The 144,179-nt window shown below is 41.6% G+C and overlaps 2 protein-coding genes across 3 annotated transcripts; both read right to left on the bottom strand.

The window, feature by feature from the left end:
* Window positions 1-33,828: 33,828 nt before the first annotated feature.
* Window positions 33,829-121,985, bottom strand: ARNT2 (aryl hydrocarbon receptor nuclear translocator 2). 2 transcript variants are annotated; one of them, XM_075273305.1, is made up of 20 exons: window positions 121,806-121,985; window positions 119,571-119,630; window positions 107,808-107,919; window positions 96,312-96,359; window positions 89,634-89,847; window positions 87,972-88,185; window positions 70,730-70,832; window positions 67,619-67,684; window positions 66,261-66,346; window positions 50,946-51,022; window positions 50,290-50,424; window positions 49,908-49,982; window positions 45,929-46,080; window positions 43,507-43,579; window positions 43,294-43,420; window positions 41,789-41,885; window positions 38,059-38,194; window positions 37,480-37,645; window positions 35,519-35,655; window positions 33,829-34,778 (listed from the first exon to the last, which is right to left on the bottom strand). In XM_075273305.1, exons 2-20 carry the CDS (start codon window positions 119,599-119,601, stop codon window positions 34,680-34,682), a joined length of 2,148 nt encoding a protein of 715 aa, XP_075129406.1. In that variant the 5' UTR covers window positions 119,602-119,630; window positions 121,806-121,985; the 3' UTR covers window positions 33,829-34,679. The 2 variants fall into 2 exon arrangements, with proteins under 2 accessions (XP_075129406.1, XP_075129407.1); XM_075273306.1 differs by lacking the exons at window positions 119,571-119,630; window positions 121,806-121,985 and adding an exon at window positions 109,207-109,238.
* A 14,694-nt stretch (window positions 121,986-136,679) lies between these two features.
* On the bottom strand, window positions 136,680-143,821 carry LOC142204498 (uncharacterized). Its single transcript, XM_075275811.1, has 2 exons — window positions 142,901-143,821; window positions 136,680-136,763 (listed from the first exon to the last, which is right to left on the bottom strand). The coding sequence occupies exons 1-2, from the start codon at window positions 143,819-143,821 to the stop codon at window positions 136,680-136,682; spliced, it is 1,005 nt and encodes a 334-aa protein (XP_075131912.1).
* Window positions 143,822-144,179: the final 358 nt, after the last annotated feature.

Genomic DNA, 144,179 nt, shown 5'->3' with positions numbered 1-144,179 from the left:
AAATGCGCAATATGCATTAAACCAAAATTTGACCGGTGCAAAAGTATGGGCACCTCAACAGAAAAGTGACATTAATATTTAGTACATCCTCCTTTTGCAAAGATAACAGCCTCTAGTCACCTCCTGTAGCTTTTAATCAGTTCCTGGATCCTGGATAAAGGTATTTTGGACAAACAATTCAAGTTCAGTTAAGTTAGATGGTCGCCGAGCATGGACAGCCCGCTTCAAATCATCCCACAGATGTTCAATGATATTCAGGTCTGGGGACTGGGATGGCCATTCCAGAACATTGTAATTGTTCCTCTGCATGAATGCCTGAGGATTTGGAGCGGTGTTTTGGATCATTGTCTTGCTGAAATATCCATCCCCGGCGTAACTTCAACTTCGTCACTGATTCTTGAACATTATTCTCAAGAATCTGCTGATACTGAGTGGAATCCATGCGACCCTCAACTTTAACAAGATTCCCGATGCCGGCATTGGCCACACAGCCCCAAAGCATGATGGAACCTCCACCAAATTTTACAGTGGGTAGCATGTGTTTTTCTTGGAATGCTGTTTCTTTTTGGACGCCATGCATAACAAGTGATTATGAAGATAATCTTGTTTCCCTTAGTCCTAACAGCGGCACAATGTGGGGTATTTCTGCCCCTGTGTGCTGGTAGGACAGGCGGATTTTTAATTAGCCAATCAAAAGCGTGGCTGGCCCTATAAGAGGGCACAAGAACCTCCCCTCTGCGTGTCAATACAAAAGTACCTCCATATTTATACACAGTTTTATACATAAGATATGATTCCCAGGGTGGGAAATCTTGTGCCGCTGTTAGGACTAAGGGAAACAAGATTATCTTCATAATCACTTGTTCCCTGTCGTCCGTACCAGCGGCACAATGTGGGGATATAGCAAGTAGGCCCAAAGATGGGCGGGATTACTCCATGACAGAGCTCAAAATAGTTTGGGCAAAGGCAGAGGAATCGGACACCCGGTCCCTCAGGCGGTAATGCCGAATGAACGTGGACTCAGATGCCCAGGAGGCAGCTGCACAAATCTGATCCAAGGACAACGCACTCCTCTCGGCCTGAGAGGTGGACACTGCCCTGGTCGAGTGGGCATGAAGAAAAGATGGGACCGGACGCCCTTGGGCGGTATAGGCAACTTTTATGGTATCGGAGACCCAGCGGGATATCGTGGCCTTGGCGGCCTTGGCGCCTTTATTCTTCCCCGTATAACTAATTAACAGGTTTTCGGCCTGCCTAAAAGGGCGAGTATGCTGCAGATAAATTTGCAGACATCTGATAACATCCAGCCTGTGCCATCTTTCCTCTTCAGATGAAGAGGGGAAGGGAAAAAATGCTGGAAGAGAAATAGTTTGGTTCCTATTTGCAGCAGATGGAATCTTGGGACGAAATCCTGGGAGGAACCTAAGCTGCACATGGTCCGGAAAAAATATAGTATATGGCTCCTCGGCAGACAAGGCTTGTAGCTCACTAACTCTTTTGGCAGTTGTAACTGCCAATAGTAGAGCCATTTTGCCAGTTAGTAACTTAAGTGAGACTTCTTCCAGGGGTTCGAATGGTTGGTCGCAAAGAGCGTTCAGGACCGGAATCAGGTCCCATTGGTGGACAGGGGTGTTCACCACCGGTCTCAGCCTAGTTGCCCCTTTAATAAAGGTGCTCACTAAAGGATCCTGAGACAAACGCCTCCCCAGATAGGCGGACAGGGCCGCTACGTGTACTTTGAGTGTGGCCGCAGCCAGACCTCTGTCTAGTCCGTCTTGAAGGAAGTCCAGGATCGCCTCAGTCGGGGGACCAGTGGAGTCCACTTGATGCTGCAGACACCAGGCATTAAAGATGTTACTAATTCGACGGTAATTCCTGTTAGTCGAATCCGCTCTGGCGCTGGATAGGGTCTTCAAGACGGCTTGTGACAGTCCTCTATTCCTCAATAGGGACTGGTCAACCTCCAGGCTGTCAGGTTGAGTCTCCTCAGATCCTGGCATCTCAGCTCTCCTTGGGTTACCAGATCTGGGAGAGGGGGAAGCCTCCAATATATGCCCTGACTCATTAGTATGAGCTGAGCAAACCAAGCCCTTTTTGGCCAGAACGGGATTATGGCTATTCCCGAGGCTTGGTCCTGTCTTATTTTGATCAATACCTTCGGTATGATTGGAATTGGAGGGAATATGTAAAACAGCCTGAACCTCCATGGGATGGACAGGGCATCCACTGCCAAGGGATCGTCCTCCTGGTATAGGGAGCAGAAGGTCCCTACCTTGGCATTGAGTCGGGTAGCCATTAGATCGACCTCCGGGAGACACCATCTCTGGACGATCTGTTGAAAAACGTCTGGATTGAGAGACCATTCTCCTGATACGGTAATACCCCGACTCAGATGATCCGCTACTATGTTCAGGGAGCCCTTTATGTGAACAGCGGATAACTGGGCTAGGTTCTTCTCTGCCCAGGCAAATATAAGATTCGTCTCTCTCAGTAAGGTTGGTGACCTGGTGCCCCCTTGTTTGTTTATATAAACAACCACCGTCATGTTGTCTGACCTGATCTTGACAGACTTGCCTCTCAACTCCGGGGCAAAGTGCACTAGGGCCAAGTACACAGCTCTGAGCTCCTTGAGATTGGAAGATCCCAGCTCCGGACATCTCCATCGTCCTTGTACAGTCCTGTCCTGGCAATGGGCTCCCCATCCCCACTGGGATGCATCTGTTGTCAACAGGGTCCACAATGTTGGGACCGTGGACCTTCCGTCTTTCAGGTGTATCCACCATCTGAGGGAAAGACGGGTAGCGGGAGAAAGGCAGATCTTCTTGTGCAGTCCCCGTGGAGACCTGTTCCAGGTTGTCAACACTTCCATCTGCAGGGGACGCAAATGCCATAAAGCCCAAGGGACTGCTCTGGCCGAGGATGACATTAGGCCGAGGACCCTCATGGCGGTGCGGATAGTTACCCGCCGGGTGTGTAATAGAAACCGTGCACCGGCCTGGATCCTTTCCTTCCTTGGGCTAGAGAGGAAGATCTGCATCGTTTCTGAATCCACTATGAACCCGAGGAACTTCCTCCGTGTGGAAGGAACGATTTCGGACTTCTCCCAATTGATGATCCATCCTAACTCTTGTAGGAAACTGATGGCAAGGTTGAGCTGCTGGAGGAGAGCAGCCGGAGACTGAGCTTTCAGAAGCCAGTCGTCTAGGTAAGGAACGATGAAGAGGCCCTGTAGTCTGAGGGCCGCAGCAACCGGAGCGATCACCTTGGTAAATACCAGGGGGGCGTATGTGATGCCGAACGGCAGAGCTGTGAATTGAAAGTGCTCCCTGTGGCCGGCCATAGAAACGGCAATCCTGAGGAATTTCCTGTGGGAGTGAGCAATAGGGACATGAAGGTAGGCGTCCTTCAGGTCGAGGGTAACCATCACGTCTCCTGGCTGGAGAAAAGCAGACACGGAATCCACGGTTTCCATACGGAATGACCTCTTCTTGATAAAGCGATTGAGATACCTCAGGTCTATTATCATTCTCCAGCCCCCGGTGACTTTGGGGACCAGAAAGACGGGGGAGTAAACTCCCAGACCGAGATCTGAGGCTGGGACCTTCTCCAGGGCGCCTTTGATGACATACTCGGCGACCAAGGCCTCTAAACTGGCCTGTTGGGAAGGTGGAAGGGTTCTGGTGACAACAAACCGATCTGGAGGTGGAAGGTGGAATTTGATAAGATAACCGTGCTGTATAATTCTTAGCACCCATGGATCTTGAATATGGGTGACCCAAGCTCTGAAAAAAACCGAAAGACGTCCTCCCACAGGAAGGGGGGCCACAGGGAGCTGCCCCGCGTCAAAATTCCGGCTTCCTCTTGGTGTCCTCCCTGGAAGCACCACGTCCGGAACCTCTAGGACGATATCTGGGACGCCTTTGCTGGGTTGGGCGTCTATAATTAGAGGCGGAACCTCTGCCTCTAGAGGGGGCACGTCTGCCCCTGGCAGCTTGAGGTAAGGACTTCCCCTTACCTTCAGCTAATCCCTCTATGATAGTATCCAAGCCTTGCCCAAATACTCTTCCTGGCTCAAGGGAGCGCGCAAAGAGCAGCCTTGGATGCAAAGTCTGCACGCCAAGGCTTTAGCCACAGGGGTCTGCGGGCCGCAGTGGACAACGCCATCGACTTGGCTGAAATTCTCAACTGATGGCGAGAAGATTCTGCCAAAAAATCTGCGGCCCTATGAATATTCTTCATGGAAGCCAAGATGTCATCCCTGTCCACACCGGAATCAATATCCCGCTCCAAGGTGGCTAGGCGGTTACGAAGAAAATCGCCCACAGTGGTAGAGGCTATGGCTACTGAGGCTTGGGCAGAGGAAGCAGAATAAACCTTCTTTAGGGTGGCGTCAGCCCTGCGATCCAAAGGGTCCTGAAGATTTGATCCATCTTCAAGGGGCACCAGGGTTCTACGAGACAACTTCGCCACGGCTAGATCCACCTTCGGGGGAGGCCCCCAGGAATCCCACTGAGTTGAATCCATAGGGAACAGGTGCTTAAAGATCCTGGATAATGAATGTCCTTTTTCTGGCTGCTTCCACTGCTGCACCATGAGGTCGGTCAGCGTGGCGTCCGCATGGAAGGCAATATGTCCCCCAGAGGCAGACGTGGAGGCTTCCCCGTCAACATCTCGGCCCACTGTAGACCGGATGGACTTCAGCAGCCTGCCTGTTTGTTCATAGTGGAACACAGGTCTGCTGGAAACTACAGAGTCGTCCTCGGAGGAAACATCCTCTGCCACCCGTAGATGTTCCAGGGGAGGGAGGGACGAGGAACGATGCTCTGTGCATGGTCTCTTGGCGAGCTGAGACAAGGTAGACTGTATGCCTTTGAGGGAATCATCCTGCAAAAAATAAGAGAGAGTACAAGCAAGGGAATTATCCTTACCCAAGCGATGCCCAACTCACCATCTCCTTGACCCAGGCCATCATATCTCTAGGAGAAGGCTCCTCAGGTGGGGGGCCTCTGCAACCACGACAACGGGCCCACTCATAGCCTAAAAATAATAGGCGGGTTATAGGGCCGGTAGTACCCAGAGGGATAACCTCTTAAGCCGCTACCTACCATCAGGGAGCGGTGTGTCACAGTCAAAACAGGAAAGGTGCTTCCTTTTAGCAGTAGATTTCCTCCTATAATCCCCAGGGGGGGTAGTAGAGGAAGACATATCCTACAGAGAGACCATAGACCATGCAAAATTGTCACCAACATATTCTACCAAATATCAAAAGAAGGGGTAGATCTTACCGTGTCCTAGACCCGGACAGCAAGGTGACAAGAAACTGAAGATTTGGTTTGGAGGCAAAAAGAGACCTGAAGCTAAGCAACAACCTCTGATGCACAGCCTTCCGCCTTAGAAAGGAGAAGGTAACTAATAACCGGCCGGCCTGACCTTTAACCCGGCCGGCCGGAAATGGGAGGGGCCATAGTCACATGAACCCTCCAGGAAAAGAAAAAGGTTACCCCCCCCCTCTTCATACAGCCCCAGCAGGGGCGCCTACCCCCTCAATTCCTGGCCCGGACGTGCGTGCAGGCTAGATTCTGCAATAAGCAGAAAGCCGGAGAAAACATCCTTCGCCGGCGCCAGGACCTTCAATGGCGCCGCTATACTTCCGGGCACAACAGGAAGTGTGCGCCCGGCAAATGCGGACGCAGGAAACTCTCCGCCGGGAACTTTAGTTCCGGCAGAGCACGTCCGCGAGCGACAGCGAGAGAGCCCCGCGGCAGAGTGCCGGGCCAACTCACCAGCACGAGATGTGCTGACAGGTGAGCCAAAGGGAGAAGGAGGGGAGGGGGGGGAGGGAGGGAGGAGGGAAGGAAAGGAGCCACGCAGGCTAAAGAGAAACTTTTTTTTTTTTTTTCCCAGACAGGGGAAGGGACCTTCAATCAAGAAGGTCAGAAACTGAAGAAAGAAGAATTATGCTCCAAAGGTAGGTAACCCATAGAGCCTAAAATAAGAGGACACAAGTCCTCCCCACCTGTCCTTGACCACACAGGACAGAAAAAAACACGCAGAGGGGAGGTTCTTGTGCCCTCTTATAGGGCCAGCCACGCTTTTGATTGGCTAATTAAAAATCCGCCTGTCCTACCAGCACACAGGGGCAGAAATACCCCACATTGTGCCGCTGGTACGGACGACAGGGAACGCCTTTTTTTATAACCAAACAACTCAATTTTTGTTTCCAAAATGAAGCTGCCTTGTCCAAATGTGCTTTTTCATACCTCAGGCAACTCTATTTGTGGCGTACGTGCAGAAACGGCTTCTTTCTCATCACTCTCCCATACAGCTTCTATTTGTGCAAAGTGCGCTGTATAGTTGACCGATGCACAGTGACACCATCTGCAGCAAGATGATGCTGCAGCTCTTTGGAGGTGGTCTGTGGATTGTCCTTGACTGTTCTCACCATTCTTCTTCTCTGCCTTTCTGATATTTTTCTTGGCCTGCCACTTCTGGACTTAACAAGAACTGTCCCTGTGGTCTTCCATTTCCTTACTATGTTCCTCACAGTGGAAACTGACAGGTTAAATCTCTGAGACAACGTTTTGTATCCTTCCCCTGAACAACTATGTTGAACAATCTTTGTTTTCAGATCATTTGAGAGTTGTTTTGAGTAGCCCATGATGCCACTCTTCAGAGGAGATTCAAATAGTAGAACAACTTGCAATTGGCCACCTTAAATACCTTTTCTCATGATTGGATACACCTGGCTATGAAGTTCAAAGCTCACTGAGGTTACAAAACCAATTTTGTGCTTCAGTAAGTCAGTAAAAAGTAGTTAGGAGTATTCAAATCAATAAAATGATAAGGGTGCCCATACTTTTGCACCGGTCAAATTTTGGTTTAATGCATATTGCGCATTTTCTGTTAGTACAATAAACCTCATTTCAATCCTGAAATATTACTGTGTCCATCAGTTATTAGATATATCAAACTGAAATGGCTGTTGCAAACACCAAAATATTTAGAACTAAAAATGATTAAGATTAATAGGGGTGCCCAAACTTTTTCATAGGACTGTATATTATAGTTAAATTCATATTTATGATGAGATGACTCTGACTTTGTATCAGCCTACACAGCAAAGTTGAGAAAGGAGATCAGTGTAAAACAATGAATACTGAGGAAAAACCTGATTACTGAGCAGTCAAACTCCTTCCCTATACAAAGATCACAAGTTTAGTTGTTTGTGCTGTTGCAATAGAGATATAAGGACATTTTGTTCAGTGAGAATGATGGAAATAAACTAAATCAGAATAGTGGTACTTGAATTACAATTATGTTTATTGAGGAAAACATGTTATGGTTTCATTTATATTTCTGATTTTATATTTATTATGATAACCATTTTATGGTTAAATTTATATTTATGAGATGACTCTGTAACTGTCTACACAGCAAAGCTGAAAAGTGAGCTGTAATAAGCTATTTTGTCCTGCTCTTGTGACTAGTGTAAAACACGAATATATAGATAGTTATACAAAACGGTTACACGTGATTATGATAAAAACCTGATATAATTAATATGTCAGTTTCTGACAATACTTTCCCTTTAAAAAGATCACAAGTTAAGTGTTTTGTTGAGAGAAATCCATGTAATAGAGATATTAGCACATTTTGTTCAGAGAGGTTGATGGATATAAACAAAAGCAGAATAGTTGTACTTCTAGAACGTTCCGTGTTTATCGTGCATAATATGTTATGGTTAGCCTTATATTTGTTATTTTTCTCACTTTTTGGCTTCGTTGAGATTCCTGTTTGTTGTGATTTATCATATAATAATCTCCTTTGAGCATGGTCCTAACCGTTTCAGAATGGCAGAGTTTTTGTGTGTGGTGAATCTGAAAGTTGAATATGTTACGTATGTGCACAGATTTCTAAATCTTTTCGTTCTGAGTTAAAAGAACATTAAATATTGAGTGAACATGATGTCTGTATACAACGTGCTCCATTTTTCATAAAAGGTTTGTGAACGAAGAAAATGTATTTTTTATCTAGTGCTGGGAAAACCAAGTTGTAAAGCCCACAGCAGGGGCGCACATTGACAGCTAAGGGCTAGTATGCAGGAAATACACTCTTCAAAACTGAAATTGCAATACTGAGAAGGACAAGACATAAGGTTATGCAAATCGAGGAAGTAGCAGACGTCGCCAAGATCTGCAAACAATCAAATATTGGCGCATCTAGCTCCAATCTGCCACATCAAACCTCTAGTATTGGAGGGGATCTGGTTCTGATGTACCAATATATTAATGGGCAGTACAAAGATTTTTACATCGAGGTCTGTACCTATGTCTAGAGGGAACACCACAGTCATAGGTGGGGATTCTTTATAGTAAGAGCAGTGAGACTATGGAACTCAATGCAACAAAGTGTGATTAGTCCAATTGCTATATTTGGTGTTGGGAAGGAATTCTTTCCTCTGATGGGAAAATTGGTGTTCACTTCATGGTTTCTTGTTTTTTTTTTGCCTTCTCCTGGTTCAGCTTGGTTGATTTGGTGGTTCTACTTGATGGACTCGTGTCTTCATCCAATCTAATCTACTATATTACTAGATCTGGGATGATTGTACAAGATCTCCTGGTTGTGGGCAAACTAGTAATCTTGATTTATGACAAATCTCTACATATCTAGGCCAAGATGTCAGCACTGTTCAATGTGGTGTGTCCTAGTGGTTGAGAGAACATATAGAGGTACATAAAGGTGAACCTCTGCATGAATGGAGCATCTGAATGGAAGAACGGCATGTAGTGATCCATTTTGTAGTGCAAGTGGAATTGGTTGTCACATCCCAAGCTCAAGAACCAGAGGATCAGCTACCGGTGTTTCATTGACCTAATTCCACCATTCTCAAAGGCTATCATGGTGCACAGTAAGGCTGAAATGGAGGTTGGAATGGAGGTCCGTATTAAATATTTGTTAAAGCATGGCTTATTAAATATTTGTTGAAAGCATGGCTGAATCACACTAGATGGAGCATTCAGGTAACCTCCACCACTAGAATTCAGTGTGAGTATATTACAGGATGAACTATCTCATTCTTATCTACTGGTGAAACTCTATGTATTTAGGAGCAAAGGAGAGGTGTATTGTAAAATATTCAGTATTAGCAGCACTGGTACGATCAGTTTAATCTGGCACCACCCAAATACCCCAATGCTGTGCTGGCTCACTGGGATATATACAATGATCAGTGGAATAGTGTGCATTCAGTTCACAATAGGGGCAGAGAAGATGTATATTACAATATACTGTAATCGGTACTATCAGTACTGGTACAGTCAGATTAACCCTGCGCCACTCCTGCACCACACCAGGCCACATATTGCTTGTGCTACTATGAGCAGTGTGTCAGATCTAAATGTGCTAATATGGACCTGGACTGTCTCCCGGAATTAGTCACTGACATTGACATTTTCATAAATTAGGCGCATCCTCCGGGATTTGAACACCTAAATCCAATATATTAGATTTTTTCTCAGGGGTGAGATTCAGCTGGTTCTCCAAAACCGATTATTAAAATTACAAGCCGTTCAGAGAATCTGAAAGAAACTGGATGCCAATTTGGATCCCTTATTAAATGTTGCGGTCTAGATCCCTGTCCCATCATTCGCCTTCCAATAGGTCACATTAGACCTGTAACCTGTGAGATGGAGTGGTTGGGGTGCAGACTACACATACAGTACAATGACATCACCACATCTGCCTGTGCCAGGTTTGAGCCAGTTCAGGCCTCAAAATACTTCTGGCCTATAGCCTGGGCAACCTGTGACCCAGCACAGTTAGACATGCTGTTCCGTATGCACTATCCATTGTTCTACAAAGATGGTGCCAAGAGAAATGAGGTGAGTATTGTCTTTCTTATATACACTTTTCTGTGGGGGCTTTGAAGGGGACAAGAGGGTAGAAGGGGACACTTTGGAAGACAAGGAGGCACTTTGTGGTGAAAGGGGCATTGTGAGGGACCATGTTTAGTACTATTGGCCACTGTTACTGATGAGGACTTGTATTATTGAAGGGGTGGTCCAGTTCTTTTTTATTGATAACACATCCTCAGGATATCAATATAAGATCAGTGGAGGTCTGAGACCCTGACTCATGCGACTGCCGTGACCCCTTCACTGTTTCCATTGATACTTCGTTCCATCTTTAAGTATGTTTAGAGGTGTTTCTTTACATTTTGCACCATCTACCTAGTAGGGTGAGATTGTGTAAATGGCTCTAATTTCTGTAAAAAAAACCCACATCACTAAATGTGACCCATGGCAGATAAGGAGTACAATTCACCAGAAAACTGTAGCAAATACTGTGAGAAATGTGGGCCATTAGCATTACTGTGAAATGAGGGCTTCTCAATTCTAATCTAATAATAAACCGCATAGTATAGGCAGGAAAACACTGAATTATCTTTTGTGCTATGAATTATACATGATGACATCAGTAATAGTGTTATGTTATTTTTATATATATATCCATTTTTTACATAATTAATAGAATTATATTTCACACATCAATGCTTCCTCGTCTTAATAGCAATTCACAATACAGATGTGTCAGTAACGATAAATATATGATATAGCCAAGATTTACATGTAATGAGAGGAGACGCCAGGCCCCTCTATCACATAGACATGTAATACATACCCGCTGGGGATATTTTCATGTCATTTGTCACACGGTGCAGTGTGAATACTCGTCTGGCGGACAGAGATGTAATAGCTGCTCAGCGTCTTGCCATAGCTAATTAGTGCAGTCGTACTTAAATGCCTCTGTCTGAATGGCTCCCAATGGATACCTTAAGAAATATACAGCATTAGTGTAATGTCAGATATGATAGGACACAGAAACATAGCAGCTGCCAGCAAAGATTAGCACTGTATCAATAATACAAGACTAATTACCGTAACAGCGCAGAAATCACGTATTTCTGCTAATCTCGCTCTGACATAGATTGCAATAACTTGTCCTGGTGAAACCTGAATGGCCTCTGCTATTTTTTGTGGGAATATACTGTTATATATAAGGCACCTAATGCAGAGCACATGTGTAAACCAGTTGATATGAATAAACCAACCTGGTATCTGTAATATCTCTCTAGGCAGATCATCAGGATTAGGCAGGTTCACAGTTGGGGCATTCATCCATAGGAACAGAATAACTGAATGGTCAATAAAGATAGATCCGTGAAATGACACCAAGGGAGCCCAGCAGATACCATAAATGACACTGGAGTCTGTCTGGTTTCCGTTTTGGTGTCCATCATTTTTATGGGACAAAAAAAAAGCAGAACTTGCAGGATTTATTTCACGTAGCATTTTGGATGGAATACGCACCAGAGACTCCAAATGGAACCTGTGAATCTAGTCCTAATGCCAAAATAAAGGAGTTGTATACTGTGGCGCAGCTAGAGGCTTAAGGGCCCTGGTACAAAAGTTCAGTTTTGCCCCCCCCAGTAATTTTGTACTACAACCTCCATCTTTGACTATACTCAGACCAGTTGCTCCATTTGGCATAAAGAGGTTAATTTTCTCTTTTTTGGCATTGGAAGGCTAAGTGTCATAAATCTTCTCCCTCCAGGTCACCAGAGGGCAGGGGGAATAAATTTACAATGCATAAACTGCCAGTGATCAGAGGACTCAGGCTTACAGACTAGTGGTAGATGGGACCACTGTGAACTATACATGGTATGTTAGTGCTTATGGGCCCCCTAAGGCTCCTGAGCCCGGGTACGATTGCACCCTCTGCACCCCCTCAAGTTATTCCCCTGGTTGTATAGACTTAGGACAACATAGTTGTTTTCTTCCAAAAACTGTTTCACTCATGTTCAGACAGACACTGGAGTGTAGCATGCAGCTAAAACATGCAATATTAAAACTGTCAGCTAAAAGTGATCAACAGCTATTCATCTTCACTTGTGTTTTGTGGAGAAAGGAGAATAAGCTACTGTGATACAGACAGGTCAAAATTCAACACGTCCATCCTTCTTCCCTCTGAAATCTGCAACTAAGGTTTGGGTTAGGACACCCCCTTACATATAATGTGTATGGGCATTTTTATCCCTATTCATTTCTGTAATGCTAAGCTTTAATACCACATAAAAGTCCATGCTCACCCATAGTGCTGCAATGCTCTACATCTCCCTCACCTCTGACTACTCATGTTCATCAGTCTTTCAATGAACTAAGAAATCTGATCCTATGACCATCTCCAATACTTTTCTTGAGCTGCCCCAGTTCTCTGGAATGCGCTACACATGACAATTAGGTTAGTATCCAATATCCACACTTTCAAGGGTTCCATAAAATCAAGTCTTTTTAGGTGGGTTTTTGCCATTTACCCCCTGTCATCTAAAACTAACCCCTACACTCCATACACTGAAAGACCCTTTGTATCTGTGTATACAAGAATACTGGCTGTAGACTATCTTAAGTATCTTTACATGTACTTCCTTTATAATAGCTGGACCAATGTACAAAATCATCACCTTAACCTTTAATATCGCCCTTATTTTCTCACAGATTATAAGATTTTCTGAGCAGTGCTATCAATTCTATTGCTTGCATGTTCTGTTTGATAGTCTGTAAAGTCAATTTCTGTCTGTACATGTACTCTATGGACTAAAGAATATGCTGAAGTAATGTACAGATTATTAATATATTATTATGGTGGAATAAAGTATTATTTTCAGAAAAAACATTTATTTTGTTCCATAAGCATATAGCAATGTTCAGCTACTAAATTAAGCTGTCCAGCTGCTGAACTTGTTCCTCACACTGTGCCTGTGATTGTTCCAGCATCTCAGCAGCTCGCCATATAATGAGTGTGTTGTTGGCGTTGATGATCTGCCTGCTCCGGCGCTTTAGCAGTTCTTAAGCTGGCCTCCCGCTGAACTCATTCCTCGTGCTGTGCTTGTGATTGTTCTGGCATCTCAGCAGCTCGCTGGGAAGCCATATAATGAGAGTTTTGTTGGCGCTGATAATGCATAAACTCGTTCCTTGTGTGAACTGTGCCTATGATTGTTCCGGCATCTCAGCAGCTTGATGATCCACCTGCTCTGGCATTTCAGTAGCTGTCAAGTTGGCCTGCCATTGAACTCATTCCTCGCACTGCACCCGTGATTGTTCCGGCATCTCAGCAACTCGCTGGGACGCCATGTAATGAGTGGGTTGTTGGCACCGATGATCTCCCTCAGCTCCGCTTGAGGAGCGCTCTGTGACTTCTGGCTATGTTCATAGCTCGCGTTGTTTTAGAATTTTGCAACAAATTAGATTTTTTTTTTCCCGGCATGTTTAAAAGTAGCAAACTGCCAATTTGGATTAAAGGTGTTTTCCCATCCAGTGTGTCAGCATGTTGCCTGGAGCTGATCAGATAATATGCAAATGCGTGTACACAATCCACTGAGGGTTAGCTGAGTGCTTACATAGAGAGATAACAGCCCTGGCTGAGATAAACTGCTGCAAGAGCAGTGTAATATAGTATGTGAACATAAATTCATAACAGTTTTGAAGACATGTCATTTACCAGGATAAAAAGTAGCCTATGTGTTAATCAAGGTTACAAACTATCTATGTGCCAAATTTCATTAAAATCTGTTAAGCCGTTTTTGCATGATTGAGGAACAAACATCCAAATACACAAACTTTCACATTTACAATATTAGTAGGATAAATAAATTAAAATATATATATACTATATATATATATATATATATATATATATATATACTATATATATAATATATAGTAAAGCAGCATTTACAGATAACCATAGTATAAGGTTCATCAACCATTCATTGAGAAACAGACATAATAGCAGGGCAAATGCATTTAGACATCAAGCCACACGCACTCCACATTTTGTGACAATTAGGACTATACAATAAACATACGTTTATGGATTGTAACCGGAAGGGGTTAAATCAGACTAAAATATATGACCTATTTTCATTTCAGCTCTTACTGCTTATGTATATTGTAATTGACCATAAACCATCTGTGCTTGGAAATGATTCTCGCACAACAATTTACATGATTGCGAAACGCACAACTAAAGGGATAACAAGGGGGGCAGAGTCACTTATTTCAGTTCTTACACTTCTTTCCCGCTCCATTGCTGACTTAGCTGCCCTGTACGATACATAAGTGCGTAAAATATATCTATAAACAAAAGGAGTCATTAGGGGAAATTTTTTGAAGCCTGTACGCCAGAAATTGGCAGAAAAAGTTGTTAGGGCTTTATTATGCCCTGCGCAACACATTTCCAAAAAAGAAACAAAGCTTAAAGCAGCCTGGCACGATTATATTTTATGCCATATTTTATAGGTCAAACCTATGCCAGGTACCAGGTAGTGTTGATCAGGCTTTTTTGCAAATAGATAGCCAGGGATGCACCACAATTATTCAGATGTATCACCTTCCATCTCTGTGACTGACTGCAGCATTGGGTTCGGGTTCCTTGGGCTCGCAAGGGAATATATCTTAATGTTTTTTTATTATTGTACACACAGAGAATACACTGTATTTAAGATTGAATAGGTTATTTGTGAATCACCAAATAACAAATAGATCCTAGTGGCAAGAGTCTCCAAAGTCAGCCCTGAATAGGGGTATCTTCTTGCAGGAGCCTTTGGTCCCTATTGGTTACTCAGACACAATTAAAGGATGCAAATTCTGTCCTTCTGTAGCCACTATTCAGGAATGTACAGTAATGTCCTAATGGGGAAAGCCCTTTAATTAATCAGAAATCCATTATAGGAGATATCTATCACTATTATACAATGTAAAACATTTAGTAAGATGGGGTCTATTTATTAAGTAAAGTCGAACAATGCTGACATCTCAGCCTAGGCACGCAGCAATCTGCCGAAATGAAAAGCCAAAGTCTTTAAGTTCAAAGATTCTGACACTTTTCTGACTTGACTTATTTTTTTTCACCTTTTGTGACAAATTTATCAAAATGTATCATGCTGGTTCATAAATTCATTGCAATTCCCATGATGCACTTTTAAAGCCAAATTAGAAATGGAGTCTGTGCACAGGGGAGTAACTTGATGGAGTGCAGAGGGTGCAGTCATACCATGGCCCAGGAGCCTTAGGGGGGCCCATAAGCACTGGCATCAGTATTGAGATAGCGCTTCCATTTGGCCCATAAGCCAAGGAGACCACAGATTACCCTAACCACACTAAGGTTGTATAGACACCTTAGCTCCTATAACCATCACTATCAAGAATTTTCTGTATGGATGAGGTAGAGAGCCCTGAACAAAAGATTGCACCAGGGCCCACAAGACTTTAGTTACAGCATTGTCTGTGCACCTTTTAAAAAGCCACAAAATAGGTAACTACACCGCCGATTTCTGGCGCAAAACCTATGATCAATCAGCCCTAATATGCCTATGCAAATGTCTCCATTAATATACAGCCCTAGTCCTCCAGCTCCAGACACCGAACCTCTCTCTCAGTCTCCCTCATTCACATTTCAATCCTGTTTTACTGTTAGTTGATGGGAATGATGTCCTTAAATGCTCTAGATGCCTTATGTCGGATGTAATGGGGATTATATTGTATGAAGCATTCCGCAGTGCATTATCCTTAACAACATGGCAATTATTCAGGTGTTTTTTATTTACTTTTATTTTTTTCATATAAATGTGAATTTATGTTACTCTTGGATGCAAGCGGTTTCCGACTTGTTATTCTTCGGTGAATCACTTTTGCCCCCCACCCCTCCATTATTTTGAAGTCATGAACCGGCCTTAGCTGAGGCAAACATATCCTGCAGTTCTTTAGATGTTGTCTTGAGATGTTCTGCAACTTCCTTAGGTAATTTGGTGCTGCACCTTTGGAGCAATTTTGGCAGATTAGGAAGACTCGACTGTTCTAAATTTCTTTTATTTAGGGATTATGGTTTTCATTGTGGATTAATGGAATCCAGGAACCTTAGGGTTGCTTTCATGTATACTGAAGAAATTTATTAGGACTTGTGTTTCAGTCTTAAAGCTGAAGTGTGCTGAAGTAAGTTATAATGTGCAGAATTTACTAAGGGTGCATTGCTTTTAATAAATTTGGTTTGCCTTGGAAAATAAGCTTTATTCTTACTTATTGCTTCTATATGATGGGTGCCATAAGGGTAACTTTTTATATACGAGACTAGTCACTTCATAAATCCCGTCCACTGTATATAAAATATGTCATAGTGTTAGTCTTTAAATCTGCGCCATGTGTTACACTTCTTGTTGCAGATTTGGCTTTGGACTTCATTCATTGCAAAGGGTGAAACATTTTTCAAAAATTCACAACAGGTAGAACATTTGCTTCATCTCTACGATCTGCTATATATTTTATTGTATGTGAATTCAGCATGTTACATTATATTGTACCTTGTAGCAGGAGTTCTAATTTCTAAGATGACTTCTTTACTCTAAAGGCTCGCTCACATCAGTGTTGGTATTCTGTCTAGAGGAGTCCTCTTGAGAATCCCACCGAATGGAATACCAAACGCAACTGCAAGCGGTGTGCCAGTAAAAGCACACGGATCCTATACACTGTAATGGGGTCCGTGTGCTTGCTGCAAGATCTCTGCAGGGATCATGCGGACAGGAAAGTAGTTCACAAGCTACTTTCCTGTCCGCATGATTCGTGCGGGTAGCGTGCAGCAAGCACACGGACCCCATTATAGTCTAAGGGGTCTATGTGCTTTTACTGCACAGCGCTTGCAGTTGCATTCAGTATTCCGTTCGGGGGGTCCCCATGTGGACTCCCCGAATGGAATTCCAAATGCAGATGTGAATGAAGGGTCATGCCCAAATTTTCTCTATTAGGTTATATAGACATTTTAGAAGAGGGGTCCCCTGCTTCGGTCCCTCTCTATAAGCTGACAAGCAGCAGCTGGTGCTCTGGAGGCCTATAGAGATCTATGTATGTTATGTGAATGGCTGCAATGCAATATTACAGGAATAGTCATAGTCAAATGATCTAATTTTTTAGGGGCTGTGTGTGAGACGACAATCCATTTAAAACGTAAACTGGCTATTATATGGTCATGTAATGCTGGCCAATACATTTACAAATAGTTACATAATACCCCTACTTATTATAAGGGCCGGAGGGGCAAATAACCCCAGAACCAGTAAATAGCAAAGGTTCATCTTGTATGTGAACTTATTTACTAACAATTCACGGCCTTCCATTACTGGAACCAGAGGACCTGCCAGGAGCTGTTAATATGTTTTCGGATTTCTAGGTCACTGAGATGACACAGAGTTTTTGGACTGTCGTCTGGTTGGGTTTATTGTGTCCTGCGGATATTTTCGGATACTGTTAAGTGGTGGTCCAGTAAATGTTTGTGACCTTAATCCCCCTCCTCCAGTCCAGATGAAGATGGTGGGGTCTGCGTCAGCATTAATAAGCATTAATGAAGCATCCTGTTTGTTTTACAAGTTGAACTTTCAGAAACGATCCAAACCTTTCTCTCTCATGAAATGTCAGCTGACTTCTCCACGGAAACATTCTCAGCATTTTGTTTTACGCTTGGTCCGAAATGACATTTCTTCTTAACAGTTACCAGAGCGACTAAGTTGTGGCCAAATCCCCGGACAGACAAAAGAGAAGCACATAATAGGACCCTTCCTGTAGGAATCATCACCTCATGACGCTATCGCTCGCTATGTGATTAAATAAGGAAATGACTTATGTCTCCCATGAGCTCGACGTTACTTTATAACTGGCACGGCTGGCAATAAAAGCTTATTTACTCCATATCCAGCCAGAAGTAAATGTGAATTGTTCGTCATTAAACCCGACATTCTATTTTCAGAAAAGAAATATTACCTTTCCAGTAAAAGTGTTGACACATTTAGCGACACCGTTAAATATGTCATTTTACCACTTACTGACCCAAATTGTGTTTTCTCCAACCATTCTAACCGTCTGGTAAAGATGCCCACCACCCTGTGGAGACCCAGAACACAACCATTGGCATTAAAGATTTATTCCCAGTCTTATTAGTACTAAGCCGTCTGTAATTCAAGACACTCCAGCTGAGGTGAAACTACAACTCACAGCATGACCTGGCAGGCTGGAGACGGCTGATATAAGCACAGCATGAGGTATACAGCCTGGAATACAGCACCGTACCCAAGGCTGTAGAGAGGCTTTTTCACCCAAGATTCAATTTGCTACCATACCATTGCAAGGTCAAAGTAGCTTGTTACCCGCTGGCCCCCACTCCTATAGCACTCCGTATCAGGGGTGTAACTACTACGGTAACAGTGGTAGCGGCTGCCATAGGGCCAGGGACATTAGGGGGCTTACCAAACTCCACAAACACTGCTGTCATTATACAGTCCTATGAAAAAGTTTGGGCACCCCTATTGATCTTAATCATTTTTAGTTCTAAATATTTTGGTGTTTGCAGCAGCCATTTCAGTTTGATATATCTAATAACTGATGGACACAGTAATATTTCAGGATTGAAATGAGGTTTATTGTACTAACAGAAAATGTGCAATATGCAGTAAACCAAAATTTGACCGGTGCAAAAGTATGGGCACCTCAACAGAAAAGTGGCATTAATATTTAGTAGATTCTCCTTTTGCAAAGATAACAGCCTCTAGTCGCTTCCTGTAGCTTTTAATCAGTTCCTGGATCCTGGATAAAGGTATTTTGGACAAACAATTCAAGTTCAGTTAAGTTTGATGGTCGCCGAGCATGGACAGCCCGCTCTCAAATGATCTGAAAACAAAGATTGTTCAACATAGTTGTTCATGGGAAGGATACAAAAAGTTGTCTCAGAGATTTAACCTGTCAGTTTCCACTGTGAGGAACATAGTAAGGAAATGGAAGAGCACAGGGACAGTTCTTGTTAAGCCCAAAAGTGGCAGGCCAAGAAAAATATCAGAAAGGCAGAGAAGAAGAATGGTGAGAACAGTCAAGGACAATCCACAGACCACCTCCAAGGAGCTGCAGCATCATCTTGCTGCAGATGGTGTCACTGTGCATCGGTCAACAATACAGCGCACTTTGCACAAGGAGAAGCAGTATGGGAGATTGATGAGAAAGAAGCTGTTTCTGCAACCACGCCACAAACAGAGCCCCCTTAGGTATGTAAAAGCGCATTTGGACAAGCCCGTGGACTGATGAAACAAAGAGTGAGTTGTTTGGTCATACAAAAAGGCATTATGCATGGCGTCCAAAAAAACCAGCATTCCAAGAAAAACACTTGCTACCCACTGTAAAATTTGGTGGAAGTTCCATCATGCTTTGGGGCTGTGTGGCCAATGCCGGCATTGGGAATCTTGTTAAAGTTGAGGGTCGCATGGATTCCACTCAGTATCAGCAGATTCTTGAGAATAATGTTCAAGAATCAGTGACGAAGTTGAAGTTACGCCGGGGATGGATATTTCAGGAAGACAATGATCCAAAACACCGCTCCAAATCAACTCAGGCATTCATGCAGAGGAACAATTACAATGTTCTGGAATGGCCATCCCAGTCCCCAGACCTGAATATCATTGAACATCTGGGGGATGATTTGAAGCGGGCTGTCCATGCTCGGCGACCATCTAACTTAACTGAACTTGAATTGTTTTGTAAAGAGGAATGGTCCAAAATCCCTTCATCCAGGATCCAGGAACTGATTAAAAGCTACAGGAAGCGACTAGAGGCTGTTATCTTTGCCAAAGGAGGATCTACTAAATATTAATGTCACTTTTCTGTTGAGGTGCCCATACTTTTGCACCGGTCAAATTTTGGTTTAATGCATATTGCACATTTTCTGTTAGTACAATAAACCTCATTTCAATCCTGAAATATTACTGTGTCCATCAGTTATTAGATATATCAAACTGAAATGGCTGCTGCAAACACCAAAATATTTAGAACTAAAAATGATTAAGATCAATAGGGGTGCCCAAACTTTTTCATAGGACTGTACTGTTTAAAGTTCGCTTTGGGGCCCTGCCTTTCCTAGTTACACCAAAGCTCCGTATTTGCCCCCTTTTCCTGCACCTACAATCCAGACTCTATTGTTCCTACAACATACTGTATAATACACATTTAATACATATACTCAGTATACAATAGCGCCGGTAATAATGCACGTACACTCCTCAACACTGAAATTGCAACACCGGGAAAGACAAGCCATAATGTGAATCAAGGAAGTTTCAGGTTTTACTAAGATCTGTAAATGATCAACTTTTCAAGTATCTATCTCCAGTCTGTGGCATGTGGTAGGGGCCTAGAAGTCAGATAGAAAAGACAGTTTTTTGGCCTTGTTAAACCTCAAAAACACGAGCAAGTAGTGTGGAGTGATTGTATGATCCCTCCTGTCTGTTGAAGTGCCAGTTATTGTCACTTGTCGAAAACTGAGGGACAGAATCCTTAAACTGCGAGACCTTGGTTTATTACTCCGGTAGATTGCTACTGGCCTAGGCTGAGATGTCAGCACTTTTCAACATTGCTTGTCCCAGTAGTTGAACAATGACAAACTGGAATTGCAGCTAGAGGTGCACAGAGTTGAACTTTTATTTTAAAAACTGTTTGCTTGTTTGTCATCTTTTATTCGTTTTTTCTTTTTATATATAGCACTGAATCCTTTAGGTATTGAATAGTTAAAATTACTGGTACTGAGTGTTTACTCTATGAATCCATTACTTTTTTAGGTGTGTTTGCATCTGCTGGGCAGTAGTGTATGTATGGGATTCCTATTGATCCTGATTCTGAATGCAATAGATGGCGGAAGCTTTTGGAGTACGTGGACTGTGTCGGGGTACGATTTATGCTCAGTTTTCACCCTGAGTGAAGGGTGGGTGCAAAATGGAGTGAGTGGAATGAATTGACTCCTGACAACCGCACCCATGTCATGTGCTAAGACCGTCTGTAGGTGACAATGGCATATAGTGATTCATTGTGTACTGCAAGTGAAATTGTATGTCATGTCCCAAGCCAGTGTCAACCCAAACATTCAGAAGGTGTTTGCACAGCATAGGACTATGAGCCAGATGTCCAGCTACAAGTGTTCCATTGACCTCACACCACCATTCTCAAAGGCTATCATGGTGCACAGCAAGATGACAATGGAGGATGAAATGGAGGTCTATCCTCTTCAGTGATGAGTCCTGTTTTTGACTTGATTGTAATGATAGCTGGAGTGGGATGTCACACCACTCCTACTCCTGGAATTACAGTGTTGGGTGACATAATATACAATTTTCATTTCAGGTGCACTAACAGCTCAGTGTTGCATTGATTGGGTCATGGAATTAGTGGTTTAGCCATTTCTCCAAAGTGTCCCATGAGCCATTTTCAGCAGGACAATACCAATCCACATGCTGCTTGTGCTATTCTGAGCAAACAGTGTGGCCTAATTGTGCTGCCATGGCTGCTATCTCTGGATTTGGCTCCCATTGTGCACATCTGGGACATCAGTGGTCAGCAATTGCAAAGGGAACTGCCAGTCGCCAATCTTGATTATTTGTGTGCCCAAGTGCATTCAGCGTGGCATAACAATCCTCAGACAACCATTAATAGCATCAGTGATAGCATGCCAAGGAATGTAAGTGCGTGTATTTCTGAGTGTGGTGCTTATTTCGTTTCCATTTTTATCATCTGCATATCATTAACATAACTTCCAATCCTGGGATTTCCAAGACCTTTCTTTTTTGGTGTTGCAATTTCAATATAATAATATTGGAAATACTGGAACTAGAAAGGCCAGCCATGCTAATGACCAGATAATCCCAATGAATGACTGATCCTACAGGAGATGTAATAGCTGATTTGAATTGAACCATGTTGGGTGAAGTTTATATTAGTTTTAAAATCCCTATAAATGTCATGTAGTCAGATCTTGTAGTCAGGTGCTGCGGTCTTTCATCTGATGACAGTTGAATAGTTAAATGTTCATTGGAAGGTTCATGTTGTTCCTGTGTTTAGGACAGTTAACTGTACAACCAACCAATCACAGTTCATTCTAGACAAGCGATGGCAGTGATATGTAAAATGCCATTGAATCAGTAGGCAGTGTGTTATAGGGCAGGAGCAGGGTAAAATTTAATGTGTATTGGCAGCTTTAACAAGGCATAAGGGGGTGCTCTATGCTGAGATACAGGATACAAGTGGCCCACAACTGTTGTTACACAGGTCACTCAGCTGTTTGTGTCTATCCCTGTTGAAAAAGGTTTGTGGTATCAGATTCTTGTCAATTAAAATTTCAACAAATGCAGACATGCCCCAGATTACCAAATTAGGCTAAATTCACTCTATCTTCTTTTAAGTCTATTGTTCTTATCAGTTATAGAATCAGAACAAAAGACTGAAAAACTAATGTAATAACTGATGCATATAGAGCATGTTATGGTTAGACGCAAGGGCACAATAAAAGCAATAGCAAGTAATCGACTGATAACTGTGAGCAGTAAAGACAACCATCTACAACCAGCACATCACTGTGAGCCAAGACAGACCCCCCCACAATCCTTAACCAGAGATCTCCACAAGGGGAGATTGGCATTGCTGGATCTGTTGCTCTGAATTGTCACCAAACAGATAAATGTACTGCTGCAGAAATCAACTCAAAGACCACTAAAACTTACAAAGTAGCATGGACAGAAGAAAAGTCATACAGCGAGGCCAAAAAAAAGAGAGATGAATAAGCAGAGGCAGGAGACAAAAGTGATATCCAAGAAACTAGCTAAAAGGTCAAAAATCCAGCTGGGAATGTCACAGCAGAATCAGTAAGAGACAGAGGAATCCAGGGACTAGCCAGGAGTCAGTAATCAAACAGGTATTCATAGACAAGATGAGAGCCAAACTAGGAATCAAACAGCTTAGTCAGCACCTGTATGATTAAAGGAGAAGTTTATAAAGGCAATCTTAAAGAGGCAGCTGCTGGAGAGACACTCCTGACAGAGCACATTCTGTTATCATGCACTGTAATGGAAAACACAAAACAGTGTTTACTTTTCAAATGTAAGAAAAAGTCCTGTATCCTATGATACATCAGAATTAATAAAATATAATGAATACTCACCTGTCTCCAGTGATACTCACTTGTCTTTGGTGTCTTCCCAGTGCATCCCGGTTCTTCTGCTCCCAGGTCTCTCCTGGATTTCCACTGATTGGCTTCAGTGATCACGTGATCGCGTAGGCCAACCAGCAGCTTCAACATAACGCCGAAAGACACCCGTTCAGCAGAAGGACCAGAGCGCGCCGGGCGGACACTGGAGCATCGGAGACAGGTGAGTATGCATTTTTATTAATTTTTTTCACTACTCCTGGCTGATTTAAAAGTTAAAAGGGTTGTTCATTTTTTCCTGGAAAACCCCTTTATATGTTTCACATTCCACAAATGAAAGTGCTGGCGTACTCCTGACCTCACCTGGTTGAAGTTGTACCAAAATGTGGAGGCAATTGGGGCACCATTCATTTTGTTTATCAGGATGTCAGGATGGCCTCATGTTAACTATCTCACATCGTTTGCCGTCTCCTCATTAATCACGTTACATAAAACATTTACCAATAGGAATGAAAACAAGAATTGCTAAATGTTCCTTAAATAACCAGCGTTATGCAAGCAGGAATACATCTTCCCAGAGATAAACAGCTTGCTGAGCACATTGTGTACTAATATGACAAAGCCACGTATCCTCAAAACCAGCCCTGCTCCCTTATTTGACAGAGCAGAGCCCATCTGAAGACAATTCACGTGCCATAAAAGACTGCAGGCGGATACTAGGATGGAATTGTAAGAATGAGTCTCTCTGTATCTGCTCCAATATTGTCATATGCAAAACAAAAACTTAGCAAATAGTACAAAAATATCCTATGTGCAATGCTGGACTATAGCAGGCTATTTATGTAGTTCTACAAAGTACAAGGGGTACCAATAACCATAGCAATGGGGAACATTTTTTATGACCTGTAAACATGAAAGTAGGCGATGTACAGCAAGCAGTTCATGTACTGAGTCTTACAAACGTGAAATGTTCCTCTGTTTGTTTGGGTGACACATCTATACTTGGAAAAGTCCCCCTAGTGTGGGCTATTTATTCCTACAGGCAGAGGATTCAATAGTAATGTGAAGATCCAATTTTAGATCCTAAAATATAACCACAGTAGAACACTTGTGAATGCTATTAGAGAATCCTACATTTTTCATAACTCTGTTCACTTCTAAGATCTGTTTTACAAAATGTTGTGTTGGCATGGCTGCTTGAAGATGGAACGAGGACTAAATGACACTGAGCGTTTACTCATACAGGAGTATAACTAAAACAGTTCGGAGGGCTATGTAGCTTGATGGGCCCAAAAGGTCATTCTTCTTTATGTGAAAAGACCAAAAGGGCAATGATATAGATTTTATACTGAGATCCAAGACCCTTAAAGGGAACCAGTCACGTGGAAAATGCCATTGAATCAGAAGTCTTTCATCTGATGATAGTCGAATAGTCAAACCTTCATTGGAAGGTTCATGGTTGTTCATGTGTTTAGGACAGTTGGTCGTATGACCAACCAACCACAGTTCATTCTAGACAAGCGATGGCAATGATGTGTAAAATGCCATTGAATCAGCAGGCAGTGTGTTATAGAGCAGGAACAGAGCAGATCGATATATAAGATAAGATAAAATAAGATCCTTTAATAGTCCCACAGTGGGGAAATTTCAGTATGTTACAGCAGCATAGTAATACAGGTACAGGATAATAGACAGTAATATAATACAGACGTAGACACACATATGCTGAGAAGAGAAGATATACTAGGAGTCCATAGCAGCTAAGGAACGGAAGAGAAAGAAGGAAGACTTCATAATCAGCTTGGTTTGATGTAGATTATACAGCCTGATCGCGGTTGGAAGGAAGGACCTGCGATAACGCTCCTTCTCACACTTGGGGTGAAGCAGACAGTCACTTACAGTGCTGCCAAGTCCCATCAAGGTCTCATACATGGGGTGGGATTTGTTCTCCCGCATGGAGGTCACCACGGACAGTATCCTTCTGTCATCCACCACCTGTACTGGGTCCAAGGGGCTCCCCAGGACAGAGCTGTCCCTCCTGATCAGCCTGTCAAATCTATTTCTGTCCCTGGTTGATATACTGCTCCCCCAGTAGGCCACACCAAAAAAGATGGCTGAGGCAACCACAGAGTTGAAGAAGGCCCTAAGAAGTGTCCCCTGGACTCCGAAGGCCCTCAGCCTCCTGAGCAAGTAGAACCTGCTGTGACCCTTTCTGTGAAGCGCCTCTAGGTGATCAGCCCAGTCCAGTTTATTATTGAGGAGCACGCCCAGATACTTATAGGTCCTGACTATCTCAATACATGTTCCTTGGATCTCCACCGGGGTCGGAGCACCTCTCCGTTTACTAAAGTCCACCACCATCTCCTTGGTCTTCCCAGCATTAATCCTGAGCTGGTTCTGCTGGCACCATTCAACAAAATCCCGGTTTAAGTCCCTGTATTCCCTATCGTCGCCATCAGTGATAAGGCCTACTATAGCAGAGTCATCGGAGTACTTCTGTAGGCAACAGCTGGATGAGTTGTGCCTAAAGTCAGCAGTGCAAAGTGTGAAGAGAAATGGGGCAAGAACTGTACCTTGTGGTGCCCCCGTACTACAGATCACAGTGTCAGACACACAGTCCTGGGCTCTCACATACTGAGGGCGGTTTGTCAGGTAGTCTAGGATCCAGTTGGACAGGTGATGGTCCACACCACCAAGGTTCAGCTTGTCCATCAGTAGCTCTGGCTGAATGGTGTTGAACGCACTGGAGAAGTCAAAGAACATTATTCTCACAGTGTTCCCAGGTTTCTATAGGTGATATATGATTTTGTCCCAATATTACGTGTCACTTAAATCTTCTCATTCTGAGCTTTGGAGTCCAGTGGTTGGTCCAGGGGTTCAGATTGGTAAGAGTTCAACATCTGACACCCCCATTGATCAGCATTTTGAAGAAACCCCAGCATTTGGTGGGAATGCCAGATATGGGGCTCTGAACAATCTGATTGATGACCTATCATAAGGGTAGGTTATTAATATCTGGGTCCCAGAAACCCCCTTTAATGTTATGCAGTTTATACATGGCCATGGCCTTTAAGTCTTAGTGCCATATTCCTTCCTTAAGTGACTCATATGTAGGTCTACTAACAACTTCACCTGTCGGGACATTTCTATTTTAGACATGTTCTTTTACATTAGTCACTGGATTTACTTATCCTAAATTGGTCACTCTGTTAACTGGATTTAATATCCATCATACAAAAGGATGATTCAGTTTTTGCTGGCACAGAATCCTTTGCTATGTTTATTGCATTGCTTTTATTTGTAAAGTCTTAACAACCCTTTAGGACTGTTGGGCCATTCTTGCATGCTTGTTATATTAGGCACTTTCACCAGGGCTTTGTAGAACAACATTCAGTCATAATTCTAGTGATCGAGAAACCATGTGATGCCTTAAATGGGAATATTTAGTAAATGACATGACCACATATCAGTATTCTAATGTGCATGTTAAACATCTTACTAATGCTGGGCAATAACATTGGGTTTGTCCCAATAGGGTCATTCTGTACTGGTGAGTTTGGATGCAGATGTTAGGAAATAAGGCCTGGATGACATATGACATTCCAAAATGTGTCTAATGGTGTTAAGGTCAGGGGTCTCTTTGCACCAGTCAAGTTTCTTCACACCAAACGTGATAAACTATTTTCATATGTTCACTGGGAAGTTCTTGCTGAAGCAGAAATGGGCACAGCTCTCTAAAATGTCAATGCCAAGGTGGTTGCAGCTCAATGTGGGCATGCGATGCCCTTACTGTATTCCCCAACTTCAGACAAGCCTAGAAAATATTTACCTAGGTGGTCTTCAACTCACAAAGGTCAGGGCCCTGGTGAATGCCCAGGTTTTGATTGGTGTTTTCTAAGCCAGTCTTAATAAGTTCCTGACAGGTGGAAGGTGCACTCACTTATCAGCAACTGACATAGTTATAATGTACCTTATGACAGTTGTCTGTTGTGAGGTGTATTAAAGGGCTTGTCCAGGCAAAATTGGACAACTCCCCTTTAGCTTTTAAATCAGCAGGATCCAGTGCAATGCAGTGAAAAAACACAATGCAGTGAAAGAACACAAAAAAATGCATACTCACGTCATCACAACACATTCCAATTCTTCTGCTCCAACGACTTCTCCCAGGTCTCTACCTGGATTCCGCTCAAAGTGCTGAGGCCAGTCAGCGGCCTCAGGAAGAGATCCATGATTTCACAGGTAGTGACATTGCAGGCCCTTCGCTTATTGGCCTCAGCGGTCACGTGACAATGTTATCAAAGTACATGATCTACTGACCATTGTAATATGTTGTGTCCATTGTAGATAAAGGATTAGTGCCAATCATTGAATACAATCCTTTTAATGGCATGAACCACCACGATTAGAGATGAGCGAACACTGTTCGGATCAGCCATTCCGAACAGCACGCTCCCATAGAAATGAATGGAAGCACCTGGCACACTTTGCTGGTGGCCGGTCGCCGTGCCAGGTGCTTCCATTCATTTCTATGGGAGTGTGCTGTTTGGAACGGCTGATCCGAACAGTGTTCGCTCATCTCTAACCACGACTCATTCGTATGTTACAGAATGTACAAATGAACCCCCATAAAAATTTGCCAAAATTTATTTGGTGAGCTCAATTCTCTAATAGTCCAGGATAGAAAACACTGGCTGTTGTGAAAAATTGTCAACTAAAGTCAATTAATAAAATCACATGACGCTGGGTTCACACCAGCGTCTGGACTCTGTTATCAGGTTTCCGTCTTCTGCATGCAGAAGACGGAAACCTGTCATGCTGAGTCTGGCCATGAGCACCGGTGAGCGTTTTTAGCTCTCCGCGGCGAAACCGGTAAACCAGACACAGAGTACTGCATGTCCGACTGTGTCCGGTTTAAAAAACTGGTTTCGCCGTGGAGAGCATAAAATGGTGCTCACGGCCAGACACTTTTCAAACCCATTCAAGTGAATGGGTTTGAAAGATGCCGGCAGGTTTCTGTCTCCTGCCCCTGTTTTGTGCAGGAAACGGAAACCTGCAGAACGGAGTCCCGGGTGCAGATGTGAACGAGCCCTTAGTTGTACTGTGTTATAGCTAAGAGACAACTATACAAAAAGAATGAAAGAACAAAAATTGAATGTACTTTTCCTCTAAGGAATCTTTCCACGCCCAAATCCTGCATGTTGCTGAAATTCCCAGAAACCAGTCAAATTCTGAGTCTTACATATTTCTTTTACTGCTCATTTTGCTTGGACCTGAGATACAGCTTGTTAGTTCAATGAACTATGGATGGTAAAACAAAATTTGTTTACGCTATGGAAAGGCATTCGTTTCGGGAATATCCAATCTAATCTAAGAAATTGTACATGTAACGTGATTGTAAATGAAGAGGGCAGTGTGCCCATCCCAGTTCAGTTTACCACTGGCATATAAAGGAATCGGTTACAGCCATTCAAGGAGAAATAGTTACAGGCGTAATGAGATAATCCTATATACTCAGTTTGTGACCATCTCCAAGGAAACACGGCACAATAATAAAACCAGCAAAGTTTTCATGGTGTTATAAAACCAATCAAAAGACTAGAAACTTGCCAAACCCAAAGATGTCAAAGTACAAAAGAAATTCTTCACAAATGTCTCTCTTGCTTTGTTAATGAGGGAATACAAGGCTTGCCATACTCATAGAAACTATCAAGTACAAGATCCAATGTTTTCTTCCAAGGAAATGGTTCATGTACAAGATATGGATGTTTTGGAGTGAGTGTGTTGTTTCTTGCGTACAGATTTTTTTCTTAAGAGGGAATTTAATCTTCAGATGTCCATGATAGTGCTACACAACCTGTCCAACTATCATCATCTTCTTATACTACCATAAGAAAAATTATCAAAGATTCTTCCATTGCAACAATTAGATTTGCAGACATTTTCACAGAACATTGCAGCTATGTAGCCCTACCATAGGACGGACTGACTGGTGGAGGATTGTCCTTTACAGTAAAGCTTGAGATCTGATGACTGTAGTGTCTGATCTTCATTGTCGGTGACATAGCTAAGTATGTCCTGTTGCCTGATGAAATATACGTCAAGCATACACCGCAGGAGATGACATGATATAGCTATAGAATGGGCACCTTCCCAATTCAGTGTCCCGTCAGCCAAGGTAAGGAGAGTTAATAATATGCCCCAAACATACTTTGTGCCCATATAGTTTTATAGTAGTAGGGTCTGATTGATGTTCTTACCTCTCCACATTCCATAGTTATGAATAGAACAATTGTGTATGTACATTCTGTTTCACTGTCTGGTACAATGTATTGGAACAATATGACATTGCTGAGAAAAGGTTTAACAAAAAACAAATGGTCAACTTGCTGACAACAATGAGGTGATTCATCACCAGGTATATAAAATACACACCCAGGAGTGTCCAGCATCATGTCATTGATACGCATCTTATGAACAAGCTATTTATGATTAAGAGGTATACACAGCACTGATCAAGACAATTGTCAACGGATGACGGTTGATTCAGAATCTCTAGTGTTACGCCTTTGCAAATAAATGGGATCTGAGCTGTAATAGCAGTGCTTGGCCACTACACAGAGTATGGAGCTACTTCCTGCGCCATATCCAGTGCTAAAAACCACTGACTGGGGCAGGGCTTGGGTGATGGACCCCTACTTATCTCACATTAATGGCCTATCCTATGGTCTTCCTATAAAAGAGAGAAAAGTCACAATTTATATGTGCAAAACCCTGATTTGCACATAAAATTTCAACTTAATTGTATATTTCCCACATTGACATATAGCAGCGTCATGTACACCAAAAGGACAGATTTTTGGGCATGTCAGTGTATCTGTAGGGAAGTATTTCAGGTATAAACCCCAACATAAATTAGGGCGGATTCACACCTGCGCTGGGTCTCCGCTTTGCAGGTTTTCATCTTCTGCCTGAGAAACTGGACAGGAGAAGGAAACCAGCAGTCAGTTTTGAAACCCATTCACTTGAATAGGTTTGCAAAGTGACCGCCCGTGAGCGTCTTCTGCCTCTCCACAGCGAACCTGTTTTTTTTTTTAACTGGACACAAAGTCTGACAAGCAGGACTTTGTCTCTGGTTAAAAAAAAACGGTTTTGCCGCGGAGACCAGAAGACGCTCACGGGTGGACACTGTCTGCCGGGTTTCCGTCTCCTGTCCAGTTTCTCGGGAAGAAGATGGAAACCCACAAAGCGGAAACTGGGCACAGGTGTGAACCAGCCCTTACAAATATGATAACATAGGCATGGACTTGGCAGTCCTATGTAATACAACTTTACAGAGCTCATGTTATTAACAAATAATATACTCCTATATACCATATATAATATACCGCATAATAATATACCGTATAAATAATATACCGTATATACTCAAGTATAAGCCGAATTTTTCAGCACAGTTTTTGTGCACATTAGGTATTCCTGTGTCTGAAAATGCTCAGTCTACTGAATATAGGGGATCTGCAGTGCTCCTGTTCCATCCGGAAGGGGTTAATAGGAGCACTGCAGATACCCTATATTCAGCCAGGATGAATTCCAAGTGGGGGGAAAAAAAACAGCCCTCAAGCTCAGGGAAGGGCAGAGAGACAACCAAAACACCCCCTCCCCTTCCCCAGCATCTACTGCACCCAAAAACTCCGACCATTTTAATTTTTGAAATTTTCCAGTAGCTGCTGCATTTCTCCCCTCGGCTTATACTCGAGTCAATAAGTTTTCCCAGTTTTTTTGTGGTAAAATTAGGGGCTTCGGCTTATATTTGGATCGGCTTATATTCGAGTATATACGGTAACTAGAGACCAGCTGAACTAGGATCTGGGCCTCTGGACTGAAACGCTGTAACTTAGGATACTTTCCCATGGTTGTATGTTGCAACAGTATTTGGACGCCAAACTCAGCAGTGGGTCAGAAACACAGAAAGAAGTGCAAAACTTTCCATTCTACTTTTTTTTCTGCTACTATCTTTGGATTGGAAATACTGATGACAAATACAGTGCAGTGTAAATGGGGGCTTAATGAGATATTAATCCAAATACAGTAAAACCTGAGGGGACCACCCACAACTGCATAAATAAAACGGTCTGCTATATTGGAAGTCTTTTCAAAGTAGATAGCCTGTGTGCGTACTATATGACGGCACTGAAAGTCTGTTCTGTTCTGGATAGAGGATTCATCTTCAGAAACAGGTGGCTTAGTTTTTACAGTGACTGGTTGGATGGTAAAAGCTATCGGACTTCAAGCTTTAGGTGACTTTCTTCAATGGCAAAACTAGTGCTGGGTCGCTGGTGGAAGGAAGTCCCGTGTCCCATTTGGCCGCTGAATTGTATTGCACTGCCCAGTTTGCCAACTACAATAATTCCCTAGCCGTACAAGTGTGAACTTGATCTCAAATATCAGCTTAATATATACACAATCCACTTCCACGCCATTGTTTATATTGCCATTGACTCATTGTTGTGTGGTTTATACGGTGTTTTTTTTACGCTTCCTCAATTTAATGCTCCCGGAAAAATATCAATGTTATTTATGGGTAGGATGATTTTTCACATGAGGGTGTAGAAAGGAAAACACTCGATAAAGGCACCTTGGGGACCGGATCACACAGGCCTGCATAGATCTGTAGAGTAGAACAGTAACCTGAGTCAGCACCAAGAATCAGATAGAAAATGGAACAATGGATTCCATGAAGAAATGTTTCAGACAGAAGACATGACTCAGTTTTAGTTAATTGTCCCCTTGTAAGATCACATCGTATTAATGGGCTGACATAACAATGGAGCGCCGGCTTACCTCACTGCGGTCTTACATTCGTAATTCATGGCTTGAAAGAAAACAAGCTTTGTTGTTCCATTGGAGAACGTTCCAGATTCTATCTGGGAGGGTTCAGGAACCCAAAAACAATCCTTGCTGAGAGGAAGAAGAAGGACATAGCTCATGGGCTGCTTGCTCTCTTGCGTTCATGTAATGACTAATTGTGAGCATATATTTACACAGCTGGTATGGAGCGCTGCAGCTACTGGTTGGGGCTCTCCATTAAAGTGAACCAGGGACCCGCTCTACATTTTTCTTAAATGTTTTGCATTGACCATGCTAGAATGCCTATTCATTATTTTGTACATTTTCTTTTAGCAATTATTTGTTTTCCTACATGTCTATATTATTTATATTATGTTTTATACAAGATTGTGTATATTATTAGCTGATGACATGTTGTATATGTAGATATCTGCAAACAGCTTAGTCAGGCTGAAAATAAACAGTGGAATTGAGCAATATGCGCATTCCTTGTATACTTCAGATGAGTGAATGCAAATTTGTGAGATTAACTCTTTGCAATATGGGCATATCAGCTTCTAGATACTGATATTTTAACCCAGTATTGCATATAAGGTGTAAGGAGACAGCATATTGCCCCTTATGTAGAATAGTTGAAAAATGACATTTGTTCACTTCTTGCTTTGGCTCAAAATCTGCATGTGTGTGTGAAACCATCCTAAGACATGGGGCACTCTCTCAGTAAAGGATTCCAAAAAAACAAAACAAAAAATGACACAGTCATGGACTGCCTGTGAGTGGTAACCAAACAATAGCAAATTGATGGCCATAGAAGTGACATCAGTATGGACACATCCTCACAATTTCCAATTGGTTGCTACACTCACTTTGCAATAGGAATGTAAACTAGATGACGGATACCACAGCATTATCGGAAAGGCTAGGAGTTCAAATGTTATAGAGGACCTTTCACCACATTCAAGTCCAGCTCTTTGCAACATTTATTAGCTGCTGCTCCACTGATTTCAATGCATTTTGTATTTTTTTGTCTAGCCCCCACCTTTCCTAAGCAATCAATGCTGTTAGTTTTGGTGCCTGATATGCTATTTAGACTCTGTATTATCATGAGGGTGATGTCAGGCAGGAGCAGACAAGCGGTGTGATTCTGAGCTCTGACACTGGCTGCTTCTGATTGGAGCTCTGAATCATGTCCCCTTTCCTGCTCCTGCCTGACAGTACAGCCTAAGTAGCATATCAAACACCAAAATTAACTGTAATGGTTGCTCAGCAGTAGTGGAGGCTAAAGAAAAAAAATTATATCTGCAGCAACCTACAGATGCGAAGAATTTGACTTGGTGGAAGTCATAAAAGGCTCGATTTAGTTATAAAACTAATTTTTACATGTTTGGAGTCTGTTGAGTATAATTTTATAGTCTGGAAGAACAACCTGAAGACAACCTCCAGTGGAAACACAACCTTCCATCATTGCACCCCCTTTTCTATTATATGCTGGACTTCATTATTAGAAACCTTTCTTGCTTTTTAGCTTTCAGTAGCGCTCTGCTATGTTACCAACCCTATAATACCTCAGCACAATGTAACATAGGCAGCTATAGTCAGTACCATCTCTGTCTGCTGGATCTGTGTGTAAAAGATAGTATGACAATTCTTTAATAGCACCCAATGTATTATATGATTTTTTTTCTTTCTTTAAGAGTCTATCTGGTATCAGTCCCTTTTTCAACATTGTGGCAATAAGTTACACAGTATTTCCATATGTAAAAATCCAACACCATATGGTTTCTGGAAACTCACTTGCTCCTTCATTATACTGTATTTGCTTTTGAAAAGCTAAAGCTGGGTTTATACTTACAGATTTCTGACCAATCAGATGGATTGTAGGGATAACTAAAACTGAACATTTACAGACAATTTTTTTATATGGCCAGTTCTTTCTTCCTCATCTTTTATGACCTTCCTAAAAAACACAAAATTCACATTTTTGTGTTCACTAGTTTGAGGGCCAGTACATTTGTGAAATCTGATGAGGCCGCTAGGGAAATTGAAGAACAGATCACAAGTCATTGTAATAACCAACAAAATGGCCAATGTCACCGTTTAATGAAAGGGCATCAGCAAAATTCTGCATAGTCAGACTATGCAATGTGAGAATTAGTACAGGACATTCAGTAGTACAAAATACACAATGTATACGCTTCACGTAACAGAACAGCTTGACAGTTAAGTAACATGGTGACTGGTCATTGCTCACCGCCCAGTTCACTGGAATATGGAAAAGCCTGGGAAATTACAGGACAGGGAAACAGAGTGCTGCGTAATAGACAAACCCGAGCAATGGATGTTTTTATACAATATAGTGGAGACAGACAGATGATCCCTAGGTCATAAACAGTAGAAATGACTTCCATTACATTCTAGACTTTTGAAGACGATTTTCCAGTTACAAAGTGCAACCATTGCAGCAGCCGGTGTCATTCTGTATAACAATATGCCAGTTGATTGTAATGTATTTGCCGTCTTGCGCTTACATTTCGCTGTCAGAGAGGCAGTCTGTAACATGAAAGCATCACTGAGTTGAGGCAGTAACAGGCTCATTGAAAGCTGTCCAGCTTGAGAACTGAGGATGTACAGTATATTGGTTTTACAGACAGACACGGCAGAGGTTTGCCACTTGGAGGGCGCAAATATAAGTGCAGAGCTAATACTGTCTCTGGTCTTTACTGGTTTACAATACAAAGCCGATATGGGTAACACAGAAAAAGGAGATCTCTCCCAGGAAACTATTCAGAAAACGGTGGAAACATCCCTAGGTCTGCAAAGTCTTCAATGTTGTAGTTGCCAGTTCCTTGAGTGGGGTCTCCAGACATGGGTAGCATATCCTGAGGATAAAAAAAATAGAAGTGAATCCAGAAATAAGACCTTTTAGATTTTATCTCACATTACTGTGTACCTTCCTTACGAACCAACTAAACAAATTAATCACCAAATTAAAAGAGACTGAGAATAGTGTAAAAATAAGTAATACATGATACTTACCTGACCAATCCGTCGCTGCCGTTCTGATGCTGCAAAGGTCCCTGCTGGTTCCTACATGCAGGAAATGACTGCTCTACCAATCACTGACCACAGCAGTGACACGCCTTCGCAGATGTGGCCAGTGATTGGCTGAGCACTCAAAAGGACCAGGAAGCAGAGATCTGCAGGGAACCTGGAAACCCCGCACTACGAGAGCCAGGCAGATCGGTCAGATGAGCATAACTTATTTTATTATTACACTATTATGATCAGAAGGACGGTCCCTTTAACATGGCCTTTAGAGGAACGCTAGTTCAGAACAACATTGCAGAAAATATAAGGATCTTGTTATATACGTACATGCACCCTAATACAGTGCTATTATTAGGAATGTTCCATATCTACCACTGGGAGAGATTAACCTCACTCCTCCTCCTGCTTACCTTGAGTAGCGGTCATCAGAAAACACACCACAGAGTATGGAAGGGAATGATGTAAGTTAGTCTACACAGTGATGATGGACCCATAGGGGGGGGAACAGGAATGAGATCACTACTATAGTGGACAAGTCTCATATTGTATACTAATACTAATTGTACAATACCTGAAACACCTCTGCTTGGCCTGGCTGCTGATGGGAGTGCTGGTCATTGCTCTGTTGGTTATGATGCTGGCTCTGCCACTGAGACCAGACTTCTGACGCCCGTCCCTGGAACTGGCTACCGCTCTGTCCTGTTTCAGCTGCACATAATGGCAATATGTACATATATGAAGTATAAAATACATACATACAGCTTGCTAAACAATAGAAATGGCAGAGTTTACAATGCATTTGTCTGTATACAAGTCAGTAAGGTGATGTGTACACTATGATTTAGGCTAGTGTGGTTTTCTTTTAGAACTGAAAAAATAATGCATCTATTGTAACAGTTTTTTTGTCATATTCAGATTTTAACCTGTTTTAATAATTCCCGGTTATTATGCTATTATGAAAACTAGACGCACTGTCATCTTTCCATCCATTACTGACTATATTAGACAAATACATACACGGGCATGGAGACACAAAATATCAAAGTAAAATCTTGTTGGTAGAGATGGAATCTGTGTGTGGAGGAATGAATAGAGAATAACAGATATGCTATGCTATGCTGATGACACCCAAATCTACATCTCTGGACCAGACATTACCTCCCTGCTGGCCAGAGTTCCAGATTATTTAGCGGCCGTAGCCTCCTTCCTCTCCTACCGCTTTCTCAAACTCAACATGGAGAAAACAGAGTTTATCATCTTCAGCCCATCCTGAATGCCCCCTCCACCTGACCCATCTATCAAAGTTAATGGAACCACACTTACCCCTGTCCCACAGGCCCGATGCCTTGGGATAACCCTGGACTCTGATCTATCCTTCAAGCCACATATTCAAACCCTCAACACCTCCTGTTGCCTCCAGCTCAAGAACATCCACCGAATCCGCTCCTTCCTCAGCCAGGAAACTACCAAGATGCTCGTCCAGGCCCTCATAATCTCCCGCCTAGACTACTGCAACACCCTTCTCCATGGACTCCCAGCTAACACCCTCGCCCCCCTCTAGTCCACCTTAAACTGTGCTGCTCGCTTAATCCACCTCACCCCCCGATCTTCATCGGCTGCTCCCCTCTGCCAGTCCCTCCACTGGCTACCTATAGCCCAGCGAATTGAATTCAAGCTACTAACGCTAACATTCAAAGCAATTCACAACCTGTCCCCTCCATATATCTCTGAACTAATCTCCCGCTACCTGCCCACACATAACCTCAGATCCTCCAATGACCTCCTACTCCGCTCTGCTCTCATCCGCTCTTCACACAACCAGCTCCAAGATTTCTCCCGTGCATCCCCCATACTCTGGAACTTCTTACCATGACACATAAGACTGACCCCCACAATCACAGGCTACAAGAAGGCGCTGAAGACTCACCTATTCAGGAAGGCCTACAACCTCCAATAACACTATCACTCCTTCTGTCCCTACCCCCTTCCCTCATAGATTGTAAGCCCTCGTGGGCAGGGCCCTCTACCCCACCATGCCAGTCGGTCATTGCTAGTATTATATCTACCTGTATATTCTGTGTATTCTATGTAACCCCCAAATGTAAAGCACCATGGAATTAATGGTGCTATATAAATAAATAATAATAGTCTATTCTGATAGAATATGGAGGATTTTCAATATGGAAAGTCTTCAATTCTATCAAGAATGAATGGCAGTAATAGTGAAATAACCATATTATAGTTAATCATATTATGACTTACTATCAGAATTTTTTTCTTATTAATGATTATATACGTATATTACAGAAAACTGAATAAGCACTGATATAAGTGTAGGATGATATTCCTCGGTAAAGGACATTGATGGCCTGACCATAAAGAGAAAGACAGGGGTGCGTTCACATGCGTAGGGCAGATGTAGTTCATATTGGAGATGGAAACATTGATGATGTGCCGGGATGTGTGTAATTTTTGTCACCACATACTTTAAGGAATATGTCACACATTTAGGGCCAACAAATGTACACTTACTGAATGCAGCGTTTCTTCCTCCTAGGCCAGAGTAGGCATTTCCACTGGGAGATGATGTGGCCGGGCTTGACAGTGGACTATACGTGGATGGGTCTGATGTATAAGTGTGGCTGGTTCCAATACCAAATGGAGACGATTGAGCTTTTCCAGATTGTGTTGTAATTTGCTGTAAAATGTACAAAAAACATAACTGTCCTCAAATAATCCTGGACTTGGCTTCCTACTTTCTCCCCTTCAATCCTCCCACCTGTCCCAGTGATCTGCACGTCCAGCTGATGAAACATGCAATGACCGGCTGATATTAACAAATGAAACCTAAAATAAATGGTCAACCATATTAAATAGATGTCCAACATTTATGTGGACACTCCCCCTATCGATAGATAAGGCTATACTTGCCATAAAGACACCCGTCTGCAGATCTTCACAAAATGTGAAAATGTATGAAATGGTCCAGAACATTTAGGAAAAATGTTGCAAAAAACCCCTACAAATTCTGACAGAGAAATGCCGAACCAACATGGCTGATACGTGAGCCCTATTGTAGCTATTTATACAGATATTTGATGGTGAACATACCTGTCCTTGGAATGGTGGTCGGCTTCCAGTCCAGACCTGTCCAGCATTAATCTGGCGTGATATCTGGGATAAGTTCTGTCCAGTGCCTGTAGGAGACTGAATTTCATTCACACCAGTTACATGGACTACCGAAGAGCTGGAATGAAAAAAATGCAATAAATGTTCAGACCATGTATTATAGAATCTTGTTCTACTTTGTGAGTTGATGGAAAAATGACAGCACAGTAAGGAATTTAGTATTGTGAACAGTTATCATTGTAAGATACTAAGGTGTGGCTACTGGGTACATTGATGGTAGGTTACCTGTCCCTGCCCGGTAACCTTGGCTTCTGTGCCAGACTATAGAAAGTTCATGCATTCATGGTAACATCTATTGGTAACCAATTAAGACAATAGACTGCTAAGATGGATGGAGAAAATCTATACAGCTCTGCAAAAATTGTATTTATTTGTATTCCTAAAATTGTTCAAATTTTATTGGTCTACAATTTTAAATATGGTTATGTTCATGGGAAAACGCCTTTACGTCAATCTCCATTCAACAACTGAGAATACAGATATAGAGCTAATCACTCACTATACATAAATGTATACGCACTCCAAGAATATTGAACATGGAAATGGTAAAACTAGTATGCATCTCCTGCCATAACTGATATATCTCACATTGTACTTATTATGTTCTCTTTCAGTTGGAGTCAGGTTCTGTCACTTAACATATACCAAAAACTCTGTAAGGCTAAGGCCCCATGGGCCGGAATCGCCGCGCTAAAGCGCTTTGGAAACAACCACGGTGGGAACGCATCACGGTTCTTCTCGCAGCACTTTGAACAGAAAGTTCACGGAGTTTTCCTCTGTGGACTTTTTGTTACCATTATATCTATGGGAAAGCCACCGACGTTTACGTAGATATAATTGACATGCTGCGATTTCCAAAACCGTGCCTTTTTGGAAATTGCAGCATGTCTGTGCTGTGGTTTATCCTGCAAAGTGGGCATGAGATTCTCATGAATCCCATCCACTTTTGCATGCAGCTCAAAGAAAAAAAAAACCTCCAAAAACATGGTGACATGCAGTACTGGCATCCCCTGGACATTCAACTGTGTGTGGTGACACTAAAATAGCCATGGTACTGTGTATGAGGGCCATTATACTTTGTAGGTGGGGTTGTATTGTAGGGGGTACATGGAGGTGAAAGTATCTTTTGTGAGGGGTACAATGGGCATTACACAATGTGAAAAGAGCTAAGGGTGCATTATACTGTGAGGAAGCAGAAGTAAGAACCATTAGCACTGGTGTGAAGGCATGCAGTACATAGCAGCCTCAGAGGCAGAATAAAGACGCAATGTTTTTAATTTTACCAGGACTTTTATTTTTTGAATGCTGCTAAGTACCAAACAAGATATTTGCCAAAAAAACTCATCCTGCCTTCATGTAGTTTGGGAATCACTGCAGTAGGGCACTGGCTCTAGAATGGTGGGGAAATTAAACACAGGAGTTTTTTCTGGTTTTAGATCTTATAACATTTCCTGCAGCTAGTTTAATTTCTTCAACTCACAACACTATTTAATATGGCCTGGTTCAAGCCACTCTGTTCCCTTCTCCATATAAAAATGCGGAGAGAAAAGTACTGCTCTGCATTTTTAGGGCTAGTTCACACGGGGGGCAGTGGGGTGGATTTTGGTACCGAGAGTGACGCAGGGAGCTGCGTCACTCTCGGGTCAAAACCTGCCTGCCACAACTGTTGTAGTTTCCCCCTCCGGAGTTGGCTCAAATGAATGGGCCAACTCCGGAGGTTTCTGCCGCCAGGCGGACACCGCAGCTCGACGGGCCGCGGAATCCGCCTGAAGAAAGTGCAGCTCGCTTCTTTTTTCTGCTAGCAGGAAAGAACGCTAGCGGTCTCCATAGACCACCATTGTGAGGGGGTGGATTATGATGTGGATTATGCGCCATAATCCAACCCCTCTGTGCTCGTGTGAACGGGCCCTTAGTGTGGAAACCACACAGACCCCGTTATAGTCTATGGGGTCCGTGGGTTTCCTTAGGTAACCGCGTTTTTATGCGGATTAGGTTTCCGTTCGGGGGGGGGGGTCCCCATGCAGACTTCCTGAGACTCTCCCATGCACAGATATTAACTGGGCCTATGACTAACAAAGTAAAATAAATGCAACTCCTACTGCTAATACATATATGTACTAAATTCTGTATAAATTATTTGTGCAAATACCAAATAAAAATATCATATATTAGGGCTCATTCACATCTTTGCCCCGGGTCTCCATTTTGCAGGTTTCAAAACTGGACAGGAGACAGAAACTTGAAGTAATTTTTCAAACCCATTCAAATGAATGGGTTTGGAAAATGTCCGGCCGTGAGCGCCGGTGAGCGTTTTGTGCTTTCCGCGTCGAAACCGTTTTTTTCAACCGGACACAAAGTTGGACATGCTCCTTTGTGTCCGGTTAAAAAAAATGGTTTCACCGCGGAGAGCTCAAAACACTCACAGGCGCTCACGGCCGGACACTGCCAGGTTTCCGTCTTCAGTCTGCAAAAGACGGAAACCTCAAAACGGAAATTGAGTGCTGGTGTGAACCCAGCGTTGGATGTACTCTAAAGGATAATACTCACCAGTATTGTATATAGCATGATATAAAAGAAAGTTCTGAGATTTAAATCCTATTTATTACAAGACTTTTCTCTGACTTGAATATATATTTTAATATTGCAGAATTGCTACACAAAATCCATATTGGGTATAATTGCAAAAGGTGATTCCAATCGAAAAGAGTGGTGACCAAACTGTGCTGTATAAAAAGAATAAAAACTTTCACTTCCTCTCTAAAATGTAACTTTTATTGTGTACTCAACAATTATTATTTTTTCAGCATATTTAACTTACTTTACAATAAGTTTTAGGGAAGTAAGGAATTTTTTGTTCTTTTTATGGCATAATTTATATACTTTGTGAATTCTTATTTGTTGTCTCATTTTTATTTGACAGCAGTGCAGTTTTTATAGCATATTGTGTAATTCACTACATAATGACATGACACCTTAGTCATACATCTGCATTTTGTGGCTGTAAGGTTCCTGATAATAATGGACAGCTCTCCAACCCTCACGTCCATGAATAACAGATCAAGTTCTTTTTTAATATTTTTATATTTCCTATAGTCTACAAGGTCTTTGGTTCATGTAAAACAGACAGCACATGGATGGCATCTGTGTGCTGTCTGTAATTTTCACAGACACTTTAATGGAGCTCCATGGTCTACAAGTTGGACGAACATAGAGCATGTCTCCACTCTTCGGGTCCCTTCACATGGCATAAGCGCTCGGCTCATTCCGAGCCGTACACGTGAGCGCTTCTAAACACTTCCCATTCACTTCAATGGGAGCGCTTGTAAAGCCGGCTTTACGCGCACTCCCATTGAAGTGAATGGGAAGTGTCTAGAAGCGCTCGCGTGTACGGCTCGGAATGAGCTGAGCGCTTATGCCATGTGAAGGGGCCCTTTCTCCAAGAACCAACAGTTTGTGGAAAACTAATGGAGGTCTGCATACAGCCATTACACAAAATGGGTCTGCATTCAATTCGAAATTATCATGGACTTCACACTTCTGCATAATGCAGATGTATGAATACGGGCCTTATTCCGCATAGCCTGGACCAAAACAGTTATTCATCAGGATGCAACTTACTGGACAGCAGGACAGTAAGGATGGTTAGAAGTACCTGAAGGTCTTGCCACTGTGACCTGGTTGGAAGGGGCTTCCTGTTGAGTACAACTGCTGAGCGCCACTGCTTGACCCTGACAACATTTTCTTCTCAGCTGATAGAGGATTGGAAAGAAGTTACACACGTCTTTACAAATGTACTACTTTTCGTAACTGCCACATGGTGCAGATTTTCGTGTCCCATAACAACATTGCCATTATGAGTCCTAAACAAAACCATCACTACAGAAATCATTGTACCATATCATGATCTTAAATGTGTTATATACCAGAGCTTCTTCAAAGAATGTTTTCATTTAGGTTACTGATTTAGGGTCCATTCCGATCACTTTTTTTACATCAGTTTAACGGATGTAAACATATGGCCGTCCGTTTCTATAGACATCAATGTTAAGAAACAAACTATCTGTATTTCTGAATATATAATTGTGTGCTGTACATATGGGGCCAAGGCTATACATTAGATTGTGGTCAGCTTGTTTACCCAACAACTATTCCCCCCATACCCCTGTAAAAAGTTACTCTCGGCTGAGAGTGCATGCTTTCTCAATAGGGAGGGGGCTAAACCACTTTCATACACCTATGATTGTGGCCTTAGCTTTCATAAACAAAAAAAATCAGCCATGTTGAAACCCACCTACCTAACCTTTTTTCCCCAAACATCTATTGCCAGGCCAGGAAAAGAAGAGATTCGGGGGGCCTGAAGGTGATGGTCTGCCAACATTAATCTCATGCATATGGCAAGGTTTATGTATAAATGAGAAATTTTCGGCTTTGTGCGATTTCACATAAAGGTATGCTTATCATGGAGCAAAGCTGAACTTCCACAAAAGATACCCCAGATATCATAAACACATTTGACATTCATGTAAGGTTGCATAGTCAGTATGTCAGTAAAATAAATCAGCCTCAGCCAGTTACAGTATTAAATCTACACTTAATATATCTAACTTCACAAACACTATATAAATAATTTACAAGCCGTCAGATCTCTTGCAGACGTCCCCCCTCCCAATTCTATCAGAGACACAGGCCCTTGTTACTTCTGGAACTATGCATTGATGGCGACAAGGAGGCTAGGAGAAGGCACCTTGGATATGTTACATTACATTCCTTCTCAATGAAGACTCGGCATTTGACCCTCTCACTGCATTTACAAACATACATAAATGCTTATTGGAAACACACATAACCAAGATCCCCGGGGTCCCTGAATTCTATTGCATGCCTTAAACTGTCCTGATCTGAACTTGATAGGTATCTAAAATCACGTAATCCCTTTAAAGATGTAATAAATTGTTGAAAGTAGGCAGACTGACTCTATTAGGGTCAAGATAAAAAAGATGAACATTGATAGTCCTCTAGGTACTGAGGCGTCAAGGGCAAGTGCAAGAAAATATCCTGCCGGCACAGAGGAAGGCTGTATGCCCAATAATGACGCTGTAAAAGCTATCGCCTTTAATATCTTATGATTGGACTCATGGGGTAAAATAGACAACTTACAGGCTGTGATTCCAGCAAACATCTCAGCAAATCTTGGGTCCCGGTCTTGTGAAAATATGGATTCTGGTTTCTCTACCACAGACTTTCCCCCCTCGTGTACATTCCCTGCTAGATTTGGGACAGACACCTGAAATGACACAAAGCAAGTCAGGGAACATAGGCCGAGCACACAGCAAGGAGATGGGTTAGGAGGTATATGTGGTAGATACCCACCTGTGACAGGTCATAGGAGGACAGACTGTCCCTTGGATGAACCTCCAGCTCGGCCTGCTGCTGCTGGACCTGCCTAGGAACAGAGAAACAGCTGCGGAAATACTGTAGGCTATAAGAGTACTGATAGTTTATCCGACTGAAACAAATAAACACCAATGCTGCCTTAGCTGTGCCCTCTGTCCAAACTGTGTCGACTCCAAGGCACAGGTCTTAAAGAAATACTTATTTTCAGTTTAAGCGACTGGATAAGAAAATTTTCTTTGCTTTTCAATATATTTCAAGATTCAGTTTGTTACCATTGTCAAGCTCTCTGCTTTCAGTGAGAAGGAAACACTCTTGGCTGAATACCTGACCGCATCAAACTCCAAGTGAGAGCAGTGCCAGACTAGTACCTTGTGAGATGGGCAAGGTCAGGTCACGTTTCCAGAAGGTCACGTTTCCAGAAGACTAGAGAATACAATAACCTTTTAAAAAATGCTGTTAAATAAAATATCATATCTTCATGTTCGGTGACGTAGATTTATGAATGCTGTCCTAAGTTTAGACAGCTGATGCTGGGTTCACACCAGTGTCTGGACTCGGTTCTGAGGTTTCCGTCTTCTGCATGCACAAGACGGAGACCTATCAGACAAATCAAACCAAATCAAACAGGCTTTATTGGCACGTCCGAATAGATATTTGGCATTGCCAAAGCTAGTAAAGTGTGGGAGGGAGTTGGAGTCGGAGGGTAGTGGTGGTAGATTTGGGGTATAACAGTCCGTAGAGTCTCATCTTCCTCTTAGTTGGTCTCAGACTGTTGGTCTCAGACTGTCTCAGGCTGTGAGCGGCGGTGAGCGTTTTATACTCTCTGTGGCGAAACCGTTTTTTTTAAACCAGGCACAGAGTCCTGCATGTCCGATTCTGTGTCCGGTTAAAAAAAACAGTTTCGCCACGGAGAGCATAAAACGCTCACAGGCGCTCAAGGCCGGACACTTTTCAAACCCATTCAAATGAATAGGTTTGAAAAACGCCTGCAGGTTTCCGTCTCCTGCCCTGTTTCCGGCAGGAAACGGAAACCTGAAAGCGGAGACCCCGGGCGCAGATGTGAACGAGCCCTTAGAGCTACACAAGATGCACAATTTTTATCACAGATGTTTATTCCGGATGACCAAAATACGGCATTTTTAGAACGCCGTTATCAAATTTTCTTTTTGCGCTACAATATTGATGAATTCTGCACCATGACCCTTTACCACTGAGCTGCTACCCTTTCAGAGAAGCCATGCTCACTCATTAAACATAGCACAAAAAGTGTGTAACACAACTTATATATGTTTCACACGCCATGTGTTCCAGAATTCTGGCACGTTTCGTGTCTATTGTATGCTTCTTAAGAAAACAGAGTGTATTATGTAATAAGGCTGCAGTGAAATATTCTGCCTATATGTATACTGTATGTAGGAAGTGTCAACCATATGGCCATCATATAAAACTATGAAAATGTAAAGTACAGTAAAATACTAAACAATCTCTTTATAAAAGACATATTTACAAGGCTTCCCTTGTGTGATAGACTGAACAGTCAGCACAATGGATGCCTCCACCCACATACTTTAATACTTACAATTCTGGTTAGAGACAAAAGTGTATTAAACCATATCTCCATAACTTATTGCTTACAAGTCAAACCTCATGTTTTTATGGTTATTTCAAAGTCATCTTATATTTTAGTGATGTGTATGAAGACATGTGGACATGATGACATTTAATGGTCTCTTTGGATACCTTTTATATACTTATATACTTATGGATACTCTTTAATTGCTTACAGACTGTACACAGCATGTGTGGGGATCTTGTTTCATACGTAGCCTTGACCATAGGTTCTAATATATGGTAATATATGCCTTACTGGGACCAGTAAAAGACTGACTATATCTGCATGTTAGAACTAAAGTCTCAAGATGTATTCAAATGATAAAACTCCATAACAAAATGTTATATATAAAAAAAAAACTGCAAGCATTTTTCCTACAATTTCAATTGCAGTTTCTACAGGTATATACATTTATTTAACATGTTCCACCTGCAAAAACAAGAACAACATTGTGAAAACAGCAGCAAATCCCCATGTCTTTTTTCAATACAATTTTGATCCGGTTTTAACCGCATAGAACTGCACCATCTCAGAACACCATTACATTCCCCAAACATATGATGACTCCGGAGCTCCAAAGGTCACAGCTATGTTTCCTGGGGCCTCAAATAATAGCGATGAAGACCTTCAACAACTTTTCATTGTGTCTGAAGAAAATCAACGTGTACAAACTAGAACACAGTGTACAAAGAGTACATATATACATGTAGACTAGTAACATTATACTTTAGCTCCATCTTATAGGAATGTGCTGCCGTAAGTCAGGGACATCTCCAGGATACTTACTTCACATTGGTATTTGTGCAGATAATGTATTCAATCTCATCAGAGTACGGATTCTGGAAAGTAAAGCTGCTGGTACGAAGGAGCATCCAGTCTCGAGTCTTTGTGTGGAAACGATACATCACTGATAACACTTGTCCTTTCAGCTTCACTACCTAGTGGTAGACAAATTACATTATATGTAACTAGACAATGCTAAGGTTTGGTATGTCATTCTGATTATTTGGAAGCTAACACTTATCGTATTAGTTAATGAAGCTACATGGACTAAGGATGCGTTCACACTACCGTTGGATGTTCATTCTGATGATGTACGTTAAAAAAAACAAAAAACAAAAAAAAACAACACAAAAAGGATGTCTATTATAACGGACACTAACTGATGCTATTGTTTCTGTTGGCAACATTACCATTAGTTAGTGTCCATTTTTATACTGTCTGTATTTTTGCCATTTTCTTTGTTTCTGTTTTCTGAGCATCCACAGAAAAAAAACGGACAGTAATAGCGGACAGTATAACGGATACCCATCCGTGACTGTCTGTTAGCCATAGACTTCAATGTTATAAATAACAGATGCTTGCCGTCCATTATAAGTCTGTTATTTTGAACGGACACAAAAACTCTGCAACCTGAGTTTTATGTCCACCTACCCCCCCGCCCCCCCCCCCCAAAAAAAAAAAAAAACGGACAAGTGACTGATTTGGTGTAAACAGACACAATGAAATTTTTAACAGATTTATGACGGTTCTGTTAGTGTCCGTGGTTAACATTTTGCAATAGATGCTAACAACGCACACTAACAACAGTAGTGTGACACTTCTGTCCCAACTGTATGTTAGCTATTAAAATGCTGGCATAAGTCATTTTCCCAAGGTTATGTTCACATCTGTGCTGGAGTGTCCATTAAATTGGTGGTTCGCTGCTTCCAATTTAAAAACAATGAACATCAGATGGACCCCATTACAGTGAGTGCGGTCCATCTTCTGTCCCTCTGATGGACCTGAGCAATGGACAGCATGACACAATATTAGCATCACCTATGCACGTTGTAAGTGTGCGTTCCTATGGATGTGGCACTAGTACCTAGAGTTTTAAAATCAAGATGCTTATTTTGGGTAGCAGCCTTAGATTGGGGACACCCTGGGTATACTTGCAGTATGTCAGCTGATTAGTTGTAGGACTACTCTGTAAATATGCACCAGATATTCCAGCAATTTCCTTTGCAATGAGTGATATCTGTATGCCAAATCAGTAAAAATTTCCGAAACAGGTAGGACATCTAAGGGGGAGTTCACACGGAGTAACGTATGTGTGAGATTTTGCGGGCTGTATACGCTCCCATTGATTTCAATGGGAGTGTGGATTGTAAACGCTGCATTATTTTGCGGCCGCAAAATCACGGCTACAAAATAGCGCCGCGTATACGATACCGGCTCCCATTGAAATCAATGGGAGCGTATATGGCCCGCAAAATCTCACACGGCGTATATGTGCCACATCACGCGGCACGTTACTCCGTGTGAACTCCCCCTAACAATCTGCAACAACACGGTGTGTGACATGGAGCTAGTTATAAAGGAAAATGACAGGTGTTCATCAGGGGAGGGTTATACGAAGCAGCAGCGACGAGGTGGCAATGGATGAAAACTGCGGCCATTGCGATTTTTGAACTGACTATTAAAAATTAAACATTTTTGCAACTATAGACACATTTTGCAGAGTTTGAAAGTTTTTCTCCATTCTTTTTTGTAGTGATAGTCTGTTGTCTTATCAGCTGCCAATGGGTACGGCCATGAATGCATGAACTTTCTATATCCTGAAATCCAGCCATGGTTTCCTTACTGTAGATGACTTATCACTGAAGCGCAATTGCTGCCGGATTAGACGTGTATCACTGAGTGAGCAATTAAAAAATAACTTTTATTAGATTTCTTTTTAAAAATATAGACCTAAAACGTGTATAGACGAGTCCAAATTCTAGCCTAACAAGTAAATATAAATGCAAAAAATATGTGCACTAATTAGAAAACTAACAAACCAAAAATGAAATGCACTAAAACTTGTCCTTTATTAGTAATTTTAAAAGCCCAAAAAAAGTGGTGCCGTTTGACTACCACCAATAATAGGAGATATTTAAAGGTGGAATGAGTGGTAATAACGTCCTAAATATGTAAGTCTCTCAGGAAAATGCCTTGATGTTCGACCTATAAAATCCACCTGACACAGACTCACTAGCCTTAGGCTGGGTTACTTGTCTAACTGGGTTTTGTTATTTGATTCCATTAATCACCCACAACCCCCACATGCTAGAGGACAGGCATGCATACAATCCGGCTGAGCCGATATTAGGACCTAATACACACTAGCAGGGCATGTAGTTATCACTCCCTCCTATTTAAAACCCTCCACCCCACACACGCTCAATTGTCAGGTTTCCGTTTCCTGAACAAAACAGCGCAGGAGATGGAAACCTGCAGGCATCTTTCCAAACCCATTCATTTGAATAGGTTTGAAAAGTGTCCGGTCGTGAGCGGCGGTGAGCGTTTTATGCTCTCCGTGGCAAAACCGTTTTTTTAAACTGGACACAGAGTCGGACATGCAGTACTCTGTGTCCGATTTAAAAAAAAAAAGGTTTCGCTGCAGAGAGCATAAAACGCTCACCGGCGCTAAAGGCCGGACTCGGCATAACAGGTTTCGGTCTTCTGCATGAAGAAGACAGAAACCTGATAACGGAGTCCAGACGCTGGTGTGAACCCAGCGTAAGATGATTAGAGAAAATCTTTAAAACTCCTTAATTATATATTTAACTGTTTAACTTTTAAATCACCTACAAATTGAAATATTGGTTATGTTTGTGAGAATACCCATTTAAGTGGCTGCATGATTTTGCTGTTTTGGGGCAAATTTCTGCAGCCATGTTCCAATCAATTTAAAGGGGCTGTCCAGGAAATACATTCACATTGCGTTTTTTATGTCTGTTTAGAAAATTAATTTAATGGATGCAAATGGTTTGCCTTCCATTTACATAGAGATAAAGAGAAAAAAAGGATTCCTAGTTTGATATGCTATGGCGTTGTGTCCTTCAAAAAAAAAAAAAAAAATAATATCAGATTTTACATTGATCTTTATGTAAATGAATAGCCATTCCTTAAATAGAGCTGTCAAACAGATTTAAAAAACACAATATAAATGAACTGCAACAGCTGCATGTCGACACAGTTTCTCGTCACCCTATAGTGCCATTGTTATCATATGTGTCCCTAACTTTAAGGCTGTTTTGGACACGTGCACCAAGGTTTTGGTCTGGAGATGGCTATATGGGCTCTCGTACAAAGCTGGATATGTAAATATGCCAATCGATGTGAAAAGACATTATACAAAGCAGATGTCTTATTAAAATTCAACATCTGGACATTATCTATCCATCTATCTAAAGCAATTATATGTCAAGTTCAACTGTGTAACAAGTCTGGCAAGAAGTAAAATTTGTCGGAACAACACAACTATACATGGCATGGGACGCTATGGGAAATGTAGTCTTCAAACTTAACTTGTATAACCTTGTTCCATGTACTACAGTCTGGGCTACAGACGTATTGACGTAAACAGGTGTGTCTACAAATAACCTGTACTTTACATAAAGTGCACTATGTTGTGCAAAAATGGGGGATATAATTTATGAATGTGCAGTACTATTTAGGAAACAGTATATCAATGTATCACTAATCTTTGATCTGTATTATGGTCCTTCACAAAACAGTGGCATTGCCCTCATAGCTAGAGATGAGCGAACACTGTTCGGATCAGCCAATCCAAACAGCACGCTCCCATAGAGATGAATGGAAACACCTGTGACACTGACTTTGCCGCCGGCCGGCGTCACAGCTGCTTCCATTCATTTCTATGGGTGCGTGCTGTTTGGATTGGCTGATCCGAACAGTGTTCGCTCATCTCTACTCATAGCCCTTCAGCATTGCATACCTGCTGAAAACTTTCTCGAAGATGACTCTGGTCTTCAGGATGGCAAAACTCAATAATATCCTTTCCCAGAAGGTCCTAGATAGACAAGAAGCAGATGTATCTTAGAAGTACATAGCATCTCAGTAAATCTATAGGCTTACAAAGTAAAATGGGAAGCATACGTCTCGGCCACTGCAATGTTAGATCAATTACGCCGCGGCAACAAAATGTACAAGGTCTGATCAAAGGCACAGACCGTGAAACAGTGAATAAACACAAAGCGGTAAACTTAGGCCAAGCATGAAACAAGCTATTACAGTAGAATAAACCCAGGCCCACAAAATACAGTACATCTGTTTGAACATTTCAGACATCACAGATAGTAACTGGTCCTACCACTAACCTGTGGTTGGTACCCAATTACGCTGATGCACCGGGGGTCTACAAATGTGATGACCCCGTCTGTGCTGTGTCGTGATAAGAATTCGGTAGGGAGAGACATGCCATTCATATCCAGGCTCCCAGGAGAACTTGTGACCTGAAAAAGAAAAGTATTACACTTTATCCCATGATTTATATTGAGCAGCCGAAAAATAATATGGAAAACTTACAATTGGATCAGAGCATGTGTGAGAGACATGACATGTGAAAGACTGACTGACTGCAGAGGAAAAAAAGTTTCATTTTTTGGAAAACAGAACAATGGAAATCTGAAGATTGTGACAGATGAAGCCATTATGAATAGATTACTTAAGTCTGGCAGAGAGGGATGTAAGTATATGTGATCAATGACAGACAATATTGGGGAGACTTTATTAAGACTGGCATTCTGTAAGGCAGACATAACTCATTCCCCTGCTGGTAATAATGGCACCTGAATTATTAGGGGGTTCAGGACTCTTAACAATTCAGGTGCACTCCCATGTGCCAGAATAGAAATCTACAGTCAGGAACTGGCATAGATTTCCAGTTTTCTGGCACGCTACAGTAAGTCTGTTAGGCCGAGGCGTAATAAGTAAGGTGAAATAAGAATAGCACTAGTAATAGAAACATTCGGACCTGCAGTCTTCCTATAGCAACAAGGCAATATTTGCTTCCTTGTCCAACTTCGGCATCTTCTTCAGGGATTGTCATACCTATAACAAATGATGAAACAATTAGCATGCCACTGTGTATGGTAGTCCTGTATATGACGTGATATATCAGCTCATATGTAAAGCGACTCTCCATTAAAATGTTTTCTTACTAAATTTAGGTTGCAATGGAATGTACTTGCATGCAACGTGTAGGTGTATTACACACACACTATATTTATAGCATCCCCTTTGGTTATTGTTAGTAATGGGTCCATCAGCAGTAACTGAAAACAATCCAGCATTTACTCATTTAGCTACTAGTCTAACACGCACATTAGTCTTCTACAGTGTCACAATATAGCGGTAGTAATGCGTCATGGTTACACATAGTAGGAGTTAATGCACATAGTTGTGGATACATGAGAAGCTGCTGTCCCCAGTTCCACTGTTCGGCAGACACACAGCTCAAGAATGTTGTTTACTGGTAGCAAATCAGAGGCGATGGAGCACATTTGTGTCTCATTAGAGGTATTTTTATCACATGCAATTCTGTACGGCTTGGAGCCATCCAAACTTCCTGTTATGTATTTGGAAAAAAATGCGGCTTTTCTTCTGCAGAGCTAGTTTCAGCATTTTTCCAATCTCAATTCACAAGGCTCCGATGTGGTGACGGCACAAGGGCGAGTCAGCCAGAGCCCATCATGGGAGATAGAAACGTATCAAGACTGACCATACTGAAAAATAATGCTACTCCATGAAGCGGAGTCATCGCCTTAATACGCATACAGAATTTACTGTAATCTACCAGATTGCACAAAACTGGCATGGAGTCATCTGGTTAAAGATAGCTTCAAAGAGGCTGCTCTTTGTATACATAGTATAACTGAACCATACGGTATATGTGGTTGGGAATTGTGTTAAGAGTCATATGCATACAAACTATGTGAGGAGGACTATTTTAATGAGTCCATTATGTTAAATATAGCACTTATAGGAGAAGTTTTACCCATAGCATCCTATTACAATTTCCATTTTGCTCGCAATGGTTTTAAAAGAAAACATCCTCAAAGTTGGTTGGTATACGCAACATTCTTATTCTTTACACATTCCTATACCGAACAACCAATCCATAAGTTTCCATAAAAAAAAAAAAGTCACCAATGGATAAAAATCCTTGCATCACTATGTCAAGCTGTTAACTAGAGATGAGCGAGTAGTACTCGATCGAGTAGGTATTCGATCGAATACTACGGTATTCGAAATACTCCTACTCGATTGAGTACCACTCGCTATTTGAATGTAAAAGTTCGATGCAGAACCAGCATTGATTGGCCGAATGCTATACAGTCGGCCAATCAACGCTGGTTCTTCTCCTACCTTTAGAAGTCTTCTCCGTGCAGCTTCCCCGTGGCGTCTTCCGGCTCTTCATTCACTCTGCCAGGCATCGGGCCTGGGAAGAGCCGACTGCGCATGTCCGCTTGTAGTGCGGGCATATGCAGTCGGCTCTGCCCAGGCCCAATGCCTGGCAGAGTGAATTCAGAGCCGGAAGATGCAGCGGGAACGCTGCAAGGAGAAGACTGCTCAGAGGATCCAGCCCGACCCTCACTCGTGGACTTGGTAAGTGTAATTTGATCGAACGTTAGGGGGCGTTCACACTACCGTTGGTGTCCGTTATGAAGGTGTCCGTTTAAAAGAAAAAAAACGGACACCTATCATAACGGACATTAACGGACACTAACTGATGCTAATGTGTCCGTTTTTTTAACTGATCCATTTAATGGATCAGTTAAAAAAAACGGACACATTAGTATCAGTTAGTGTCCGTTTTTTATACTGTCCGTTTTTTTCTTTTTGCTGTTTATGCTTTCTGAGCATGTGCAGAAAATAAACGGACAGAAAATAACGGACTGTAACTGATGGCCATCAGTTACTGTCCGTTATATGTCCGTGGCCCATAGACCTCAATGTTAAATAAAAAACGGACACTTTCTGTCCGTTTTTTCAAACGGACAAAAAAATCCTGCATGTGTGATTTCTCTGTCGCTTGAAAAAACGGACATGGTTGTTAACGGACCCTTAAGGACACAAACGGACACAAACTGACAACAGATGAAATCCCATTGAAATGAATGGAAATTGTAACGGACACAGCTAATGTCCGTTGCTAAAATCTTGAACGGACAGTAACAACGGACACTGCAATCGGACACCAACGGTAGTGTGAACGCCCCCTTACCTACCCCTGAAACGAGCATTTTCCCCCCCATAGACTATAATAGGGTTCCATATTCGATTCGAGTAGTCGAATATTGAGGGGCTACTCGAAACGAATATCAAACCTTGAACATTTTACTGTTCGCTCATCTCTACTGTTAACATTTAGTCATGGATCTAGAGTGACAACCAAAAGCTGCCATTACAGCTCCTGCATGGCTGGCAAACATTTCCATAGTGTTGTGAACAATCAGTCTTCGCACGTACATGGCTGTACTACAACTCTGAACAACCTCTTAGTTGTGCAATGTCTAAGTACAGCACTCATATCATGGGCTTACTACTGTATAACACCATACGCTTTTACACAAAGACATACACTTTTTACTATTTGTAATATCAGAAAAAATGTATGGTTGATCAGAGGGAGGAAACATTGCTTTTATAGTACAACTCCATATTCCCCTATCAAACCCTTATTTATGGAGCATGTAAGAGGGTTCCTCTTCTTTAACAAATCTTACAATGCATTTATGGATGAAGAAAAAAACATGCAAAATTATTGCAAACTATATAAATCCAACTAACTAGGCAAGTTGCCATTTAATGGGATAATGTTGAGAGGGAAAAGTGTCCACAGTACATCCACTGCACTGGATAAACATACTGATATAGATGTGGGACCCATCACCCTGATTATTAGATTTGCAGAATGTGGAGGGGCCCAAAGTCTCGTTCCTCTGCTTACCCTGTTGGCACTTTAACTCTCAGTCACATGACGTATCCTGTCCTACTTACCACCAGCCCTACTCTACTACTACGCAAAAGCAACAGGGGTGCAGCGGAGTCAGTGAAGTAACAAATTGATGGAGCACCACCAAAAGAGGTTAAGCACAGATACCTCTGGATCCGCGCAGCACTGTGCAAATCTAATAATCAGAGCCACAGGGTACCTTCAACTGGGGCATAGCTATAGGAGTACAGAAGTAATAGTCCCTGCCAGGCCCTAGTCCCTAAGGGGACCCCAAAAGCCCCTCTGCCAAGGTGAGTAGGGGTCCCATTGCATTAGAGTCCAGGAGTTCAGTCTAAAACTCTGGATCAACTTGTCTTTACCAAAAATCTCAAACCCATAACCTGTAATGAGGTTATTAACACTTGTGACTAAGATGGAGGGAAGATATAGATATCGCCATAATTTTTTGATTTTGGGTGGAAATATGATTTTAATGTCCATAAAGACACAGGTAGTTTTCAGTCTTTAATTTCTATACTATGTCATAAAGAACAGAATATTTTTATATTTTTAGATAAATGTGTCCTCTACTGTTACACCAACAAGGCAGTAAGTATTTGTAGCTATAATAAAGAACAGTCGCACTCTCCCTCAATAAGAGGAGAGCAGAAGTCGCAGTGTACGCCAGGAGCATGTCGGCCCGATCTATAACAAATTATTGTTTTTTTTTTCCCCTTGTCTTATTGTAACCAAATGTCTGAAGCAGTAGAAGCTACGGGGGTTTAGAAATGGAAAATGCTTCACCTAGTGAACTATAAATGAAGTTTTATAATTCACCTCAGGCTTTCTGGTGCTGATGCATTAAACAGGCGGCCAAAGACATAAGGTTATACAGTATATGATATGTGACGTGGGAATTGACTGAAACTCCTGATAATCACAATATATAACCTGTGAGATAAAGTATCCCTCGCAATAGTAAAGATTCTTGTATGGTCAACGTGCCACAGAAAATTGTGAAGCTCTAGAAATAACTTATGGCAGGCAAAAAAACTACATCTATGCTGCAGAAGAGTGGGATTTCTTCTGATCAAAGCCTCATTCACCCAGCTGTAACAAGCCTCCTATAGAGATGCATGGGGCTGCTACTGTACCTCTATATGATTCTCATTTCATTCGGAGGTTTTTTGACCGGAAAAAGATTGTGGTATGATCCATTGGATGCCCTGTATATGTAGGTAGGGGGGAACATTTCCTGACTTATGGCACCCCATGGAGACTACAGTATACAGCATCATACTACGGAGTGTATAGACTTATGCACAAGTCTTTGCTGTGCACATAAACCCTAAGACTTCTTCAATCGTAATATGTACTGGCAGGAGGACACATTTTTTTGGCTTAAAAAAAAAAAAAGAAAAGAAAAGATTTAGACGCTAGATTTAATTTCATTTGCGAGAAGAGCACAGCCAGATATCTATTGTTTCCTCAGCACAGCAATTTTTGTCTAGTGTCCAAGTGTTGTCAAGAACAATACCTCCCCCCTATTATTTTTGTATATTTGTATCACGTTATAGCGCCCATATATCCCATATATCCCAATGTTGAGGAAAGTCAGTGCCTGTCCCCAAAAGGGCTCACGCTCTAATTTCTCTATCTCAATGCAAGCAGATTAGGATCTATTAAAGGGAATTTTTTCCCATAAAACTATATATTGTTTTTCATGCATCACTCATAGATTCAAGTTTATGAGTAATCTGTGAAAACGGGTGCCATATGGCCAGGAAAAAGAGACCGATTTTTTCATTTTTCATGTCCAATTTGTATTATGGTTGTGTGAACAATCTCTTCAGAGCCATACATATCTTTATATAACACATCCTGCTCTGTCTATAAGAGGTTTTATTAGCTGTAGATTTTAGGTTTAGTGGCCCTTCAAGCGATACAGTTTCCAAACTCTATGATGAATAGTAATGTCTTACAGATGTAAGTAGTAAGCATTTAATGTAGTACATGAGAATGATCCTTTTGTTAGAGGAATACAAAGGGACAGGGACATGTCCTAAGATCCATAAACAGTTAATACAAATATGGTCCTCCAGCCACGGCTTTGTTGTGTACGCCAGATGTGATTTCAGTTACACTCTCCTTTTATGGGACTTTCTTCATGCTACTGCCGAATAAATCCAAGACGCTTAAAGATCAGCTAGAAGAGAAAGTCTTGGCAGGACGGCCACTGCTCGGAATCTGGGATTTAACACAACGGAAAATCTGCAGCTCTTGGCCTGGCACACGTTGCTCGGCAATGGTGCCAGGTACGTATGGTTATTGTAGTACAAAGAAGAACACAATATGAAGGGACATATTTAGAGGTTGAATAACAGTTGCATGTGAGAAAGATCTGGTTTCCCATAAAGGGTTCTCCAGTTAAGTGTTGGTTGGAAACACTTAAGGTTTTCACTCAGAGTCAACATTAGTTTTGCCTTGCTGAATTTATCTGGCCCAAATACATGGTCACAGCTGGGGGATCTACCTAAGTCCACCACTTTGTAATAAAGCCAAGCACAGCAAGGTAAACTAATCACAGCACCTCTTCCAAGCACTATCATTTATTTTCAATAATGGAATTTTGCAGATATATATCTCAAGTTATATGGCAATATTGCGGCTCCACTGTGTACAGAGATTTAAACGGCCTGTCCACTTTACTGTAAGACCAATATTCAGAGACGAAAGTTATAGTTTGTATATTAAAAAGTTATACAATTTTCCAATATACTTTCTGTATCAATTCCTCGTGATTTTTAAGCTCTTCACTTGCTGTCATTCATTCTGCTTACTCCCAGTGAATAAAAATCAGCCCATGGTCATGTGATGTACAGTCCTGTTAAATATTATATATTTACAATATTCTCTAGCAGACATGGGGTTAACACTCTACTGACATCATAGTCTTATATTCTGGGGACATGGGTGCGGTTAGTGTACACCATTTTAGAAATCTCCTTACATAGCTACAAGATGGAAGGTAACACCCCCTCTCATGAATATAAATGAGTAAGAAATACACGTCTGGGTCTGTCTTTGGGGAAGACCAGGAGGTCGGTCTTTGGGAACACCAGGGTGGGTGGTCCAGGCAGATGGACATCCATGGACGTCGTAACCAGCCCAAGTCCACCAACCAGATGACAAGCATGAACCAAGCTGTAACTTCAAGATATCCAGATGATTTAACGTCTCTGAAGATGTAAGCTATTGACAATTGACTGATATTTGTGTTATTTGGACATTTTCCCTGTTCCTGTGTTTTCCTTCAAGATATTAATAAACCTCTACACTGATTTATAACAAGCTGACTTCTTCCTATCGTGGATAAGGCCTACAACACGTGACACAAGTCTATCCCACAATTTCAAGGCCAGGTACGGATATTTAACAGTGGATACAAGTCTCACCGGCAAATACAAGATATTTAACAAGTCCATGATCATGTGATGTGCAGTCCATGGTTATGTGATGAACACACAGGTGCACAGCTCGTTACCAGGCAGATGTCTGATTACTGTGCTGTGAATATAATGAGCTGTGCACCTGTGTGTTCATCACATGACCACGGACTGAACATTTACAAAGTATCGATACTGTAATTGTTTCTCCCCTACTTAACTGACTAAATACTGGCAGCACATTACAGAGCGTGATATTAGATGGCTCAGTTCATGTGAGTAATTTACACTAATTTTTTTTGGTTGCACAATATCACAACTTAAGTAAATAGTAAATTCCCCTCACTGAGTTCAATATAGCTCAAATAACATGCGGATAAGCTGTATGTATGCTCTGCACTAAGGAATTACATGAACTTCAAACACTGAACACAGACTTATGGCACTACCATGTACAAGGACACTTAAGTACTTGATCATCTTAGTCACATTTCAAGTACAAATACCATGACAGACATCACTGGGATCTCACAGCTTCCACACTGTAGGTAGTCACTGATTGATATAGGAGGACTTTCAAATAACACTAGACTACACTACAAGCAATGTTAGGTTCCCAAGAAGTTTGGAGATACAGGTACTGTATGAATTCTATTATAAATCACACAAGAAAAGAATGTAATAAAGAATTCCTAGCAAAGCAAAACAAACAAACAAAACATTAGGGCATTTCCAAGTCATAATGTGGTGGCATATTGCAAGAATAAGTCATTATTTTAGGATTGGTAAGGGTCTGAACCAATGAGGGGTTGCAGACCAAGCCTGTCTCTGCAGGACAGGTCTGTTCTAAAAGGAAAATGTCTGTTTTGGTACCGTGTTAGCCAGTGGTTATAAAATATAAAAAACAAAAAAAACTTTGCAAGTCTTCAATAGGTGATACCTTTTTTAATGGCTAACTCATAATGATGACAGAATATGACGTTTCGAAGCTTTCCTCTGAGCTTCTTCTTCAGATATAACTAAAAAACACTTTCTAGAGGTTGCATATTTATGTACAACAGGACACATAGGGATAGGATTACAGGAGGGAGGGGGGAAGAGGCTTATTACTATATACTTATAACAACAAACAATCAATTGCCAGATCCCCCAGTTCTTATCTTAATGGCTGTCTTAATGATGTGTATAAAAAGACATAAACCCACGTTAGATGTTCATCCCATTGTCCAACGTCTGGAATAGGGTCATGGCCTTGTACTCATAAATCAGTCGCTGTTTCCTTGATTTAAAGTTCCCTTTTAAGATCAAGATTTTCATGTCATTGGTGATATTATGATCTTCCTGGCAAAAATGATTTGGCACGGGAAGATCAGTTCTCTGTTGTTTGATTGTATGGCGATGTGAATTAATTCTCATTCTGAGTTTCTGACCAGTCTCTCCAACATACAGATTTTCAGTGGAACATTTGGTGCAAATGATCAAATACACCACATTAGGTGTGTTACAGGTGAACGTACCTGGGATTTTATATTCCCTGTTAGAGTTTGGTATCTCTATCCTGTATATAGTAATAAGCCTCTTCCCCCCTCCCTCCTGTAATCCTATCCCTATGTGTCCTGTTGTACATAAATATGCAGCCTCTAGAAAGTGTTTTTTAGTTATATCTGAAGAAGAAGCTCAGAGGAAGCTTCGAAACGTCATATTCTGTCATCATTATGAGTTAGCCATTAAAAAAGGTATCACCTACTGAAGACTTGCAAGGTCTGTTCTAGTGAATGTGACCAGCTTGACAGGAGTGCAACTGTGCAGGAAAAACTAGTGAAAGACTCATAACACTATATCATCACTAGGTGCTATTCATTCTCAATATCAGTGGTGATCGCAACCCTACCGATCCCATAGTGATGCCATATCCGAACGAGAGATAAGAATACTCCTTTAATAGGGTGTAATATATAAGCTGACTTCAAGGTAGATTTTATTAACATAAGGCTACATGCACATGAAAGTCTGCATGTGCCAAATCTGTAGTAAAATGATGTGGCTGACACATGAATGATATCTGTGTGCCACTGTGCCTTCACGGACCCATATTCTTCAGAGAGTCAGGGCCGCAGAACGGACAGGTATAGGACCTAGGTTATTCTCTGGGCTCACATCTCAATCTTCGGGCGTTTATATGCTTCTATTAGAATACAGCGGGTCAGTGTGCTAGTGTAGAAAAACACAGCTAACACACCGACAAAGCACACGGTTGTATGGAGCCTAAACTATCCCCAAAAAAAGACAAATCTTCAATTTTCCCATGGAGACTACAAACTTCTCGGCAGATGATTTTGTAGCAGTTTATATCATAAGGTGGATGTAGAATGGCCACTGAAGCCTGGCAATCTATCCTATATTTGTATATTGTATGCATATTCACAACTATAAAAGCCTATACTTTAAAAATATTGTGGGGCAGACTTCTTATTGAGGTTACAACTAGACTTTGCTGTAAATGTGACACATCAGTGGAGCATCTAGGTTGAACTAAAATTTTTCAGACTTGCTAGACATGTGGATGTGGTTTCTCATAAAAAAGACGCTTGGTTTATATGCAACAAAATGTGCCAAACTTTTGGCATTAAACTTTGGCTCAAAGTAAGCCAACTAATACATGGTATAAAAACTTATACTAAACAGTCTAAAGATGCTCCAGATTTATTATCCAGAGTCAGCCACTGTGATAAATCTGGTGCATTTTGATACTGTCTAAGTTTATACTGTCTATTGTTAAATCTAGGCCTATGTATGGATACAAAAAACCCTACTCCCTTTATAAAGTAGTGGTCGTTTCTGTAATATATATAATATAGGTAATGATCCTGAATGGAAAAAATGCGACTCTAATTTACAGAGTAAGGGTACATTCACACTGAGTAAACGCTAGCTTATTTTGTAGAGTAAAATTACACTTGTAAATTTTGCTATCCCATTGACTTCAATGATATTTTTTTACAAGTGTAAAAATACGCCTGTAAAAAATACGCCTGTAAAAAATACGCCTGTAAAAATACGCCTGTAAAATGTCATTGAAGTCAATGGGATAGCAAAATTTACAAGTGTAATTTTACTCTACAAAATAAGCTAGCGTTTACTCAGTGTGAATGCACCCTAAGAGCTTACTTAGTGACCTCTATCCTTGACAGTAAGGAATTTAATTTGCTTACATTTGCCTGAATTGTTTCCATCCTACAGTTTTCACATTTCTTCATGATAAAGCTGAGCTTGCTCCATTAGGGGTCTTACTCTATATGACCTCACATCAGTGGGATTGTTCCGATCTGAACACACAAACAATGTAAAATAAGTGATCCTTTGCGTGTGCTGGAACGCTGAATTCCCACCTGCCACGCATTAGAGAAGGGGCTGCTGGCTGCAGGCTAAACAATTCTATATATAGGATTTCGAAGCAAAATCTCTTTTCCCACAGGACAAAACAGCATACGCCATAACTCAGGAATTTCCACAGGTTATTGAGGGGCAATGATGACTTGATCATTAGAAGGAAGAAAGAACCTGAAAACCTGTTAGCGCGTGTCTAAAAATCAGCGTTATCAGAGGATATATACTGTATATACACATATGTACTTTTGCATATACAGATGCATGCAGCGCCCTTATTTATTATGTGTTCTTTGTGGTTTTCCACTGGACTGCAGGTACTGTAAACCAATTGTCAGGGAGTTTAACGCTCCATATATTTCATTTCCCAGAATGCTCAGCATGTTATGATGTTACTGTGCACAAATCCTAAAGTGATATGCAGAGAATTAGCCACAGATTTTCCATGTGGAATGAAAACATAAGATCTAAAGTACAGTATAATGCATGTAAATGGGTTTTAAAAACACACAAAAAAGTAGAATTTTTTTCCCATATATTTGTTGAAGATTTCACCTATTGCTATGTAAAGAGTGAAGTCTGCAGCAAAACTTGTACGCAAGCCATAAGAATTTGCTGCAGATTTTAGGCCTCTTCCTTATTAGAATATATGAACATGATCTTAAAGTGAACCTCTCATATCTAAAATTTTATAAATTTAAAAGCATTTAACCAGCTTAGGCTATGGCCTCACTTTGAGAAACATTTTTGCTGCGTTTTTTCTCCCATTAAATCAATAGATAAAACGCCATCATTTCTGCAGGTAAATTTTGAATATGCAGCTTAAGGCTAAGGCCCCATTGGGCGGAAACGCAGCTCTAAAGCGCTGCGGGAAGAACCGCGGCGTGAACGCATTGTTTTTTCGCAAAGTGGACATGGGATTCCTATGAATCCCATCCTCTTTGTAAGGACTGTATAACGCCACAATTTTTACCGTGACGTTTCCGCCGCGGCCAAATCACAGCGTTTCCGGCCAGTGGGGCCCCGGCCTTACTGCGGCGTAATTTTTTCCGCAGTGTGTAGCTGGGATTAGCCAGAAACTCATTCACTTTGCTGTTACTGTAAAATGCAACAGTTGTTGCTGCTGTGTCTCTGCAGCAGGTAAAATGTTGCATTTCCACAACACGTGGCCTTAGCCTTAGGGTTTTACCTCCTCTCCTGTTTCCTCTCCCCTTCACTTCCTGATTTCAGCGACAAGTTGTGAGGCAGGCTTAGTCAGTGTGACAAACTGATTTACATATAAAGATAACAGAGGAACTGAGCAAGAAACTATCCTAGCCCTTAGGGGAAATTCACACCACTGTTTTACATCATAGGATGAGACCTACGGACATTAAAGGTAGTAGAAGGATGGATGAAGATGAAGCCCCCTGCATCTGAGTCTTTTCCCATTAACTATAATGTAAGTAAACATGGCAGACACTTACTCACATCATGTTTGTTTACTTTATTAATTAACTTTTTTTTTCCACAAAAAAATTTAAAAACATGGTGGAACAAAGCTTCCTTCATCTTTTTTACACGGTGGTGAATGTAGAAGAAAACCAGATGGAGGAGGCTCTGTCTGCATCAGCCAATTATAAACTTTTCCTTTAATCCCAAATAGATGACAGCAACGGACATGAAATAACAGTAGTGTGAAAGCATTTTACAGAGCTGTGAGACCGCGCCATTAGCCACCAACCACAGGGAAAAGAACAGGAGGTGCCGGGTACAGTCCGACCACTGCAGCCAGATAACCAAGGTAAAATGGAAATGAGATAGATAAAGCAATGTGTTGAGCCTTAAATATAATCCTGATGGGAAAACCAATTTAACTAAGAAACAAGTAAAAAAAAAAATTCATTCTGAATGGGTTATATGGATGGTCCTACTCACTGTACACAAAAACAGAGATAGCTGTCAATCACTAGGACAGCCCACTTGACTACAAAGTTCCTAATGAGCAGAAATTTATTACTGGGAAGAGAAATCACTGTCAGAGGAGTCTGGAATTGACCTATCCTCTATCCCTGAAGAAAACACCTGCATACAGGGACCAAGCCTAGCATACATGTGCAAGGGGGATATCAAGAGAGAATGCTGATGGATGTGAGGTATCTAATATGTTTATCCTGAGCAATGGCAGAAATAAAATTTTAAACAGCCTGACATCATAGGAGAAATCAAGGACTTAATAGAGTTTTTATGTGATTTTATGGATAAATGATCTCTAATGACCTAACTGGTTGACCGGTCAGTTCTCAGATTTCCTTGTCTGAAAATATAAGAACATGTGGTTCTACTAGAAATCAACAATTGTCTTGGAAGAATCTGCAGAAAATGAACAGTGTGTTGTACAATGTATACAGACATAACTCACATATCACAGTAGACTAATGGATGATAAACAGTCCAGGAATAAAACACATTCTTTACAATGTGTTGCAGGTCCCTGCGGCCCCACAAAGCTTCAAATAGATGGTCATTCACAAGTCAGGTCCTGCTTCATTTACAGACTTCCTCGGCTCCTAATACGTGACCCTAGTTACGATGGAAAGTTGAGATGCCCATCTGACAGAGTTGGCAAACACATTCAGCATCTTTCATTTTCCTATGAAATTCTCAATGGCTGGATCATTTTTCCTAAATAAAAAGTCACATTTCTATTTGGAACAGATCATTCTAATCTGCAAAATACACCAACACCTCTAATGTTGAATGCTAACCTTTCACGTAAAAAAAAAAAAAAAAGAAGGATTCTAAAACTCAGCACATCCCAAATGTATCACAGCTTCCAGAAATATCATGAACTTACATTGTTTTCTCTGCTCTAGTTAATACTAACAAACCTAGAATAATGTTTTCTCTGCTCTGGGTCAAACAGCGTAGCTCAGAATTCATGTATCTGAACTCCTGACACTGGAGAAAGTGATAATATGTCACCATACATTTCACTGATACAGTTAAGATAAAGGGGGGCAAGACCTCCTGTATGAGATAGAATGAAGTGCCGCTCTTTAAGGCCATCTAGTAATACTATAGTGGTGGTCACTGCAGGGGAAATTCCTGGCTGGCTGTGGCTTCCCTTGATAGAATCAGCTGCTTGCCAGGGGAACAGGGAGCAAGACCTGGGGCGATCAGCTGGTCATCCTGGTAGACACATGTCCAAAGTGGCTTGTCTGATGACACAACCCACTTATACAATGTTTTCAACCAAGCATTCAGACTGACAATTCTAGCCAGTGTGAGACAGCTTAGACCTCAGTTCATGGAGTTTGTATATTCTTTCCATGCTAGTGTTTCTTTCCTCTGGGTACTGAGGTTTTCCTCAACATGTCAAAAATATACTGACAAGTAAATTGTGCTCTTGTAAAACACCAAATTCTTATGCATATAGTTCTGCAAAGTGATGTAAATGTCATTCAGACTCTATTGACAGATGGGTGACAATTCATGCTTGTCGCCTAGTATCTATAATCCAAGAAAGAGACCAAAAAATCGCTGAAACAGCCAAATAGGACAGTGAGATATTTCGGGACAAATACAGAAATTTACATGTGATCTTATGTAAAAGTTTATCTATTTAGTTTTTCTAATGACTTTAGTAAGTCACAGTCCCAATGTATTCTACATGGTGTGCACAGTTTGTATTGCATTGACCTCTACCCCCTCTGTTACCCAGTCTTATACACACTGAGGCCAATTTCATAGGAAGCCAAATGTCCTATTACTATGTTCTCAGTGTGGGAGGAAACTGGAACACTAAAGAGAAATTTGTTCAGACTGGGTAAAAACACAAGAAACTTCTTCCAGATATTACCATGGTCACGTGTGAACTTGTGAACTTAATTTTACACGGTAAATTTAGTTCCAAAGCCTCTATGCCTTGCTTAACCAACTAACAGGCCCAAATAGGTAAGTAAAGAAGTAAAAACGAACAAAAACCCTTTGAAGTCCCAAATGTTACCAGTAAACTATGAAGCTACTTTTACACTATGTTCACATCTGCATAGACCTGTCCATTCTTCTGGTCCTGCGACAGAAAACAAGACAGCAATGGATTGCAGAAATGACAGAGAGCAACAGATCCCAAAGGAATCATTGACTATAATGGAGTATGCCAGACGTCTGTTTTTTTGCTAGACGAAAAAGGCAGGTTTGCAGGACTTTCTCATCTGGTGATTTCTAATGGGCACTGCATCAGAGACTCCAACACAGATTAAAGGGGCTCTATCATTGGGAAAAGTAATTTTTAACAAAGCCCATACTTGCATAGCCTTTAGAAAGGCTATTCCACACCTACCTTTTGTATGCTAATCCCTTCAGTAGTTTTTGAATGAGCCCATTTTTAGTGCTGTGTGTGTGTGTGCGTGTGCGCGCGCGTGAGAGCAAGGAGATAAGTCAGCAGCAGCAGTCTGTGCTGTACACACAGCACATAGTGCTTGCTGAGACTTCCGGGTGCAGGCTGGAGGCAAATTAGCATATGGACAAAAAACGGGCTCATTCAAAAACTACTGAGGCAACTTACATTCAAAAGGTATGTGTGGAATAGCCTTTCTAAAGACTACGCAAGTATGTGCTTAGTTAAAAATGAATTTTCCCAATGATAGAGCCCCTTTAATGTAGACTTAAGCCGTTTACTTTTGTTGTGTTGTTTGGGAGACATTGTTATTGTTTTCATTTGATATATTACATTTATATTGTTTGTTATGTTGAATAATGAGTTCTGTAATGATATCAATAAAATGAAACCCTACCGCTTATAGTTGGATGTTTTAGGCTATACTTACACCGCATATTATTTAGAATTAAAATTATGATGTGTTTTTCAACAGAAATACAGATCTGTTTTTGACATGTTTTCTGTTTTGACTCAGCATGTGAAATACTCCAAAGATGTGGCATGTGATTTCTTTTTAACATGTGTAAAAATACATGTGTAAAATGTTTCCAGTCAAAATCATTCAGACATTGTTAGGGGCCATATTTCAGGGCAAAATACAACCATTTTATGCATCAAAATACAGGTGCAAAACTGTAGTGTGAACATATTCTGCTGTAAACTGGTCTTGCATTAATCTTGCTACAAAAAGGATGTGGAGACAATGTGCAGACCAGGATACATCCATCGCGATTGTGACAATATTCTAGCCTATGATCCCTGATACATCAATGAAAGGAGACTACGTGGGGTTAGACACAAGATCACCAGACACTTTGAAGAAAGAAGTGCCTCTTGAACAGCAATGGCATATGGAATGGGGGAGAAAACATTTTTGTTCTCTGTGGTAAATTGCACTATTGGTGCAGGCTTAAAAATATGTCTGCAATTTCTGTTATGTGTTTACAGCAGTTTATAGGGCATAAAATTGCTGAAAGGTTCCCTTTAACTTTAGGTCAAGATTGTCTATTCGTCTTCATCATAAAGTAAATTATATCAAACATATTCCTATCTTGCTTGATGGAAGTCTTCCCTTTTAGATCCCAAATTCCTTACCTGCTGGAGGCCAGGCCTTAATGTACCCAGTACAGTGAACTACCGAATACTGAGCCTCTCCTTCTTTTACTGGTCCAAGCCCATTCCTGCAAGAAACAACAAACTACTATGTTATAGAGTATGGGAACTGATCATAGAATACTTACTTTACAGATGGCAAAAGTAGGAAATGCTATAAAATAACAGAATATTCTGACTACACATTCTCATAGTCATTAGAGATGAGCGAGTAGTAAAATATTCGAGATTCGTTTTGAGTAGAGCCTCAATATTCAACTACTCGATCGAATATCGAATCCCATTATAGTCTATGGGAAAAAATGCTCATTTCAGGGGAAACCACTATTCGACTAAAGGACAGTCACCAAGTTCACGAATAGCAGGAGGAGAGTGTTTAGGAGGAGCGAAGTGCAGTTGAGGAGTGTTGAGGAGCAGCGCTGTGCAGGGTCCGTGTGCTTGCAGCACACTGCCGCACGAATGATTTGTGCGGGCAGTGCGTGGCAAGCACACAGAACCCATTATAGTCTATGGGGTCTGTGCGCTTTAACTGCACAGCACTTGCAGTTGTGCTGATATTCTGTTCGGAGGGGTCCTCCTGTGGACTCCTTCCGGACGGGAGGCAGGCGCTAATGTGAACCGGCCCTAAAAGCAAAGTAGAAGGAGTAGGACATTGTGCGGGGAGAATAATAGACCTGCAGGATAGTATTTCAGCATCCTTCCTGCAGAACCAGCGTTGATTTGCCAATTGCTATACAGTGTACAGCATTCGGCCAATCAACGCTGGTTCTGCCGGAGGCTCGTCTGTAATGAGGAGAAGTCTAAGATCAGACCACAATGAAGACTGCTGTGGTCCGATCTTGGACTCCGCCTCATCACAGACGAGCCTCCGGCAGAACCAGCGTTGATTGGCCGAATGCTGTACACTGTATAGCATTTGGCAAATCAACGCTGGTCAATGCATTCCTATGAGAAAAAGTCAGCTCCCACATAACCACAAGCTGCCAGCTCTCCCGACTAGCAAAGACGAGCCTGCTGCAGAACCAGCGTTGATTGGCTGAATGCTATAGCATTCGGTCAATCAACGCTGGTTCTGAATTGAATCTTTACTGCGAATAGGAGTGGTATTCGATAGAGTACGAGTATTTCAAATACCGTAGTATTCGTTCGAATACCTACTCGATCGAATACTACTCGCTCATCTCTAATAGTCATCATTATTGCAGGGCAGCTAACAAAAACTATCAGAATCATCTAAATGGTGGTGGAATAAACAGAAGAGTATATGGTATTTCATAGCATACCCTTTTTATTTTCAATCATATGCAGTCCCTTTTGGGTTTAAAAAAAGAAATTCTTACCTGTATCGTTTTCGCATTGTGCTGATTCTGTTGAGAGGCAGATGATCCAGTGGGGCATTACCGCACCTACAGTACAGACAATGGCTCCATTATGGAGATGATCTTTAAAGCCTGTTTAGCACTGGTTAAACTAAGGCTTGTGATATTTCTAAATACATCATGAATGTTTTTGCACTAAACATAGGTCTAATATTAATGCCCGAGAGCCAGGTAGCTATACTGGACCATACTGGACACAAGCCAAAACTATGCAGCTCCTTGAGCAATGGCTGAAATTCCAGTAGGCCAATACACAATTCACAGATCAGGAACAGGAGGAAGAAAAATGCAGGGAAATCTCCCAGAGCACAGTCATTAAAGGTCCTTGTACTCAACACTAAGGCATCTTTCTTTCTTTGTATAGGAATGGATAGCTAGGGATCTCCTTGAAGGAATAGTGATAGAGGTTCAATTACAATTTCACCCTGCTAAGTAAACATACACTCACCGGCCACTTTATTAGGTACACCATGCTAGTAACGGGTTGGACCCCCTTTTGCCTTCAGAACTGCCTCAATTCTTCGTGGCATAGATTCAACAAGGTGCTGGAAGCATTCCTCAGAGATTTTGGTCCATATTGACATGATGGCATCACACAGTTGCCGCAGATTTGTCGGCTGCACATCCATGATGCGAATCTCCCGTTCCACCACATCCCAAAGATGCTCTATTGGATTGAGATCTGGTGACTGTGGAGGCCATTGGAGTACAGTGAACTCATTGTCATGTTCAAGAAACCAGTCTGAGATGATTCCAGCTTTATGACATGGCGCATTATCCTGCTGAAAGTAGCCATCAGATGTTGGGTACATTGTGGTCATAAAGGGATGGACATGGTCAGCAACAATACTCAGGTAGGCTTTGGCGTTGCAACGATGCTCAATTGGTACCAAGGGGCCCAAAGAGTGCCAAGAAAATATTCCCCACACCATGACACCACCACCACCAGCCTGAACCGTTGATACAAGGCAGGATGGATCCATGCTTTCATGTTGTTGACGCCAAATTCTGACCCTACCATCCGAATGTCGCAGCAGAAATCGAGACTCATCAGACCAGGCAACGTTTTTCCAATCTTCAATTGTCCAATTTCGATGAGCTTGTGCAAATTGTAGCCTCAGTTTCCTGTTCTTAACTGAAAGGAGTGGCACCCGGTGTGGTCTTCTGCTGCTGTAGCCCATCTGCCTCAAAGTTCGACGTACTGTGCGTTCAGAGATGCTCTTCTGGCTACCTTGGTTGTAACGGGTGGCTATTTGAGTCACTGTTCCCTTTCTATCAGCTCGAACCAGTCTGGCCATTCTCCTCTGACCTCTGGCATCAACAACGCATTTCCGCCCACAGAACTGCCGCTCACTGGATGTTTTTTCTTTTTCGGACCATTCTCTGTAAACCCTAGAGATGGTTGTGCGTGAAAATCCCAGTAGATCAGCAGTTTCTGAAATACTCAGACCAGCCCTTCTGGCACCAACAACCATGCCACGTTCAAAGGCACTCAAATCACCTTTCTTCCCCATACTGATGCTCGGTTTGAACTGCAGGAGATTGTCTTGACCATGTCTACATGCCTAAATGCACTGAGTTGCCGCCATGTGATTGGCTGATTAGAAATTAAGTGTTAACGAGCAGTTGGACAGGTGTACCTAATAAAGTGGCCGGTGAGTGTATGTTTTTTACATTTCTGTTACCCAGATGTAGAACTTTGCATTTGCCCCTGTTAAATACCATTTTGTCCGCCTCAGCCCATTGTTCCAGTGTGTCTAAGTCCTTTTGAATACACTCTCTCTCCTCTCTAGTGTTGGCTATTCCTCCTATCTTCGTATCATCTGCAAATTTTATGAGTTCCCCAATAATTCCATCGTCCAGATCATTTATAAAGATATTAAAAAGTACTGGGTCCAGAACAGAGCCCTGCGGCACCCCGCTTTTGACTTTCTTCCAGTTCGATGTGTAGCCATTTAGTATTACTCGTTGTGCCCGATCATTAAGCCAGTTGTGAATCCACCTAACTGATTTTTTGTCAAAGCCATACTTAATCATTTTTCAATAAGAAGGTTATGTGATACTTTATCAAATGCCTTACTGAAGTCAAGATATACTATGTCCACGGCATTCCCTTGGTCCAACCATTCAGTGATTTTGTTGTAGAAGGAAATCAGGTTAGTCTGACAAGATTTATTGGTCATAAAGCCGTGCTGGCTCTGGTTAATTAATGCCTTCCCATCCAGGTACCGAAGTAAATGTTCCTTGACAATTTGCTCAAAGATTTTTCCTGCTATCGAGGTCAGACTTACCGGCCTGTAATTTCCTGGATCGTCCCTTTTCCCCTTTTTGTAGATGGGGACAACATTTGCCCTTTTCCAATCTAAAGGGACCACTCCTGTTTCCCATGACTTACCAAAGATTATAGCAAGGGGTTCTGTTATTTCCTCTGCTATCCTCTACTGATAGGAAAAAATGTACGTTGTGTTCCCTGTATGGGACTCACAATCTACATTAAAAAAAAAAAGAAAATGCGTTCATCTCATGTATGCAAAAACACGACGACAAAGAAGAAAGCAATAAGAAGCATACATAAAGAAGAGACACTTGACCCAGATAATTATTTATAAAAAGTGAAAAATATAAATGTATAGCAACAAGTGAGCTAAAAACAATGAAACACATAAAGTACAACTGATTACCCGGTGAAGCATGGTACATACACTAATGTAAGTATAATCTCTTATACTTTTTGCTTTTAATTGTGTTTAACTCACTTTTGCCAATAAAATTATATTTGTCACTTTTTATAAATAATTTTCTGGGAACAGCTTCTCTTCTATTCGTAGGGATCTTTTTGACTTCTTCTTTGTTGTCATGCAAAATAAAATAAAACACCACTACCACCATTTACCATTTAAAAAAAAAAAAAAGTGTAAAAACCCGATTAAATGTAATTTTCTGATGTTTTTGGTAAAATCTCTATCTAATTTAAAAAAATGGATAAAATGTAGTACCTTGTAATCTGAAAAATAGCATCTCATCATCTGAAAAAACAGGTTTATTGAAGGCACATATACTTATTGGTATTACCTCATCCGGCAGATGAATGAACGCCGTGATCCCATACACATTCTCATGGATGACTGCTGACCCTCTTTCTTCACTGTGCCCGTTTTTAAATCCAAAATCCGTCCTAGGTACAGAAAAACAAAAAAATTGAATTATTGTTTTTCTTCCTTCTCAGTTTCTTATTAAATTTAGATTTTCAACATGTTGACTCTACACGAATACTCATATTTCTAAAGTGGACTTCACAAGGATAGAAAGGGCAAATCGCGGCGTTTACGTCCTGTGGGGCCCCGGCCTAAAGGGGGCATGGTGCTCATGCTGCAGCTTCTCCAATGTTTACTTCAGATTCAGTCTGTACTCAAAAAGCCACAATTTTAGGAGTCGCTGAACTGGGTACTGCTGCAATACTCAAAACAGTTAACTTGCAATACCCAGCTTAGCCGCAAATAAGAATTTGTAGATCTGAATGTGGACAGTGTCCAGACTAGACCCGGAGTAAATACTGAATAGGTTGTAGTGCTTGCATTTACACTGACGCTCTTTCAAACATCTTAATGGCGGGCTACTGAGATTTGGACCCCACAGATCTAATATTGATGGTCTATCTTTAAGCATACCTAAACATTTAAATAGCATTGGATTTTCTGGTAGCATGTGCTTCAGTATATTGTAGTATCCTTTTGTAATGAATTTCGGGCCCTGTCCGGCCTGCGCTGAAATCTACTTTGACTGTTTCTCTATTGCCAGCAGAAATCTACTGAAACGTTGGTGGATGGGCTCTTGTATAAAGCAGGGATGTTGAGGAAGAGTCTCACTTTAAACAGTTATATCTTTGGGATATAAAACTTAGATCAGTGGTTCTTCTGTTATATGATAGAAGAGATTCTCAGACATCACCAATTGAAGACACAGTGGGGATTGTTATATTTATATGCAGTGGCAGCTCTTCCTGACTGTATTTTTATTTTATATCTCTGGAAATAATACAGGTAGAATCCCTTCTTTCATACGACGGCAACAACTTAGTTTTATCTTCCATTCTTATTCCAAAAGAGTCAATTACTTTTTACGGTTCCCATAGGCAGTGTGACATGGGTGGAGAAGGATCACTATATAAGTTTCCGACTCTGAGTCTGAGTGCACTTATTGATCAGGAACGGCGGAGGCTAGATAGAAAGTTCCTTCTGTGATGGAATCAGTAGAATGGTGTCTATTAACAGACGCTAAGCACTAGAATTGATAGAGGAGGTGAAATTAATTATTACAATTTTTCTTAAATCAGAATCAAAACCAAGAAATCTTAATGAGTCAAATGAAATGATAAAATTGCAAACTCCAAAAAAGCTATTTTTCCCCCTTTTCTCTCTTCTTAGGAAATTTGGGATTCTAGGTTATGGTGTGGGGTGAATAGGGAGCATTAATATGATGGGAGAATTGGATAATGAGGTTATATTGAGATATTAATGTTCTTTCCTTTGGTTTTGTTTTAATACAAGATGTAATATGACAAAAAGCTCATTAAATTAAAAAAAAAAAAAAAAAAAAAACAAACAGATTTAATACTACTACATAATTTAATATATCACATTAACTTAATCTCATCAATTGTGAAATGCTCTGAACTCGCTCTTGTATAATGGAATACCAAATTTCCACGTTTACACTAAGCCAAAATTCAGCCATGGCTCTTTAATATATAAAAAACATTACACTTCAACATTGGTATGGTTATGTCATTGTACATTCGCTGATGTCCAATAAATCTTTCCATGTCTCTATGTTCTGTGACTTTATTTAGTATTCGTGTTCTCTCTGCCAGATACTCCGTGAGCAGGTTGTCCTGACCCAGTCACATATCTATCATTAAAACTGTCATAACTGCATAAATGACACCACCTTCCCTTGCCTACATTAGGTGGTAAGGAAAATACCATTGTCCTAACCCACCCTTTCCCCTTGTCCTGTACTATAAAGAGCCAGGAACAGAGTTCAATTCAGCTACATAAAATACAAAAATCTTCTAATAAAAACCTTTGTATAATGTTTGCAGAGAGAAGAACACATGCAAATACAGAATTTAAAGTCACAGGTTGAATCCTACCTGTTATTTAACTATAGCCATCGGTTATATTAGTAACATTTTCTAAATGCCCATAAGGTCAAGTACTGGCTTCACACAGATACTAACAAAACCTGGTTGGTACAGTAGAAAAGTCTGAAATACTGGGCCATAAGTGTTCGCTACATCCATCACAATCTTTTTTTAAACTACTGTGAGAAGTAGCTACAGCAATACGATACATAAATGGGAACAACTACATTCATATCCACATTGACAGGTCCCAGAATTTACCCATTTTTGACTATCTTCATCCACACACCAGATTGCCAGGGGAGTTGAAGTGACATCAGGGTAACTGCATATGTGGCACATTTTTCCTCCTTATGTCCCTGGTCAAAACAGGAGCTGTCATCTCTCCTGACAGGTCTGTTTCTTCTCTGCACCATGCTGTTTCTCTATTAAGATGGCTGCAGCAATAATGTACTTTCCACCACACATTACTGTGGCAGTAAATCAATGGCCTGTGCCAATAAGGCCACTAGCTGCAGTGGTCACATGTGGTAGACGGTACATCATCACTGCAGCAATGTAAATTGGAGACCAGCAGACATTGGAACTGTGGGGAAATTTAACAAGGCAGTGCCTTGGACCTATCTTGCATCATAGACTTCTTTGGTGGATTAAGGTAGAATCCATCCCAAAGTTAGTACGACTTGACCTCTCCTGGTGCATGCGATTTGGATATATAGCACCAACATATTCTGCAGCAATGTACAGAGGTAGGTCTGAAACTGCCCATTCACATGAGATAAAAGTTACATAAACAATCCAAGGTTTATAGTTTTCTAACCACCCCCAGTCCCCCCCCCCCCCTCCCACAGCAACTGCATTGAGATAAAAGGATATAAAGATTGGGCATGTTGGAATTAAAGACGACCAATCCTTTGTTCCCACGGGAAATAAGTTGCTATCAGGAATCTGGCAGCTATCCATTCCCCCCTGTACTCTGAAATAGACATGTACAGGCTGAGCCAAGAGTACACGTGTATTATGCAGTGTGGTGAAATACCTGTTGGCTGAAGAAGTCTTGAGCTGACAGCTATTGCATATGTATGTTCAGTTTATTATCTCTTTTGAGACCTTTTAGCATAGTTTTAGCATTATACTGTACTGATAAGCTGCAACTTTGTTCTCAGTTGGGAACTCTTTTCTGTATCTATGAGCATATTTGAGGTTTTAGCACAAAAGTTCCAAAGTGAAGCAATGAAGTTCCAAAAGTGAATGATCACTGCCAATATCTGAGGCATTATTCACAGATACAAAAGAGTCATTTTATTGTCCACATATGCGAGCAAATCAGTAGTCTGAAAGCAGTCCTACAGCAAAACTGCAAAAAAGTGGCAAACCTGGCATGCAGATAGTGTGCCCTCTAGTGGCGGACACATTTATTTGTCTATGAAAAGTGCACACTTGGCAAGCTTCTAAAAATAGGAATTACACCAACAAAGTAATATGTAAGTCAAAGTTCAAGTCAAGACAAAAATAGCTATCCTTAAACATGTGACTACCTTAGTTTAATGGATACAATTCTGTGGTTTAGTAAGTTTTAGAACATACAGTTATGTAGCTGTTTTTAACATATTTTCTGAATGAATCAGTGGCCAAAAGAAATGTATGAAGTGATCCTGTCCGAACAAAACATCTGTACTCAATGACTACTACATACTTGGAAGCAGCCATAAACAAGAGCTTTTTCCTATCGAGATGTAACCGTATTGTCATTGAAAGAGTAAGGCCTTATGCACACAACAGTTGGCCCATTTCTGATCTTATTCACATGACGGTGAAAGATGCCTGCATAACATCCGTTTTTTGGATGGCCATCAGACGACCATTTTAAAAATAGTAAGAGTGAACAAGTCTATTCATATGTCAGATGGCTCCTTCTTGCTTATACCTTTGGCCTTCCTTCCAGAGCAATAATGGACAGGAATGCCGCACGTCATATTCACATATTAAACGCAGTTGTAGCCTAGTACCAAGGATTTCCATATGAACAATCTTATTATCATCTCTGGCCAGCTCTGAACAATCTCGGATAAACAGGCCGTCATACACAACGGTACTTTACATTTTTCCCTGCATTCCTCCTCCTTATCTACTTGGCAGCCGATATCCGGACACATCTGATTTCATTTGGATTTTTAGTAGCTGAAGAACATCTGAAACTTGGGTTCCATGTTGTGTTAATTAATGACAAAGTGATTATAAACACAAGACTGTGTGACATGTGGCTTATGTGGCTTCTGTGAACAAGTGCCAGGCTGTTCCGGTATTGGGCTGCTTTGGTAACAACAGCCATGTGTCTGCTGCACCACAGCCACCTGTGACACATTATAAGAGTTCATAGGACAGTCACTAAAGATCCCCATTTCCAGGACAATGTCCCCTTCTGCTCTCGAAGCTCCCCATTTGGCTTCTGAAATGATATATTGCGCAGATAAATGCATCGGAGAAGAAGTTTATTCTATTGCAGGCTCCCATACAATATTACAGGCGATTCTCCATTTTAATCTTGATTTGTTTTTTTGTAACAAATTAAAGTTCAGTGAGCTGAGAGTAAGAAGTCATCACATATATGTGATGCAGGTTTCCTTGTCCTACTAACTCAACTACTGCTATAGTGAAGAAACTGATCATAGTTTGGGGCAGGGAGGACAGGGACTGTATGGAATACATAGGACTCTGTGGCACTATTCTGGTGAAAATCAGAATCACTAATTTTTGGATCAAGGTGAATTGATTGAATTAATTTGATAAATTGCACAATCCTTCCTAAATTATAATAGAAATAAACCATTAAACAAATGAAGGTTCCCAATGAATGACCGTATCCAGTGGTTTTGGAAACTGTGCGAAACTGCTATAAAAAGTAACAATCCAGTTTACTTGTGAAAACCAGGATACCCCACTAGTCCAGTTTCATGCAGCATGCTACTGCACATATTTGCATCTGTACTATAGTTAAGTGTCCTGGTCTGACTGCGGGTGTAGTAACCTGAACTCACAGCACCATAGATCCTTGTTCGGGTTAGATGAGACCCACGGTGACACCATCACAGACCACTATGATGCTTGAATCTGGGACAAGCTGACATATCAGACGACCCGATCTATGAATAAAGACAGTCGGGTGTGATCTGTAGTCACAGTCATTATAATAATCATGGAAATCTCTGCTATCAGAATTGTGACAGGAAAGTCCATCTTACCAGGACAAGAGTGCTGACACTGATAACCAGAGGTAAAAGTGCCGGCGTATGACAATGCTAATGGTCTCTCTTCTCTTCACTGCTCTTGTAATCTGCAAATTTCAGAACAAGCCATTGCTACATGTGTCATTAGCTTTGGCTTGATGTAAAACCCTTGCAGCAAAGTTGTCAATGTAAACTACTCTTGGCCATAAGTTAAGGAGGAATTCTACCTTTTGACACCACTTTACAATTCATAAAGAGATATAATAGACATAAAACATTGATTTTCTGTGTAAATCCACTCACACGTCATGTTTTACCATTGCTACTATTTATCGCCAGGGGTACGCTTTTCTGCATTGTGGTTGGAAGTTATTTAAAGAAAAAGTTGTAGTAAAATGTTCCTACAACTGCTTCAAAGGAAAACCATGTCACGGTACCACATGTAACAGACACTATCTAATTTCATGCAAGTGTTTTCTCTTAACAGTAAAGTCATAAAAATGCAAACAAAATCCATAAAAAGCCACAATATACTTTGAAAGTGAAGTCATTTTTATCTGCGTCATGTGAATAGGATTTTTCCAGAGCCTGTTCCCTACAATTTATTAATAAAAACGTACAGTCCAGTCTACAATCCGGATCTACACACTTTTTCTAGTTGCTATTGGAAACAGTCAACAAGTTTGTAGACAGACACATCTTATGCAGCTAAACGGAGTTCCTTTGCTGTAGTGGGAGAGTTGACTTTTGCAACATCAGATTAGTGCTAAATAATTCTCATGGGGCTTTCATGTTGGAGATATGAATAGCTTTGTCTTTGCCCACATACATGGCTGTCCTACACGGTTTCCATAACCCTCATAGAGGTAAACAGTAGTTAAGGGAACAGCAAAGGACAGTGAACTACACAGTTATGGAAACAGCATAGCTTATGGTACTATACTGTTCTCGTAACTACTATTTAACTCTATGGGAGTTATGGAAACAGCGTAGCTTATGGTACTATACTATTTTCGTAACTACTATTTACCACTATGGGGGATTTGGAAAGAGGGAAAAACAACTACTTTAGCTGTTGTCACAACACCTAACTTGGTGGTCAGGAGAAAGAGCTGGATATTGCCGTCTCGACCATGTTTTCTTGACCAAAATGACAGAAGAAGAGATTATTTCAGGCATGGAACCAGAAGAATGGTGAATTCAACTCTGCACTATATCATTGTCCAAGTTACAATATTATTTTTTAAATTAGGCTGGGGGAGGTGAAAACCACCCTCACAATACTCACCTGTCCCTTGTCCCAGGATGGTCCTGTCGTGCTGATTGGCTGTCTGCTTGCGGTTGAAGTCCTCACCGGTGTCCCTTTCGCTGAGGCCGCTGATTATAAAACAACGGAGTTGCAGGACCGGACCATATTAAGAGGTACAGGGAACACGTGATTATGTTTTTTAAGGTTGGGTTTTGTTCACCCCCCCGGACTAATTCAAAAATCCAATTTTAGGGTATGTTCACACAGAGTTTTTTGGCAGCGGAAAAAATCTGCTTCAGGAATTAAGAAACAGAATTTTTGAAGTGGTTTCCGCCTGAAGATAGGTCATGTCGCTTTTTTTTCCCACTAGCTGAAAAAAAAAACACTAGCAGTTCCCATTGAAATGAATGGGAGGCTTTTTGCAGGCGGATTTTGAGGTGGATTCCGCATCAAAATCATCTGACAAAAGTCTCCATGCAAACAGACCCTTAGCCTGGACAACCCATTTAAGAAAAGATAACCTAAAGCAATGTAAGTTTCTCATACTATTTGCAAATTGAGAAATGGCTTTCAAAAGCAAATATACACTATGATGATAACATTATGACAAAAAATGTGTGTTTAGCGTGATCTTTTTCAGGCAATAATAAAAGATTGCTTAAAAGATACTTTCAGACAGAAAGCAAAGGGTCATATTTCTAGAACTGGCACCATAGCCTGGAGGAGAACACGCATAACAAAGTGAGACACTTTGGTGAAAGCAGAGCAGGTGAGAGCTGTAACGGCGAGTGGTGGCTGTCCAGAGTTCAGCGCGGCTGCAGTTTCATTAACCGTAAATCACAGCGCGGTTCTTGTTAACAAGGATGATGACTCTAACGTCATTAAGACAAATAGAAATGTGGGTCAGCAGCTGAGATCAGTGAAAGCATTAGATTTTATGAGTCCCCAAGATAAAGATAGATTCAGAATAACTGGAACTGTGTCATAAGAAAAAGAAAAACTTCAAGCCTCGAGTCCAAAAAGAAAAAAAAAGAATCCCTAAAAGGAAAAAGCCAGATGAGGGCACAGGAAAACAACAAGGAAATAAGCGGCCAGTGGGGCAGTGCAGGTGTTTGATTTCCCGCCAGAAAATGAGGAGGATTTGTGAGGAAGACTGTCACCACAAAACACATTTTATTACATTGAGCCAAAACCCATGTCATGATTCCAGAAGGATGAAAGAAAAGGGAACGGATTAATATAACTGAACGGAGAAAAAGACCAGGGTATGAATGATGGAAATGTACTGAACCCGTGCAAGAAAGAAAATAACATAAGACAGAACAGAGAAGGAGTCTATGTGGTAACACTACAGCCGTCTATGGTCATATAACATTAGGGATAAACGCTATGCAACTCCTATGGAGGATATCAAGTATTACTAGGTTAATACAAACATGAAAATCAGGATAAAAGACACCGGAAGGCATAAAGAATGAATGATGACAAAATAGATGATAGAAAATGTCTGTAATATGTTGTCTTATGGAACATGGAACTCCTTTCTGTGAGGAATCTGTAAGGAAACCAATAGGTTCATAAGGTATATGGAGGTATAACACATGAGCGAAGTCCAGTCTGGTCCTTTTGGATAAACCACCTTGATACTTGGGTAGCCAAAGGTCTTAATTTTGGTAAGGAGTTGATGTTCCATTACTAGTGACAGCTTTACTCTTGTCACGGACTATGTCATATAGAATTCATATCACATAGTTACAAATAATATTCACGACTAGGGATTGAAAACACCTTGGACTTGGTAAAATGTATTATGCCTCTTTGTGCAGGATGCCATCTTTATATCCAATGGAAAAATCTTGTTATATTATCTTGTTTATTTAGATCAGGGGTAGGGAACCTTGGCTCTCCAGCTGTTGAAAAACTACAACTCCCAGCATGCATACTTGCTCTACTGCTCTTGGAACTCCCATGGAAGTGAATGGAGCATATTGGGAGTTGTAAGTTCGCAGTAGCTGGAGAGCCAAGGTTCCCTACCCCTGATTTAGATCATCACTTTACAAAGCATGCTAAGGTAGCAAATGCTTTAATGTAGGAGCAGTGAAATGTGGCCAAAAACCCATCTGCAGGTGGTGATCATTGATCATACAAGTACACAGAATAATTGTGCAATCATTGGTAGTTGCATGAGGCTATTACTAGGTTATAATGCACCCATACCATCGACATTAATTATACTGCTCATGTCTGAAACAGTAATATTCCCCACATCCCATGCCCTTTGATATGTAAAGCATCCACAATAAAGACTGGATGGGCTGCTTATTAAAAGTGCTGGACCCCTTCATTGTTGTATTACTTGTACCTGGCAGTATATGTTCCATGCACTAAGGCTTAGAGGTCTACATGGTCTGGTGAACTGGTGCTAATTTCTTTTTTGTTTTTAATTGAGACCTAATAAGAACTCACACACAACTATGGCAATGGATCTGTACAACTAGATTATGCATGAGTATAACTTAATCATGTGAGTAAGGTCCCATTCAGGAGCTTACAAGTAAAAGCTCTAAAGAACTAAGGAAACCCATAGAAAGAATCCATTTAAAGGAAAAGTAAGAAGTTATTAGACTCGTAGGTCAAAGAAGAGATCAAACATCCACAAAAATATATCCACAAGAACTTGACTAGCAAAATAGTAAAGCAGAAAGAAAGTAGAAGAGTAAACGGCAGAAAGTATGAGAAGCCAAAGACAATACTGAACAAACAGACCAGAACGGAAAGAGAACTCAGGCTAAGCACAGGGCAGAAAGCAGGACTGAACAAGGCTCAAATCATTTCACAGAACCACAGACAAAGAAAGGTAAAGACTAGAGATGAGCGAACAGTGTTCTATCGAACACATGTTCGATCGGATATCAGGGTGTTCGCCATGTTCGAATCGAATCGAACACCACGTGGTAAAGTGCGCCAAAATTCGATTCCCCTCCCACCTTCCCTGGCACCTTTTTTGCACCAATAACAGCGCAGGGGAGGTGGGACAGGAACTACGACACCGGGGGCATTGAAAAAAATTGGAAAAAGTCATTGGCTGCCGAAATCAGGTGACCTCCATTTTAGACGAATAGTGGATTTCAAATCCGGGTCATATGAGAATGTGAACTTTGTGACTATGAGACAGGGATAGCTGTACAGGCAGGGATAGCTAGGGATAACCTTTATTTAGGGGGGAATGTTATTAAAAATAACTTTTTGGGGCTCTATCGGGTGTGTAATTGTGATTTTTGTGAGATAAACTTTTTCCCATAGGGATGCATTGGCCAGCGCTGATTGGCCGAATTCCGTACTCTGGCCAATCAGTGCTGGCCAATGCATTCTATTAGCTTGATGAAGCAGAGTGTGCACAAGGGTTCAAGCGCACCCTCGGCTCTGATGTAGCAGAGCCGAGGCTGCACAAGGGTTCAAGCGCACCCTCGGCTCTGATGTAGGAGAGCCGAGGGTGCACTTGAACCCTTGTGCACCCTCAGCTCTGCTACATCAGAGCCGAGGGTGCGCTTGAACCCTTGTGCACACTCTGCTTCATCAAGCTAATAGAATGCATTGGCCAGCGCTGATTGGCCAATGTATTCTATTAGCCTGATGAAGTAGAGCTGAATGTGTGTGCTAAGCACACACATTCAGCTCTACTTCATCGGGCTAATAGAATGCATTGGCCAGCGCTGATTGGCCAGAGTACGGAACTCGACCAATCAGCGCTGGCTCTGCTGGAGGAGGTGGAGTCTAAGATCGCTCCACACCAGTCTCCATTCAGGTCCGACCTTAGACTCCGCCTCCTCCGGCAGAGCCAGCGCTGATTGGCCGAAGGCTGGCCAATGCATTCCTATGCGAATGCAGACTTAGCAGTGCTGAGTCAGTTTTGCTCAACTACACATCTGATGCACACTCGGCACTGCTACATCAGATGTAGCAATCTGATGTAGCAGAGCCGAGGGTGCACTAGAACCCCTGTGCAAACTCAGTTCACGCTAATAGAATGCATTGGCCAGCGCTGATTGGCCAATGCATTCTATTAGCCCGATGAAGTAGAGCTGAATGTGTGTGCTAAGCACACACATTCAGCACTGCTTCATCACGCCAATACAATGCATTAGCCAGTGCTGATTGGCCAGAGTACGGAATTCGGCCAATCAGCGCTGGCTCTGCTGGAGGAGGCGGAGTCTAAGGTCGGACCTGAATGGAGACTGGTGTGGAGCGATCTTAGACTCCGCCTCCTCCAGCAGAGCCAGCGCTGATTGGTCGAGTTCCGTACTCTGGCCAATCAGCGCTGGCCAATGCATTCTATTAGCCCGATGAAGTAGAGCTGAATGTGTGTGCTTAGCACACACATTCAGCTCTACTTCATCAGGCTAATAGAATACATTGGCCAATCAGCGCTGGCCAATGCATTCTATTAGCTTGATGAAGCAGAGTGTGCACAAGGGTTCAAGCGCACCCTCGGCTCTGATGTAGCAGAGCTGAGGGTGCACAAGGGTTCAAGTGCACCCTCGGCTCTCCTACATCAGAGCCGAGGGTGCGCTTGAACCCTTGTGCAGCCTCAGCTCTGCTACATCAGAGCTGAGGGTGCGCTTGAACCCTTGTGCACACTCTGCTTCATCAAGCTAATAGAATGCATTGGCCAGCGCTGATTGGCCAGAGTACGGAATTCGGCCAATCAGCGCTGGCTCTGCTGGAGGAGGCGGAGTCTAAGATCGCTCCACACCAGTCTCCATTCAGGTCCGACCTTAGACTCCGCCTCCTCCAGCAGAGCCAGCGCTGATTGGCCGAATTCCGTACTCTGGCCAATCAGCACTGGCTAATGCATTGTATTGGCGTGATGAAGCAGTGCTGAATGTGTGTGCTTAGCACACACATTCAGCTCTACTTCATCGGGCTAATAGAATGCATTGGCCAATCAGCGCTGGCCAATGCATTCTATTAGCGTGAACTGAGTTTGTACAGGGGTTCTAGTGCACCCTCGGCTCTGCTACATCAGATTGCTACATCTGATGTAGCAGTGCCGAGTGTGCATCAGATGTGTAGTTGAGCAAAACTGACTCAGCACTGCTAAGTCTGCATTCGCATAGGAATGCATTGGCCAGCCTTCGGCCAATCAGCGCTGGCTCTGCCGGAGGAGGCGGAGTCTAAGGTCGGACCTGAATGGAGACTGGTGTGGAGCGATCTTAGACTCCGCCTCCTCCAGCAGAGCCAGCGCTGATTGGCCGAATTCCGTACTCTGGCCAATCAGCACTGGCCAATGCATTTCTATGGGGAAAAGTTAGCTTGCGAAAATCGCAAACTGACAGGGATTTCCATGAAATAAAGTGACTTTTATGCCCCCAGACATGCTTCCCCTGCTGTCCCAGTGTCATTCCAGGGTGTTGGTATCATTTCCTGGGGTGTCATAGTGGACTTGGTGACCCTCCAGACACGAATTTGGGTTTCCCCCTTAACGAGTTTATGTTCCCCATAGACTATAATGGGGTTCGAAACCCATTCGAACACTCGAACAGTGAGCGGCTGTTCGAATCGAATTTCGAACCTCGAACATTTTAGTGTTCGCTCATCTCTAGTAAAGACCTGATAGCACTAAAGTGCCATATAGAGCATAGCATAGAGAATATAGGTGTGATGAAAGAAGCCCCACTTGTGTATGGATCATGACTGAATTACATTGTTCATGGATATATCATTAGTGAATGCAATATCTATGCATATGTCATCAGTATAGTCAGAGATGAGACTATTGTCTTCCAGTAGGACGAGACTGCTTGTCTGGCTAAGTCAGGTTTGTTAGTTTGCAACTCCTTGGGAAGTTGGGCATAAGAGATGGGGAATTGTGACTGAACAGGGAACTCAGCCCCTATGTTGAGTATTCCTCTTTCCAGACCAGAAATTTTCCAGGACATGGAAAGATGGCGGGGGGGGGGGGGGGTCACTCTGGCAAGAGGTGTGGCTAGGCAAAAGCCAGGAGCTTCACATTACAAAGGACATGGAAACTTTGTCACACTGTATAAGCCAAAGAACAAGCTGAGTGTTGACTTATTTTTCTTCCAAGCTTCATGGAAACAAAAAGACTCTAAGTTCCCAGGTTAATTTGTTTTTTTTTCTCCCTTTTTACTTTTGAAAACTGTTTTGCCTGTTTGGTCATTTTGTGTCTTTTTTCATGAATAGCACTGAACTCTTTGAGTATTAAACCATTGAAGTGAATGGTAGTTTGTGTGTGCCATATTGGTCCAGATTCTGGATACAATAGGTGGTGGTGGTGTTTTATTGGGGTGCGTGGACTTTGTTGGGGTGTCAATTCCACTCAGAGTGAAGGGTGAGTGCAAGATTGAGTGAGTGGAGTGAATTGTTCCTTGATAGCTGCATCAATGCCACGTGCTAGGACAGTCCATAGGTGACAATAGGTAAGGATGTTAAAGAAAAAGGTGAATCAGCCAAGCCTCATAGAGTATAGTACAAATCAAGTTTCAGCAATGGAAAAAGGAATAAGAAAACAAGAGCATACTAATAGAAGATTCTTTATGCTTAAAGATGTTGGGTCAGCCAGTACCATTGGTGTACCTACAAATATAGCCAACAATCTTTTTCAACAAAATTTTTTATCAACTTGTTCATCTTTTTCTACTCTATAACATGCAGATGAGATGACATTTTCAGCAAGACAGGTTTGCTTCAGGCTGGTTTTAATTTCAGATTGCATTTCTGCTACCTCAGGGGGTAACAATCTGTTTTCAGAAAGTATTTCATTTATTTCTTACAAGAAGCGCCTATTCTGGCAATATCAATGACCCAGAATATTAGTCAAATGGTCCCAAGTGCTGTTTGCATCCAAAATCCAGAAACTGAAATTTCCCATGTGTCAGATTATCACCAGTTGCCGATCTGAAAGCATTCAACAGTGATCCCAAGATCAGTGTCCAACAATGTGTACTTTACTGTAAAGCTACAATGAAGCTACAAAGTGACAATGGACATGGTAGGCCTCGTGCCCAATATGGAGCCATTCCTAAAATAACCAGAGCACGTGTATTACTTATCTGCTGCTTTTTCTCTGGGCACAGTCAAGATCTTGCTCTGGGTGTCAGGTACAAAGAAAAATGACGTTATATCTGAATGTTTGAGTCCAAGAGATTCAGATATTGATATGGAATAGTTTAAAGAAGAAAGCGACGCCAGGCACAAAAAAAAATGAATACTACCGCACGGACATAACATCCAGCTGATAAGGAATTTCGCCCAGCCCTTTTAGAAAAATTGAGAATTTTTTCTGTAACAAATTAAAAAAGAAAAATAAACTTTCAATGGACCTTTTTTTCAATCCGAGCTCTCGGAAATATTACAACTAAAATAAAACAAAACCAGGGGAAAAAGTTGCTGAACTTTAAACATTTTTCAAGTACCATCAAATAGAGAAGCAAAACAAGGCAGGGCGAATAAATATTTTACTCTGAAGAAAAGCAGAACTAGATCCAGCAAAACATCTGCCATAACAAACTGCAGGAAGAGACCGTGAAACCTTAAACCTAGACTGTTGTGAGCTGTCAGGAACTCTCCGCTGCCAGGGCCCTGCCGAGCACGGTGGGGCATTTCAAAGCAAGCTGTGTGGAGGTTGCACTGGTCCATACAATGTACTTCGTCATGCCCATAGGTTAATGTTCTAGCATATTGGCCCACAGTGTGAATTACCATTAGGTGCTTTGTCTTACTGAGTCCGAATGTATAAAACAGAAGCTGGATGTTTTCCAAATGATGATCCTTATTTATGGATAGAATAATCATTTAAAGGGGCTATGTCACCACCAATGAACAATGCCTACTTATACAGCAAGGCTTTGTTTCTACTAACAATAATAAGACTGTTAAAGGGATTTGATAGAGGTATCATAATGGATTAAAAACATATAAGAAACAATATTAATCTGACTGAGGCTGGGCTCACATCTGCACTTGCAAACCATTTTAAGACAAAAATGATTTGGTACAAAAAAGATTCCAAACTGTTACACAGCGGATACCCAAATCCATGTTTTAGATGGATTAGTCATTGGACTTCAATTTGTGTCAGTTTGTGTCCATTTTTGACCAATCTGTTTTTTGTTTTTTCCCCCTTGTTCATTCTGAGCATGCGCAGAGGTAAAAACAGACTGCAAAACTGATTGCAATCCCTCAATGTTAAAAAAAAACAACCCAAAAACAGATTGATTGTTGTCCGTCTAGAATCCTTATTTTTAGTATGGAGACAAAGTCCTAAAAGTTCTACTTTTCCCTCCGCACAAAAAAGCAGAAACTGATACATGCAGATTATTTTTTAAAACCCATTGAACTTAAAGGGATCCTATCATTAAAATGCAATTTTTTCTGACTAACACGTCGGAATAGCCTTAAGAAAGACTTACACGAGTATGCACAGTACACTCCTGTAGTTCAACGGAGTACAGGAGCGTATTGTGCAAGTTTGCATAAGTGGCCACAAAAAAATGGCCGCTCACATGTGCAGTCAGCTCTGCCCGAGGTCTGATGGCAGAGCCAACTTGCTCATGCATAGAAGTTTAACCCCCCAGCACCGGAAGAAGATGCGTGAAGAGGCCATTCCAGAAGAAGACAGAGGCGTCGCTGGAGAGTTCTCTCACAGTATTGGGGACCGCCCCAAGTGCTGCTAGAGAACCCATTTGCATACCGAAGAAAACCGGGATTTCTATGGAATGGCGGTGCGGAGAAGACATCTATAGGTAGGAGAAGAATAGCCTTTCTTAAGGTTATTCCTAGCTTTTAGTCAGAAAAAATGGCATTTTAATGATAGGATCCCTTTAATGGGTTTTAATTTGGAAGATTTCAAATACGGATTTCGAACGGATATGCTGAACGCAGATGTGAACCGGGCCTGATCTACTACTGCTCCCATTCCAACACTGCTTAGGTCCCTTTCAGTCTCTGCTTCATGGTTCCCCTCTGCATGTAGGAAATGAGTGCTCAGCCAGGTACTACCCACAATGGGTACCCACCTTCAGCAGAGATTGGCTGTGCAACATTTCCTATATGATGGCACAAGGTAGTGGTATGTGACGGAGGACCAGAAAACAGGGACTGAAGCAACATCAGAATGAAAATGGCTGGGATATGTGGGGTAAGTCTTGCATTTCTTAAAATTCAACCCATTTAAACCCTTCATCAAACATTTTTCTTTTCCAGATAACCCAAATAACAAAAAGTAAACTCTACTAAGAATTATGTCTAATGTCATAATAATGATTTAAAATATTTGTTTCATCTTCATAAATCTTGTATAATGGTTTTGACTTTTATCTAGTCCTTATAATACTAGAATAGATACAATTTACTGGAATCCCAGGAGTAAAGGCCTCCTAATATGTCAATGCAACAAAAGCCCCATGTTATGACAGAAAATCTGCCATGTAACTCGGAGAACTGATTAATGATCGCAGATATACTACCACAGCAAATATTTTCGTTGAAGGCAAAATCTAGGCTTGGATGGACCTAAGTCAGAATATCAAAGATGATATACAGCCACAAACACAAGTCTAAAGTGTACTTAAAAGGCTAGAAACCACTGAGGCAGTACATTCTCTCTGCTGTGGTCAGCGTCTTGTTTCACTAGAGGTGCATTTGACATGTGGTCCTGAAGAACCTCTGAAAAGGAAATGGTTTTAAGAACAGATGCATTGACTCATTTCTACCTGGAGACACTAGAACCATTTGCTTAGCGTTTCATACTTAGACCTGCGTTAAAATTCTTTAAGTAGAATAAGACTCTATCAAAAGTATATCGCTGATACAATATACAGTTATGCTCACACAATAAAAAAATATATATAAGGACGATGACGTCTTAGACAACAAAAATGTATTCTAAATAAAACATAACATTTTCCAATTTCAAAGTAGAAATTCAATTAGGACAGCAATAACTAAGGTGGGAAATTGTTCAAAAAGAGCGTCTCCCATAGTTTTCATGGCATTACAAGACGTCATATTACATTAAAGGGTTTATTCAACCCAAAAATGTATTCAAAACAGATAAGAATGGGTAAAAATAATAAAAGAAGCTCTTGTCACTCTATTTCTGATGCTGCCAATGCCTGGGACTGGCTGCAGCACTCGCATGCCCGTTTCTGGAGGTCTTTGCTGCAGCAGGAAAGTGGGGTATCAGCATAGGTCAGAATGGGGGTGTCAGGCATCAGAAAGGGGAGTAGGGCTTCTTTTTATTTTAACATATTCTGAGCTGTTTTCATAGCATTACTTAAATAGTCACATATTATTATCAGAAAGGGTGTCGTGGAAGTTTCTTTGGTTGGACTATATAACTGGATATCAGTGAAAGGAATAGAAATGGTTATAGATATTTTTTGACTTATTAGGGTGCATGCACACTACGTAACGCCGGGCGTGTATGAGAGCCGTACACGCCGGCATTACGGCAGACTGCCGAACACTTCCCATTCACTTCAATGGGAGCGCTCGTAACAGCGGCGTTTACGAGCGCTCCCATTGAAGTGAATGGGAAGTGTTCGGCAGCCCTGCTGTAACGCCGGCGTGTACGGCTCTCATACACGCCCGGCGTTACGTAGTGTGCATGCACCCTTAGCATGGTTTATTGTCCAAGAGCAATCACATCTATGTTCCTTCAATACTACCAACCTGTCATGGAGTTCTCTGAAGTACACAACTGCTCTCGGAGCTTCTCGATGTCATCAGGATGTGTCTGCTCATACAAAGTACTACCAAACCATTCTGACTGTGGCTGGTTCAGAACCGGAGTGACAGAGTCGGAAACGTAGATCACTCTTCCAGTTTCTGCTGCCACAACAAACAGAAATCCATCTGCGGCTTCCAGGATAAGATGCTTCAGTTCCTGGCCAGAAGGAAAATAAGCAAATGGTGAAATGGTCATCCAATAGTTAACCAACAATTAATGCTAAGCCAATATATAATACGGCTTATTAAATAGATTTCCTTGTTCTATAATGCATACACCAGTCTTTCCCAACATTTTAAGACTAAGGGCACCCCTACTAAATAATTTTACCACAAGACAAAAAGCAACCTGTGGACGTAGATAACGTTGCATAAAGGTCCTCTTCCTAACCAGAATGTTGAGGCCCTTTGGTGGGTTTCTATGGCACTTCTGTTCGGTTATGCTATGTTTATATCATTATATAACGTTCTGTTCACACTAGCATCATAGATACCAAGTTCAATGAGGCACATAACCTTTTGCCTGCAATTGGTGTTGAGTAACTAAAGTTGTATTCTAGCCCTAACCCGAAACTGGTTATCCAGTTTCTAATATTGATGGCTATTCTTAGAATAAGTCATCAATATTAGATCTGTGATATTCCGACACTCTGGACCCTCGCATTATTTGCTGTATTAGCACAGAACCTGCAAATGTTTACATGCTGGGAGATGCGCTGCTCACTCACCAAGCAATTTGAGGGTTTTTGTACTGCAGTGTCGCCCCACAGACTCTAATGGGGCAGCAGTGCATTGCCTAAAGAGGCCACTTCAATTTGTATGGTGAGTGAGGAGTGCTGCTCTTGGTATCTAAACATTTCTGGGAACTGCCCTGTCCCCTGAACAACAGATCTGCGGGGGTCCCTGGTGTCAGAATCTCATAGATCTAATATTGATGACTTTTCCTAAGAATAGATCTTGAATATTATAAAGTGTATAACCCCTTTGATTATCCTTGAGAAAGGCCCCTGTGTGAGTTGATAGATGGAATACTTTATGTGAGCCAGAAAACACCAGGTAAAGTCTAAAAATAAAGTATTTTTTTTTTGTCCAAATTGGATTAGAAGACTGCCATGGAACTTAAGGACTATGTTTTCTAGTGTTTGGTGCTGTCTATTTTTGACACTTTAATTGTATATCTGATCTGGATCAGACCAGGGTAAAAGCCAGTGTGAAAATCCCAGCATAGATTAACTAGTCTACTCCATGTGGACATGCTCTAAGGGCGACTGTCATTTGTTAGGCCATCTCTATTCACATAACCTAGTACTGAGATGTGCTTGTACCAAACAATCACACATACATCTATAGAAGTAGAAGACAGTAAATAGATTTTTACTTACTGGAAAAACCGGATACAAAACAGTCAATTCAGGGAACATACAGGAGAGTGGTTAATAAGACAAGTACAGTAGACATACATTGTACAAGATCACAGAGTTCCCTCAGTCATACTTATTACATTCAATGACTGTATTACTACTAAAATCTTTACTACTTATTTATGCTACACATTAGACTGGTGACAATGGCACAGATTTCTGATGGCTTGCAGAGCAGCAGCACCTGTTCTGTTAAGAAGGAGGGTTTATATGCTCCGTCCGTAGATTTATTTCCTGTCCCTCTCATGGATTTCATGTGGGATACAGCCATGCGCAGGATGGTGAGCTTGTCAGGTTTGCGTGCGAGGGCACTGCAGGTGGGAACCATGTCGGACAGCTCTGTGATGTACTGTGTCATCTTATTCCTCCGACGTCTTTCAATTTCACTGTGATTCTCTCTGGAAGCAGAATCAGAGCAGGAGAAAAAAACGGAAGAGTATAAGAATCAGCACCAAGCAGAGCCGTCCAGGGACACGGTCCCCGCAACCCAACGAACACACACGTGTGAGGGGCTGGAGGGGATGTGTGTACACAAGAGTCTGTCAGTGTCTGTTCAGCTTCCATACTTTCTCATTGGCATCAGGTCTTGGTAAAAGATTTGGTTCTCCTTTGCTTGGTAATATTATACTCCAACATCTCAGGCTTTGTTTCAAATGGCAGATATGCTTGCTTTACTGAAGGGCTGGGTTTCACTGCCAGTATTATAGCAGTTTGTGTAACCTAAAGGTGTTTTTTTGGTTTTATATCAATGAAGCTAAAAAAATATCTAAGATGACTTCTATATAAATTTCTCACATTTTTGCTTGCTGTCAATGAATAGAAACTTTCATGCTTACACTGGAAGGCTTCAAACACATCCTTAAGTGTAACAGCCCCTTGGGTCTGGGCACATCCAAACAGGACGTAAACTGCTATGGAAAAGATCTATTCTGGATTTGCTATTTGCAGTGGATTTCACCCTATGCATTACAGCCAGTGAAATCCAATGCATGAAATCCAATAAACATGCTGCAGATTTTCCAAGTAGATTCTATCATGTTTTTTTACATTGAGGTGAATGCAGACAGACACCCATTGGAAGGGACTCTGTCTGCATCTGTCATTTAATGCCCGTTGCTCTCATCCTGTAACGGTTGAGAGCAACGACAATAGTAGTAGTGTGAACCTACCCTTACTTGTAATAAGCTGAACAATTGTGAGAGCAGCCTCATTTCTAGACAGGTTTTAGCCTCTGAATGTAAGTCAGGATGTTCCCATTCACCGACAGCAAACACAGATGTTGAAAAAAGTGAGAAATTGTTATACAAAGACATAAAAAATTTCCATTGCCTTTTGTTATACAATCCATAAGCTTAAAGAGGACTTGTCACCATTCCTAATATGTCTGTTTAAATAAAAACTTAGAACAATTCCGGAGCATTTTTTCATGTAATTCTGCATTGTGCTGTTCCTCTGTTATTCCTCATAGAAATTTATAATTAAACCGACTGGTTGATACCATTTCTCTTGTCGATAGGGTGTCTCCACTGCGTTGATGGTGTCACACTGTGTAAGTACACTCACCATGACTGATAACGTCCAGTTGTCAATTTTTAAATATCCAGGAGGAATAACAGAGGAACAGCACAACCGGAATTTAATATACTATGTACGCCAGTTTTCTGGTGTAAAGGTAGCACATGGCACACCACTCTTTTGCTCCAAAACAAAAGTGCCACTTTCTGACTTGCTTGCCACTTTTGAGAAGAGTAGATGAAAAAGGGTGGGGATGTCTCTGCTCTAAATTTCAACTCTGGCAGTCGGCACCTCCAAAGACGCACCAGAATTTCACATCAACTGAGGAACTTATTAAGACTGGGTAGGAAACATCAGTCTTAAAGTGGTTGTCCAAGCTTAATTTTTTTTATCTGGTCGATCTCTGGTCAATGGGGGGTAAACACCAGGACCCGTCATCTACACGGAGCCGTTTCTGGCAGCCTAGCATATTTACTGGAGCTCAGCTCCCACTGACTTCAATGAGATCTGAGCTGCAGTGAAGGTGCCCAAACAATGGACGGGAATTTCTGCTTCCAGTCCCATTCTGTGAACAGGACGGGCTCCCAAATCAGATTTGTACAGATGATAGGTCCAGGGGCTGGGTGTCAGCTTCCTATTGATCAGATAGTTATGGCTTATCCTAAGGATAAGCCATAAAAAAAATAAAGCCTGGACAATCCTTTTAATAAATACCCTCTCAGAGTTCTAAGAAAAGATGCTCCAGAATTATTATTTCAGGGGAAATATATTTTTTTATAAAAAAGACATATCAGCTCCTCTTCAACTTACATGAAACAAGACAAGTTAAAGGTGTAGACACAGTCCCCGTGCTGTGAATATATTGCCTACATTCTTATCCTTCTGTTTCCAGGAGTCTTGTGAATTAATGCCATGGAAGGAACTATGGGCTTTGCTGGCTGAGAGCAGCCAGTGTGTAATAACTACTATATTTATGAGCTGTTTATTAGAATAATGGTAATGTTTCCTACATCAAGGAGCCACCAAGACCACATAAAAAATCAACATTAATTCTCATTTCCCACTTAGTGTTAAGTGAGGTGACTGAATAAATAAGTTTTGGCTTGTCAGCTGAAAAAACACTGGCGACTTTGTTCATGTGTACACGGTCATTTCTGCACACTGTACCTTTTTAGCATGACAGTGATAGCCATGTATAAATACCAGTGTATAATAGAAAAAGTGGTGTTGCCCGTAGCAACCAGATGCTTGCATTTTGCAAACTAATTTACAAAATGACAAGGAATTTTGACTGGCTGCTATGGGTAACACCATTTCCTTATTGCCACTGGTCTTTATACACAACCTCCAGCATTTGTACATATGAGCCCACATTAAATAGCCCAACTCACCAGGTAAACAGAACACAAACAATACTGATACATTAAACAATCATTTATTTGACATCATTGTAAGGTTAGTTTGACTCAATAAAGAAACCAAAGAATCCTTATGTTACTGCCGCAGATATTACACAGAATTATTCCCTGGAATCAAAAGTCACCAGCAAACTTACATGACAGAGAGGCAGATAGTAGATGGGTGGGCGCCTGACCATTGGGACCCCCATTAATCATAAGAACAGGGGTGCCCAGTCAAACATTCATTCCTATGGGACCTCCGTAGACAGTTGAAATAGAGACCGGGATGCCAGGCATCCTCACTGTAATGATCAGTGATGGTCCTAGCGTTTGTACCTTTTCCCTGTGGAATAAGTTATATTTTTTGGCAAATCTCTTAAGTCATGGCATATAAGGGGATATTGCCTCCGTTGCGGAAATATTCTATGGAAATGAGCAGTGTGGAGCACGGAGGGTGTCTATATTGCTCCACTACTTAGCCTCCCACTGCTCTAATACACCCTCCTTCACCGCTCCCTTATTTGAATGACATTGCCAGAGAGTTATACTGACATCTTGCTTAACCCTATGTTCTTGAGTTAGCACCGATGTATTACAGACTGGGGTGGAGCAATGGATCCGCCCTCAATGCTCCAAACTGCTCTTTTGAATATTCTGAAATAAATGAATATCTCACCAAAGAGGCAAAAATTTTAATGGGAAAAAAAACATTACCTATATATATATATAACTGTGTTGCTGGTTTAATATGCTTCACCCTTGTGATAGACTGCTGGAACCCAGCAGTGATGACATGGGTACGGCGCTTGAGCACGCTCCTTCACAGTGCCATGTTATATTACAGATCATCAACTATATGCTCGGTGTAACACAATTGTTTAGCACTTAGCAGGAAGGGGGTCGCTATTTTGTTTAGCGTTTTCTTAGTTTTAGCTCTTCTGTGTATTTGAAAGTGACAACCATATTTTACCATTATGATTCCTACAGTGCTTCCGCATGGTTCCTAGAAGGTTAATCTGTCAACCAATGTGGCCATGTAATCTAACCATCAATGTATGAACAGGCAAACCTGACCTTTCGGAAGTCTAGAAAAATAGAAAAAATAGGCGACAGCCTCCTTGGGAGCTGTAATGGCTGCCATGTCCTGCGTAAGGAGAACCATCAGTTATAACAAAGGTGGAATAAAAGTCTTTTCACTGGTGATTTTTATTTAATTCCAAGTGACATAACTAGTCACAACTCCTGACATGTCTGTTTTAGTAAATCCTTAAAGTCCTCTGTGGTATTAATCTGTAATTCCTCCAGGAAATACATACACAAATTAGAAATACAGCGTTACCATTTCTCATGTCAACGGAGCAGGTCAGTGCTGATAGTGTCAGACACACCTATCGGTATAGGGAATGGTAACATCCAGTTGTCAAGTTAATTATTCATTTCCAGGCGGAATAAGAGAAGAATCTGACACACAGAGTAAAGATGCTCCACAATTGTTATTTCACATGTAATAAAAGTACCTACTAAAACAAACATGTCAGGGGAGCAGACAGATCCAGACAATAGGATTTAATCCTGACTTACTATGCATATAGAATTATAGTGGTTATACAGCACAGAACATGTCACAACTCCACCACAAACCCATTAATGTATGACCAATCATACTTTCTTACATGTAAGAGCGTACTGTACAACATGTTTTCTATGGCTTTGTACGTGCCATTGTAGGGGGTGGCATATGTTTGGTTACACACACATATTACTATATATAGTTAATTTATTAATATTTTTGCATAAACTGTCAAAAGAAAGTTTGAGCTATGTCATGGGGCTATGTAAGAGGTAGAAGATTGTTTAATGTCTTGAAGGTCTTGATATGATCCATGGCCGAATATCTATTCTAGATGGTTTTGACCACATATATGAAAAATGATATAGGCCAATTTGAAATGGCTGCAATACAGCTGTATTTTAGGGCCTGAATAAGAACCTCAGCATAAAGATCCCCTGGGTTTTACTGAACCAGATGGCACTACCATGTGCTCTGCTCAGAAGAACGTCCATGAGCAGTGTGTACACAATACAAATCCTAAAATGCAACCAGTCTAAGGATGTATTCAGATGGAATCTGTCAGGACATGTAATAAAAAAACAAACAAAAAAACAGTCATATATGAAGCCATATTGTCAATATGAATATGACGTATTAGTCTCTGAATTTCAAGCTATAAAAAAAAGACCTGTCGCCACCTCTCCATGTTGTGCTGTTCCTCTATTATTACTACTGGAATTTTATAATTTTATGACTAAATAGACAATGGGGGATTGGGAGGGTTCAAGTTAGTAGTACACCATGTAATTAGTACTGACATTATGTGCTTACCCCAGCTGTCAATTTAGTCATAGAATTCTAATAGGAATAACAGAGGAATGGTGCAATACAGTTATTAGAAAAGATGCTCCTTAATTTCATGGAGAATGCAAGTATTTAGCAAACATACATGATGGGGTGGTGACAGATCCTTTGCTTACCTTTAAGGCAGGCTCACTACATAAGATGTGATTCCAAATAACCAAGTCACTCAGCAGAGACATAGGAATTACGTGTTGATGTATATGAAGAATAAGGTCGCATAGCTGGACCCCAAGGTGTCATTACACTTTCATGAAAAAAATACCAAGAGTACACATTATGTATAGAGTAAAGTATGAGTGAGGTTCTCATTGAGAGATGTCTCATTGGTGCAGACTGTAGGTTTTCCACTGTGTAAAGACTTGGAGACTATCAGTATATTGAATGGTTTCCTGAGAGTGGAATGCAGAGCAGGTCAAGAACACTGTAAGGAGCCAGTAGACATTAACAGCAATGGAGGATGACAGGAATCCATCTCCTACAAGACAAGCCAAGTCCATAAACCCAAACAAATAAGACAAACAATGTGAATGTGGCCTAACACTGAAAATGAACCATAATCACAACTCAGTTCTCTTTGATTTGGTAGGCAAGGTTACTGCAGCTAGGCTCCCATTAAAGTGAATGGGCTGTGCTTTGGGACTCCGCTCACCTTGTGAGTACCATTACTGTCAGCTGCCGCACACCGCTGGTAGTTGGAGGGGTGTCCGATTTATTTCACATTAGTGAGTTATACTAAGGAGAGGTCAACAATATTTAAAACCCAGAAACGCTCTTTTGTGCTCTGTTCACATTTCAGTGGGGCTGGATTTTCATCTAATGTGTAGGGGCCTCCTGAATCATCCCCAACCGTAAAGGTCAGGCAATTTGGATATCAACAAGTCTTATTTTTTTTGTTGATGGGGAGGTAAGCAACTGCCAGAGGTGTCTTGCAGCAACTTACCCCTTCACTTGCATGCTCGACCAAGTCAAGAAGGTGTGTGTACATTGTAGCTGCTGCAAAATACCCATTTGATTTACAAGTGCAAGGCTCCATTTACTAAAATCACAGTAATATGACCTAATAGCAAGGATGATGAATTTATTATGATATATGATTTTTTTTACATGGCGCTCAGCTAAGAGATTTAGGAACTATTTATACCCACTATAGCTATTTGTGGGACAGGCAGGGCTGAGGCTTCTACATCATGCAGTAATAGGTCTTCAGTATTAATGCCTGGTTGGCTATACACTTTTACATAACTTGAGCCTCTTTTACTGATACCCTGGATCATTGCAGCTGCATAGCCCGAGAAGAAAAGAAAACTGCAACAACCACCATTCCTAAAATTGTCCTTTCTGGTTTTAAAAAGGAGTCTGTATTCTGTGCAATATTTGTATGACATGAGATGGAAATGTGCAAAACATAAATGTAGACCTAAACATAATTTGTAATCCTACCTACGGAAAGCAAAGATGGAAACAAAAGATGCAAACAAAAGGAGCTTATATGGAGAGGAAGCAAGGCAAGAAGAATGAAGTATTCACCAACCTTGAAAATTTACTGGGTCCTTCTCCATCTTCATCATCAAATTCCATCCTATAGAAAATAAGAGGCCTGTAAGCTGGACATTTAAGTCAATAGAAAATGCATTAGGATGCCTATAACAGTATCAAGAATGAATCAATAGATTAATGTAGTTGCTCTCTTTGGACCATTCTTTAACAGTTCCTCAATGACTAACTGGTAAGGAGCGTTCCATTCCTGAGACAACCCATCATCTACTGTTATCGGAAGGAGAAAGCCAAGATGAATGCTCCATTCTGTCCTCTAAAAACCATTCAGCTGTTCAGTGATTTCAATGGACCGGCTGGATCTTAGGGATTCAGTTCTGATACTATAAAATGCCATAATAGGACACTTTACAAGGACTTGTAGAAACCACACTACTCATTAAATATCACCAGCATCATGCCATGAAAAACGCTTGTGAAATGACAGAATGTGACAAATATGCAACAAAATACAAAAAAAATTGAGGAGAGAAATCCTGCTACAACCTGCAACTATAATATACGAGAATATTTACTTTCCAGCTACACAATGCCTATCAAACATAAAGCCCAATGAGCAGAACAAGTGACACTGCAGAATCTGGCATACAGTATGACTGGCAATGCCAGTTACTGCAGCTTAACCCATGCAAGTGTATGTGCTACATATCTATATCATATGGTTGCTGTAGTGTCAGGGATCCAGCACTCTAGTGAGCGATGCTGCTTTTTAAATTCTGCTGACCAGTAGATCACTGTGGATCAATTTCCTCTATGGATTTTTTTTCCATGATTTGTTAAAATGATATTCACTTTACTGGTATTGTTATACGTTGTGGTGTACTAATCCAGACAGAAAATCTGCTGTGTAATTGCCCCATGAGAACGAACATACCATAAGAAAAACATAATTCAATCTGTTGTACTAGATGTATCCTCATTGCCTGTACTGATGCTGTAGTGATTTAAAGCGGCTTCCAGGACCTTTTTAACGGATGACCTATGCTTGGGGTAGGTCACCTACTGAAGGTATGTGGGGGTTCAAAATCCAGGGGTCCATTGGATCATCTGGTAGAAGCCATATGACATCACATTCATTGGTCACATGGCCTGATTGCAAATGAGTGGCATTCAAGTGAATGGGCTGAGATGCTATACTAAGCACAGCATACCATACCAAGTACAACACCATGCATAGGTAAGTACTGAAGAGGCTGCATCGCTTCCGCAAATGCTGCAGCCCCTTTGCTGATCCGCTGGACTCTGGGTGTTGAGCCCCTGGCGATCCATAAAGGAGTTGTCCAGGATATTTCTTTTGTTTGTTTTTATATATTATGCTGGGAATGGTGCGCAAAAACCCCTCAAAAAACATACTCACCTGTCACCCGATGCCCCCCCCAACCCCCCAACCCCCCTTTTTCTTTGAAAACCTCTTTCATAAGTCTGGATAACTGGATAAAAACCTTTAATTTATACATACTTGGCTGTGGAGGCAGTAGGCCAAAACAACAACTTTGCTTCCTCTATTTTTCCACAAGCCACATCCAAATTCTTTATAAATGGCTGACATCCATGGTCAGTCAGATGCAGTAAAGATCCTCTAATTCATAAAACCAGCCAGTCATTCCTATGAAAGTAAATATGTAACAAACATATAGAAAGAATTCCTATGAAAGTAAATATGTAACAAACGACACATCTAATTCATTATATAATACCAATAACTATATCATAAAAAATAATGACTTTGAAGTGGGAATCTTTTCTCTGACTTGGACTCCTCAGCCCTGATATAGTATATTGCGCTGCTTTCAGACATACAGGACTGCTTTGAGGCCATTTAGCTGTGTGTACAGTCTCACAACATGCTTAGTATGCGTCGTGAGGTGTAATAACTTTTCCCACCATCCTGGTCTAGGAAACAGGAAACAAAGGAGATGTGAGACATGGGTTTGCATTAAACAAACACACGCCTCTCTTCCCATTGATAACCGGATGATTCTTCCCTCACACGGAAGGGAGGAGACATCTTCATTCCCCAATGGATTTTTGAAAGGTATCGAAGTGTTTGACAGCTCACATCCTACTCAGACACCACCAGCAAGGCGATGCTCTGTTCCTCTGTGAAATCCACAGGATGAGTTCCTCCCTCATTGTAAGATACAAATATGTTCTTGCTTCCGATAAGCTAACCTAGAGTACATCACAGTTGTGTTATGGCTTCTTGCCGCATACTCAAAGACCACATGTGGCAGAGTTTTTCTGCCATAGATCCTGCTGTAAATCTGCAGATTCCACGAAAAAATAAAAATCTGGGCTATGGATTTTACTCCTATACAAAGAAGTAGTGAAATCCTCTATCAGGAATATTTTTGAGCATGTGGACCCCATACACATGTATTATACTGTAGTTTGCTATGAATTTGAGGGGTGTATTCTGTATTAAAAATCTGAAGCAAAACTAGACTTACCTTTAGGTTGGTAAGTCTGGTAGCTGAAACCCCTAGCAAGTAGCTAATATTGCTAGAGAAAGATACAGGTGACCGTACATTTGTGTTATACAGTCTTGCTATACATTTACTTTTACTAAAAGTTAAAAATATTGGGAAGAGGGGATTTATGAAAATTTGTATTCAAAACCAGCCTTCATATCCCCTACACGGACAGAAGGTGGCCTCTTTATAACTCATGTGCACCCTCTAGTGGGCCGTGTATCTGCACACTGAAATATACACAAGCTTGAAGCTAGCATCAATTTCAAGCATCATTTATGCCAGTAACGCTAGTGGAAATGATAATACATCTAACACACTGCCCATACCACGAGGATGACACAAAGCAGAAAAAGTTGCTAATTTTTGCAGAAAACTGGATTTCCACAAAAAAATTGCAACCTTTTCTATGTCTTGTATGCCACAAAACTGGGGTACAAGGCATAATAAATCTGCCCCATTGCACTCATTTCAACCGTACAACAAACTTTCAGCCACATGAGCAGGACAAGGTTAAGGCAGGTCTTTTAGATTCAGACTTGATGTGACTGACCAAAATGCCATTAGCTGGCAGCAAGCAATCCTGCAATGGGTAAGGAAATAAAGCACAAGAGGAGAGATGCAAAAAGTCTTGTAAAGTTGTTCAGCACATCCAACTACATCATTTACTTAATTATTATCCTGGCCTGGAAAAAAACAACTGGCATCTGAATGGCCACAATAGGCAACTGCTCCACTTTTCCACTGCACTGGTTTTATAGTACACTGTGGTTTTGGGGGCTACTGCTTTATGACATGATACTGCCATCTACTGATGCAACCCGTAAACTGCACAACTGTGAGAAAATAGTTTACAAATAGCAGTATGCATCAGTTATAGAGAACATTGATAGTCTCAAGTCAGATAGATAGATAGATAGATAGATAGATAGATAGATAGATAGATAGATAGATAGATACCTCCAAGAACAAAAAATATAATCTTCCAATTTGCATTTGGCACACATGAATCACACTCTGTGGTTACTAAAATGCTCTCTTCCCTATCCCTTCCCCTACAGTGTCACTGTTACATGGGTAAAAGGACCAGGATATCAGATATATCAGCTGCTATGAGACCCAACAATTAAGGGGGCTCCACTGAGACCTAGGAAGCAGTTAGTGGTAACTATGGAAGTGACAATGCCTGTATCTGACATAATTGTAATCACTTTCTTTATAGGCTGTCATGTCACAGTGTACATGTATGTGCATTATCCATGTGCTATGATATCATGCATAGTATTTACTTAGTTTTATTACTTAGTTTTCAACTCAAACCCTAAATTATAACAGAACCCCCTAGAAATCCTTCAGCAATGTATGTGAATGGGATACTTTGTCAAATTCATATTTACAAGAAAAAATACAAATGGGGCAGATTTATTATGCATTTGGGACATGAAAAAGTCATAATTTTTGGCATACAAGGGATTTTCTTTGCAGAAATTATGACACTCAATAAATTCTGTACCCCCCTCCCCATATTTCAAAATGAGTGCAGAGTAGAGTGGGGATCAAGGCAGGCCGGGGTGGGGGATGCTATAACGTGTGCTAGAAAAATGGCTCAAGTAATAGGTAAGATTTACTTCTGTAGCTCCTAAAATATGCATCAGCATGAAGTGCCAATATTAAGAAATCGCTCCCAAGGTTTTTAGAGTATACTGCATATTTGCTGTTTTTTGTTTTTTGTTTTTTTTTTACAAGGGACAAACATCTGCACAATCTGCAATCCAAACAGCTGCAGACTGTACACATTTTATCCGTAGATTTCTGCAGTGGATTCCCTTGCCTACAAGCCATGACCGCTCTAATTTTCTAATGGATCCCAGCAAAGCCTGAGAAATGTCCATCAGATTTCAAGGAGTTTTCACTGTAGCTCTGTTGACTATGCAACTTTGGCTCCAAAAAGCATTGGTGTCAGAATTAACAGAAGAAGCCCCACAGTGTAAATAAAGCCAAGCCTACAAAATAAGTTACAAGACAGCACACCAAACAAAATGACATTATTATTCAATGATGGTAGTGATAGGGTTGTAATAACTAATCATTTTTCTATATGACATTAGTTGCATGTTGCTGCCCTCTGGTGGCAAGATCCCTAAATTACACAAGCATGAAATGGCCTTGCTCTGCCACATACTGTACATACACTATGTGATCAAAAGTATCTGGACACCTGACTGAAAATGACTTACAAGCTCGTAGCACCCTCCATCAGTAATGCTGGAATTCAATATGGTGTCGGCCCACCCTTAGCCTTGATGACAGCTTCCACTCTCGCAGGCATACGTTCAATCAGGTGCTGGAAGGTTTCTTGGGGAATGGCAGCCCATTCTTCACGGAGTGCTGCACTGAGGAGAGGTATCGATGTAGGTCAGTGAGGCCTGGCACGAAGTCGGCGTTCCAAAACATCCCAAAGGTGTTCTATAGGATTCAAGTCAGGACTCTGTGCAAGCCAGTCCATTACAGAGATGTTATTGTCATGTAACCACTCCACCACAGGCCGTGCAGTATGTACAGGTGCTCGATCGTGTTGTACGATGCAATCGCCATCCCCGAATTGCTCTTCAAAAGTGGGAAGCAAGAAGGTGTTTAAAACATCAATGTAGGTCTGTGCTGTGATAGTGCCATGCAAAACAACAAGGGGTGCAAGCCCCCTCCATGAAAAACACGACCACAACATAACATCACCACCTCCAAATTTTACTGTTGGCACTACACACGCTGGCAGATGATGTTCACCGGGCATTCGCCATACCTCCCTGCTATCAGATCGCCACATTGTGTACCGTGATTCGTCACTCCGCACAACGTTTTTCCACTGCTCAATTGTCCAATATTTACACTCCTTACACCAAGCGAGGCATCGTTTGGCATTGACCTGTGTGATGTGTGGCACCCAACCACCTGACCACGTTCGAAGTCCGTGAGTTCCGCGGAGCGCCGCATTCTGCTCTCTCACGATGTCTAATGTCTACTGAGGTCGCTGATATGGAGTACCTGGCAGTAGGTGGCAGCACAAGGCACCTAATATGAAAAACGTATGTTTTTGGGGGTGTCTGGATACTTTTGATCACATAGTGTACATTCATTAGTTTTTCTTTGCACTTTTTTTTTTATAAGAATCAATATAAACTTTCAATACATAAAAGTATATCTGGCAATGAACATAAAAAAACATATTCATCATTTATAAAAAATTAGATTTGGGGGATCTTGTGAGTGGCTGACTTCAGATTAAAATAGCTACCAAGGCAAACCTAAGACTTAGTACAATACTAATAATAGGACAATTCCTTTAATATGGCATTAGTGGGAGCTGGTGTAAATTATCAAATTACTGTATTTTCTCAGCTCTATCTATTATTTCTGGACTATTCAATCATTGTGTATAAAAGATTCAGTCAATGACTTATAAGCATGTATAATATAGTGGGAGTCTCCATACTTTACACTGCAGCACTATTGGCTGTGCTCTGCATAGGTAAAAGTCATCCACAAGCTCACTAGGACATAGAGGGATCAGATAACATGCTGACCACAGAATATATAATGCTTTCCCCAGTATATATAATGCTCTTCCATATGCCCCACACAGTATATATTTTGATATTCCCAGTGGCCCTAACCCTTTATAATGCCTTTACTATGCACTCCACAGTATAATGCTCTCCCCAGTGCCTCTCACAGTATGTATAATGCTTTCCCCAGTGCCTCCAGTATATACTGTATAATGCTTTCCCCAGTGCCTCTCACAGTATGTATAATGCTTTCCCCAGTGCCTCCAGTATATACTGTATAATGCTGTCCCCAGTGGCTTTACAGCAATGCTTAGCAGCCCCCTTCTCATGGAGCTCTCTGCTACTCTCCTCCTCTTGCCACTGGATAGGTGTAGCAGGCCCGCACCAAGCTGCAGATATCACTAGAAGTCAATTGAAAAGGAGGTGGGACAGCGAGCTGGAGTCTTCCTGCTTCACCACTCTATCTGCAGATACAGCTGTTATTCATACATGTGGCTGATGATACTTGTATATGTCTGCTTATGTCTTTAACCCCTTCCCGCCGATGGCATTTTTTGATTTTAGTTTTTCGTTTTTGACTCCCCTCATTCCAAATCCCATAACTTTTTTTTATTTCTCCGCTCTCAGAGCCATATGAGGTCTTAATGTTTGCGGGACAAATTTTTCTTCATGATCCTACCATTATTTATTATGTACAATGTACTGGCAAGCAGGTAAAAATTCAGAATGGGGTGGATTTGAAGAAAAAGTGCATTTATGATATTTTCTTATGGGCTTCATTTTTACGGCGTTCACTGTGCAGCCAAAATGACATGTCCCCTGTATTCTGTTTTTCATTACGATTCTGGAGATACCTAATTTATATGGTTTTATTTACATTTCCCTTAACAAAAATCCAAAACTATGCCAATTTATTATTTTTTTCTAAAAGTCGCCATATTCTGACAACTAACTTTTTTATACTTCCGTGTATTTCCTTCTTTTTTTAAGGGGCCGGGTGTACTTTTTAGTTCTACCATTTTTGGGAATTGCTTTTGCTTTGATCATTTTTTATTCAAATTTTTATCAGAGGCAAAACTGTGAAAAAATAGCGGTTTGGCACTTTTAGTTTTTTTCCTACTACGGTGTTTACTGTACAGAAAAAATATTTTTATAGATTTGCAGAGCGGGCGTTTTCGGATACAAGGATACCTAACATGTATGTGTTTCACAGTATTTAATTACTTTTATATGTGTTCTAGGGAAAGGGGGGTGATTTGAATTTTTTATACTTTTTAATTTTTTTTATTTTTTTTTGTGGTCTTGAACCCCAGGGGGTCTGATCACTAATGCAATGCATTAGAATGCTAATGCATTGCAATACATTGCTAAAAATCGTCATTTCTTTTGCAGGCTGGATAGAGCAACCTGCAAAAGAATATCACTGCAGACAGGCCAGGGAGCCTTTACAAGGCTGCCGACTGTCATGCCAACGTGACGTTGGTCCCGGAAAAATGGCGCCTTGGTCAGTTTTGACCAAGGCGCCGGAGGGGTTAATGCCTCCGATCGGTCTGGGCACCGACAGGAGGCATTAGCGCTGGGTGTCATAGTTGAACACCCGGCCTCCCCCATAGTAGTACGGCAGATGTCAGGAAGGGGTTAAAAGAGTCTGTGTGGAGGGGGTGTACATTTCGCCCAGACTACTCAGGCGGGCGAGATGAGAAAAGTCCAGGAATGATTTATTCTCAGCAGACAACTTTTATCTGCAGAGCATTTTGTTACATACTCAGTATTGGGCTGGATTTTTTTAGGAATGGAAGGTAGGTTGGCAGTGGGACCTGTCATTCCACCCCCCTCCAGTCCACACTTTGTGGCAGTTTTTGCAGCGTGTCAGCTGCTGTGAGTTCTCCTCATCAGTGAGGAAATAAGAAGTCAGCTCCAGCAGCAGAACTAGGACAGAGCTTGGTTGGAGAGCCAGCAGGTAGGTCGCACTATTGGAGCTGTCCTGGATGATTCAACTTGCTATTGAATCTGTTATTCTAGGTGAGGTAACCTATTCTATGTTCAGTTAGAGCCTAGCCAGGCAGCAATTTATTTTTGTATTGTTTTCTTTTGTTGCTGCACTGTTTTTAGAGTGATAATAATGATGATAATAATTTTTGGGCTAATAATCAAGACTTGTGTGTCTATGCCACCCCAACTAGCAACCCCAGACCCTCACAATATACACACGCACACACACACACACACACACACACACATACACACACTAAACATCTCACACACTTTCTAAAAAAAAGTTTTGGGTGCCGTACTGTGAAAACACAAACACATTTTTATTTCTTTCAAAGTTCTTTATGTTTTTAAAAGCATTAAAACATAAATAAAACTATATAAATTTGGTATTAGGCCCTGTTCACACGGGGCACGGAATGACGGATTTTGGTCCTGATTGTGATGTGGGAAGCCACATCAGAATAGGGCCAAAATGCGCCTGCCACAACCATCGCGGCTTCCCGCTCCGGAGTAGGCCCAAATAAATGGGCCTAGTCCGGAGGGTGCTGTCGCGAGGCGGACGCCACAGCTGAATCAGCCGCGGAATCCATCTGAAGAAAGGGCAGCTCACTTCTTTTTCCTTGAAGCGGGAACATGTCGCTCACGGAAAAAAGTAAGCTAGAAGTCTACATAGACCTCTATTGTGAGGGGGCGGATTCTGACGTGGATTCAGCGCCAAAATCCGCCCTCTCTTGCTCCGTGTGAACGAGCCCTTAGTTAATTTTAAGATAATACCCGGTCACATCTGCGTTCAGGTTTCTGTTCGGGAAGTCCGCTTGGGGACCCCCCTGAACGGAAACCTATTCACATAAAACAGTGGTTACCTAAGGAAACCTGCGGAGCTCATAGACTATAATGGGGTCCGTGTGGTTTCCACTCGGTGATCTTGCAGGACTTTTCTCTCCACATATTTCATGAGGAGAGGGGAACAGAATGGCCGAATGCAGATGTGAACTGGGCCTAAGTGAAACGAAAGAGGAACGTCAATAGCTCTTGGCCAATCAACATTCTTCTGATCCCTCTTGGATATGTTGATTTTCTAAGAGCCACTGATAAACAAGACTTAGCTCACATTGAGCTATTCTGCTGACATGTTCCACTTAGGGGCAGCAGGACTATTATCAGCTCCTGCAAGGTCAGACAATTAGGAGGGTCTACTCTACAGTAGCAGAATCTACAAAGGACACTGCTGTATGAGAGGCAGAAACACTAACAGTGAGACTCAGCCACTGCCCAATAACCTCATCTGTATTGCTATGTACAGGGATAATGCACTCATTCATATGGATATATCTGTATGTACAAGTAGAAGAAAAAGATGGAGCACAGGAGTCAGAGGGGCCTTTGGTAAAGTTTCTAAAAAAAAATTTAAAAAGTCAACAAATACAAATTTTATAATTCAGTTTCTTAAATAAACATCACAACAAAGTAAATTGAATTTTTTTTGCCTTTAACCCATTATGAAAATTAAATGCTGATTTCTGTATAGGGCAACATGAAAACGCTACAGCTCACCTTGCAAAAAGCAAGACCTCATATACCCAGATGGAAGCTAAAATAAATTCTAGCTGTTATATGGGATGTGGGAAGATAAAAATAGACGAATTCTGGAAATATCAAGTACAATATTCAAATTTCAGTCTGTTATGTAACAACCTTTGCAGCATACAGATCCCTCTTTCTTTGATAGGTTATGCTCAAACAAGGTGGGTTTTTTTTAGAAACATGAGAGAGAAATACATATTTATGTTCTCTAAAAAAAAAAAAAAAAAAAAGAGACACAGCACAACCTGGTACAAAACCATCTCTGGAGCCATTATTTGTATATGCAATACTGGATGGATGACTGCAATCTATTACCCAAGGGCTCACTTAAAGGGAGTGAGATAGCAGGAAAATCAAACCTATGACAGTACCTTGTAGAGCTGTTTGTACACTTTCCAAAGATGCCTTCCTTATTCTGCTTTGCAGCTCCATATTCATGAAAATCAGTGATTTATGTGTATTCATATTACCTGGAACCACCCCTAACTGCAGACAATGTTTGACAAAGTAGAAGAAATGCCCTTAAAGCCCTATTCAGCTAATTTGCATTACAATAAGATGCTGATTTTCCTAAAAATGGAGTTACCATGCAGAATAAGAAAGGCATCTTTGGAAAGTGTAGAAGCTCTACTGGGTTATACTGCAGCTTATTTACCATTCAAAGTGACAGGTCATTAATATTTGTAACCTTTAGGGGCCGTTCACACCACTGAAAATGAAGAGGAATGTCACTTCATTTTCTGGCCGCCGGATCTCCGTGGCCTTCTGCCGTGACAGGGTCTAATCAGCGGGAAGTCAGCGGCAAGATTGAGCAGGACACTTATTTTTTCAGCATCCTGCTGCAATCTTTGCCGTCCACTGAAAACAATAGGAAACAGAATCTGGGTAGAATCCCCTTCAAATTAGTGCTAGATTTCTACATGTGAACACCCCCTTAATATCAATGACTCTTTATGACCTCCAGCACAGACCTGCAGCTACAGGGAACAAGCTGACCCACAGGAGACAAATGTACATATTGGAATAATGATATATATTAGGTTGCAATCTTTTAGGATTAGGTTTGGGACAGTCCACCCATTACTGTATTTTCAGGTTTATCAATCCTGTTATATAGCGCTTGAAAGATATTATTGCTAAGTCCAGTGGAAGTGACAGATCCTCATCTGAGATGACAATTACTACAGTGACGAATATATAGATATTAATACTGGCATCAGAAACCATTCATGTCTCTATTATAAAACAATCCTTAAAAGGCACGTTTCTCATTTTTACTCCCCATTTACCATATATGTATGATGTATAGGTTAAATGTATGCCTCTGATGAGTGCCATACCGTAACAATTGTCACCATAGTCTTCCATTGTAAAGAAAAACAAACATATGTTTAGTATAGACATTTCCCATGGGATGAGAAAGCATATCTTCTTTACCCTGACTTGTACGTTTAACATAGGACAAAACCAAAGTGTGAACATACCCTAGGTTATACCATCAAGTACAGGCACATGTAGGATGAGGAAGTGGACAGATAGTCAGGGCAAAATTGGGGAACAGAGCAGGAAATATATACTGTGAATGCAATATCTGGACACTACTTGACCTGTGACTAATGTGCAGTGGATAACATAAATGCACTCTATACAGCTTGTGACTACTATAGACACTGCTATGGCACAGCCAATTGTATGCGCACTGGTAGGGTTGTGATCCCTATATGAACAGTCATCTATATAGGTTGAATAGTAAAGTCTTCTACAGATGATCTCATGGGAACCCAAGCATAATAATGACACATGGTTCTTGATGTCCATCATTTTCACTCTTCACTCAATTCTAGCAAAATGTAAGCTTACCCTGATCGTCGTTTTCCACCCCGTGATGGCAAAGGCCCAGCCATCCTCACCTGCCCGGTTGTCATCGCAGCTCCTGGTAACGTCACTGATCCCGGTATATCTGTGGTCATTTCTGCAAACCAAAAGTCAGAACATTAAATACTGAAATACCGATTCCGGAATAAATAATAAAGTGTGTGCTATATATACAAACTACAATTAATAGCATGTAGACAGAAAAATTCACACGTCTTCCCTCTATTTTATATTTACAGGTCATTTTTATACTAATAGACCAGGGCCACAGGGATATTTGCAGTGCGCTCCTCTGCAAGCTGCTGCAGCAATAAGCACCAGAAGTCATGTGGTGTCTTCTGCGGTCACCTGCAGGATTCTCTACAGAACCTCACAGATGTCAAGCTTTGTGACAAGCCGCAAATGAAACCCACAGCAATAACTCTGAAACTGAATAAAGTCATGCTGTAGGTCATTCTGCACTGCAGGTTATAGGCACAGCATTTATTTATCTATCATGCAACCAACTGCGAGTACTGCCTGTCTGACAACTGCCATACAGTGAACTTCTTTCATCCAAGTCCCAGATTATCAGACATTATGGACAATGTGACATTTATAATCCAAGTACCAGATTTTCTGACAATGTCATGTTTATTATCCAAGTCCTGAATAATCAGGAATTCTGAACTATGTGAAATATATGAAACAGTACAAAAGATTTCAGAATATGTTGAATATGAGATTTTTTTTCTATTATTGGATGAGAGACTATTGATAGTTTAGCATACTATTAACCAATTTTCCTTCAAAATCGTTTAAATAAATATATATAAAACCACATTTTTGGATTTCTAAGTCTATGCTTATTGTTCTTACAAGCTGAATGTTATTATATGTCACATAACATAGTTTAAGGTGTCCCAAAATCCCATAGCTGATTGTTTCACAGCATGTTCTATACAACAGATGAAGATGACTTAATGCTGTACACAAATGTGATAACTAAAACTTATGACTACAACATGACATAATAAAGTAGCGGAGTCTGTCAAGACACTGGCAAGGTTTACTTAAGATGCTCACATCGCTTCTTTATATCTTTTATCCTTTGTAAGAGACACAACTGTCCTAAACTAACTCTCTGAGCCGCAAGGATCCCCAGACAGGAACCTACAGCGAGCATGTATGTCACTGAAGAAGCTGCCGTGACCCATAAATGAATTAGCAATAATGCCGTCTCCACAATCCATCTGTTAAATCCAAGCAGAGATTGATCGACTTCCAGTGACGACCACCACAGACAAAGACCACTATAAACTAGGCCAAAAAACCTGGTACATAGTGGATAACACCCTGCTGACAAAAGCAAAGGTGGGTGACAAAACAAAGGATAAACTTTTACCTCCGAGAGAAGGATTAAGTAGGAGCTGAGGTTGTTTCCTCCTAGTAGAGAATCGTGCACTGAGAACCGAGCATCATCAGTATGCAAGAAACCTGGCAGCAATGGCTGAGGTGGAGGAGGGGCAGGAATTTGTATTCCGCTCAGAACAAGACAACATCCCTAGCTGCCTCTGTTCACAGTGATCGTGATTCTACCGCCTGCACAAAACTGTCTCAGTAGCAATCCCACACCAAACACCGCCAGCAAATCTCATATCAAACAGGTTGGATATTGGGATTTCTTCATGTGTAATACAAAAGAATGCAAATGGCAAACTCGCATGTAATACATTCAATCTGTAAGAAGGGCAAACGTTCACTTCAAATTGGGTTTTAAAAAGACAGATTTTTAACCTCTCAATGTGTATTAAAATTTAAAAAAATGTAAACAGTCTATTTAAACATGTAGTAATAAGAAATAATAGTAACACCTAGTAATAACCTATAATACAGCTATAGGCAGACAACCATGTGCTTTGTCAGTGTTTTATCACAGGCCTGTGTATGTAACTGTGGGCCTGGGGCAAAACTCAGGACAAGTCTTAGGCCCCGATTCACATCTGTGTTCAGGCTTCCATTCAGGGAATCCACTTGGTGACCTACCCGAACGGAAACCTATCTGCATAAAAAAGTGGCTACCTTCAGGAAACCCACGAACCCCATAGACTATAATGGAGTCTGTGTTTTTTCCACTTGGTTTCCACACAAAAAATGCGGAGAGAAAAGCGCTGCTTACAGGACTTTCTCTCCGTATACTTCATGTGGTTAGGGGAATGGCCTGAATGCAGATGTGAACCGGGCCTTATACCTGTCTGTTTTGGCTCACTAGATGAAGTAAATGGGTCCATGAACGTAGGGGCTACATATGAATGTCATCCACGTGCCATCCAAGCCTTTTTACCATGGACCAGGAACATGCACACTGTAGTATTCATGCAGCCTCATCATGAAGACAGATGTCTCATTTATCAGGCCCCACGTTGTGGAAAAGCTACTTTTTTCTTGCAGATTTTACTGCGTTTTGAGAGCCAGGGGTGGATTGAGAAGAAGAGAGAAGTATAAGTACTTCCTGGAGATTTCCCATTTCTTTTGTAGTCATTGTTGAGTTTGGCTCAAAAACACATCAAAATGTGCAATAAAAAAGCAGCTTTTCTGCAATATGGAGCCTCAGCCTAACAAACAAAATAAAACTATTGGTTTAAAACATTTAGAACTGATCCTATAGTCTAAAAGACACAAGCATACTGTCTCAAGGGTGGAAGAAAAATCAACGCAGCAACTTAATGGGGTTTTCTGGCCCAAAATTAATTTATCACACTGATGACCTATCCAAAGAATACGTCATCGATATCTTATGTGTGGGTGTCTGACACCCAGATCCCGCACAGGTGAGCTGTCCCCGTAACCACTGCATACCGAACTTCACCTATTCTCTAGCCCCATTCACTGTCTGCAGCTCTGCCCCTATGACCTAAATTGGAGAAAACTGCTTCTGCTCCCATCCCATTGAGAAGAAAGACATATAACAAAAAACGGAGAAAGAAAGTTTAAAAAGAAAGGGGAATGGTAGAGATCCACTCCTTGTTCATCCATATCATTGTGGAACTAGTATCATCAATGTCTACTTGGGGATAACCAGCAAAGTCAAGCTGGCCATACACATTAGACTTCAGATAGCTGTCATCCGCCAAAAGCAAATGTGTCTCAAGCAAAGTTGCAGTGTATCCCAGATGAAACTCTTGAAGGCATTATAGAGACTATTAAAGACAATGTTTGAAATATTGATGGTGATTGCTTGAAAAAAGTTAAAGGAATCGGAGAACAATGTACATTTTGGACAGCATTCATTCATATGGAGTCAAGTGACTGAACTATAGCCTAAAACTAATATGTCCTGCCTCCTTTGAGTAAGAAATATGCTGAAATCTCACCTGGCCCTGTGTTCGTACGTTTATTCCAATGTATTAGAGCAGTTTGGAGCGATGGATTCATCCTTAGGGCTCTAACTTTTTCACTTAAATATTGTGAAATAAATGAGTATCAGTAAAAGAGACCCAAATGTTCATGGAGAAGAAGGCATTACATTCAGGTAAGTCTTATCTATCTAACTGTGTAGCTGGTTTAATGTGCTCCGTCCTGGTGACAGACTCCTTGAAGGATGAAGATGTTGGGGGTACATGGGAGAAGAAGGTGTGCTAAGGTTTTTCCTGGTTTATTTCACTATGTGTAGATACAGAGCCTATCAATATCTCAAAAACACTCCTGTTTTTGACCATGTTGGGTTCTCTAAGTGTTCGTAGCTTCCATCAGTTAAGCTAAGGTGTGAGTATCATTGGTTTGCTTGTGTGGCACTTTAAGGAGCTTATTAATATAAAAAGCTTTTTCTTTCTTAAGTTTTCTGAATCACACTCTTCCAGGCTTCCCAACGGACTGGCAGATGGGTAATGTCTTCAGAATGCTAAACATGGAAATCAGATACCGTCTGCCCCACAGCAGCCTGGCAGATCGTATCTATGATGAAATTAGAGCGTTCACTGCCATTCCTTAGTAGAGGTTTCAGGAATGGAGAAATACAAGAAGACAGGAGTGTGAGCCAACCACATCCTACTTCTCCACCATGTTCTGGCTCAGAAACACGTTCCATGTCATGGAAGAAATTCTCAGACTGATCATGGCTTTGCTGAACTGAGCTCTATTGATGCTGCGAGTTCCACCCCAATGGCAGGTCTACTGTTCTTCATACAACCTAATATGAGTACAGGGCAGGACATCATAAGTCACTACAATCCTATGAGTTCTGTCCAGCCGAACCGTGGTCAGTCAGAGAAATGCATCTGTCACACGGATCTCATTTCCCAACCTGAACACAGCCGTATGAACGGGCCCTAAAACTAAATTGACAGGGTTCCAATAATGGTGTCAAGGGAAGAAGTGGGCGAGTATGTGCAGTCACTTTACATTCAAGGAAATGGGAGGGAAGGAGGGCACCAGTAATTTACAGTACAATACATGTCAGTGATATTTTATTAGCATGAACCAGAAAAAAACAAGTCAGTGGGGGAATATAAGCATGCTGTGGATTTCCAAATTCTCACTACGTTACCAAAAAGTCACAGATTTTCACTCTGAATTTAACAATTCATTGGGTGAAATTAGCAGAAAATCTGTACCAGAGCACTGCCAAAATTCTGTTAAATCTGTATATAATGTATCATATGCCTGAACTTACCATAATACTATATATATATAAATTGTTCTCAGATCTCATGAATACGACCATTTTTAACAGAAAAAGGGCACATCTCTACATTCTGGCTCAAAAAGTAAAGCTTTGACTAGGAAACCCCTCTATTGCAGTCATACAATCTTCATGTGTTTAACCCCTATCCTGGATTTAAAGAGGTTGTCCAGGGAGTTAAATTTACCTGACTTCCTCTGGCGGTTTCTTCATGTGAACGCAGGAGAGAAGAGAGAAGCAACCCAGGGGTTGGAGCTGATTTTGGACACGTGACCTGTGGTCGGACCTAGGCCAGAGGCTCCCGATCCAACATGAAGAAACCACCGGAGAAAGTTTTAACAACAAGGATAACCCATTTAAGAACAAATTAGTCCTTAAATTCGCAAGAATTAGTTGTCACATAGGCTGAACATACAGGGTAAGTGCACAGTAAAACCCAGGAAACACCATATTGTACATGTTTGTCTTGGAAAAGCCATCAGCGTAATTCAGGTGCAGATGGTAATGTCAACATGTATCGTGTCAATACCCTGTAGACGCGAGCTGTCATGTCTCATCTGTAAGCCGCATATAGACAGACAGCTCTAAGTGACTGCTGTATTCTGCAGGCGATGTCTTCAAGTCAATGATGGGAAATACTCTAGAAGGTAGTACAACTTTAGACGTTTTCTCCTATTCATAAGAAATATTGTTAGGATTGGTGGGGGGCCATCTGCTCAAACCCCCCACTAATTTCAAGAACAAGGGTCCAATGGAGCGACAGGCTGAGTTTTTGCCCAGTCGCTCCATTCGTTAAGCTGTGAAAAGTTATAAGGTAGGGTTCACACTACCGATGGTGTCCGCTCAGAAGGTGTTTGTTTAACCGGTTAAGGACCAGGCCCAAAAGTATGTTAAAGACCAGGCCTTTTTTTTCAAAACTGACATGTGTCACTTTAAATGGCAATAACTTTGAGACGGTTTAACTTACACAAATGATTTTGAGATTGTTTTTTTCGTAACACATTATACTTCATGTTAGTGGTAAATATTAATCAATATTTTTGTATTTATTTATAAAAAAACTAGGAAATTTGATGGAAATTTTGAAAAAATTGCAATTTTCAAAATGTGAAATTCTCTGCTTTTCAGGCAGATAGTCATACCACCCAAATACATGAATAAATATTATCTCCCATATCTCTGCTTTATATCGGCATCATCTTTTGATTGTCTTTTAATTTATTTTGGACGTTACAAGGCTTACAAGTGTAACAGCGATTTTCTAGATTTGCAAGAAAATTCTCCAAACCAATTTTTTAGGGACCGCTTCAGTTCTGTAAGGAATTATAAAGGCCTATATAATAGAAACCCCCATAAATCACCCCATTTTCAAGACTACACCCCTCAAATTATTCAAAACAGCATTTGGGATGTTTGTTAACCCTTTAAGTTTTTCATAAGAATAAACATAATATGGAAGTGAAATTTAGACATTTCATTTTTTTTCATTAATACATTCATTTAGACCTAAAATTAACACATTCACAAAGGGTTAAAGGAGAAAATGCATCTCACATTTTGTTATGCAATTTCTCCCGTACACAGAAATACCCCACATGTGGGCGTAAACTGATTTTTGGGTACACAGCAGTGCATGGAAGGGAAGGAGCGACACTGGGTATGTGAACAGCAGATTTTGCTGGAATAATTTTCAGGCACCATGCCTCATTTGCAGAGACCCTAGAGTACCAAAACAATGGAAACCCTCCAAAAGTGACCCCATTTTAGAATCTACACCCCTCACAGAATTCATCAAGGGGTATAGTCAGCATTTTGACCCTACAGTTATTCCACAGATTTTACTAACATTGGGATGTGTAAATGAAAAATTACTAAAATGTCACTTTATCCCCAAAGTTTTAATTTTCACAAGGGGATAAAGGAGTAAAAGCCCCCCACAGTTTGTTAAAAAATTTCTCCTGAACACGGCAATACCCCATGTGTGGCCATATTCTGCTGTATGGGTACATGGCGGGGCTCAGAATGGAAGGAGCGCTATTTGGCTTTTGGATGGCAGATTTTGCTGGAATAATTTTAGGTGCCATGTCGCATTAGCAGAGCCCCTAGAGAACCAATACAGTGGAAACCCCCTAAAAGTGACCCCATTTTGGAAACTACACCCCCCACAGAACATATGAAAGGGTATAGTGAGCATTTTGACCCTACAGCTGTTTCACAGATTTTATTAACATTGGGGCATGAAAATGAAAAATTACTTTTTTTCCAATAAACTGTCAATTTAGCCCCAAATTTTTCATTTTCACAAGAGGATAAAGGGGAAAAAGCTCCATAAAGTTCGTTAAACAATTTCTCCTGAACACAGAAATGCCCCATATGTGGCCATAATCTGCTGTATGGGAACATGGTGGGGCTCAGAATGGAAAGCGCTATTTTAATTTTGAAGGACAGATTTTGCTGGAATATTTTTCAAGTCCCATGTCGCATTTGCAGAGCCCCTAAAGTATCAATACAGTGGAAACCCCCTATAAGTGACCCCATTTTGGAAACTACACCACTCATAGAATTTATCTAGGGGTAGAGTGAGCATTTTGGCCTCACAGCTGTTTCACAGATTTTATTAACATTGGGGCGTAAAAATGAAAAATTACTTTTTTTTCACAATGTATCGTCCATTTAGCGCCATATTTTTAATTTTGCAAGTAGTTAAAAAATTAAAAGCCCCCCACAGTTTGTTACAAAATTTCTCCTGAACACGGCAATACCCCATATGTGGCCATAATCTGCTGTATGGGTACATGGTGAGGCTCAGAATGGAAAGAGAGGTATTTGGATTTTGGAGGGCAGATGTGGCTGGAATAGTTTTGAGGTGCCATGTCACATTTGCTGAGCCCCTAAAGTACCAATACAATGGAAACCCCTCAAAAGTGACCCCATTTTATAAACTACACCTGTCATGGAATGAATCAAGGGGTATTATCATTTTGTGCCTAAAATGCTTCCAAAAAATGAATGTCCAAAATGAAAATTGAAATTTTGAAAGAAATATGCCATTTCGGTGCCCAATACGTTGCACCCACTTTGTGTTGTCAGAGACCTGTACTCCTAAAACTATTAAGGGGCCATCCCGAGGGGCAAAAAATGATATATGTGGGTGTAAACTGCTGCTTGGGCACACAGCAGGGCTCAGAAGGGAAGGAGCACTGCGCTTTTTAGCTTTTGGGGTACAGATTTAGAGGGACTTTCTGGGGGCCATGTTCCTTTTGGAGAGACCTGGAGGTAACTGTAAACCCCATTTTGTAGGGGCAAGTTTAGGGTCTCTGCAAAAGTGTCATGGCATCCAAAAACCAAACCATCTGTGCTCCATAAACCCAATAACCCTTCTGTGTCCGTCTGTGCCCTAATATCAGTTTATAACCACTTATGACATTACGTACGTTATCCCGGGTACACCAGTGTCATACATGTGCCCTAATATCAGTTTATACCCACATATGACATTACGTCCGTTATCCCGGGTACACCAGTGTCATACATGTGGCATAAACTGTAGTTTGGGTACACAGCAGGGCGCAGAAGGGAAGGAGCGCTATTTTGGTTTCTGGAGCACAGTTTGGTTTTTGGACGTCACTTTTGCAAAGCCCCTGAATTGTCAATAAAGTGGAATCCGCAGACATGTCACCCTATTTTGGACACTAGCCCACTGATGGGATTTATCAAGTGGCGTAGCGAGAATTTTTAACCCTTGAGTGTTGCATTTATTTAGTTTCCAGAAATGAAATCGCAACTGATAATGAGAAGTTAAAAATGAAAAATTTCCAGAGATTCGCCATTTCAGTGCCCGATATGTTGTGCCCAACTTATGTCATCAGAGACACTCCAAAAACTGGTAAGCGGGTATCCCGGGCACAACAGCTTTTAGAGCATTCATCTCTGATACAAGTCGGACACAACATATTACGCACAGAAATGATGTATTCCTGGAAAAATGGTCATTTTCACCTCTCACAATCAGCTTCGTATTCATTTATGGATAATAAGTTATAGCAAAACTTGGGGGCTAAAAATGCTCTCTGTACCCCTGGATAAATCCTTCAGGGGTGTAGTTTCCAAAATAGGGTCTCATATCAGGGGATTCCACTTTACTGGCGTTTCAGCTGTGCAAAAGTGTCATGGCATCCAAAAACCAAACCGTCTGCGCTCCAAAAACCCAATAACCCTTCTTCCCTTCTGTGTCTGGCTGTGCCCTAATATCAGTTTATACCCACATATGACATTACGTCCGTTATCCCGGGTACACCAGTGTCATACATATGTCATACATGTGGCATAAACTGCAGTTTGGACGTACAGCAGGGTGCAGAAGGGAAGGAGCGCGATGAGGCTTTTGGAGTACAGATTCAGATGTTTGGTATCTGGACGCCATGTCATGTTTGTAGAGCCTGTAAGGTACCAGAAAAGTGGATTCCCCAAAGGAGTGACCCCATTTTGAAAACTGCACCCCTCAAAGAATTTATCAGGGGATGTAGTGAGTATTAGTATCCGGACGTGACTGCACGGCGGATGGCGAAGAGGGAATATATAAGCGGTGCGGAGAACATTGCAGACACCAAATTCCCTACTATGTCCCAGTAGCTCCTATGATTGGGGGAGTCACTCTGGGGGTCACTCTGGGGGTCACTTCTGGTGTCTGTTCCCTCATAAGCTGTAAATCTGGGGTGTCCACTGATATTCGCTCACACTGCTTATACATTCCCTTCCTGACGCCGCCAGTTGTATTCTAATAATTTGGCGATTTTGGTTTTTTTTGTCTTCACATTACTAGATGCTATATTTTCTTTATTCTTTTGGTGACGTGGCCATATAAGGGCTTGTTGTTTGCGGGATGTGATGTATTTTGTAATGACACCATTTTTGGGTGCCTACAACATACTGAATACATTTTATTAACTCTTTCTTGCTGGATTTAAAAAAAAAATAAAAAATCAATCCTGGCATTGAGTTGTACCCTTTAAATTTTGCGCCATGCAGCGTACAGTATAAGTAACATGTAGCCTTTATTCTGCGGGTCGGTACGGTTACGGCGATACCTCATTTATAGTATTTTTTTATGCGATACTAATTCTGCAGAACAAAAACACATTTGGGGACATAAATCAGTGATTTTTGCATCGCCATCTTCTGAGAGGCGTAACATTTTTATTTTTCGGTTGACAGTGTTGGTTGAGGGCTTATTTTTTGCGGGACAACCTGCGCTTTTTATTGGTACTGTTGTGGGGTGCATATGATTTTTTGATCACTTTTTATAGCATATTTTGTAAGGTGATATGGTGAAAAATCATTACTTCTGGCGGGTTTTTTCCGTTTTTTTTTTCAGCTGTACACCATATACATTAAATATAATTTCAGTTTTATTGTACAGGTTGTTACGGACGCGGCGATACCAAATTTGCATTGTTTTTATTAATTTTTAGTACTTTTTTTTATATAATTCATTTTGTATAGAGAAAAAGGGATTTTTGGGCTTTATAACTTTATTACTTTTTTCATACACTTTATTTTTTTTTAACTTTTTTTTTTTTAACTTTTTCATGTGTCCATTTAGGACACTTCAATCAGTTGATGCTTTGATGAAAGCATCAACTGAATCTGCACAATAGCAGACAGGACACGAGCAGGACACAAGCCTGCTCGTGTCCTGTAAGCTGCAGAGGAAGTGAGCTGCATCGCTCACTTCCTCCATCGGTCGGCAGGATCAACCAGGTATGTGGGGCTCCGGTAGTCTGGGGTCACTGGCCAGACCCCAGACTACCTTTTACTGACATCGGCACCCCCCGATCTCGCCGTGGGGGGTGCCGATCAGCTTCAATCTTCGGCGGATCCCTTTCGATCGCGCCGTGATGTTTCACGGCACGATCGAAAGGGTTAAAACGTTCAGTCGGAACTGAGTCCGACTGAACGTTGTTGAGGGGGTGGTTAGGTGTTAGTAACACCTAACCCCTGCCCTCCCCCCGCCCCACCCCCTGCCTAGTGAGTCTCTGAAGACCGGCCGTAAATTTACTATCGGCTGGTCTTAGAGACCAGGACTGCTGGCCGTAAATTTACGGCCAGCGGTCCTTAACCGGTTAAAAAAACAAACACCTATCATAACGGACAGTAACTGATGGCTACTCATAATGACAGAAAGTCCTGCATGTAAGATTTTTTTGTCCGCTTGAAAAAAACGGACATGGTTGTAATCGGACACTAAAAGACACAAACGGACACAAGATAAAATCCCATTGAAATGAATGGAAATTGCAAATGTACCAGCTTGTGTTTGTTGCTAAAAATCTTATACGGACAATAGCCACGGACACTGCTGAGCGGACACCAACGGTAGTGTGAACGCCCCCTTAGTAAAATGTATACAATTCAGTATATATTTTTTTACTGGAAGTCTATATTCAGAGAAGCATAGCTGACCTTAAAAAGGTATAAAAGATACTGGCCTGATGGAGGACACTCTTTTTGTCCTGTTGGGGACCTATGGCTATTTTAGGCTTATTCACGTGGAACCTTTGCAGTGGATACTCCAAGTATATTCATAAAACATAATGTGAATAGAGCCTGATATTTACTTGCAGTTTATTTTCCATACAGCAGGTTATTCAGCTGCTTTTTAACTCTTTTAGAAAATAGCTGCAATCTTTGGGTACAGTTTCCATTAACTCTGCCCCATAGGCGCTGGCTACATTCATGACTGCAGTTTAGCTACATTACCTAGTAAACATCATCAGTGGCTGAGATAGGTGCCCTCTTTACCCCCATGCTTTACACTGCAGGTATGCTTGCTACGACTGACTGCTGTGACACAAGTCGACTGAAAACTCTACTTTTTGCAAGCTAATAAACCACCTGAGGAAAAGAACGTAGATGACAGATACATACCAAGGGAAATAAGCCTCAATGATGGTAAAATCTGGATAATCTATCAGAATAATATTATTATCTAAGATTATTAGAAGAAAACTATGATCATGTCATCATCAAAAAATTCTATCCGGACAAAAAGACTAAAAACAGACCTCCAACAAGAGCCGAGTACTCACCGCTGGGGTTCACTGCTGCTGGTGTTGCCATGTTGTAAATGAGAAGTATACAGATTATACCTGCAAATAATTAACAAATGTAAACTGCGGAGAAGGAGAGAGCGTTGAGGTGGAAAGTTCTGGATGACTGGATGGGAATTAGTCATTGTGTGAGTAAGCATGGGAACAGAGTGGTGCTATACACGGGACAGTCATCACATGTCCACACAGACCAGGTACACTGGGACTTATAGTTCCACAAAAATCTGGGAACGTATGAAATGCTGAACCTGTAAACTGGGAACCAACATAGCGTTTATGGTGAAAAACGGTCAGAAATAAGACACCTCCCACTTTTTGACTGTTAAAATGGACCATCAAAGTGAAGAGTTCAATTGAAATCAGTGGCCAAGTGTAAACCAAGACAGTGTGAGCATACACCAGATTTATCACAGTGACGGAGGCTGGATGATACATCTGAAGTATCCCAGTCTAAGTTTATAGCACCTTTTAGTTGGCTTACCCTTGGTTCACATCTGCATTTGGTAATCCCTTTTGGAAGTCCACATGGGGACCCACTGATCAGACTACCGAACGCATTTGCAAGCGGTGTGCAGTGAAAGCACCCAGACCTCATAGACTATAATGGGGTCCGTGTGCTTGCCGTGAGATCTCCGCACGAATCATGTGGACAAGAAAGTAGATTGTGAAGTACTTTCTTGTCCTCATGTTCCCTGCGAAGATCTCGCGGCAAGCACATGGACCCCATTATAGTCTATAGGGATCCATGTGCCTTCACTGCACACCGCTTGCAAATGCGTTCGGTAGTCCGTTCGGGGGAGGACCTCATGCAGACTCCCCCAAATGGATTACCGACACAGATGTGAACCAAGGGTTACTTTGAGATAAACTTTTGGCACACTGCAGTACATGTAAACCATGGCCTATATGTCTGACCATCAACACCCACGTGTTTGGCAAGTCAAAAACTTTAGGTGCACAAAGATGTGCCATACAGTGTCTAGTAGTAACCACGATAGCAAATCTGGGACAATGTGTTGCACAGCCCTTTATTGCCATTCACGAGAATAGAACCTTAGTATAAATTGTTAGCAGCCGGATCCCTTATCCTTTTATGTATGTGGCACCATAGTAAGGGCACAGTTACACCCAGCAGAGTGTTTGCAGAAATATCAGCGTCTAACCCATTCATCTAAGCTGGGCTTGTAGAAATCCATGTGCTTGTCCCCAAAACAACCCCTTCCAGATGAATGCAACTTATCTTTAGGTACAGAAATGTCTGCAACAAATCTGCTGTGTGTGAATATATCCTGATTAGAATTATACAGTGGACACAATGTCTATGACCAGCAAGAGTTAGCATGTAATATACATATATAAGTATATATTATATTATACATACACATGCATACTACAGTACACTCTACACTGGACTGTGTACACACTATATCATACAGTAATAGCAATATTTGGCTAAGTATTGCAACATCTCTAAACCCAACAACAAGTCCAGGCTGAGCCCATCACATAACACATGGCCCTGGTGCTACAAGGTAACTAGTGTAGATGTGACCCGATGTAACTGGTGCTGGTGACATGTAGAGATCAGCCGGGACATGCACAGCAGAGCCGGGACATGCACAGCAGAGCCGGGACATGCACAGCAGAGCCGGGACATGCACAGCAGAGCCGGGACATGCACAGCAGAGCCGGGACATGCACAGCAGAGCCGGGACATGCACAGCAGAGCCGGTACGTGCAGAGATGAGCCGGTCCATGCACAGCAGAGATGAGCCGGGACATGCACAGCAGAGCCGGGACATGCACAGCAGAGCCGGGACATGCACAGCAGAGCCGGGACATGCACAGCAGAGCCGGTACGTGCAGAGATGAGCCGGTCCATGCACAGCAGAGATGAGCCGGGACATGCACAGCAGAGCCGGGACATGCACAGCAGAGCCGGGACATGCACAGCAGAGCCGGGACATGCACAGCAGAGCCGGTACGTGCAGAGATGAGCCGGTCCATGCACAGCAGAGATGAGCCGGGACATGCACAGCAGAGCCGGTACGTGCACAGCAGAGCCGGTCCATGCACAGCAGAGCCGGTACGTGCAGAGATGAGCCGGTCCATGCACAGCAGAGCCGGTGTAGTGAGGGCAGAATAACATGATTACGGCAGCATTGCGCTGCCCGGCACAAGGCCACATCCCGGAGGCCGGTACTGCATACTCACGGTGCCGCCTCCCCCTCCCACTGTCCGGTTCCTTTGTGCTGCCGCCGGTGTCTGGCGCTGACAGGGAGATACCGCGAGAGCTGGGAATCTGTACTGGAGACAATCAGGAGGGGAGAAATGGTGGTGTTGCCATAGCAACAAGTGAGCGCCTGGCCATGAAGGTGGCGTTTCTATAGCAACCCCGAGGGAAGGAGGGAATGGGGGACGGAACAAGGTGCTTTCCAAGCGCGCGGTGTGGTTTACTTCCTAGCGGCTGCGGCTCCGGCACCGCTCACTACGGGACTACACGCGTATACTGACAATAGGGCTCTGCTCTAGCGCTGCCATCTAGTGGCCAAACACAAAACTGCAACTCTCTGCTGACAAATGTCACGTCTGGGGCAGGTTGGTAGTTTTGGATGGACCGTGGAGGGGTAGAAAAATGGAAGTTGTTGCACATTTATAATATTTACTTTGCCGACTTTCACATGCAGGGCATTACATGATTTTGGAGTTTGTTCTAGTGTTTCTTGTAATGTCCTTCATGATCTTCAGCGGTTTAGAGGTCAATAAATAAGATCTCTGGGTTGCTTCACAACAATAGAGGTGCGGCTGCCTCGGGCCCACCTGGGGGCCGCCATTAATACATCTTTTACTTTTAACTAGATTGGTGTCTTCAGACATCGATCTAGTTAAAACGCTTCCTGCAATTCTTGTAAACCGCAAGCCACTTTAGGACACCGAGACCACAGACAGATGTCCGCTTTTCAGCACAGGCGGCGTGATGACATCACAACATTGCACCTCCTGCGCTGAGACGCAGATGTCCTGTGAGTGGACAGGGAGGAAGCATCGGCTCCATTTGTCAAACAATTTCGGGCAGGTGAGAATAACTTTGTTTTTTGGGGGGGGTTTAGCGAAGTTGTGGGTATTTTAATGGTATAAGGGGTTGTTAGGAGGGGGAATTATAAATATAAGGAATGGGGGATTATGAACATAAGAGGGGTCATTTATATAAGGACTATTAGGTGGCAATAACAATACAAGGGGGGGTTATTTATATAATGGGCCATTAGGGAATATCATTTATATTAGGAGACATAAGGGAGTGGTCATTGATATAAGGGGTCATTAGAGGTGCAGTATTTATGTCAGGGACATAATATAAGGGCGCAATTAATAAAGCCCAAGTGACACCTTAATTGAATTAATGCTAAGACCCCCACGTAGCGGGCTAAAGCAAAAAAAGCGCTCCTAGAATAAACGAGGCAGTAATGCATTGTAATTTTTCCCACAGCGCTTTTCACAGAAGGTCCGCAGAGGTTTACTCTGCAGACTTTCTGCTTCCATTATACCTATAGGGAAACCACCAGCATTTCCATAGGTATAAGTGACATGCTGCAATTTCAAAAACCAAAATCAAAAACGGTTTTAGAAATCGCGGCGTGTCTGCTGAATGCATATTTCTGTAATGCGTGGATGGGATTTGCTAGAATCCCATCCACTTTTCAGGAACTGTAAAATGCCACTTTTTTTCCTGACGTTTTCCCCATCCCATCCCCACTTTGTAGTAAAATATACACAGCAGACATGCTGCGATTTCCAAAACAGTTGTGGTTTTGTAAATCGCAACATATCGACGGAAACACCTGCGGTTTCCCTATAGATACAACTGAAGCAGAAAGTCTGCAGTGGAAACCTCTATGAACTTTCTGTGCAAAGCGCTGTAGGAAGAACCCCCCTGGTTTTTCCTACAGCGCTTTTTTTCTGCGGGATGCCACTTGGGGGCTTTGCCTAATGGAGTTTTTTACTGCTTATTTTTATTGATGATCTATCCTCAGAATAGATCATCAATAAGAGATCAGTGGATCCCCACTGATGAGCTGTATGAAGGGGCCATAGTGCCTATTTATATCACATGCTGTCTAATTCCAGCCTTGTCACATAGACGTGTATAGGATGAGGCTCAGTTATATGACATGGCCACTATGAAATGAATGACACTATGTAAACAGAGGAGGGGTCACAGCGCTTACACAGATACCATGGTTCATTCAAACAGCTGATCCTGGGGGTCACGGGTATTGGAACCCCTATAATTATAACTTTTAATTAGGAAACACCTGAGGCATTATTAATAAGAGGCACTACTTAAAGGGGGTACACAGGGAAGTTATTAATTTAAAGATGCATTTGGGAGTATTATTAATTATGGGGAGTTAGATTATATTATATATTTTATAATTGGGGGTAGCAGCAGGATGGGTGTGCAGGTGAGGACAATGTGGGTCAGGTGTCTGGAAAAGTAAGGAAACAAAGATGTCTGTGCTGCAAACTTTACAGAACCTAGAAGAAGTGGCCATGGCGGTCCAGATGAAAGAGACAAGAAATGGGAACGATTAGACGAGACATCATCTATAAGTCCCTAAATGTAACTGCCCTGTATTCACCTAAATCGTCTGCAGAGCCCTGTATAGAGCCAATATATACCAAAATACGGTCACCGTATAGTGATAATATCATTATACCTAAGTTGGGGGCCCACTTGGACATGTTCTCTCCCCCTGTGCTCATCCCCTAGCTATGCCTCTGGTTCTTTGGGAAGGAATTCCGGCTCTGTAAATCCTGTGGCTACTTTTTACCATAGGTTTGTTCACAGATTATATTGGACACAATGGGGCTGATTAGAGTGAACCCCGCGCTGCGGATTCTGTTTCTGGGTCAGCTGCGGAAATATTTAGCAGGATGTTTTTTTTCAATATTAATCCTTGCACTGACAAGGGTCTCTGAAAATTTTGCACCTCTGGCTGCCAGAGCAATTTTCACTGTTTTGAGATGGACAAATCAAACCTAAATTGCAACATTAAAAAAGCATCTAACAGGGATAGGGATACAGGAAAGAAAGATTAGGGCAAGGTTAGCTCAATGTCTGGCCACATAGTAGTCATATAGCAGGTGGGAGCAATACGGAGAGCAGTCTAGCTAGATGGTCACAATCAGCGCCGCACCTCCCATGAGGCAACCTGAAGCGACCACTTCAGGCGGCGCTATGCCAGGGCCCCGGGGAGGGTGGCATTTTTGCTTACCTAAGCTGTCCTGGACTGGCTTAGCGTCACCGTGCGGTGGATTGGGGAGACCGCTGGAGCAGTGCTGCTCCAGCGGCCTCCCCTCACGCTCAGGCAGAGAGCAGGTACTCTCCGTGCATGCTCTCTGCCTGCTAACGCCGCTCCGCCACGCCCCCTTCGCTCCGCTCCGCCCCGCCGCCCCTTCGCTCCGACCCCTCCTCCCGGAGGGGGAAGCTGCTTTCTGTCGTCCGCCTCGGGCAGCGAAAAAGGCAGGTTCACCCCTGGCCACAATACCCAGTGAACTACACTGATCCCTCAGAAAGGATGGTTGGGGTTCAAATCTCATTCTGTTTAACACATTTGCTGGATGTAGTTTATCCCATGTATCTCTGCAGTGTATAGGTCTGGCTGGTAGTACAAACTGTTGCTCCAATTGAGTGTGAGAGGCAGGCAATCACCTCCCACATACTGACACCAGCGCAGCAATAGCTTAGCAGTGGTAATACAATTGATCCCAACCTATCAAATTTGCTACACTTCAGGTGTACACTGACATCAGCTACGCACAGACTCTGCAGTGGGAGTGCGGTTGATCTCTAGGTGTTTCCATGCACTGCACCCATTGTGCCATACGATTCTCTTGGGAGGAGTGTAGTTTGGCAGTGGGAGGCTATGTACACATATATATGACCAGCAAGCACTGGGAAGGCTTCATAGATACAGGAGCAAGATAGAAGGACTGTGGTATGAGCTACTGATATAGCTGGAGCTATACTGATATAACGGAGCTACTGCTCCGCCTGAAATGACACAAATACTGATACCATTTTTCAACATTGGTCTAATACATGGATAGCAGTGGCTTGGTCTGGATTAGAGATGAGAGAATATGCTAGATCAAATACCTCGGCCGCATAGCTCCCGGCGGCAGGGAAGGTGGGAGGGGCAGTAAAAATTTGAAGCCCCGGAAGTGTTTTTGCACCTGGAGCTATGCGGCCGAAGTATTCGATCGAGCATATTCGCTCATCTCTAGTCTGGATTTATTCGGACTACTGTCTTCAGGTTTTCTACACCGCCTATTAATACAAATGTCCAAGAGGATAGGTGGTGGGAAATAAACTATTTTATGGATGTGTAGGGCAATAGATTTCAAATAGGAATATTGGTGTAACAGTGAGAAGTGGATGAGAACCTGAATAGGTAGATCCCTTCTACACCGCTAGAAATCTTGCCCATAAGCTCATTCACAGTACACATGCACGCTTTTTTTTTTATCAAATATTTATTAAAAGTTATGTTTTAGCTCACACAATATTTTCTTTGTGACAATTTGAATTGCTAGTGGGAGAACACCAGTATATCTGTTTGTTGATTGTTAATTTTGTGACAAACACAAATAATTTTTTGAAAAAATGCACTAAAACACATATTTGCACCTAAAACTTATGTTCAATCGCAGATTCATATACAAAATACATTTAAAATAATAGCTTAAGGTGTATACAATGTGTATATACAACTACAACAAGAGCTCGGACTCCCAAAAACACTAATGCCCAGTTCACACATGCTGATGTGTTCCGTCCATAAGGGTCCGCATGAGGACCTCTACAGACGGAATACAAGCGCAACTGCAAGCGCTGTGCAGTTCAAGCGCACGGGCCCCATAGACTATAATGGGGTCCGCGGGCTTGCTATGCACTGCCCTGCCTGTACGCTTGAACTGCAAAGCGCTTGCAGTTGCACTTGTATTCCGTCCGGGAGGGACCTCATGCGGACTCCTTACGGACGGAACACATCAGCATGTGTGAACCGGCCCTAATACAGAAGACAGGCAGGATTTTGCTGTTACTCACTAATATGTTAAAAATCTATACTGCATCTATCAAACTGTGACTGTGATACCAAAATCTAACTTTTTTCAGATTACACAGCATACCGTATATAAAAACACAATTTAATAATTCATATATACAACCACCTCCATGCAACGTTGCGGCAAACAGTGATTGCTAGCAAAAATTGCACAAAAATTCAAATTTGCCACTAAAGTGCGGCTCAAGCAATCCCTTTCTGCAAACATAATGTACTGTCCAAAAAACTGCAATATGTGAGGCGTTCATAAATACCACACATGTATATATTTACAGGGGCGGGTGTTAAAGAAATGCCAAAATCACAGAAATGTGCCATTCCATTTTGTGCATGCAAATTAAATAAGACTTTACATAAAAATATTATTTTCCATCCCCCTATAAAAATTTTAGCAACTGATACGTTCATCTCTAGTGATAATAGTTTTTACTATTATTTTAGTGTGTAACGGATATCACTAGAGGCGTATTTTAATCTACAAAGCTCAGGTATGGACAGGAGGACAGGGATTGAGTGAAATGTAAACTTTATTCACGACTTTATGTATGTGATGTGGAAGTGTTTGGTGTGACTTTTTTTGGTGCTGCGACCTGGACAATGGTAAACGCCTGGGTCACAGCGCCAATAAACTTCCTGGTTATGTTTAGAGGGTATAACATAAGAATACCCCACTAGTAAAGCTCAGGGGGGAATTATATTATACCTGTATGTGACAATCAGAGAGCAAAGTATAGTATGCACTCTAAGTTTCATCATGAAGACCTTGGTATCATTTTAAAGAAGAGATTCTCATCTTTTAAATGAATCTTAAAGCATCAATATATCTTTATGCAGTCCAGAGATATCAGCATTAGTAGGGAGGACGTATTAGCTATGTCTTCCGCTAAAGAAGTGCCACCCTGGGAGGATGTAGAGCTGACGTCCTCGGCAAGAAAGGGATTAATCTAAATAAAGAAGGATCCACAAAACAATGGGAGGCAGATTCCAGACAAAATCTGAGCTGATTTTGGGTCAGAATCCGCCTTAGGATCATCTCCAAATTAATATATGTGCACCAAGTCAACACCATCCAAAAAATTGCCTTAGGTGGGCAACTGGTTTGGAACTGCTTTGTATATTTATGGTATGTTCACATCTTCCCCAGAGCGTCCATTGTTCTGGTCTATTGGATGACCAGAACAAAAGGCAAACAGACTGCTAAAAAATTTACATCAGTGGTGGCTGAGGGACCCTATTAACTACAATGGAATCAGTCAGGTGTCTGTTGTTTTACACTGAAACCACTGGGTCAAATTTCAGTGGCCACCACAATGAAGTCTCCAAACAGAGAATATGGTGCAGATTTGAACTTAGCTTTGTCCCCTTCAGCAATAGAGACCCCCTGCTATTACACTCCCTCATTGGCCAAACAATCGCAAGTAGATCAGAATAACTTTGGGGGTTTTTTGGGAGAGGGGGTAGCACAGTTGTGGGTATTTTAATGGTATAAGGGGTTGTTAGGAGGGGGAATTATAAAAATGAGGATAGTATATGTCAGGGACATAATATAAGGGCGCAATTAATAAAGCCCAAGTGACACCTAATTGAATTAATGCTAAGACCCCAACGTAGCGGGCTGAAGCAAAAAAAAGCTCCTAGAATAAACGAGGCAGTAATGCATTGTAATTTTTCCCACAGCGCTTTTCACAGAAGGTCCGCAGAGGTTTACTCTGCAGACTTTCTGCTTCCATTATACCTATAGGGAAACCACCAGCATTTCCATAGGTATAAGTGACATGCTGCAATTTCAAAAACCAAAATCAAAAACGGTTTTAGAAATCGCGGCGTGTCTGCTGAATGTATATTTCTGTAATGCGTGGATGGGATTTGCTAGAATCCCATCCACTTTGCAGGAACTGTAAAATGCCACTTTTTTTTTTTTCCTGACGTTTTCCCCATCCCATCCCCACTTTGTAGTAAAATATACACAGCAGACATGCTGCGATTTCCAAAACAGTTGTGGTTTTGTAAATCGCAGCATATCTACGGAAACACCTGCGGTTTCCCTATAGATACAACTGAAGCAGAAAGTCTGCAGTGGAAACCTCTATGAACTTTCTGTGCAAAGTGCGTTGGGAAGACCCACCCCGGTTATTCCTACAGCGCTTTTTTGCTGCGGGATGCCACTTGGGGGCTTTGCCTAATGGAGTTTTTTACTGCTCATTTTTATTGATGATCTATCCTCAGAATAGATCATCAATAAGAGATCAGTGAATCCCCACTGATGAGCTGTATGAAGGGGCAATGGTGCCTTTTTATATCACACGTTGTCTAATTCCAGTCTTGTCACATAGACGTGTATAGGATGAGACTGTAGTTATATGACATGGCCACTATGAAATGAATGACACTATGTAAACAGAGGAGGGGTCACAGCGCTTACACAGATACCATGGTTCATTCAAACAGCTGATCCTGGGGGTCACGAGTATTGGAACCCCACTAATTTTCTTTATCTCATGTTTACCTTTTAATTAGGAAACATCTGAGGCATTATTAATAAGAGGCACTACTTAAAGGGGGTCCACAGGGAAGTTATTAATTTAAAGATGCATTTGGGAGTATTATTAATTATGGGGAGTTATATTATACTGTATATTTTATAATTGGGGGTAACAGTAGAATGAGTGTGCAGGTGAGGACAATGTGGGTCAAGTGCCTGGAAAAGTAAGGAACCAAAGATGTCTGTGCCGCAAACTTTACAGAACCTAGAAGAAGTGGCCATGGCGGACCAGATGAAAGAAGCAAGATATGGGACGATTAGACAAGACGTCACCTGTAAGTTATTAAATGTAACTGCCCTGTATTCACCTAAATCATCTGCAGAGCCCTGTATAGAGCCAATATATACCACTATACAGTCACCGTATAGTGATATCATTATACCTAAGTTGGGGGCCCACATGGACATGTTCTCTTCCCTGTGCTCATCCCCTAGCTATGCCTCTGGTTCTTTGGGAAGGAATTCCGGCTCAGTAAATCCCGTGGCTACTGTTCACCAAAGGTTGGCTCATTGATTACGTTGGACACAATGGGGCTGATCAGAGTGAACCCCGCGCTGTGGATTCTGGATCAGCTGCCACATCTGCAGTAATATTGAGCTGGATGCTTTTTTTCAATATTAATCTAAATAAAGAAGGATCCACAAAACAATGGGAGGCAGATTCCAGACAAAATCTGAGCTGATTTCGGGTCAGAATCCACCTTAGGATCATCTTCAAATTATACCATGTACACCAAGCCAACACCTTCTAGAAAATTGCCTTAGGTGGGCAACTGGGTTAGGTCTGTACACAAGATTGGCCTGTGGAACTGCTTTGTGTATTTATGGTATTGGCTGACCAGAACAACAGACACACGGACCACTAAAAAAAAATAAGATAAGATAAAATAAGATAATCCTTTAATAGTCCCACAATGGGGAAATTTCAGTGATACAGTTTCATAGATGGTACAGTAGTATATAACAAGAGAGAAAATCACATACAAGCTCATGGCAGATAGAGAAATCCTAGGCATCATAGCAACTAAAAAAGGAAACACAGACACACTGCAGGATCATTTAGTCAAATCAATGATGCCTGAGGGACCCTATTAATTACAATGGAATCAGCCAGATGTCTGTTGTTTTACACTGAAACCACTGGTCAAATTTCAGTGTCACCACAATGAAGTCTCTAAACTATGGGGCAGATTTGAACCGCTTTGCCCCCCTACAGCAATAGAGACCCCCTGCTATTACACGCCCCCCACCGCCTCATGTCTCTTTATTTAGTGAATGGAAAAAAGAGTTATACATGCAGGTCTTTCTAATTACATTCAAAAGGGGAACAAAAAGGCAGACACTGTCCATCACGTATTTACATTACAGTGAAAGGGCACAGACATATGGGGCTGATCCTGCACCAGTCTGTTGAGTCTATTGCTGTTGATGTTCATTGCAACAAACTACTGTATAATGGCTATGATGTTTACAAACAAGCAAACAATTAGGTGAAGGATCTCACTTAGGTCCACATCTCCTTGACTATTGAAAAGATAACATTGGGAAGTTTTCTCATTTATTAGAACACTGCTTCGGACGTCCAGTGGAAATAAAAACATAACAGAAAGATGTATGGGGGTACAAATATATTTTATCTCTATTTAGTGGGGAAGAGAATTTTGAGGCTTAGTTGATCCAGAAGAAGGAGCAAACCCTTATGTAAAACTAGCATCTGCCCGCGACTTCGTCCGCGGGTTGGCAGTGGCGCAGAGCCGCAGAGAGGCAACCCTTCTTCCTTGCTCCTGCTGCCTCACGTGGCCGGGCCTCCTCTTGAACCCACCAAAGTGGGTCCTGCGCAACATCCCCCCACGCGCTAGCCAGGGGTACAAATGCTTTGCCCTTGGTCACCCTACCCGCACCCTACAGTTGAAGAAACGATGATAAAAAATCCAGCACGCCCAATAATTGAAAAATAAAATATAACCTTTACTTCATAGTGGTTAAAAACAGAAAAAGCTCCTTAGAGCATGGATCCAGAATAAAACAACAGCCTACGCGTTTCGAGACTCACATCCAGGTCTCTTAATCATAGCATCAAATGATTAATGCTATGATTAAGAGACCTGGATGTGAGTCTCGAAACGCGTAGGCTGTTGTTTTATTCTGGATCCATGCTCTAAGGAGCTTTTTCTGTTTTTAACCACTATGAAGTAAAGGTTATATTTTATTTTTCAATTATTGGGCGTGCTGGATTTTTTATCATCGTTTCTTCAATTGGATTCCATTCTAATGGTCGGATGTTCCGTGCACCCCGCGCCATATGATACCATCTGAACAACGTTCAAGGTAGAGCGATTTCCGTATTTTTGTATATGCACCCTACAGTGTCCTGGTGTACTTACTGCTCTGGCCGAGCCGATGGACGTGGTGCCTCTCGCTGAGTGCCGCTGCGCAGCCACGTCGGGTCTTGAGGGAGGTTGCACAGTCGTTGCCGCCGTCGAGAGAGTAGTCTAGCCAGGCAGAGCAAGCGGCATGGCTCTGGGCGCTCCGGAGCCACGAGTAGCCACCATGTTGGCCGGGTCGCAGAGCGGAAAGATCCGTGCCGCTTCTCCATAGGCTCGCCCAGAGCCTGCTGCGCACCAATGGGAGCGCCTCTGACAGACCTGTGAGGACGTGATCTGAGGCCCTACAGCTGAGCCGGAGTATTGTTTCGCTGGTCCTGGCAGGGCTATCGGGGGAATGCGCGTCTCGTGAAGTGGCCTATCTTTCCTTCCAGCTAAATATCTAGGTATGTGTGAAATCTCAGCCAAATGCGTACAGGCGTTTGGCTGTGATAGTGGAACAAACATACAAAGATCCAAATATGACAATCAAAACAAGTCCCAGGATCAAAAAGCAGTACTTAACCTATATAGGTTTGAAAAAGGTGTCTATTATTTTCCATATATTTCTTTACTATCATTATTCATTATCTAATATTTCGGGAAGCTAAACCTATTATTTTAATATATTCATATTCTTTTCTATAATTATAAAAAGAGAAGACAAAATTGAATGAAACCTATTTATATTTTTAGATATTTTAAAATATTTCATGTAATATTAAATCTATGTGATAATAAATAAAATTACATAGAAGATACATTTAAGATCTATAATATTAAACCTATTTGAGGCTGATGCTGAGTTCACATCTGCTCCAGGCTCTCTGCAGTTCTGGTCCGCTGGGGGAGTCAAACAACGGAGAGTCAGATCGCTAAAACAGCGGTTACACACGGACACTATACATTGCCACTATAGTCAATGGAGTCCGACAGGTATCTGCCATTTTCAACCTGAAAGCAGCAGAGGAATGTGAAAACCCACTTGAGGAAACATCCAATTGTCCACATGTATGGTGGGAAAATTCCTTTTTAACCCCAAAAAATGCGATCAGAACAAATTCCAGGATCTAACCTATCTGATTATTTATTGTTATTTTACATATCTGTTATATAATTATTACTTATAGCATAAGTATGTGTAAAATATTAAACTAATTGTCAAACTATATCTATTTATAGACTGTGTTGGTCCAGAAGGCAAAAAGACCCCTGAGGAAACCGCCAATTAACCTCATATAATGGCAGAAAATTCCTTCCTGACCCCAAATATGATGATCAGAATAAAGCCGAGGATCAAAAGACATTAACTAACCTACACTGTATCTAGTATGTTCTTTTGTATGTTTCTACTAATCTAAATTTTTTAAAGCTACATTAATTTTTTCTATATTTCTTACATGTAAAATATAACATATACCTTTTAAACTACTATAACACTAAACCGATTTAAGGCTGAAGCCCCATGTGACGTAAACACTGCAGTGCAGCCGTGTTGGAAATGTTGCGGCAGAAACCGCAGCGTTTTACAGTCCCTGTAAAGTGAATCCCATCTACACATTGCAGAACAATACCTGCAGCGGAAATGCTGCAATTTCCAAAATGGTCACGTTTTTGGAAATCGCAGCATGTCAGTTATATCTACGGCAGCGGTTCTCAACCTGTGGGTCGCGACCCCGGCGGGGGTCGAACGACCAAAACACAGGGGTCGCCTAAAGCATACCTCCCAACCGTCCCCGTCGGTGGGAGGTATGTCCCGGTTTCAACTTATTGGCGCCCGGAGGACGCCGATGAGTTGAACACACAGGTGATTAAAGCAGGAGTTGTCACAGGCAGCTCCTGCTTTAACGCTGTGCTGCGATTTCTGTATGTGTAGCTGCGATGTGATGACGTCACATCGCGGCTACAACTATATGAGTGAGCGAGACTGCGGAGAGAGCGGCAGGGGGGCGTTGGAAGGTGAGTATAAGAGTTTTTTTTTTTGTTTTAAACATTAAGGTAGAACATAATGAAGAGGCAGATGAAGGGGGGGAATGGCATGACACTGGGGGCAGAGATGGAGGGACATGAAACTCTGGGCAGATGAAGGGGGGGGACAGCATGACACTGGGGGCAGAGATGGAAGGACATGAAGCTCTGGGCAGAGATGGGGGAACATGAAACTGGGGAACAGATGGGGACATGAAACTGGGGGAAGAGATGGGGGGGACATGAAACTGTGGGCAGATGATGGGGGGGGGTACGGCATGACACTGGGGGCAGAGATGGGGGGACATGAAACTGGGGAAGAGATGGGGGACATGAAACTGGGGGCAGATGATGGGGGGGGTACGGCATGACACTGGGGGCAGAGATGGGGGGACATGAAACTGGGGGCAGAGATGGCAAGGGGACATATAATGCCCGGGTGACTGTAGGAGGATTATACTGTGTGAAAGCACATGAAAAATTAATGAGAATGGGCGGAGTCAACACTGTGTGGGAGCACATGAAAAATTAATGAGAATGGGCGGAGTCTAATCTTCAAAAGTTGGGAGGTATGTCTAAAGCCATCAGAAAATACATATTTCCGATGGCTTTAGCCACTGAGAAGCCACGTTACTGTCTGCAGCAGCACTATTCAGCTGGAACGCACGCCGTTATGGACGCATGTTCCAAACTGAATGGGGTCACCGCAGCATGAAGAACCGTATTGCGGGGTCACGGCATTAGAAAGGTTGAGAACCACTGATCTACGGAAACACTGTCTGTTTCTGTATGGGTATAATTGAAGCAGAAAATCTGCAGAGGAAAACTCTGTGCACTTTCTTTGAAAAGTGCTGTGGGAAATAAACAAAATACATTACCACTATAGTTTTTCCCACAACGCTTTTTGGCTGCGGCCCGCTGCATGGAGCCTTAGCCTAATGGATGAATTGACAGAAAAAAGGTAAAAAAACATCCTTTAGGAATGAGACAATTGTTCCTAATGGATAAAATTATTCTTGACCCAAATATGGCAATTAGAACAAGTCCCGGGATCAAGGGCGATATCTAAATCTACAGTACTTGTTCTATCGGTCTATGTGTCTGTGTCTATATGAATATCTATCTGTTTGTCTATACTTCTATCTATGTATGTCTGTGTTTATACATGTATCTGTTCATGTGTCTATACTGCCCATCTTGCGAGGTGGGTGGAGGAGTTCGGATGAGGGCACTTGGCCTATCAAGTGACATCGCTATAGCCACTTCTATGCCCATTGTTCAGTTTCCTCCATTCGGGTTGCGGCACACCTATTATACTCTGGAATCTTGAGGCCATTTTAGTTCATCCGAGAGGAATCTCCATTTGTTCGGTTTTCTAAACAACAAAACAATTTGAAATATTCACGTTGAATCTGCTCAATATGAGTTGGTTTGTCCATCTGTAGTCAGGAACCAAACTGGCTTGTAGGCACTGGCCTATCCTGAAAGGCACAAGAGGGAATTGTTACTTTTATATATTGTAGATATAGTGAACTTCTATAACAAAACAACTTCTATTCTGATCAGATTTATACCTGATATATGAAAATGTGAATTGCCGCAAATAGCCAGATATGTATTACAGCAAGTCTGTATTATATGTTCTGCCAGTTTGGGAGCCATAGAAATAACTGAGGGAAGGATGACTCAAAGACTTCAGTTATTGTAGAGGAAATTTTCTTTATTATAAACCTTCTTGGGTACGAGAAATGAATGTATAATGTATAGATAATGGTAGGATCCCTGTGTATATAGGTATGGATGTATAGATGTATACATATGCATGTATAGTTGTGTGTAGGGGATAGCCTCCGGATGTGGTGGAATCGTTCATAGTCGGGCTCTTTTCATCACCCTAAGAAGAAGCATAGATATAGTAAACGGCAGGAGCAATGAGCATGAAGCTCAGGAGAGAGAAGACTATGGAGCAGACTACACCAGAGGAATTATCATTACATGTAAGTGCTAATGGACCTCATTACTAGGGAAGGATCCCAGACCTGGTCCCAGCTTGGTGACATAAAGGAGAAACTTTGATCCTTTGGCCATGGCAGGTTTTTGTTCTGTAGAACTGCATTAAATGGTATAAAAGGTGGCTGTGCTCTTCTCATCTCCAGCAGATATTGTTAAAGAATGGATGGCCTCTGATGTTCCTTTTCACACCCAGTCACTTCTCAGGATGTTCGTGTTGACATCCTGGATACAACAATTTCCAGGATCCACCAATCAACTGCTGTGTTACATTTCTGTTCCAGACACAGCTCAGGGGCCATATAAAAGTGTGTGCCTACCCCTCTTATTGGAGAAGGTGACACCATCTCGAGTAATCCTCAAGTCAATGACATTCCCATCCAACATGATGTTTGCTTTGCTTATATCTCTGTAATGAAATAAGGCAAATAAGACACGTAAAGAAAAGAAAGGCCAGTGTGCAGTGTCAATGACATTAAATTATGTTCTAGTAATTCCCTGATATCATCAGGAGGCGCTGTGGATGACTGCCTGTTTTCCGCCCAGTCTGAGTGGACTCCTTTTATTCACCTGTCTTCAGTCCACTTTTAGCCTTGTCCCACATCTCCTTGTATGTAATTTACTCACCTTAGGGTGCATTCACACTACGGAACGCCAGCGTGTATCACAGCCGTACACGCCGGCGTTACAGCAGGGCTGCCGGACACTTCCCATTCATTTCTATGGGAGCCGGCATGCGAGCACTCCCCATAGAAATGAATGGAAAAAAGCAGTCCATTCATTTCTATGGGGAGTGCTCATATGCCGGCTCCCATAGAAATGAATGAGAAGTGTCCGGCAGCCCTGCTGTAACGCCGGCGTGTATGGCTGTGATACACGCTGGTGTTCCGTAGTGTGAATGCACCCGTACATTGTCAATGTTCAGACAGCCGCACCTTCTCATTAAAGCCTCCAAAATGGTGCTGGACAGATACTCCATGATGAAATAGGCTCCAACCTGAGACTTATGCATGGCATAAAGGTGGAATAGAAATGGGCATTCTCAGGCCTTGAGGGGTATCTACCACTATCATTAAAACTGCTTCATTGCCCTTGTTTTGGTGACAACCTTGATGGCCATCAAGGTGTTTCGGACAGGGAATAATGGCAGGACCACCTGAAGACAAAGATGGAAAATTCATTAAAACTGGTCATAGAGGAAATTCTAATCCATTTATTACATGAGTACTATATCTGCAGGGGTCTATAGTTATTCTGCTGCCTATGGCACAGGATTGGACTGAGTGGTTGGTCATTCAGGTGGCATCCAAACCCTGCAGCTGAGCAGAAGAGAGCAAATATGTCTTATCTGTTCTTGGGAACTTTATGGGGATGACTTGATCAAATATGTCTTTCCCAGATTCTTCATTCCCAAAGACCAGCTCTCCATCACAGAAGATACCTTCCTAGCAGACTAGACCTAATGTGGGGGCTTATTATAGTGCAGTGCTAGAGCCAGCTTCTGATACCAGGTACACAAAGAAATATATAAAAAAAAGGGGTCATATAGCGTGTGGAGGGATAGAAACGGAAGTTATATACTATGTGGGAGACAGAAAAGAAGGGGTCATATACCTTGTAGGGGGCCAGAAAATAGAGGTCATGCATCATGATGTGGACCAAAAAACGGGGGGTTGTATATTGTGTGGGGGCCAAAAAAAGGGGGTTTGGGGCCACGGTGGCTCAGTGATTAGCTCTGCAGCATTGCAGTGCTAGAGTCCTGGGTTCAAATCCTGCCAAGGGCAAAAACCTATTTGCAAGGAGTTTGTATGTTCTCCCCGTGTTTGCGTGGATTTCCATCCCATATTCCAAAGACATACTGGTACGGAAAAATGTACATTGTAAGCTCTATGTGGGATTCACAATCTACATTTAAACAAAAAAAAAAAAAAAAAGTGTTATAATATATGGCTACCAAATAAAGGGATTTTTTGATTTGCCAATGGTGGTTGTGTCCTAATTAGTGAACCCCATCATGCAACTAAAGATAGCTGGGTGGATTTTTTTTTTTTGGGGGGGGGAGGGAGGGCGCCTTTTTTTATAGTTCACCTCAGGCAGCGGACAGGCTAGGTTCATCCCTGGGATCCTGGCTGCTCTCTGGCCTTAGCTTTTCATCCTCCAATTTTCTGGAATTCTCTCCTCTCCTCTTCTTCTTTGAGCAGACTCGCTATACAGTGGTGTAACTACCGCCATAGCAGCAGAGGCAGCTGCCACAGGGCTCGAGACATTAGGGGCCCCGCGACAGCCGCTACTGCTGCGTTTTTTTTTTTGTTTTTTTAATAGGCCGTTACCGACTGGAGTTACTCCAGCTGTTAACAGGCCGTATATACTTACCGATCCTGGCAGGGGCCAGGATCAGTAGGTGACGGCGCCGGCCCCACAAGCACTATTATACTCGGGGGTCTTCCTTAAGGGGTTAAAGTCAATAGAACAGTGCTACAGTATCAAAACCTACTGCTACAAATTGTACAGCAAAATTAGATGCTGAGAGCTGCGTTGCGTAAGTGTATAATGACAGGTTTATGTACTGAAGTGTTTTCAGTACCTAAACAAGCTGCTACACTTTGTACAGTGAGTAATCTGTATAAGCATGTAAACATTACCAGGAGATAGCTATCCTACAACAGCTGATTTACAAGGGTCCTGGCTGCTGGACAATATTGATGACATTTCCTAAGGATGGACTATCACTATTAGAAAGTGGACTACCCCTTTAAGGTTTGTATATGGAGCTAATTATCAACAAATCCCAAAGAAAGATAGTATGCCTAAAATATTCATGCAAGAAATGTATTTCTTCTTATATCCTCAACCTTTGTCAAGCAGACATTTCACAAGGTAACATCGGGAGGGTTATTGAATAGAGACTCCTGCCGAACACACTTGGTTCATAGAAATTTTTACCACTATAAATCTCTGTCCAGATGTCTTTGTAAATATGTAAATGTAGGAAGGTGACACAGAATGAAGATTTTATGTCTTACATATATAACACAAGCCACAGAAAGGAGATTACTGTATCATGTAGTGAGGGAATAATAGCGCTTTCTAAACAAACGATAATGCTACATAATATCGCCATACAAAAATAGTAATGGCATGTTCTGTATATAATTCCAGTGCAATGCTAGCAAAGCTTAAACATAACTATCAGGGTATTAGGTATACCAGTTGCTATGGTTTTCAAGAGCCAAAGAAGTTCATCTCAACCTAATGGCGTGGTGGCCATTGGAAGAGCAAAGGGGGGCTGTGGAAAATTGTAAACAGATTCCATGGAGACCAGAAAAAAGAGGATGAGACATGAAGACCGAGTGCACACTAAAATAATCAAAAGCTATTCATATCTGAAACTACAGTAATTCACTATTGATGGTGGGGCAGCGGCCCATTCTGATTTACGGCAGGGGTGACATGTCATTCTCAATTGTGTCGTTTAGGCTTAATTCACACAGAGTATACCAACCAAAGAAACAACCAGCTAAGGTAATAAAACCATCATTTTATTAATGTCATTAAAAATAAGACAAAGAATAAACACATGAAGACATTCACAATAGATAAAGGGGAAGAACAACTAATACCCAAACCCTATGCATTGGAAATACAGGCTGGTAAAAATTACATATTATTCCATAATTTCAATATAAACTAACATGCATATGCTCAAATGGTAAATGGATGTGAACTATATAATAGTTTCTATGTAAAGTGCATGCGCATGAAATCTCATCAGCATATCAAACTAAGGGTGCGTTCACACGGAGTAACGTTCCGCGTGATGTGGCACGTATACGGAGTGTGAGATTTTGAGTGCCGTATACTCTCCCATTGATTTCAATGGGAGCCTGGATCGTATATGCCGCATTATTTTGCGGCCGTGATTTCAAAATCATGGCCGCAAAATAACGCGGCGTATACGATCCAGGCTCCCATTGAAATCAAAGGGAGCTTTTACGGCGCTCAAAATCTCACAGGCCGTATACGTGTCAGGTCACATGGCACGTTACTCTGTGTGAATGGACCCTAAGAATACAAATGTGAAGCCATTGTGAAAAGCACAAACAATTGCCTATATTACATAGGGACATAGGGACCTCAACTGCCCAAGGGTCCCTTGACAAAGCCCATTCATGTGCGAAACGTGACCTTAGCCGGTTGTTTCTTTGGTTGGTGTACTTAGTGTAAATGAACACCAGTACATAAATATCTTGTTTTGTGTTAATTCACACAGAGGAAAATATAGAGGAATTTGAAGTGGACTTCTGCCTCATATTTTTCTTTATCCTCCCTCCCCCATTGAATACAATTGGAAAAAGAATCAAGGAGGAATCTGCCACTGATTTTGGAGACTATCCCCCCTATGGTGCATACTCTATTTATATATATTATATTAATTTATTTATTTATCATCTATTACATCTTGGAATTTCCCTAAATTCGTCGTGGATCAGATATGATCTAATCCTCTGTCTCATTCGATTCAGTCCAAATAAATTCAGTCCCCCAATTGCCGTGAAAAGTTGTGTATGACTATGTGAAGTCTCCTAAGACCCTAACTTTATTCATGTCTATTTTACTTGAATATTTCTTCTTTTTTTTGTATAAGTTATGTATTCAGACCCCATTGTATTTCATATACAGTACCCTGAAAGTAAAAGGGGTACTTTAGTAATCACAAGTACCATGGAACAGAAATGAATGTTTAATTGATGGTGGTCCAACCAACACCAGACAAGAAGAATAATGGAGGAATCTACTATCAGAGGAGAAATATACCCGTCATCTCCCTACACTTCAAGGTTTGCATGCATATTGCACAATGTAATGAGATTTCCGTCCATGATTCCAACTACTATACCGTTTTTTTTCTTCTTCTCTAGCTTATTTGATTTGTATTGAATACTATGACAAATAATGTGACAATATAGTCATCTTTTGGGGATTTTATAGACTGATTGATTCATTTAAAATTCCAGCTTCAAGCTAAGGCCATATGTAGTCAATTGCAGGTAAAAAAAAAAAAAAAAGTAGCGAAAAAAACAGCATAAACTAAGCAGAAAAAAATTGCAACAAAAATTCTTGCACTTTCACAGCTTTTCTGCTGGGGAAAACGCATTGTTTTCACAGGTAACATTAACATTTTGCAGTTTGAGGCCACACATTATGACAATGCTGTGTTTTTGGCTTTTGTGGAAACACAGCAGAAAAAAAAAATCCTAAAGCCCTAGAAAAGTGAATGAAATATAATCTCATTTCCCATTGCGAAAAATTCAGCTTTTTATGAATGCATTTATTTTTTAAATTCACAGCATGTTAATTTTTCATGTAGAAATGTTGCAGTTTCCACACTGCAAAAGAAACCAAAAAGCAGTGAAAAAGAAGAAAAAGCAGTTCCAGAAACTGGGGGTTTGTATATTGGACAGATGGTAGGACCAGTGTTTCCCAAACCTTTAAGGTACCCCCTAACAAATAATAGCAGTATATTACTTTGCAACATCAGTAGCAGTGGTATCCCCACGCAATATATTGCTCTCCAGTTACCCCCCTATAGTATAATTGTTCTCAGTGACCCCCCAGTATAATGCTTCCCATTGGCCCCCAGCATAATGGTCATGAGTGGCCTCCCAGACAACATACTGGTCCCCAATGATCTCCATACAATATAACAGCCCTTGTTGGTCCCCAATATAATGTGGTCCCCACTGACTGCTGGCATACAGTAACATGCAGTGAATCAGAGGCGAGATGGGGTGGGATGTGTGGGAGTCTGGGGGCTCGGTGGCCTTTCTGGCAGAGCTGGAGAACAATGCCTGCACTTGCTGCTGGTATCACTTATTGAAGTGAGCAGCTCTGAGTAGGGTACCTGTGTTTCTGTGAACGTGAATGGCTTTAATGGTTTCTATATTCAAAAGACTTGTGGCTGGCAGTTAAGTCATTTGAGCACAGAAAAGGGCAGCAAGCTTGGCTCCCCCATTTTATTAATATTCACTTCACTGATGCTGCCATCATTGATAATGAATTGAATACTAATAGACAAACCAGGGGAGACAAGAATTGGAATCCGACACTAGTAGTCACGAATAGTCAATGAAGAAACCTGCTCAACTGGTTTGGTCACAGCTGCAATGGAGGAAAATTGATATCCACCAGTACTACCCTAATGGTGGCTCTGATTCTCATTATGTAAGGTGATGGCATATTATTATATTATTAGCATATGCCATCCATTTGCAATCACTGAGAGCCTTCGCCAATTTTGAGAATTATAGGTCTGCAGCCTTGATCTAATGTTGTGTCCCATCTATTGTTTATCCCTTCACAGCAGTGCCTGAACCACCCATTGTGCAGGGGTCTGCAGCACTGTCTCCATGAAGTAAACAGGACTGGCTGCAGTAAAACTGCACAGCTACCTGGTGACATACAAAAAAATCATCAATATGAGAATACCTTTTTAAACCTAATTTATTCCCATTATTTTCTCAAAAACAAAGTCAACAGTGATTTAGAAAATACAGACATTTAATAAATAGATATAGAAAATAGATAAATAGATATTGTAACTTCAAACTAAATACAGGAATGTAATAATAATAATAATAATAATAAATCTTATTTATATAGCGCCAACATATTCTGCAGCACTGTACAATTTTTAGGGTTCAAATACAGACAGAAAGATACATTACAAAGAAAGTAATTTAACACAATGGGACTGAGGGCCCTGCTCGCAAGAGCTTACAATCTATGAGGTAGAGGGGGTGACACAAGAGGTGGCAGGGGCGGCATTGCTTAATGTACAATGAATACAAGACCATAGTAGACTATATATATATATATATATATATATATATATATATATATATATATATACCAATCATGTTGGAGAGTAGTCTTTCTTGTCTTCACATATAGACATGAGATGGTTCTGTCTTCCACATCTCCAGCAGCTGAGAGTATTCTTCACACGGGGCCTGATAAGCACAAAATAACATTCAAATTAATATATATCTACTACATACATAACTGATTTCACTTAGAAAATGCAAAGGAACAGTGGGATCATACATTTAATCTTAACATTTGCATGTAACGTAGACTATGCCTTCTAAGATATACCTAGACAATAGCACACTCACTTATGGAGTCTAAACTCAATTGTGTATACCGATGTTCAAGTAATAGACTATGTTGCCAAAGATCTACAACACTTATACACAAATATAAAGTATATACTATTTCTAATAAGATGCTTACCATTTGTTGGTGACTTGTACCACAATAGCTCGTTGACTGAGATAATGCAGCACTGTTTTTTGGATAATGGTTCTGTATTGGTCCGACTGGTAAAGCAGAATATTGAGACAATGCAGCAGTGGTTTTTGAATAATAGTTCTGTATTGGTCCGACTGGTAAAGCAGAATATTGAGGCAATGCAGCACTGGTTGTTGCATAATAGTTCTGTGTTGCTCTGACTGGTAATGCAGAGTATTGACGCAATTCATATGGTGTCGGAGAACTTGGTTGCATATTCTGCCACCTTGGGTCAATATATGGGGTTCCTTGTGAAGGTAGACGCTCTTTAGATGTTGTGCTTGCCATATTTTCTTTCACAGGATTTGAGCAAAGTGATTGGCTCATATCCATGTAGCAACTACTGCTTTGGTCACATCTTGTCCTTTGAACAGAAGCTTGTCTTCTCTGCTTAAGTACTTCTTCACTGAGACCCAGCTGTTCTGATAGGAGTGAGATATAACGTATGGTCAGCTGTAATGTTTCTATTTTCGTTAGGGTCTTGTTAATTGGAGCTACTGAAGGAGGTAGATATCCTCTCAGGTTCTGTAGAGCTTTGGAGAGGTCCCTCATCCTCATCTTCTCTCGATCACTTGCACTTTGTCGTTGAGTGTAAGGTAGTTTTCCTTTCATCCTCTTTGTTTTATTTTCTGAGGGAATTTTCGGCTGCAAGTCCATAGGTTGAGAGCAGGGTGTAGAAATGTTATCACATGCTTCTTGTGGTGTTGCATGACCAACACATAGAGGAGATAGGACATTAGAGTCTATGGAAGATACAGGAGAAAGGCTGCTGTATCCCTCAGAGCTGGGATAATTGTGCTGATATAAAGTGGCAATGGCCTGGTGCATGTTGTCCTGGTAGTGAGGCACAGAAGAGTTTTCCATGTTCCTTACTTCTTAGAATACTTGAGTAGTTGTGACCAGAAGTGAGTTGTCCTGGCTTTATCAAGCTTGCAGACCTGTGAATTTTGACCATCTCCATTAGCACATCAAAGCCTCATGGGATCCAGCAGACTAGGCAGGGGGTCCTTGAGAAGATGCCTCAGTGGAGGACTGAAGTGAGCAATTTCACTCCTGTAGGAATGAAATGTAATTCAACCTGTCTGAATATTTTGAAATATACCTATATAGTTTGAAGAATTTCTCTGAGAAACGTTAGAAAAGTCCCTCCCATGTGTAATCCCGCAACATGGTGAGAACTGCACTTCTGTTTATGGATACAGCTATGCTCTTTATAAATCTG

This window comes from Leptodactylus fuscus, chromosome 5 (assembly GCF_031893055.1).
Source record: "Leptodactylus fuscus isolate aLepFus1 chromosome 5, aLepFus1.hap2, whole genome shotgun sequence".
Lineage (NCBI taxonomy): Eukaryota > Metazoa > Chordata > Amphibia > Anura > Leptodactylidae > Leptodactylus > Leptodactylus fuscus.
Note: the sequence above shows the minus strand (reverse complement) of the source record. Positions and strands in the feature narration are given on the sequence as shown.

Excerpts from the sequence above, each read along its gene's own strand:
- ARNT2 (XM_075273305.1), bottom strand. The coding sequence starts at position 119,601 with ATGGCAACACCAGCAGCAGTGAACCCCAGCG. Across the intron at positions 96,360-107,807 it reads GGTGGAAAACGACGATCAGG|GATGGAATTTGATGATGAAG; the intron begins GTAAGCTTACAT and ends TATTTTCTATAG. Across the intron at positions 43,580-45,928 it reads TGCACAAATACCAATGTGAA|GCAGGTCCAGCAGCAGCAGG; the intron begins GTAAGTATCCTG and ends CTCTGTTCCTAG.
- LOC142204498 (XM_075275811.1), bottom strand. The coding sequence starts at position 143,821 with ATGGAAAACTCTTCTGTGCCTCACTACCAGGACAACATGCACCAGGCC. Across the intron at positions 136,764-142,900 it reads GTACAAGTCACCAACAAATG|GTGGTCCTGCCATTATTCCC; the intron begins GTAAGCATCTTA and ends CTTTGTCTTCAG.